The 144,179-nt window shown below is 41.2% G+C and overlaps 1 pseudogene; it reads left to right on the top strand.

Moving 5' to 3' along the window:
- LOC108637346 lies at nucleotides 41,222–105,169 on the top strand (annotated as a pseudogene).

The following is a 144,179-nucleotide window of genomic DNA, read 5'->3' as shown; positions in this document are numbered from 1 at the left end:
GCACAGTCCATTATACTCAAAAATTACTCACATAATTTTTTGTTTGTTTTTATCTTTTTTTCTTTATCATGCAGATTCTGTTAGCTTGTTGAAAATCTGGGATACGATTCTTGAGTATGAAAGATTCACTTCAGTTCAGCTCAGTCGCTCACTCGTGTCCGATTCTTTGCGACCCCATGAGTCGCAGCACACCAGGCCTCCCTGTCCATCACCAACTCCTGGAGTTCACTCAGATTCACGTTCATTGAGTCAGTGATGCCATCCAGCCATCTCATCCTCTGTCTTCCCCTTCTCCTCCTGCCCCCAATCCCTCCCAGCATCAAAGTCTTTTCCAAAGAGTCAACTCTTTGAATGAGGTGGCCAAAGTACTGGAGTTTCAGCTTTAGCATCATTCCTTCTAAAGAAATCCCAGGGCTGATCTCCTTCAGAATGGACTGGTTGGATCTCCTTGCAGTCAGAGGGACTCTCAAGAGTCTTCTCCAACACCACAGTTTAAAAGCATCAGTTCTTCAGTGCTCAGCCTTCTTCACAGTCCAACTCTCACATCCATACATGACTACTGGAAAAACCATAAGTGAAGTAAGTGAAGTCGCTCAGTCATGTCCGACTCTTTGCAACCCCATGGACTGTAGCTTACTAGGCTCCTCTGTCCATGGGATTTTCCAGGCAATAGTACTGGAGTGGATTGCCATTTCCTTCTCTAGCGGATCTTCCCCACCCAGGGATTGAACCCGGGTCTCCTGTATTGTAGACAGACACTTTACCGTCTGAGCCACCAGGGAAGTCCTGGAAAAACCATAGCCTTGACTAGATGGACCTTCGTCAGCAAAGTAATGTCTCTGCTTTTGAATATGCTATCTAGGTTGGTCATAACTTTTCTTCCAAGGAGTAAGCGTCTTTTAATTTCATGGCTGCAGTCACCATCTGCAGTGGTTTTGGAGACCCCCAAAATAAAGTCTGACACTGTTTCCACTGTTTCTCCATCTATTTCCCATGAAGTGATGGGACTGGATACCATGATCTTTGTTTTTTGAATGTTGAGCTTTAAGCCAACTTTTTCGCTCTCCTCTTTCACTTTCATCAAGAGGCTTTTTAGTTCCTCTTCACTTTCTGCCATAAGGGTGGTGTCATCTGCATATCTCAGCTTATTGATATTTCTCCAGGCAATCTTGATTCCAGCTTGTGTTTCTTCCAGTCCAGCATTTCTCATGATGTTCTCTGCATATAAGTTAAATAAGTAGGGTGACAATATACAGCCTTGGCGTACTCCTTTTCCTATTTGGAACCAGTCTGTTATTCCATGTCCAGTTCTAACTGTTGCTTCCTGACCTGCATACAGATTTCTCAAGAGACAGGTAAGGTGGTCTGGTATTCCAATCTCTTTCAGAATCTTCCACAGTTTATTGTGACCCACGCAGTCAAAAGCTTTGGCATAGTCAATAAAGCAGAAATAGATGTATTTCTGGAACTCTCTTGCTTTTTTGATGATCCAGTGGATGTTGGCAATTTGAACTCTGGTTCCTCTGCCTTTTCTAAAACCAGCTTGAACATCAGGAAGTTCACGGTTCACGTATTGCTGAAGCCTGGCTTGGAGAATTTTGAGTATTACTTTACTAGCATGTGAAATCAGTGCAATTGTGCGGTAGTTTGAGTAACCTAGATAGCATATTGAAAAGCAGAGACATTACTTTGCCAATAAAGGTCTGTCTAGTCAAGGCTTTGGTTTTTCCAGTGGTCATGTATGGATGTGAGAGTTGGACTGTGAGGAAAGCTGAGCACCGAAGAATTGATGCTTTTGAACTGTGGTTTTGGAGAAGACTCTTGAAAGTCCCTTGGACTGGAACGAGATCCAACCAGTCCATTCTGAAGGAGATCAGATCTGGATGTTCTTTGGAAGGAATGATGCTAAAGCTGAACTCCAGTTCTTTGGCCACCTCATGTGAAGAGTTGACTCACTGGAAAAGACTAATGCTGGGAGGGATTGAGGGCAGGAGGAGAAGGGGACGAGGGAGGATGAGATGGCTGGATGGCATCACCGACTCGATGGACGTGAGTCTGAGTGAACTCCCGGAGTTTGTGATGGACAGGGAACCCTGGCGTGCTGAAATTCATGGGATCGCAGAGTCAGACATGACTGAGAGACTGAGCTGATCTGAATATTGAACAGGACCTTAAACTGCCAAAAAGAATCTGACAAAGATGAACACAGCTGGAGGCATCTTCCTCTTCGACTTCAAAGTATATCAAGGAGCTGTAGTAACCATCCCAGTGAGGAACTGGCAGGAACATAGACACATGGACTCCAGTAAAGAATAGAGCCCAGGGATGAAGCCACATGTATGTGGTCAGTTCATGAAAATCAAACCAGGAGCGAGCGAAGAGGAAATGGCAGTCTTCTTAAGAAACAGTGACAGGAAAACTGGTCACCTACATGGAAGAACATCAGTGAAGATCATCCTCTAGATCATCTAACAGAAATCGAAGTGAAAACCCCTCATTTTGCACATGTATGAAAGATTAGTGGGACTTAAAAAAGAGCGACTGTGAACTGCTTAGTGGAAAGATTAAAAAAGTGGAATGTAAGGTTTGTGGGCTACAGAAAGAGCTGTCAGAAACCAAAGAAGTGAAATCACAGTTAGAACATCAGAAAGTGGAGTGGGAACAAGAGCTCGGCAGCTTGAGGTACTGTACATCTCGCTTTTAAAGAAATATTTGAACTATTGTTTCCTTTAATACTGCAGAGATGTAGACATGTTATAAGGACTAGCTTATCCTCTAGGATTTTACAGAGGAGAAAGTGGTACTAGTATTGTGGAGTGTGAAATTCTTGGAAATATAGCAGGTTCTTAACAGTGAATGCTTCTAATAACTTAATGTATATTTTTCCTAATCATCATTTTCATGACCATAAAGAAGTCCACCATAATGGAAACCTTATTAATTATTTAGCACATTGACTTTTGGTTGTTTTTCACTTTCTGTATTATATTTAATACTACAAGAAATGTTTTTTTCTATAAATTCATTTCTACCTTTCTAATTATTTTGAATACATTTTCTTTAATAATATTGTATTATTTGGTCAAAGTATGAGAACTTAAAAAAGGTCTGTGATCTATATTTCTAAACTATTCTTTAAGAAGTTTATATTACTTTACATTCCCATGCACAGATGTATACAGTAGTCATTTTTCTCATGACAGAAAAAAATAACGGATGGAGTTTTATTCTTAACCCTCTGTATGAAAACTGTGAGAATTATTAAGTGTTTTTCATTATATTTTCCCCCATTTTACTATTTTAAACATTATGTAAAGGGAATGAAAGTTATTATAGCAATGAATAATCTCATGATTTTCTAAGAAAAGCTGTATAAATTTTGCAGGTTCAGCTTAAAGCAAGAAGAGCAGAGAAGAAATGCTGATATGTTGTATGAAAAAATTAGGGAGCAGTGCTGGGATTCATGGGGTCGCCATGCCCCGTTATCCAGGAGCCCGAGCCCTGACGGCCCTGAGGAGACAAAGCTCCCGCCAGCTGGTCACCGAGCCCAGTCTGAAGGCAAAGCGTCCTGCCCCCGCGGGTCAGAGGGGGTTTGGCGTCCCCTGCGGGCCGCCAGAGAAGAGCAGGCAGCGCCGTGCTCACAGACCTCAGAGGGCTCACCCAGAAGCAGCTCTGCCGTGAGCACTCAGACTGGAGGACCAAAATGAAATGGAGCAGAATAGCTCCATGACCCTCCTCAAAACATGGCTAAGGAACAATCAGAGCCTGTATGGAATGCAGCCATAAAAAGGAACATATCTGAGTACGTTCTAATGAAGGGGATGAACCTAGAGCATATTAAACAGGGAAGTCAGTCAGAAAGAGAAAAACATGGAATCTAGAAGGATGGGTCTGACGAATCTGTTCACATAGCAACAACGGAGATGCAGACATAGAGAACAGACTTACGGACAAGGGTGGGGAACAAGAGGGAGAGGGTGAGATGAATGGAGAGAGCAGCATGGATACATGTACACTGACATTTGTAAATAGACAACCAGTGGGAATTTGCTGTATGACTCAGGGAACTCAAACTATGGAGAACAGTGTGGAGATTCCTTAAAAAACTGGAAATAGAACTGCCTTATGACCCAGCAATCCCACTGCTGGGCATACACACCGAGGAAACCAGAATTGAAAGAGACACGTGTACCTTAGTGTTCATCACAGCACTGTTTATAATAGCCAGGACCTGGAAACAACCTAGATGTCCATCAGCAGATGAATGGATAAGAAAGCTGTGGTACATATACACAACGGAGTATTACTCAGCCATTAAAAAGAATACATTTGAATCAGTTCTCATGAGGTGGCTGAAACTGGAGCCGATTATACAGAGTGAAGTAAGCCAGAAAGAAGAACACCAATACAGTATACTAACATATATATATGGAATTTAGAAAGATGGTAACAATAACCCACTATGCAAGACAGCAAAAGAAATACAGATGTATAGGACAGTCTGCTGGACTCTGTGGGAGAGGGAGAGGGTGGGATGATTCGGGAGAATGGCATTGGGGTCACAAAGAGTTGCACAGGACTGAGCAACTGAACTGAACTGAAGAGGAAGACCAATATAGTAAAGAAGTTGAAATGAAACAGTGACTTGAACTCACTCTCAGAGCACTAGAAATGGAACTGAAAACTGTGAGAAATGATCTGAATCAGGTAGAGCAATCTTTGGTGAAATTTTCAAATTTCTGACACTATGTCAATATTATGTATAGTATCCCTTTAATTTAATATGTATTTTTAGGTTTAGAACAAAATTGTTATCTGAAGAATGAACTGTGACATTCAGAGCTTAAGTTATTAATTTCTTGCCATTCTTGGCTTCTCATAGATGGTCTGTGTATGTTTTCTGAGTGGAGGAATGAACATAAATCAAGCTTAATAATTAACATAATGGTTGGCATTTTTGATAAATTAGACAAAGTAGTATTCTTAATTCTAATCCATGTATTAATTTTGGCTTTTTGATGTTAAAATACAAGCTAACTTGCATTGACACTGTGAAGAAACTAGTTAAGTGCTTTGTAAAGAAATTTTCCTTCACAATACTATGTCTGCCTATGTTTTTGCTCTGTGATAAATTTAACAGGCATTTAAATTAAGATCTGAGTTATTCATCTGGGAATCCTTGTGCTTAAAAAGGCTACTTCCTTTAAAGTTTTTTTTTTTTTTCATTTTAGATTCTTCTCCTAAGCTTTTAACTTTTTTTTATTTTAATGTATAGGCCCAAAACTTCATATAATGTCTTTCCAGGTTATAGAAGAGCGAAATGACACTCAGAAGCAGCTTTCTCGAGAATGGAATGCCAGAATGGAATACAGGATGGAATTCTGGCTAATCACCTTGCCAAAAATAAAAAAAGATATAGAAATGGCTAATAAGGAAATGAACTGAGGTATTTTCTATAGTCATTTTCAAATATGTGTATATGTCTCTGTGTATGTATATAAAGAGGATTTTGAAGGCCTATATATCTATATTTTGAGGAGGGAAACATTTTCCATCTGTTGGATTAAGTAATATTTGTAATTCAAATCCGTTTGTCTGCTGCAGATAGGTAGTGACACACAATGGCCTCATCCAAGGAGAGGCCTTTAATATTTTCCATAGGAATTGATCTCAAAGTTTTTGCAACTATCTTGGAAGAGCCGGCACCCTGATTGTGGTTTAGGCAAGGAAGACCGTGTGTGGTCCACCATTGACTGCGCTACCCAACCAAGTCCCTCTGCCTCAGAGTGAACGTGTCGGTCTCTCCATGCACGGCATCATCTTCAGTGTCTAAATCAGAGTCCGTTCTTGGCTTCACTGTCATTTCTTTAACCAGTATCCTATCAATGACCTTTTCACATCATTTACAGGTTTTCAATTCGTAAAAACTGTGCCATCAGTTGTTAAAACACTTTTGAACACCTTAAAATGTTGTTTCTATAGAACAAACTTATAAAAGTCCCCCCTCCCCCTCTAAAGAAAACACACTTTGCTACTGACAGATATTCTGGTTGTTGGTAGTGATGTCATTTCCTCGAAAGATCACTAGGTTAGTTTATCACTTCCCTGATGGTAAGGAGGAATCTATAGGCAGTTCTGAGACCACATTTTGGATGTCATTCTTCTACTTATGAGAAGATGAGCACTCTGCTCTGTGTGTCCTGTTTCACTACAGGGAATTTTGAAAACAGTGATAGATATGCCATAATATATATTAGAGATGATTATTGTGTTTTTCATTGTATTTCCCCCATGTTACTATTTTAAACATTATGAAGAGATAATGAAAATTATTGCTGTAGCAAATACTCTCATGATTTTTTAAGAAGAGCTCTCTACATTTTACTTTATTTACCATTAGTGTGTGTACCATGAGTGAAATAAGAGGCTTACTTTGTATGTTTGTACTAAAGAAGTAACTGTGGTTTGATGTAAGAGGACTACTAGAGTCAGAAGACCTGGTGAAAAGCCTGCAGCTTATTTATATTTTTAACTTCTTCCTTTCCAGAATTATAGCTAATGAGTTAATTGATGTTTGTAGAAGTACTTAGTACAGTTATCAAAAGGGATAATTCTTCTAATTGACTGTAAAAATGTTAGAAAGATGGCATCGTCTCAGAAAAGTTTTTTTATGAAATTTAGTCTATTTAAATATATAGAGAGCTAAGCTGTTACTGTGAGGTAGCTGTGTAGGTTAGGTATCAGATGCAGTGTTTTTAAAGCTGGCAAGTAGTGCTGTTCATTGAATTATAGTTGATTTACAGTATTGTGTTGTTTCAGGTATTCAGCACAGTGGTTCAGCTATATATATATGTGTGTGTGTATATATACACACACATATATATAGGGCTTCCATGCTGGCTCATACTGTAAAGAATCTGCCTTCAATACAGGAGACCTGGGTTTGATCCTTGGGTTGGGAAGGTCCTCTGGAGAAGGAAATGACTACCCACTCCAGTATTCTTGCCTGGAGAACTCCATGGGCAGAGGATTTTTCTTGTAGAATATTAAGTGTAGTTCCTTATGTTGATCCTTGTTGGTTATTTTATATATCAGTTCAGTTTCAGTTGAGTCGTGTCTGACTCTTTGCGACCCCATGGACTGCAGCACACCAGGCCTCCCTGTCCATCACCAACTCCCAGAGTTGACTCAAACCATGTCCACTGAGTTGGTGATACCATTCCAATCATCTCATCCTCTGTCATCCCCTTCTCCTCCCACCTTCAGTCTTTCCCAGCTTCAGGGTTTTTTCAAATGAGTCAGTTCTTCCCATCAGGTGGCCAAAGGATTGGAGTTTCAGCTTTACCATCAGTCCTTCCAATGAACATTCAGAACTGATTTCCTTTAAGATGGACTTGTTGGATCTCCTTGCAGTCCAAGGGGCTCTCAAGAGTCTTCTCCAACACTACAGTTCAAAAGTAACAATTCATATATTTCATATATACTGGTGTGTATATGTTAATCCCAACATCCTAATTTCTCCCTTCCCATACCTCCCTTTCACCTATGGTGACCGTAAGTTTGTTTTCGGTGTCTGTGAAGATCTTTTTGTTTTGTAAATAAGTTCATTTTTAGATTCCACATGTAAGCAGTATGATATAATACTTGTCTTTGTCTGACTTACTTCACTTAGTGTGATAATGTCGAGGTCCAACATTCCTGTTGCTACAAATAGCATTTCATTTTTATATGGCATAGTAGTATACCATTGTACAAATAAACCAAAGCAGATGCAATTTTTAAGTGTAGTCAGATCTATACATCTTTTGTTTAAGCCTTCCCAAGTTCATTGTAATTCAAAGAAAAGCCTTTCCAGTTCTGAGCTTCTTGAAAAGTCTCTTGGGGTTTCTTTTTTACTTTCACGGATTCATTGTCTTCAATTAAATTTTTGAACTTTTAGGTATTTGTGCATATATAAAGCCTGAGTTTGAACCTTATTTTTTCCAATTGGAGACACACTTCGTGTAGTCTTTTCATTGTATAAACATAGAGGTTAGTTTTTCATTTGAGAGGAAATCATGAAATGTCACTTTCAGTTCAGTTCAGTTGCTCAGTCGTGTCCGACTCTTGGCGACCCCATGAATCCCAGCATGCCAGGCCTCCCTGTCCATCACCAACTCACGGAGTTCACTCAGACTCGCATCCATTGAGTCAGTGATGCCATCCAGCCATCTCATCCTTGGTCGTCCCCTGCTCCTCCTGCCCCCAATCCCTCCCAGCATCAAAGTCTTTTCCAATGAGTCAACCCTTCGGATGAGGTGGACAAAGTTCTGGAGTTTCAGCTTTAGCATCAATTATTCGGCACTCAGTCTTCTTCACAGTCCAACTCTGACATCCATACATGATCACAGGAAAAACCATAGCCTTGACTAGACGGACCTTCATCGGCAAAGTAATGTCTCTGCTTTTGAATATGCTATCTAGGTTGGTCATAAATTTTCTTCCAAGGAGTAAGCATCTATTAATTTCATGGCTGCAGTCACCATCTGCAGTGATTTTGGAGCCCCCCAAAATAAAGTCTGATACTGTTTCCATTGTTTCCCCATCTATTTCCCATGAAGTGATGGGACCAGATGCCATGATCTTTGTTTTCTGAATGTTGAGCTTTAAGCCAACCTTTTCACTCTCCTCTTTCACTTTCATCAAGAGGCTTTTTAGTTCCTCTTCACTTTCTGCCATAAGAGTGGTGTCATCTGCATATATGAGGTTATTGATATTTCTCCCAGCAATCTTGATTCCAGCTTGTGTTTCTTCCAGTCCAGTGTTTCTCATGATGTACTCTGCATAGAAGTTAAATAAGCAGGGTGACAATATACAGCCTTGATGTACTCCTTTTCCTATTTGGAATCAGTCTATTGTTCCATGTCCAGTTCTAGCTGTTGCTTCCTGACCTGCATACAGATTTCTCAAGAGGCAGGTAAGGTGGTCTGGTATTCCCATCTCTTTCAGAATTTTCCATGGTTTATTGTGATCCACACAGTCAAAAGCTTTGGCATAGTCAATAAAGCAGAAATAGATGTTTTTCTGGAACTCTCTTGCTTTTTTGATGATCCAGTGGATGTTGGCAATTTGACCTCTGGTTCCTCTGCCTTTTCTAAAACCAGCTTGAACATCAGGAAGTTCACGGTTCATGTATTGCTGAAGCCTGGCTTGGAGAATTTTGAGTATTACTTTACTAGCATGTGAGATGAGTGCAATTGTGTGGTAGTTTGAGCATTCTTTGGCATTGCCTTTCTTTGGAATTGGAATGAAAACTGACCTTTTCCAGTCCTTTGGCCACTGCTGAGTTTTCCAGACTTGCTGACATATTGAGTGCAGCACTTTGACAGCATCATCTTTCAGGATTTGAAATAGCTCCACTGGAATTCCATCACTTTTTTATTGAGTACTAATTAAAGTCTCCTTTGTTTCACTTAGGTTTCTGATAGTTGTAAAGAAGCCAAAGACGTGTTGTGCAAGAACCACATACTGCAGGATGAAATTGCCATGCTAAGACTGGAGATAGATGCAGTGAAACATCAGCACCGGGAAAAGGAAAAGAAATATTTTGATGACATTGAAATTGTAAAAGGAAAGAATGATGATCTTCAAAAGGCAATAAAACTGAATGAGGAAATGTCAACAAAGACTATATCCCAGTATATTAAGTCAGCTTAACGCTCCAACAGCTGAGAATACAATGCTAAACTCTAAGCTGGAGAATGAAAAAGAAAGCAAATGAAGACTGGAAATGGAAGTGGAATCCTACCATTCTAGACTGGCTGCTGCCTCACACGATCATGATCAATGTCAGACATCAGAAAGAGACCTGGAACTTGCCTTCCAGAGAGCAAGAGATGAGTGGTTACACTTGCAGGACAAAATGAAGACCGAGGTGGCTAACCTGAAAGATAACAATGAGATGCTTTCCCAGCAACTTTCTAGAGCGGAAAAGTAAGTTCAATAACCTAGAAATTAAGCTGCATCACACAAGAGATTTTCTCAGAAGAAAGATTTTGATGTTAGAACGTGTCCAGAGAGACCTAAGCCAAACAGAGTGTCAAAAGCAGGAAATTGAACACATGTATCAGAACGAACAAGGCAAAGTGAATGAATACCTTGGAAAGCAGGAATCCTTAGAGGACAGATTATCTTGACTCCGGTGTGAAAACATGTTGCTCCGACAGCAACTGGATGATGAACAAAACAGAGCTGACAGTAAAGACAAAACGATCATTAGCATCCAAGACCAGTTTCAGCAGATCGTGAGAAAACTTCAGGCCAAACGTGAGAAACAAGTTCTGATGCTAGAGGAAAGAAACAAGGAGTTAATCAAGGAGTGTAATCATTTAAAAGAGAGAATGTGTCAGTACGAAAATGAGAAAGCAGAAAGAGAAGTAAGTACCCAGAAGAAGAAATTCTCATACTTCCTGAAAGAAAGTTCACAGTGATTCTTGATTGTGGCTAAATGTTGAATCTAGTTGAACATAAAAAAATACATAGACTGTGAATCTGTGGTCTCTAAACCAGCCTAAAAGTACACCTTGTATCCAGCAAATAAAAATTAGACCCAAGAGATGCTTTACTTTGAGTAGAGCATCGTATTGCTTATGAAATGTTAAGAGATTCAGTTCTAAATTATTAATATAGATAGTGTTAGTAATTTACTCTTTTACTATTAGGATAAGAATTTTAATCTTTATGTTACCACATTTCAGTATCATGATGAAGCAGAGAAGTGAAATGCTCAAACCTAAAATGAATATTTCAAAATTAATTTTCAGTTACATGGATTACCTTGACAGTCAATTCCAGGTTTCCCAGATGCTGTATTTTATTTTAGTTTTTTAACTTTTAATTTTTACTTTATTTTACTTTATAATACTGTATTGGTTTTGCCATACATTGACATGAATCCACCACGGGTGTACATGGTTCATGTATTTTATATATTGTACTTTGGCCTCAGTAGCTTGTCATACCTTTTTGTCATATTTGTTGGTATAATTTTAATTTTATTTATATCAATTTGAATTAATTTGGGAAAATTTCAGCCTTGAATCATTTTTTCTTATGACCTCTCAGTGCTTTAAAGGCATCTATTTGTCATTGAATCATAATTTGGGACTCGAGTGGTGAGCTTTAGCCAAAGTATTACTGATTTAATCTTCCCGTTGCTATTTATGTTATTTACATAGAGCATTTTTACAAACAATTTGTTCGTAATTCTCGTTTTAAGGATCAATTAGTATCATCTGAATACAAGTTTGTCCACTAAAAAGGAAGGATGACAGGATTCGTGAGCAGCAGGAATAGAGTGAGTCAGGGAGAAGGTCGTAGGGGCTGCAGTCTGGAGGCAGGTGGAGGCCAGGATATCGAGGTTCCTTGAAGGCCATGGAGCAACCACATTTTTAAAATTTCATTTTTCTTTTATATTGGAATATGGTTGATTTACAATTTTGTGTTAGTTTCAGATGTACAGGAAATTGATTCAGTTATTCCTACACATATATCCATTATTTTTCAGTTCCTTTTCCCAGGTACGTGACTACAGAATATTGAGTAGAGTTCCCTGTGCTCTCCAGTAGGTGTTTATGGTTAGCCAAGGGCAAAGGTGGGGAGGAGGGATAAATTAGGAGTTTGGGATTAATATAGACATACTACCAGATATAAAATAGATAAGCAGCAAGGGAATGGACTCATTTTTCTGCTGAGGTAGGAATCTATTGGAAAGATATGAGCACTGGTTGGAATATGTGAAGATCTCTGAGTTAATGAAAGCTTCTAATAAAAAAAGGAAAGGAAAATGTTTCCACAGTGTGGAATTTTCCATCACTTTTCCCACCTACACACTCATTTCTTTCTGGATGTGAGGTGGTGAAGCTCTGCACATTTATTGGGAGGGGCAGGGCATGGACAGTGGGGCCACATCCTTTGTCTGAGTAACTTAATATCAGGAAGGCTGGAGGGTGGCCCCTTCTGTAGTTGTAACCAAACTCAGTGAGGAGGAAAAAGACAGTGAGTTGCTGTCTGTGGTAATAATTTTCAAAGTACCTATGTTGGAGTTATCTATTATTAACATAATATAATAGTAAAGTGATTTGATAAACTCAGTGACAGAGCATCTTATTAGGCAGTTGCGAGACAACTTCAACAAGAACTGGCTGATACCCTCAAAAAGCAGTCTATGTCAGGCGTCACTGGAGGTTGTCACGTTATCGTGCCAACTTAGAAGTTGAGGCACAGGATTTAAAGAAGTTATGTCAACTCACAAGTCGGGTATGTATGAAAGTGAATATGTTGACTGTTTATATGTAGGATAAAGTGTTTTAGTACACTCGTTTTCATGGACAGCTTTCTTTTGTATTTTCATTGCAAGTAATATACTACAATTTTATTATCTTTTTAATGCACTCATTTCTAAAACTTGACTTTCATTCTGCCATCTGCATTATATATTTTTTTCTTACATTATTTACCCTTAGAAAAGTTAAGAATTGTGCAGCATTCTTCACAGAAGTTGAGAGACTATTTCTTTGAAACAATACATTTTTTGTGTGTGATACCTGTATTGCCATGATAAGGCAGTCAGTCAGTCAGTTCAGTTCAGTCGACTCATTGGAAAAGATGGTAAGGCAAGCCAGATAAAATCAGAGGATGTTTAATGGAATGTTTCAGGAAATTATTTTTTCTCATCTTCACTTATGTCGATGACTGTAGAGTCATATATATATTTATTTCATAGATTTCAGAATAATTTGTGCAGAAATGTATTATACAAACTAGTTGATGATTTTAGATATAAAAGCCTGGAGGTACTCAGATGGTTTATAGTATGTACATCCAAAATAGAGAATAAGAAGATTATTTAGACCCTGCCATTGGATTTTAAAAAAAAGCTATTGAAATATAATTCATGTATCATATAATTCACCCACTGAAAATGTGTAGTTCACTATCTCTTAGTGTAGAAAGGTGTCACCTGTGACCAATTTTAGAGCCTTTCCATCACCCCAAAAAGGAAACCCTGCATCCCTTAGCCGCCCCTCATGGGCCCCCATCTCCCTCAGCCCCAGGCAAACACCAGTGTAGTATCTGTCTTGGGCTTTCATATAAATGGAATCACGCAGTGTGTGCTCCTTTGTGATGAGCTTTTCTCATTTGATGTCATGTTTTTAATTTTCATCCATATTATAGAACGTTATCATTTCTTCTATTTCTGTCAACTGTCAAACAATAAACAGTATGTGGCTAAGCCGTTTATCCATTCACCAGTTGATGAAGCTTTGGGTTGTTTCCACTTTGAGTCTATTAATAATGCTGCTGTGAACACTGATTTACAAGTTTCTGTGTGGACACACTTTTCCTGTGGTTGGATTTTATCCTCAGAGTTAACTGGCTGACTTCACCTTTTCTTGGCCTTTGCTCAGACTGTCCTTTCAGTGTTCACAGTTTTGTTTTCTCTTGGGTAGTCCTCCATTTATTCATACCTGGTGCCCAGTCTCTTCTCATCCATGGAGCTTTCCTGACTGTCCAGTTCTCATTGAGCCTTTTCTCTTCAGCCTTTCTCATCTACTCTGTGAAGAATATTTTAGCCCTTAATTTTATATTGTTGTCCTTTTTTTTCATGAGGGAGAATCTTGTCTAAGTATACATTGGTTTAACAGGGAATATTTATTGATATGCACAATACTTGTCTGCGTAAACAGAAAATATTTTAGCTTAACAATTGTTAGGATACAACTAACTACTTTTTACCATACCAATAATTTCGTCTTGGAGATACTGGTATAGTAAAACTTTTATTAAGAAACTAAATTCTATTAGTCTAATAGAATAGAATTGTTCAATTAAATGCTCATTTTTTTCCCTGACTCTGGAATAAAAATGTAAATTTTCCTTCCTTCATTATGCAGCCAGAAGTGGGATTTATGGATTTCTAGCCTTTCACCAAATGTGAGGTTCTGGAGTTGGCTTCTCTGATATCCATAGCTTGTAACCTTAATTTTCTCATCTGAGTACTTGCTAGACATTAACCGTTCCTGGGGATGAATTGATTCAGATACTTGATTTAGCAGTAGGGTAATATTTCCATGGCAGTGACTTCACCCTTCCTCTGATGGTCATGTTAAGTTCTGTACCACTCCATCCAGGAGGTGCTCTTTGCATATTAACCCATGGTCATTGTCCACTGAGTAGTACAGAGAGGAAGTAAGTTACAAATTATTATAAGTGGAGAACACTGCTAGTTGGTTAGTGGAGTCAGTGAACATTTTTGAAGTACTGGATGTATATGTTCTGGGCCTCGTGCTCACCCTTACTGCCACTTGTAATGGTATGGAGAGGGATTTCAGTGTGACTTGTGTTGAAAATGACTTTTGTTGGCATGACATCTGCCTGATATATCAAACTGTTTTCCAGATAAAATACAGCGACCGTAATAACACCAATTACAAACAGTTCTTATTCTATGCCACTTCCTCTTTTAAATAGTTTATGTATGTGGTTAGTCACTCAGTCATGTCCAATTCTTTGTGACCTCATGAACAGTAGCACACTAGGCTCCTCTGTCCATGGGATTCTCCAGACAAGAATACTGGAGCAGGTTTCCTTCTGGCAATACTGGAGCCATTTCCTTCTCTCAAGTACATTATGTAAACTCCGCAATATAATCTTCCAAACATCCCACTGAGGTTGATGCTACCATTATCTCTATTTTATGGATGGAGAAACTGAGATACAGAAAGGTTAAGTGATTTGCTCTGGGACACACAGCTCAGAACTGATGGAACTGTGACAGAGGCCCACACATTCTGGCTCCTGTGTAGCTACTGCCTCTCACACTAGGTTGTCACTAGCAGCAGTGTTAGCTCTCATAACTACTGGAAGATCTGTGGTCATTTACATATGTGGATATTTAAAGTGATGGCCGATGTGGAGCCTGGATTAAAAAAAAATTGTTTACCATAAGGTAGTTTTCTGTCTTTCCGCATTTGAGTAGTTTATAAATTTGTGTGTTTATTTGAGAAAATCTGATTTAAAACATGGATGATGTTGTGTTTGAGTGCTGGGAAAGAGGTCAGTAACCTGCAGAGGGCAGACAGGAAATATTTTCACTTTGTGCACTGTAAGGTGTCTGTTGTAACAACTCATCTCTGCTGTATGGCAGGAAAGTAGCTGTTAACAGTAAGCAGACAAAAGAGACAAAAACCAATGATGGCAGGTTTACTAGGTTATTAGTAGTTAAAACAGTTGATTTTTCTTTTCTGTCTTTTTTTTCGTTGTTGCAAGAAGCAGAGGATTAACTTACAGAGGCTGTGAGATGTGCTGGAAAACACAGGATCACGTCAAAAAGTACGATTATGGCAATGACGACCCTGTACACAAGACAGGAAAAAAGACACAGATGTGTATAACGGACTTTTGGACTCAGAGGGAGAGGGTGGGATGATTTGGGAGAATGGCATTCTAACATGTATACTATCATGTAATAATTGAATTGCCAGTCTATGTCTGACGCAGGATCAGCATGCTTGGGGCTGGTGCATGGGGATGACCCACAGAGATGTAATGGGGAGGGAGGTGGGAGGGGGGTTCAAGTTTGGGAATGCCTGTAAGAATTAAAGATTTTAAAATTAAAAAAAAAATAAAAATAAAAAAAATATAAAGCAGATAAACAGTATAATATAAGAATAGATCAATAGTAATAATAAACACATTATCATGAAGCTGTGTAACATTTCACCTTTGAGCTGTTTTGAGATGCATAATCCCCCCCCATTATTTCCATATTTTGCACATTATCCACAGGTGAAAAGTGAAAGTTTTAATCGCTCAGTCATGTCTGACTCTTAGCAACCCGTGGACTCTAGCCATCCAGGCTCCTTTGTCCATGGAATTCTCCAGGCAAGAATCCTGGAGTGGGTTTCCATTCCCTTCTCCAGGGGATCTTCCTGACTCAGGGATCGAACCTGGGTCTCCTGTGTTGCCAGCAGATTCTTTATCATCTGAGCCACCAGGGAAGGCAATTAGTGACAAATAGAAAAACAGTACAATTGCCAAATCATCTACTTTTCAAAATTCTAAGAACCTATGTAATTGAACCTGCAGATGTTTGTTCAAAAGCAGTGTGATATGTTAAAAATCTATGTGTGAAAGAATGCTGTGACAGTCCAAGGGTTAAAACTATGCCTTCCAAGGCAGAGGGCGTGGGTTTGATCCCTGGTTATGGAGCTAGGACCCCACGTGCCTCACAGCCAAAAAAGCAAAACATAAAACAGAAGCAATTTTGCAGTCAATTCCATAAAGACTTTAAAAATGGTCTACGTAAAAAAAAAATCTTTAAAAAAAAACATGTGTGAAAATAATTATTTTAAAATCGGCATTTTAGGCTTGAAATGGAAAATGCTGAGTTACAAACTACAGTGAAAAAGCAAGCGGGCAAAAATGAACAGCTTCAGAAAAACCTGTCAAGTACAAGAACAGTAAGTCAACCTCTTAATTTCTGTCATACTGAGAAAGGATTTTAATATTTTTTTTTGCTAATAATATATAAGAATATTTTGGACAATGTAAAAAGTTTCACTGATTAGCTTATTGTATTTTTATTGGTACTTCTTGCTACTAGTACTGTGATTCCTCTATAGAAGAAGTCGACTGAATTCATAAAATTAATGATTTATATAGTAAGATATTAATTTAAAAACTTGTGGCAGTCCAAAAGCAATATTTTATATAGACCACATTTTGTTTGTTCATTCATCTGTCAATGAAATTCCACCTTCTGACTATTGCTTTGAACACTGGTACACAAACATCTATTTGAGTCCAGAAATTTGAGTAATGATTTGATTGAGAATTTTGAGTTTCTTTTGTAATCCAGATCTTTCTGTGAGATTTTTGAGAATGAATCATTTTAAATATTGTAGTTTGTTCTCTTTTTTTTTAATTTATTTTTTTATTTTTTAAATTTTAAAATCTTTAATTTTTACATGCGTTCCCAAACATGAACCCCCCTCCCACCTCCCTCCCCATAACATCTCTCTGGGTCATCCCCATGCACCAGCTCCAAGCATGCTGTATCCTGCATCAGACATAGACTGGCGATTCAATTCTTACATGATAGTATACATGTTAGAATGTCATTCTCCCAAATCATCCCACCCTCTCCCTCCCTCTGAGTCCAAAAGTCCATTATACACAGCTGTGTCTCTTTCCCTGTCTTGCATACAGGGTCGTCTTTGCCATCTTCCTAAATTCCATATATATGTGTTAGTATACTGTATTGGTGTTTTTCTTTCTGGCTTACTTCACTCTGTATAATCAGCTCCAGTTTCATCCATCTCATCAGAACTGATTCAAATGAATTCTTTTTAACGGCTGAGTAATACTCCATTGTGTATATGTACCACAGCTTTCTTATCCATTCATCTGCTGATGGACATCTAGGTTGTTTCCATGTCCTGGCTATTATAAACAGTGCTGCGATGAACATTGGGGTACATGTGTCTCTTTCAATTCTGGTTTCCTCAGTGTGTATGCCCAGAAGTGGGATTGCTGGGTCATAAGGGAGTTCTATTTGCAATTTTTTAAGGAATCTCCACACTGTTCTCCATAGTGGCTGTATTAGTTTGCATTCCCACCAACAGTGTAGGAGGGTTCCCTTTTCTCCACACCTTCTCCAGCATTTATTGCTTGCAGATTTTTGGATCACAGCCATTCTGACTGGTGTGAAGTGGTACCTCATTGTGGTTTCGATTTGCATTTCTCTAATAATGAGTGATGTTGAGCAGCTTTTCATGTGTTTGTTAGCCATCCGTATGTCTTCTTTGGAGAAATGTCTATTTAGTTCTTTGGCCCATTTTTTGATTGGGTCATTTATTTTTCTGGAATTGAGCTGCAGAAGTTGTTTGTATATTTTTGAGATTAGTTGTTTGTCAGTTGCTTCATTTGTTATTATTTTCTCCCATTCAGAAGGCTGTCTTTTCAGCTTGCTTATATTTTCCTTTGTTGTGCAGAAGCTTTTAATTTTAATTAGATCCCATTTGTTTATTTTTGCTTTTATTTCCCGAATTCTGGGAGGTGGATCATAGAGGATCCTGCTGTGATTTATGTCAGAGAGTGTTTTGCCTATGTTCTCCTCTAGGAGTTTTATAGTTTCTGGTCTTACATTTAGATCTTTAATCCATTTTGAGTTTATTTTTGTGTGTAGTGTTAGAAAGTGATCTAGTTTCATTCTTTTACAAGTGGTTGACCAGTTTTCCCAGCACCACTTGTTAAAGATATTGTCTTTACTCCATTGTATATTCTTGCCTCCTTTGTCAAAGATAAGGTGTCCATATGTGTGTGGATTTATCTCTGGGCTTTCTATTTTGTTCCATTGATCTATATGTCTGTCTTTGTGCCAGTACCATACTGTCTTGATGACTGTGGCTTTGTAGTAGAGCCTGAAGTCAGGCAGGTTGATTCCTCCAGTTCCATTCTTCTTTCTCAAGATTGCTTTGGCTATTCGAGGTTTTTTGTATTTCTATACAAATCTTGAAATTATTTGTTCTAGTTCTGTGAAAAATGTTGCTGGTAGCTTGATAGGGATTGCATTGAATTTGTAAATTGCTTTGGGTACTATACTCATTTTCACTATATTGATTCTTCCGATCCATGAACATGGTATATTTCTCCATCTATTAGTGTCCTCTTTGATTTCTTTCATCAGTGTTTTATAGTTTTCTATATATAGGTCTTTAGTTTCTTTAGGTAGATATATTCCTAAGTATTTTATTCTTTTCGTTGCAATGGTGAACGGAATTGCTTCCTTAATTTCTTTTTCTACTTTCTCATTATTTGTGTATAGGAATGCAAGGGATTTCTGCGTGTTGATTTTGTATCCTGCAACTTTACTTTATTCATTGATTAGCTCCAGTAATTTTCTGGTGGAGTCTTTAGGGTTTTCCATGTAGAGGATCATGTCATCTGCAAACAGTGAGAGTTTTACTTCTTCTTTTCCAATTTGGATTCCTTTTATTTCTTTTTCTGCTCTAATTGCTGTGGCCAAAACTTCCAAAACTATGTTGAATAGTAGCGGTGAAAGTGGACACCCTTGTCTTGTTCCTGACTTTAGTGGAAATGCTTTCAATTTTTCACCATTGACGATAATGTTTGCTGTGGGTTTGTCATAGATAGCTTTTATCATGTTGAGGTATGTTCCTTCTATTCCTGCTTTCTGGAGAGTTTTTATCATAAATGGATGTTGAATTTTGTCAAAGGCCTTCTCTGCATCTATTGAGATAATCATATGGTTTTTATTTTTCAATTTGTTAATGTGGTGAATTACATTGATTGATTTGCGGATATTGAAGAATCCTTGCATCCCTGGGATAAAGCCCACTTGGTCATGGTGTATGATCTTTTTAATGTGTTGTTGGATTCTGATTGCTAGAATTTTGTTAAGGATTTTTGCATCTATGTTCATCAGTGATATTGGCCTGTAGTTTTCTTTTTTTGTGACATCTTTGTCAGGTTTTGGTATTAGGGTGATGGTGGCCTCATAGAATGAGTTTGGAAGTTTACCTTCCTCTGCAATTTTCTGGAAGAGTTTGAGGAGGATAGGTGTTAGCTCTTCTCGAAATTTTTGGTAGAATTCAGCTGTGAAGCCGTCTGGACCTGGGCTTTTGTTTGCTGGAAGATTTCTGATTACCGTTTCAATTTCCGTGCTTGTGATGGGTCTGTTAAGATTTTCTATTTCTTCCTGGTTCAGTTCTGGAAAATTGTACTTTTCTAAGAATTTGTCCATTTCTTCCACATTGTCCATTTTATTGGCATACAATTGCTTATAGTAGTCTCTTATGATCCTTTGTATTTCTGTGTTGTCTGTTGTGATCTCTCCATTTTCATTTCTAATTTTATTGATTTGATTTTTCTCTCTTTGCTTCTTGATGAGTCTGGCTAATGGTTTGTCAATTTTATTTATCCTTTCAAAGAACCAGCTTTTGGCTTTGTTGATTTTTGCTATGGTCTCTTTTGTTTCTTTTGCATTTATTTCTGCCCTAATTTTTAAGATTTCTTTCCTTCTACTAACTCTGGGGTTCTCCAACTCTTCCTTTTCTAGTTGCTTTAGTTGTAGAGTTAGGTTATTTATTTGACTTTTTTCTTGTTTCTTGAGGTATGCCTCTATTGCTATGAACTTTCCTCTTAGCACTGCTTTTATAGTGTCCCACAGGTTTTGGGTTGTTGTGTTTTCATTTTCATTAGTTTCTATGCATATTTTGATTTCTTTTTTGATTTCTTCTGTGATTTGTTGGTTATTCAGAAGTGTGTTGTTCAACCTCCATATGTTGGATTTTTTAATAGTTTTTATCCTGTAATTGAGATCTAATCTTAATGCATTATGGTCAGAAAAGATGCTTGGAATGATTTCGATTTTTTTGAATTTATCAAGTTTAGATTTATGGCCCAGGATGTGATCTATCCTGGAGAAGGTTCCATGAGCACTTGAGAAAAAGGTGAAATTCATTGTTTTGGGGTGAAATGTCCTATAGATATCAATTAGGTCTAACTGATCTAATGTATCATTTAAAGTTTGCATTTCTTTGTTAATTTTCTGTTTAGTTGATCTGTCCATAGGTGTGAGTGGGGTATTAAAGTCTCCCACTATTATTGTGTTATTGTTGATTTCCCCTTTCATACTTGTTAGCATTTCTCTTACATATTGCGGTGCTCCTATATTGGGTGCATATATATTTATAATTGTTATATCTTCTTCTTGGATTGTTCCTTTGATCATTATGTAGTGGCCTTCTTTGTCTCTTTTCACAGCCTTTGTTTTAAAGTCTATTTTATCGGATATGAGTATTGCCACTCCTGCTTTCTTTTGGTCTCTGTTTGCGTGGTATATCTTTTCCAGCCCTTCACTTTCAGTCTGTATGTGTCCCTTGTTTTGAGGTGGGTCTCTTGTAAGCAGCATATAGAGGGGTCTTCTTTTTGTATCCATTCGGCCAGTCTTTGTCTTTTGGTTGGGGCGTTCAACCCATTTACGTTTAAGGTGATTATTGATAAGTATGATCCCGTTACCATTTACTTTATTGTTTTGGGTTCGGGTTTATATACCCTTTTCGTGTTTCCTGTCTAGAGGATATCCTTTAGAATTTGTTGGAGAGCTGGTTTGGTGGTGCTGAATTCTCTCAGCTTTTGCATGTCTGTAAAGCTTTTGATTTCTCCTTTGTATTTGAATGAGATCCTTGCTGGATACAGTAATCTGGGCTGTAGGTTATTGTCTTTCATCACTTTAAGTATGTCTTGCCATTCCCTCCTGGCCTGAAGAGTTTCTATTGAAAGATCAGCTGTTATCCTTATGGGAATCCCCTTGTGTGTTATTTGTTGTGTTTCCCTTGCTGCTTTTAATATTTGTTCTTTGTGTTTGATCTTTGTTAATTTGATTAATATGTGTCTTGGGGTGTTTCGCCTTGGGTTTATCCTATTTGGAACTCTCTGTGTTTCTTGGACTTGGGTGATTATTTCCTTCCCCATTTTAGGGAAGTTTTCAACTATTATCTCCTCAAGGATTTTCTCATGATCTTTCTTTCTGTCTTCTTCTTCTGGGACTCCTATAATTCGAATGTTGGAGCGTTTCATATTGTCCTGGAGGTCTCTGAGATTGTCCTCGTTTCTTTTAATTCGTTTTTCTTGTTTCCTCTCTGATTCATTTATTTCTACCATTCTATCTTCTATTTCACTAATCCTATCTTCTGCCTCCGTTATTCTACTATTTGTTGCCTCCAGAGTGTTTCTGATCTCATTTATTGCGTTATTCATTATATTTTCACTCTTTTTTATTTCTTCTAGGTCCTTGTTAAACCTTTCTTGCATCTTCTCAATCCTTGTCTCTAGGCTATTTATCTGTGTTTCCATTTTGATTTCAAGATTTTGGATCATTTTCACTATCAATATTTGGAATTCCTTCTCCGGTAGATTCCCTACTTCTTCCTCTTTTGTTTGGTTTGGTGGGCAACTCTCCTGTTCCTTTACCTGCTGAGTATTCCTCTGTCTCTTCATCTTGGTTATATTGCTGCGTTTGTGGTGGCCTTTTTACATTCTGGTAATTTGTGGAGTTCTCTTTATTATGGAGTTTCCTCACTTTGGGTGGGGTTCTATCAGTGGCTTGTCAAGGTTTCCTGGTTAGGGAGGCTTGTGTTGGAGTTTTGGTGGGTGGAGCTGGGTTTCTTCTCTCTGGTGTGCAGTGGAGTGACCCGTAATGGGTTATGAGACATCAAAGGTTTGGGGATAATTTTGAGCTGCCTGTATATTGAAGCTCAGGGGATTGTTCCTGTGTTGCTGGAGAATTTGCGTGGTATGTCTTGTTTTGGAACTTGTTGGCCCTTGGGTGGAGCTTGGTTTCGGTGTAGGTATGAAGGCATTTGATGAGCTCCTATTGCTTAATGTTCCCTGAATTCAAGAGTTCTCTAATGTTTTCAGGCTTTGGATTTAAGCTTCCTGCTTCTGGTTTTCAGTTTTATTTTTACAGTAGCCTCTAGACTTCTCCATCTATACAGCACCAATGATAAAACATCTAGGTTAAAGATGAAAAGTTTCTCCATATTGAGGGACACTCAGAGAGGTTCACTGAGTTACAAGGAGAAGAGAAGATGGAGGGGGTAGTTAGAAGTGACTGGAATGAGATGCGGTGAGATCAAGAGAGGAGAGAGCAAGCTAGTCAGTAGTCACTTCCTTATGTGCGCTCTATAGTCTGGACCACTCAGAGGTATTTACAGAGTTATACGGGGAAGAGGAGAGGGAGGAAGTAGACAGAGGTGACCAGGAGGATAAGAAAGAGGAATGAGTAGGAGAGAGACAAATCCTGCCAGTAACCAGTTCCTTAGGTGTTCTCTACCATCTGGAACACACAGAGATTCACAGAGTTGGATAGAGAAGAGATGGGGGAGAAAAGAGACAGAGGCCACCTGGTGGAGAAAAAGGAGAGTCCAGGGGAGGAGAGAGTGGTCAAGCCAGTAATCTCGCTCTCAGGTACACTTGGGTAGTGAAGTTTGGGTTTTTAAATGTACAAAATTGACAACAAAAACCTAAGAGCAAAGATTAAAAATCTAGAGTAGAGGTTGGATTTTCAAAGATACAATATTAAAGAAAAGCAGAAGGAAAAAGAAGAAAGAAAAAAATTATTAAAAAACAAACAAACAAAAGAAAAAAAAACACACCAACAACCATCCAAAGAGTATATATGATGTTTGCCTTAAAAAAAAAATAATAGTAATAATAGGTTATAGAAATAAAAATTAGAGGAGAAATAGAAGACTTAACAATTAAAAAAAAGCTAGAAAAAAAAGAATAAAAAAACAAAAAAGCAAAAAGCAAAAAAAAAAAAAAAGGAATGATTTTAAAAATATTAAAAATATATCTAGCCCTTCTCTGATGTTATGGGCCGTGTGGGCTCACTTCCAAGGTGGTTCCCTCTGTTTAACTTCTTCTGTTTGCTGGTTTTTTAGGCTCACTAGTTCAGTCACGCTGTGGGGAGGGGGGATGCTGCAAACAAACAGCACTGTCGTGTGCACACTGCATCTCAGCCCCACTTGACCTGTCCTTTCTCACGGCGCACAAACCGCTCCGGCTCTAGGATGCTCAGCCGGGAACCGTCTGGGGCCGGCCTTAGGCTGCGTGCACTTCCCCGGTCCAAGCCGCTCAGGTTCGGCGCTCAGGCAGCCCTCAGAGGCACAGATTCAGCTGGGACTGCGCTTTGTGCCCTTCCCAGGTCCGAGTAGCTCAGGAGTTTGGCGAGCACGATCGCCGAGGCTTGTCACCTTTTCCGCCGCTGCCGCTCAGCTCTCTGGGTGGACCGCTGGCGCACCCCGTGAGGCCGATTGTGACTGTCCAGCACCCCCAGAAGTCTTAGCAAAGGAGCCTGCTTGCAGTTAGGTACGTAAAGTCTCTCCGGGTCTGCAATTGCCCCTTTCCAGTCCTTATGGCTCTGGCTGCCTGTCCCCGGCCGGGAATGGTCTGCAGCCGGCTTTTTCCGTTCCGTCCTTTGTTCTGTGCTCGGTCCTGGTGGTGTCTTATGTTCGAGTTTTTCGCGTGGTAGCTATCCCACAGTCTGGTTTGCTAGCCCAAGTTAGATTGTTCTGGTTGCGCGTGGGGTGTTCCTGCCCGATTCTTACAAAGCTCTGCAGCCCGCGCCTCCCGCGCGTCCCTGCCCTGCCCCCTCTTCCCAATGGCGGATGCAGGCGTCTGTGCTGCTTTTCCGCTGGGGGAGTTACTGTTGGGCTTGTAATCTGTTGGTTTTAATTATTTATCTATTTTTCCTTCCTGTTATGTTGCCCTCTGTGTTTCCAAGGCTCGCCACAGACTCAGCAGGGAGAGTGTTTCCTGGTGTTTGGAAACCCCTCTTCTTAAAATTCCCTTCCCTGGAAGGGCTTCCCTTCCGGGGATGGAGCTCCCTCCCCACCTCCTTTGTCTCCTTTTTCGTGTTTTATATTTTTCCCTACCTGTTTTTGAAGACAATGGTCTGCTTTTCTGGTTGCCTGATGTCCGCTGCCAGCCTACAGAAGTTGTTTTGTGGAGTTTGCTCGGCGTTGAAATGTTCTTTTGAGGAATTTGTGAGGGAGAAAGTGATCTTCCAGTCCTATTCCTCCGCCATCTTTCCCTCTCCCTCTGTTCTCTTTATTAAGAATGAATACTATGTCTGTATAGAACCATTTTTCTGAACGAATGTATTTTTCATTTGTTGGATTTTTTTTTAAGAGATGGGGGTTGCATGGGAATTTTTCTTTTTTCTTTTCCTTTTTTTTTAGTTTTTTATTTTTAAAATTTTAAAATCTTTAATTCTTACATGCATTCCCAAACATGAACCCCCCTCCCACTTCCCTCCCCATAACATCTCTCTGGGTCATCCCCATGCACCAGCCCCAAGCATGCTGTATCCTGCATCAGACATAGACTGGCGATTCAATTCTTACATGATAGTATACATGTTAGAATGCCATTCTCCCAAATCATCCCACCCTCTCCCTCTCCCTCTGAGTCCAAAAGTCCATTATACACAGCTGTGTCTTTTTTCATGTCTTGCATACAGGGTCGTCATTGCCATCTTCCTAAATTCCATATATATGTGTTAGTGTACTGTATTGGTGTTTTTCTTTCTGGCTTACTTCACTCTGTATAATCGGCTCCAGTTTCATCCATCTCATCAGAACTGATTCAAATGAATTCTTTTTAACGGCTGAGTAATACTCCATTGTGTATATGTACCACAGCTTTCTTATCCATTCATCTGCTGATGGACATCTAGGTTGTTTCCATGTCCTGGCTATTATAAACAGTGCTGCGATGAACATTGGGGTACATGTGTCTCTTTCAATTCTGGTTTCCTTGGTGTGTATGCCCAGCAGTGGGATTGCTGGGTCATAAGGGAGTTCTATTTGCAATTTTTAAAGAAATCTCCAGAATGTTCTCCATAGTGGCTATACTAGTTTGCATTCCCACCAACAGTGTAGGAGGGTTCCCTTTTCTCCACACCCTCTCCAGCATTTATTGCTTGCAGATTTTTGGATCGCAGACATTCTCACTGGTGTGAAGTGCATGGGAATTTTTCAAAGATTATTTTAGTAAGGTGTGACTTAACAAAACCTGGAATATCTTGAACCATTGATGAAAATGATTTTAGAGCATCTCTAGAAAGTAAAATGTAAATATAGGCAATCTTTAAATAAACCTTTCATTTACATTTAGTATTTTATGTGTAAAAGTTTCTATTTTTAACAAATGAATGTTGGCAATTTAAATTCCAGAAAAATGATGAAATGAAAAATCATTTTAAGTTGTTTTAAGAAAAGTCATCATTTTGAAATCTGTTATTGGCATCAAATCAGGTTTAAAAACTGTGTTTACTATAAATTCATGTTAACTTGTGAACCCATGAGAAATAATATTCTTTAGAAAGAATAAGTCTCTCCAGGTGTTTAAAAATAATTTTCTTAAATTGTTTTTTTTTCTAAGTCTGGGGATAAAAAGGAACAATTAAATACATTGAATTAAAACAGTCTCTGGAAAATAGCTTGGACCAAGAAAAGAAGGAAAACAGTGAGTTAGAAAAAGAGATTACTGGGTAAGATTTTAATATTTCTGATAATCTCAACTATTAATAAAAGTACAATTTTATTTTATTTAAAACCTTAGACACAAATTCATTTTCATGTGTATTTTCATAATAAAACACATTATCCTATTTCAAAGTTTACTGTGGAAAGTCAGCACAATCTGAAATGGTTTTGAGTGAAGCAGTGTTGTACTTATCTGTAATGATTTCTAAAACAGTAACAACCGTTACTCTGCATATAGTAATGTCACTCTCTTTCTCATCATCTATGCTGAATTTTTACTTCTGCAAAGTATCTTCGTTCTTTTTGGTAATCCTGCCTTCTTTTAACTGTGTTTCTTCCCTTCATTATTCAAGTAATTTATTATCTAAAAACCTACCTGTGTTATTGTTGAACAACAGTAAAAAGTATCTTGATCTAGTCTATATTTTCTTTTTGCCCCCAAATTTTAGTTATAAAATGTACATACAAAAATCTATGTATAACCTAAAGAATAATAAAATTAGTGACCATGTTTTGATCAGTAAGATAAAAAACTGCTTTTTTTTATGCTGAGTACAGTTAACCTTCATCATCTACAGATTCAGCCAACCCAAGACCAAAAGTATTCAGGGAAAAAAATTTGACAAGTTCCAAAAAGCAAAACTTGGATTCGTCTCAAGCTGGCAACTATTTCCATAGTGTTTACACTGTATTTATAACTATTTACAAAGTGTTTACATTATATTAGATAATGTAAGTGATCTAGGGATGACTGAAAGTATAGGGAAGATGTGCTTAGGGAGACTTGAGCATCCATGGATTTTGTATCCACGGAGTGTTGGGGGATTTTTGAAACAATCCTCTGTGGATGCCAAGTGATGATTATACAAAGGGTTCTTCTCTGATTCTTATAAATATTTTTCTCTTTAATTTTCTCTACATTGCCTTGCATTTTGTTAACAATGTGCTGGGCAAGATTTCTACATCTCTTAAAACAGTCTTGAAGAGACTGGTACACACTCTCTCTCTCTTCTGATTTCCTTTCTTCTAAAACTCTCAGCCTGGGTTTTTTCCCGCTTAACTCAGGCACCAAAGATTTTTCTTTTTTTTCAATTTTAAGTGAGAATCTTGTTTTTTTTTTTTTTTAATCTATTTTCTTTTCTTTTTGTAGAGCCTGTGGTCAGTAGGAACAAACGTGTCTTGTGTCTTTTCAAAAAACATTCATATATCATATCTCTTCATCTTTAGCTTGAATACTGACCTCTGGTTTATAACTAATATTTAATAATAAATAAATATTTCATACTAGCATGCTAAAAATTGACTTTAACTTATATATAAGAACTCATATATTACATATATCACATGCAGTCTATTTAAATGTGATAAAATTTGTTTTCATAATATTTACCTAAGATTAGAATTTAGTTATTATGCTTTCAAGGAATGTTAAATTTGAACAATGACAAAGGATTCTAACTTATAGATTTGTTTGTTTTATCTGATAGAACACATATTTGTTTAATTATTAAATATCTGCTCTTAAAGAACTTATTCTATACATTCCATCGCCTTCTCCACTACAGATTTGAGAAACTCTTAAAAATGACAAGAAGGAAGTTAAATGAATATGAAAATGGAGAGCTTAGTTTCCACTGAGATTTAAAAACCAGTCAAACTGAAATGGATATTCAAATTAATATGTAAAACATAAGGTAATTTTAATCAGTTTTAGAACCCCCAAATCACTTAATTTGGGAAAATATAAATCATTCCATGCTTTGAGCAGTGAAACACAGATTGGTCTATTAATTTTTTAGGTTGGACACCAGTAAAAAAGACAGCTTTTCCATATACCATTTTTAGATAAAAAGGGCACACTCTTGACTCTCTCTGTCTTGAACCCTGGCTGGTGATCTGAAGCTGAGCAGCATAGCATTAATGACCCCAAAGCATCCATTGTTTTTGGTGACAGGTTTGTTAAAATCTAATGAACATACCATGCAGTTAATTCATTTAAACTGTACAGTTCAGTAACTTTATTGTGTTTAAAGAGTTATACGGGCATTACCAAGTTAGAACATTTTCATCACCCTCCAAAGAAATCACCCTGTGCCAGTTTTCCCTTCCTGGTCTTCCCAGCCTGAGGGAACCATGACTCCACTCTCTGACTGTGGAGATGTCCCTTTTCTGGACATTTCGTGTCAGTGGAATCACACAATATGGGATCCTTTGTGACTGCCCTCTTTCATTTAGCATAATATTTTCAAGGTACATCTAACATGTATCAGTATTTCCTTGCTTTTTTTGCTCAAAAATATTCTATTGTATGGACATACCACTTTAATTTATCCATTCATCATCTGATGGACCTTTGGGGTTGTTTCTACTTTTTGGCTAATGTCAGTAATGTTGCTGTGAACATTTATGTCTAAGTTTTGGTGTGAACATATTTTTTCCCTTCTTTTGGAATACTGTTATGAATAGAATTGCTGTATTACACAGCAACTCTGTTTAACCTTTTGAGGACCTGCCATACTGTTTTCCAGCGTAGCTGCATCATTTTATATTTTTATCCAAAGTATGTAAAACATTCTCATTTCTATACATTCCTGTCAACACTAGTCATTACCTGTCTGTGAGTATAGCCATCCTAGCAAGTATGAAGTGGCATCTTGTGGTGTTTTATTTCTCTCTCTGAGGAGAGGACAATGAAGATTGAGTTCTGGATTAGTAACTACTCAAAGCTACCCATCTCTTTTAGAATTTCAGTAAATTGAGATGAGGTCAAAAGTCTGATTTTGGTAGTTATTTCTAGTTATTTCTTATAGTTCAAATCATAGGTCTCATTGCTTACTAGTCTTCATTGTTTTCAAACTTGAGCAGAAATTCTAAAGAGTCACACCTGCCTATTTGTAAGAAATTGTAATTGAAGGGCACCTTGAAAAAAACTTCTTCCTGAATAGTTCTTAAGTCTTTCTTCTAGTTATTTGCTTCTTCTCATCAACATTGTCATTAAAAATTTCACCCTTTATTATATTCCACTTTATAGGAGATCAGTTTCTACCTGCATTTAAGTTATGCTTTTATTTTCTTTTTCAAAAATCAATTTTTCTGTTTTTTCCTAATCAGCTTTAAGTTTAGTGGCTTCAATAAACAACATTGGTTTCGTTCAAAATCTACACTTAGGAAAAGGTGGCCAGGATGGCTGGCTTCTCGTCCTCTCGGCTTCAGGCGGGTCAGCTCGAGGGCTGGGGGCTGGAATCGGGTGAAAGTGTGTTCATTCCCATGCTTGATAGTTGGTGTCTGTGGTTGGCTGGACTTTGGTGATGGCAGACGAGTGAAACACCTACCCTGAACACCTAGGCTCTCTTTGCAGCCTGGGCGTACTGGTAACATGGAGCCTGGTTCCCAGGTTGAGAGCCAGGCAGAAGCTCTGCCACCTTGTCTAACATCGCTTTGCAGTTCACACAGCATCGCTTTCATCATCTTCCGTTCAATAGGAGCAAGTCAGTTTTACTTGGCCTATATTCTACCTTTTTTACCGAATAAAGATTTTAAAACTAATGGGTACATTTAAAAACTGGCACAGTTACTTACTGGCCACAATTTTTTCATATTCCTTCCAATGAAAAATACCCTTTTCCCTACTCATTCCCTCACAAGTCTCAGTTGTTAAGTGTCAGGCCCAGGCTCAAGTCGAGGTCTTACCATCTTCATCAGGTACAGATGGCACATGGGGATGGGTGTGATTTCTGGGTGTGATTTCTAGAGTGTGACCCTGTGAGCACAACCCTCTCAGTACTAAGACTTGAGAGCTAAAGGGGCAAGTTATCTGCCACCCACACCCCCACCATTCTGCTGAATGACTAGACTCCCCCGTCCAGAAATGGGAAACGGGAGGCACCATAGTCCATGGCACCTCGAGGTCCAGTTTGGTGCTGCCAGCTCTTTGATGAGGACTTGGTCCTGCCCATAGGAGTGCTTCTCCTTTGCTCTACCCTCTGAGCTCTGTGTGCTGTCCTTTTCAAAAGAAATGACCTCTGTCTGTAGCTGAGTCATGTTTCTTAAGCCAGCTTCCTCTTTATTGAACTTCTAAGAAAATCCCAAAGGCTTATTCTCATTTGTATGTCTTGGTCTCTGTTAGGCCAAGCACTGTTTTTTGCTGCCAAGTTTATCTTTAAAGCTTTTAGTGTCCTGTGAATTGGATTGGGCTTCACGTCATTGGAGAGGCTACCCTCACAAATCTTTTTTGAGAGAAGCTCTGCACCTTGAGCTTCTTGTGAAGCTTTGTAGCATGATGCCTTTAAAATTCTTATGATCTTTAAAGGAATTTGAGGCACCACCTTAAGTCTTTCCAAGATCTTAATGAAGGCTTTTACAATCTACAGGCTTCACCTTTAGACCATGTTTTCCTGGCATCACCCTAGATTTGATCTTAGCCCAGAAGCTGTTTCTCTCTTTTAGCATCATGCGACCACTGGACATGTGGAGATGCTGTAAAGGAGATAACAGATATTGAACCCAAATATGATCGGGCCTTGTTCCTTTATATTTAATAGCCCCCTCCCCTTTTTTTGATAGCTTCTCCCTCTCATTGATGTTACTTTCAGCTGGTTCGTAGCAAGAGTCTCCTTTCCACTGTGTTTCAGTGTCATTTTCTTCTCTTGCCTAGAAGCTGTCACCAGCAGACTCATTAAGGGGCATTAGGATTCAGTTTACAATGTCATGAAGCCGTTTGGGTTTTCATTTCTTTCTCTGCATCCATTCAGACCTCACCGACCTCCAGGTTGAAAGGCATTCTCACATCTTTTAGTTCTTTTCTGTGAAGAAAGCTGAGCGCCGAAGAATTGATGCTTTTGAACTGTGGTGTTGGAGAAGACTCTTGAGAGTCCCTTGGACTACAAGGAAATCCAACCAGTCCATCCTAAAGGAGATCAGCCCTGGGTGTTCTTTGGAAGAAATGATGCTAAAGCTAAAACTCCAGTACTTTGGCCACCTCATACGAAGAGTTTACTCATTGGAAAAGTCTCTGATGCTGGGAGGAAAAGGGGACGACAGAGGATGAGATGGCTGGATGGCATCACCGACTCGATGGGTGTGAGTTTGAGTGAACTCCAGGAGTTGGTGATGGACAGGGAGGCCTGGGGTGCTGCAGTTCATGGGGTCGCAAAGAGTTGGACATGACTGAGCAACTGAACTGAACTGAACTGAATGGCATTTTTAATAACAGTATCTGTGCCAGGTATTTATTGCCAGCAAATTGTATAATAAACCACGTCAAAGCCTAGTGGCTCAAGGCAGCATTTACTTTGTTCACAAATTTGTGTTGGGGCAAGGCTCAGTGAGTGAGGTCAGCACGTTTCTTTTCCAGTTGGCATCAGCTGGGATGTCGTGAAGGTGGGGACCAGAGTCATCTGAAGATTAGTTCATGCACATGTCTGGCAGTTGGAGCGGGCTTTTGGATGGGACATTAGTTGGGGGGGGGTCAGTGGGGGCACTGACAAGGTGCTCAGTATGTGGTCTGGGCTTCTTTGCAGCATAGTGACTAATGCTAAGGGTGGGCTTTCCCACAGAGCAAAAGTCAGTTTCCCCAGACTCTGTCCAGTAGAAATCAGTTACTGAGGCCAGCACATATTTAAGGGGAGGGAATTTCAGAAAAAAGTGTCAAAGAATTTGTAGACAGTTTCAATACCACCACCTCCACTCACCTCGACTTACCAAGTAATCATTCTGTCTAAAGGAAAATTCTTTGCAACTCGGTGTCACTGAAATTCCCCGCAAAATTTGTTTGTTATTTTGTTTGGTATGGTCTGTTTTGTGAAAAGTAACAAATGATTACAAAAATGAGGCTTTTTTTTTGTTGTTGTTCAGAAAAATGTATAGGTCATCTCACTAAGCTATTAGGAGATGGGATTTCTTTAACCTTTTTAATCATTTTTCTTTGGAATACAGTTCAAATTAGCAAAAGCTATTCACAGTTCAGAAAAAGACTTATGGGATTAGAATTCATATTTATAAGATTTATCAATGAGAGTCTTATTTTCACAATCTTCTTTTGGGAAGCGTTTATTAACTCAGCCCTAGATAACTGAATACAGTATCCCTCAAACTTCTTTAACACATGGGGCATTAAGATGGGGGGAAGGAGTAATAGACATTCTGCTAAGAGGTTACTTGTAGTCATTTTATGGAGAAAAAATAGTAAAGAGTGTAAAATCAAGTGCAAATGTTGTGTGACAAAGATGATGATGGTGAAGAATATGTTTTGTGACTCTCGGTGGTTTGAACTTCTTTCTTGATTCTCTGAGTAATCCCTGGTCCCACATTCTACAATACAGATACCATCGTATCTATTTGATCCTCTGTTTGAGTTAGGCTGTGCTCAGTCCACTTGCCTCATTACCAAACAGTATTATTTTATTCTTGCAGATTGATGATCTTACAGCAGAGCTGGAAACCGCATCTTCAAAATGTCTGCACCTGGATGCAAAAAATCAAGTTCTTCGAGAGGAGTTATCATCTATGAAAGGAATGCAAAAGAAGTGTGAAAAACTAGAGAAGAATAAAAAGAAGTTGGAGCAAGAAGCAGTAAACCTCAGAAGTCATATAGAAATGAATGTGATAGAACGCAGTCAAGTAGAGCAGTATAAACGGGAGACTGGAGAAAGGGCGAGACAGGATCTCATAGAGAAATTAAAGGAAGTCAACCTATTTTGCAGGTTAATTTGTTCATCTGTCATGTGCTTGAGTTCACCTCATTGTAAATTACATTTTGGATCTAAACAGCTTATGTGTTTCCTCTACTTCCCTTAGAGCAGTTGGTTTGGTAGTTTTCTGGAAAGAAGAGGCCACTTGTTTCTCCCTTTAAATATTTCCATTTCCATCACAGTTATTACCAAATTGACCTTTCAGAATGATTCTCACTAGAGAATCCTTTCATTTATAAGACCATTTGGTATAAAACAAGACTACTAGGAGGAAAAGAAAATACTGTGGTTTAGAACTGGTACCATCCTCTTGAATTATTTTTAAGTTGACTTGTTCAATTTTTGAAATTTTAAGTTGATCCTCTTGTTCTTTGAATTATCAGGTTATATAAGCACCACTATAACAATAATTCCACTTTAATTTTATAATTCACATTTAATTCACTTCACATTGACAATAATTGTTTTAAACTTCTGCTCTCTCTCTTTTTTTTTTAACCTTAAAAATTGCTTTCTGAATCACTGACTCAAAACTAAGGGAGCAAATATCATTTTCCAGGTTAATGATTATCTTAAAAATGTTATCTTTTAAAATTTGCCTTAGATACAAGCAGCATCTCAGGAGAACTTAGAGCAGTTACAAGAGAAGGGTAATGCTTCCATAAGAAGTCAGATGGAACTCAGAATTAAAGACTTGGAATCTGAACTCTCCAAGGTGAATACTTTGCAAGAGGATTCTCATAAAGCAGAGTTGGAAAAATATAAGCAACTCTGCCTAGTAGAACAAAAGTGATTGGAAGGTAAACTAGACAAGTAAGTCAAAACATAAAATCACAGAAAGTAAATTTAGTTCGTCAATTTGTCTCTAAAGCCTAATTTTTATAGAGCGCTGTTCATGAGATTAGTAGGAAGTGAAAGCTAACTAGATGGTCACTGCTAGAGGGCGCCCTAAGACAAACTATTAATACTGCGTCCTTTTAAGTTTTACCACAGAATCGGAAAGACTGAAGTGACTTAGTAGCAGTAGCACACTGTATAAAGGCATGCTTGTGAAACTGAGGGCAATTACCACAGGGGTGAAAGGCAGGATAATTCACAGATGGCAAGAAATTGTATGGTGACCTGACTGAGGCAGGGTGTCGAGGATGGAAAGGGCAGATCCCACTTCCAGTGCCTAGTCCAGGTTTGCCCACTGTCTGAAAGCAGAACACTCCTACGAAGCCTTTCATAAGCCAAAGCAGCATACAGCAAAGAAGCAGGTACCCGAGGGCACGTTCTGCTAGTTGAAGCCTAAAGTGAATATGCACAAGTGAAGCACAGGTGCTCCCAGATAGGGTTCAGGGTTGTGGTGACTTGACACTGAGATGTGGGGTGTGGCTTCCAGGGAAGGAGCTCAGTGGGGCCAGTCTCCCTGCTTGGGGAGCGTGATGACTCTCACTGTAAAACAGACACTGAAGCTTTTTATATGAAATCAAAAATCTCTTAAAAAAATGTTTTTTTTTTTTTTTTTTTCTAAAACAGATGCTGACGTAGGCCTTTCCTAGAAGTGAAGTAACATAAAGTGAACTTTGGAAAAGCAGGGGATGCTTGTAATCGTTCCTGGGGCTGGTTTAGCTCTTTTCAATCACCCATTGACTTTCTTGTCCTCCTCTCTAGATTGTGACTCTAGATGACTCCTCAGAGCCAAAAGCTTAATTTCTCTGAGGTCATTAGTGAAACCTGTATACAAGGGTGGTGAAAGCAAATGCTTGAAAGTGGCTTTGTGGGATGCAGCGTTTCTTCATCCCTGAACTGTTTCCTGGAGGCAGGTGTGTCCCAGAGGACAGCAGGTTTCACTGTGAGGCCACCTCCCTTTCTCTCTGATGCCCTTTCTCTCCTCTCCCAATTGTGACTTGTTACTTGAGGAGCCCACTTCTTTAGAGCAAGGTTACAACTATCATTGTTTACAGGAGGTCTGCTCTGTGTTTTCAGTGTTCAAACAGTTTAATGGGAATTCCATTTACTATATGGCAGCTTTAAAAATGCAAATCATTAAGCTGGTGTTTTCCATCTTCCCCAGGACTCATGAGAGGCTGGCAGTGATCAGCACCAAACTTGAGGTGGAGAAAGAGCAGAACAAATCTTTACTCCACACTCTTAGCACAAGGCCAGTCCTAGAGTCCTCTTGTGTCAGAAATTTCAATAATCCTTTAGTGCCCAACGGAAATCTTACTCCAAGAGCAAACATAGTGTTTCCTACCTCAATTCCATACCCTTTGAATAACAGCATGGAGACTTACTTGACCAAGGTTAGTTCTATTATCTTTTTTCCACTGGGTTTCAGATTTCTGATATGAATGATCCTTGTTTTTAATTTGGTGAACTTCTGAGTTGTTTATTTGACTTAATGCACACTAAGTAAAAGTCATAATTAGCTGTGCTAATAAAGGAGAAAGAAATTTTATGATTCTTTTGTCCCAAAGTTCTTGATTTTTAGAGATACTTACTAAATTATTAAATTTCTTGAAAAGCTGTGTTTAAATTCTACTTTAGAAATGAATTCTTATGGCCTAGTATCCAAAAGTATTCTTTCAGATGTTTCACTTCCTTTCTAATTGATTTCAGTTGGCAATGGTTCATAACCATTTCCAAGCTCTGCTGTACCCAACGAGGTTTTTGTACCTCTAAGCATAAGTGAATCACTGGCATCTAAACACTAACAACATATGGATGCTTTTCGTTTAAAGGAAGCCTAAATAAATCTTTTTTATGAATTAAATAAACTTATAATACTGAATTAAAACATTAATTTCTAGTTTTAGCTTAACATTTTTGTCATTTTCTTACATGAATTTTGTCATTTCTTACAAAAATGACATTTTTTTCATTTTCTTTAATTGCTATTTTACCTATAGCATTTTAATTTAAAATTTAAAAAGACAATCTTGCTGAGCATTTGTAGAATATTTCTAGATATGTAGTTAATTCAAACATTTAAATATTATAAATGAAGCCCACTTTATCTGTATCTTGACATCACCTGGATAAATGGTATCTAAGATAGCCATGATGGGGAGTCTTGAAATTGCAACCAGTTTTCACTGTTCAATCATTGTGAATAAAATATCCATTTCAGTCAGTGCACACAGGTTTATGGTTTTAATGGTGTTTTCCTGATGTTTGTGATGCATGGAAAAGTAGCCCTTGTTAAATGCAGTCTCAACCTGTTTTCTCATTTGATTTCTTGCCACCGTAGGAGAGCAATTAAGGTTTCTTTCACAGCACTGCATCTACATTGGGTCTTAGTACTTGAGAGCTGTGAACCTGGAGGACATGCTTTAGCTGTGCAGTCACAGCAGGCCTCCGAACACTTCATCCCAAGTCAGACACTTGCCTACACAGGCCTAAAAGGAGGAAGCAAATGCTTGACCCCCCGTCCCAGACACAGGCTGCCTATTGCACACCCAAGTTCATGGTGCTGTAGGCGCATACATCTTTTCAAAGTAGAGATTTGGAACCAAGCAAGCACTCTCCCAAAACTCAGCCATTAGGTAAATCTCCTCACCTCTCATAAGGAGGGTAGGAGTACAAGTCCTCACTTTGAAACTTTTCTCCTTCAAGTTCCCTGTCGTTTTTTTTTTTTAATTTATGCTTTATAAATTAACTGTATCACCTGATTGTGACTTATAGGAGTTTGACAATAATTTATTCTTTTTCTTGCCTTTAAAACATGATTTAGTTAGAAAGCTACTATGTCATTTCATGCCACAAATATTATTGAACTATGTGAGAAGGTTTTACGTATTCATTTTCTCTGCATCATAGTTAAAAATCTATGTGTTTTTTCTTAATCTGAGGAAGTAGCTGGCATAGGACTCTGGACTCAGGAAGAAAGTCATTGGCTCTCTTACTTCCTTTGTAGAATTATGAACTTTGCCTAAATCATGACTCTCATATCTTAAAAAAAGTTTTTTTTTTCCAAAGTAAAAACCTTTCTTAAAAAAAAAAAAAAACCAAACTTTTGTGTGGAATCATATTATATAAAATGGAGACAAGTATAAACCCTTTTAGCCAAAGGAGTGGCCAGAGGTCCTGTGTTTTTTTAAATGGAAAAGTTTAAAGAAAACTGCAGATGTGTTCTCCTTAATAACATTCAGCTCAAACTACTGCCTCCATTTGAACAGGATCCTCACCTAGAAATCAAAATAAAGGTGTATTTAGGGAAGGAGCTGTTAGGGGGAAAAGATAGTAATCTTGTGGGTCATTCCTGGGGTCATGGGTCATTCTCTAATTCTTTGAAATTATGTGTACTCAATAGACTGATATTTATTGTACTTTTTACCAGATTAACGTTCCATATAGAGGTTCTCTGTTATTTATAAGCAGAATAAGTAGGAATGCATTTTGTTTTATTTATGTGATTATTTTTCTACTTAAGTAATCTTCAAATTAGGTCTAGTCTCTAAAAGTATTATTTGAATGTCACATTTAGTAAGCTATATAACATTCCTATGACAATATCTCTTGCTTAACTTAAAGATAAATAATATTTGACTTATTTCAGATGTGGCAGGAGTTGGACAGGAGTATAACTAGAGAACTAAGAGAAGATATGTTGCCAAGATGTATGAATTAAATTTAGATATTGATTTCTGAAATACATTGTAAATAATAAATGGCATCTCTTTCCACTGTTTGGATAACAGATGCTATGTTAAATGTTTTCTTCTTATACATAGCTAATGAAAAATGTGAAAGCATGAGCAGTCATAGTGAAAAATATTCTTCTTCCTCATTTATTCATCATGTTCCATAATTTTAAAAAAATCTCAAAAAGTCTATGTATTTCTATTTATTTCTGGATGTATCCTTTTTCTACTACTGCCATCGCTGTGGAACTGCCCATCTGCACCCTGACACCATTCTCAGAAAGCATGGAGTTCATCAACGTCTCAAGTGTCTGGTAGTGGTTAAGGATAGAACACTCAGTCAAGCAGTCATGTTTATGTAGCTGTCACTTGGTGTGTGACTTTATAATTACTGTGTCATTGACTTTGTCACTAGTTTATCTCTTGCCATCAGGAAAAGCTCCAAACACCTGCATCAATTTGGGTCCTTCTAAAGTAGTTGGCCTTATCTCTTTACCACCTTACTCTGCCCCTTAGCTGTGCATCTAACCAGCCAGACTGTATAGTATCCCACAGATTCCTTTCCTCACCTCTGGTCTTTGTACGTGCTTCTCTCCTCTGACTCTTGTACTTTTTCCTGTCCTTCAGGCGGCTACTTCCATAGCACCTCCACCAAAAAGCTGGCAGTATTGACACAAAGCCAGCTGTCCCTTCTGAGTGTTCCTTGTGCCATCTTGTATACCTGTCTTAGTATTTATGACTCCATACAGAAATTGTCTGTTCATCTATTTTTACAGTTTATTGCATTATCATTTCTCAGGGTGACTGGGTCATCTTCATCTTGTAATTCCAGTGTTTATCACAGCACCTTAGCAGATAGTTATTGAGTAAATGAATGAAGAATGAGAAAGCCAGAATACTCAGCCACATGTGGGACCATAGGCTGATTATATAATTGTAATCTTGTATTTTGTTTTCTGTCATTTATAGATATGTTTCATTTTTCAGAGCACTTAGAAATATCTCATTTTTTTAACTGAGTTAACTCAAGTATTTTAGATAAAGAATGTAATCCTTTTTCTTTCCAGCTGCTGCTGAATTTAAATCTGAGTCCTATCAATTGTCTCCCCTAGGAGCTACAAATGGGTCAAATCTGTTTCAGAACCTGCTTTTGAAAACATCACAAGAAAATGTACAGATTTTGAAGAAAAATGATCTGAAAGATAAATAGTAAAAATTTCCCTTCTGGACTATTTTCGTGACATTTTAGTTGTTTCTCATTAAACATGATGTGAAAATCTTTATTAAAGGAAAATATTTTTGTGTGTATGATGAAAATTTTTATGGTATTTTAAAAATACTACTTTTAATTAGTATTAATACTACTTTTAAACAGTAGTAACTAGGTACTTTTGATGCAAACAATAGTATCTAAGTACCCCATGTATTTTCTCTGCAGCTAACTTAAGCGATTTAAAAACCAGCACTGTTAAGTTTTCCATATTCAAAGTGAAAGTGTTAGTCACTCAGTTGTGTCCGACTCTGCGACCAATGGACTGCAGCCCGCCAGACTCCTCTGTCCTCCACTATCTTGTGGGGTTAGCTCAAATTCATGTCCATTGAGTTGGTGATGCTATCCAACCCTCTTGTCCTCTGTTGTCCCCTTTCTCCTCCTGCCTTCCATCTTTCCCAGCATGAGGGTCTTTTCTGATGAGTCAGCTCTTCACATCAAGTGGCTGAAGTATTGGAGCTTCAGCCTCAACATCAGTCCTTCCAATGAGTATTCAGGATTGATTTCCTATAGGATTGACTGGTTTAATCTCCTTGCAGTCCAAGGACTCTCGAGAATCTACTCCCAACACCACAGTTCAAAGGCATTCATTCTTTTTCAGTCAGCCTTCTTTATTGTACAACTCTCATATCTATACATGACTACTAGAAAATAGTGTATATATGTTGATATCAATCTCCTAATTTGTCCTTCCCCTCATGTTTCCCCTTTCATAACCATAATTTGATTTTGAGATCTTGTGAGTTGGTTTCTGTTGTGTAAATAAGCTTATTTTTATTAAATTCCACATGTAAGTGATGTGATACTTGTTTTTCTCTGTCTGAGTTACTTCACTTAGGATTGCAATTTCGAGATCCATCTGTATTGCTGCTAATGGCATTATTATTTCTTTTTATGGCCTAGTAATATTCCATGTTCGTTGCGTATGTGTGTGTGTGTATCCCGCATCTTCTTTATCCATTTTTCTGTTGATGGACACTTAGGTTGCTTCAATGTCTTGGCTATTGTAAATAGTTCTGCAGTGAACATTGGGGTGCATGTACCTTTTTGAATTATTGTTTTCTCCAGATATATGCCCAGGACTGAGATTGCTGAATCATATGGCAACTCTATATTTAGTTTTTATAGAAAACTTTATAGAGTTTTCTACAGTGGGTGTACCTAGTTGCATTCCATAAGCAGTGTAGAAGGGTTCCCTTTTCTCCACACTCTCTCTAGCATTTATTGTTTGTATATTTTTTGATGGTGGCTATTCTGATCGGTGTGAAATGATACCTTATTATAGTATTTCTGCATTTCTATAATAATTAGTGATGGGGAGCTTCCTTTCTGAGCATCCCTCATGTGCTTTTTGGTCATTGTAGGTGTTCCTTACAGAAATGTGTATTTAGATCTTATACTCATTTTTTGATCAGGTTGTTTGGTTTTTGATATTGAGCTCTTTGAGCTGTTTGAATATGTTGGAGATTAATCCCTTGTCAATTGCATCATTTGCAATTAGTCTGTGGGTTGTCGTCTGTCTTGTTTACGATTTCCTGCACTGTGGAAAAGCTTTTAAGTTTAATTAGATCCCAGTTGCTTATTTCTGTTTTTATTTTCATTACTCTAAGAGGTGGTTGAAAAAAGATCCTGCTGTAATTTATGTCAGAGTGCGTTCTGCCTATATCCTCCTCTGAGTTTTACAGGACCTGTCTTATATTTAGGTGTTCAGTCCATTTTAAGTTTATTTTTGTGTATGATGTTAGGGAGTGTTCTAATTTCCTTCTTATACATGTAGCTGTTGAGTTTTCTCAGCACCACTTATTGAAGGGCCTGTCTTTTCTCCTTTGTATATAGTCTTGCCTCCTTTGTCCTAGATTAATTGACCACAGGTACGTAGGCTTCTCTCTGGACTTTCTGTCTTGTTCCATTGATCATTCAGTATATTTCTGTTTTTGTGCTAGTACTGTGTTCTGATTACTGAAGCTTGCAGAGTAGTCTGCAGTCAGGGTACCTGATTCTTTTGGTTCTTGCTTTTCTTTCTCAAGACTGCTTTTCTATTTGGGGTCTTTTGTTTCCACACACACTGTAAATTTTTTTGTTCTAGTTGTGTGAAAAATGCCATTGGTAATTTGATAGAAATTGCACTGAATCTGTAGATTGCTTTGTACACTATAGTTATTTTGACAGTTATACAGTTATAATGTCACTTTCATTTCTGTATTTCAGTTTCCTCTCTTTCCTTCTTAGTTTAGGTAAGGGTTTATTGATATTGTTTGTTTCTTTCAGGAAATGAACTTACAGTTCTTGCATATGAGCACTGGGCTGGCACACCAGGCCTCTGCACATGGGCAATGTGTTTAGAGGTGTTGCTTAGCAACGATCATTCTGGGATGAAAGATTCCAAACCATTGAGCTTCCCAGCTGGGAGGTTGTGGCGGGACGGATATGGCTTACCTGTAGTGTTTGTGTTGGGTTTAGGGGACTGTGAAGAGCCGAGGGAGAGGTGAGGTGTGTTTAGAGTCCATAGGGTCTGCGATGAAGAAGATTTTTGGCTTTGGGAGTAAGAAGGGTGTGTTGCCCTTTGGCTCCTCCATCAACCTGGTGAGAGACAGTGGTCATGGAATCAACTTCCAGCCCAGGTACCACATCCAAGACAACGATCTCAGAAAGATTCACAAAGCTGCCATTGTGGGCAACGTAGCCAAAGTGCAGCATGTTCTGTTGTTTGGAAAAAATGGCCTGAATGACAGGGACAAGATGAAGAGGTAAGCGGGGTGGAAGGGCCTGGCAGAGATCCCTCCTGTGAGTTTCCCCTCCAAGGCTCCTAGATACCTTCCTGGGATCCAGCACCCCGTAAACTTTATAGGCAGCAAAAAGCCTTAGCTGATTTTGGACCCACTTATAATTCCTCTTATAGAGCTTAACTGATAGTTTTGAAGTCATTTAACTGCATGTTGGTAATCACAGAAATGAAATGAAACATGAATAGCATCTGTTTTTCCTTTCTTCCTCCTGCTTTTTGTTTGCATGGGTTAGCATGATGTACTTATGAGTAAAAGCTCTGAAGTTATATAGCCTTCAAGAAATCTTCTGAACTTTCTGGCTCTCACATTTTTTCTCATGTGATTTATGAAAGCACTTCTTCATGGATCGCCTATTGTGGATCATGGCAGTGGAGAGATTTCTGATGTTGTCAATATCTTATTTTTAATGTATATATTTTTTACACTGCAAGGTTATATATTACAGAAAACTGCATAGTGAGCAAAATAATTCCCATGCCAAATCAACTTCTGTATTAAAAATTCTTCAGATACATTTCAATATCCATTTTATATCAGTGTACACTTAGGTATATGTGTTCTTTGATGAAGGACCTTAGAAGACAGCTTTGAAGTTGGAAGCTGGCTGTGTCCTTGCATAGGAAGGCATTTTCTTAGGATGTATGGTCTTTCTATATTTAAAGCAAATCAACATTTCATGGTTTTAAAGATTTTGGGTTACATATGCTGTCTTTAATTGTTGTGATGAAATTAAAAGTTTTGTATAGTAGAGGAAGATTTGCCCTTCTAGATATCAAAATGTGCTATAAGTGCCCACAAAGTGTTCATTTACTAACGACTGAAAAGATACATAAATGAATGGAACAGAATGCCCAAACACCCAAATGTATGTAAAACTTTAGAACTTGAAAATGATGAACTTTTCTGTGAGAAATGATAAACTGTGTATAGATGGTGGAGAAATAACCTGGTAAAAGAGAAAAGTAACTCAATTTTTATCTCACGAAAAAGTTTCAGGTAGAGTATGTATCAAATATTTCAAATATGCACAGTGATAAAATTACCAGAATAAAACTCAGATTCCTATTTATACATTTTTTATCTGCTGACAGAGACCTTCTGTTTTTTTCTATTTCTACTGTTTCTTAACCTTAATTTTTTAAAATTGGAGAATAATTGCTTTACAATGTTGTGTTGTGTTCTGCTGTATAACATCATAAATCAGTTGTAAGTATACATATATCCCCTTCCTTGTGAGCCTCCCTCCCACCCCAAAGACCTTTCTAAGAATGATTTCAGAAGTAAGAATTCTTGAGTTTCCTGGATTTTGGCACACACACACAAAGAAACAAAAGAAAAGAAATCTGGATGTTGATTTAACATTTTAACAACACAAACAATTTAAAACTGTCTGTAGATCAAGCTGTCTATAGGCAAGTCAGATTAGTAGACAGGGCTTGTCTTTTTGGCACTAACAGGAATGTGGCACAGATAAAAATGATTTCTCACTTTCACATTTTTTAAAGAATTTGAGGATTGATATTTTCTGACAACTATCAGATTGATATTTTCTGACAACTTTTCAGAAGTCAAGGGAATCTAGGGAGTTCCTTGGTCGTCCAGTGGTTAAGACCCACTGCTGTGGGCCCAGGGTTCGATACCTGGTGGGGGAACCTAAATCCTGCCAGCTACTGGGATATATTGTACAACATGGGGAATATAGCAAATGTCATATAATAACTTTAAATGGAGTATGACCTATAAAAATTGTGAATCACTATGTTGTGTACCTATAATATATAGTAATATGTAATATGCATCATCTATATTTTAATTAAAAAGAAGAAACCTTAGACAAAAAGACCTTATGGTAATTAGACCAACAGGAAAAATGAGAAATGAGCAAACAAAAATGCTACCAATTATAGTTGTGCAGACATTGTGAATTATACATTTCGTTCCAATGTCAGAGACATTAAAATGTCAGAAAATGAACATATTAGAATCATTGAAGTACAGTATTGTCTCTAATCCTCAAAATGTATCTGCAAAGGAGGTATGATATCCTTTGACTTCATTGAGATGTTGTCCTTGTAAAATAGTAGTAATAATAATAAGTATGATTATATTATCTAACAGTTACTGAGTTGTTACCTGTGCCAGGAATGGTTCTAAACTCTGCATGGATCTCATTTAAGCATTGCAGTGCTGTCCTGTGAGAGAACTATTTCTCTCTCTCCATTTTGTTGTTGAGGAACTTGAGGCACAGAGAGGCTGAGCGACAGCTAAGTGACAGAGTGAAAGTCAAATTCAAACCCAAGTTGAGCTGAATCTCAAGGTAATGGTCGTTCAATTCAAGTAAATTTTTCTTTCATTACTGTGTTAAGAGGAGCTAAAGCTAATATATAATGTTCTTTCTCCAGAAGGAAATGAAATATTTGTTTTAGAGCGATAAGAATAGCATGCTATTGAATGTTTTCAATTACAAGAACAATTGTTTGTTTTGAAACAGGAACACTACAGTTTCCTGAAAATTCCTCTTGCTTTCATAGGACTGCCCTCCACTTGGCCTGTGCCAATGGCCATTCAGCGGTGGTAACTCTGCTCCTGGAAAAACAATGCCTGCTTAACCTCTGTGACAATGAAAACAGGACAGTGCTGATGAAGGTATGGGGCAGCGAACCGTGTCCACACGAGGTGGATGTGATTTAACTACTGAGACTAAAGTGAATGCATCTCATTTAAATATAGCAAACTGGTGAAGCTTGTGGACCGTTTACTTTGAATTCCTAGAATTTACACTCTGTTTCTTGGTGCAACGCTGACAGGCCATAGAATGCCAAGAAGAGGAGTGTGTGACTCTTCTGCTGGAGGATGGTGCTGACCCAAATGTCATGGACGTCAGTGGGAACACCACTCTCCACTATGCTGTCTTTTGCCAGAATATATCACTCGCAGCAAAGCTGCTTCCCTGCAATGCCCATATAGAAGCCAGGAACAAGGTATATCTCAACTAACTTTATTTACAAAATATTTGCAAAGCATTTTTTTAAACTAAAAGTGTTTTATTCCTAACTATGTAAATAGGTAAACTGAATAGTGTCCATCAAGCCCTGTTAGCATGGAAATAATTCCAAAGCCACTGCAGGGGTGGGGAAAAATGTTGGGAGCCCACAGAGAGGGCAAAGCTCTGTCTCCTAGCCAGCCGTCTATCCCAGAAGGAAGATTTCCCATCAGAACGTGCCAGAGAGTGGGTGGTAGGCTCAGAGCCCACAAATGATGAAGGCCTGTGGGAAATGAAATGATGTGAGGAGTGGCTGCTTCCAGGGGCTCAGGGAATGGGTGTCCCTGAGGGTGGGTGGGAGGAGGATGGAGACCCAGTGCCCGTGAGGGGGAGCCAGGTGAGTGTAAGTGGGCCTGGGAGGCAGCAGGCCTAGAGCCTTGAGCCCTCCAGGACCCTGGTTCTGAGATCCAGTCAAGAGGGTCAGGTCATGTTTGACACCCAGCAAGGGTGTTCATTTGTGCTGGTGACCGCTTGGTTCGCGATGTACACCTACGGGTCTCCCATGCTCAGCCCCGGGGAGCTGCTCAGTGGGGTTGCAGCTGTACATGTGGAACTGGTGGTGGCGAAGCCGCCTCTCTTGCTTTCTCCAGGACACAAGTGACGTCCTGCAGCTGCAGCCCCACCAAGAACTCCCTCCACTCTCACAGGTGGGCTCAGTTTTTCATCTTTGGAAGCTCCAGCCTTCCCTGTGTCAAAGTATTTTGAAGGAACCAAATTGTCTATGATTTCACTTTAAATCATGATATTTCTCAAGCATTAGAGAATAAACCATTCCTTTATGTGTTTATGACTGGTATTTGTGATAACACTGCACTTGTTAAAGGTAAAACATTTTCCAAATATTTTCCTCCACTTAAGTGTGTGTGTGTTTGTTTTTTTGTTTTTTTTTTTTTTTTTGTTTTTTTTTTTTTTTGTAATCAGTCTAAAATAAAACAGTAAAGAAAAATTTGCCTCAGTAGACTTTGTCTTGAAATTCAAACATAATGAAAGCATTTTACAACATATTAGAAATCTTGCTGCTGTTCACAAATTCCCATTTTATGAAAAATGGTTTATATAAACACAGTTTCTCTCTCATTGCCCAAGTCTTAAGAGGGTAAAAGGAAAGGAAAAGGAACAAGCAAGTGAAAAGTGCAAGCCAAGCTGGAATTTTGGCAGTTGGGAAATGCCAAGAAGATGATTTATTTATTTAATATTTATTTATTTGGCTGAGCTGGGCTTAGTTTCAGCATGTAGGATCTAGTTTCCTGACCACGGGTCAAACCCAGGCCCTCTTTCCTGGGAGCATTGAGACCCAGCCATGGAAGTCCCGAGATTTTGTTTTGTGCTTTTTATTCCCTTCAGTTTATATATTTCTTATACACTTTTCTGTTTTCAGGGAAAATAGTTGTTATTTTGAAAAAGAGTGTGAGTGAATTGTAAACTTGCCTAGGTGCCATTTTTAAGAAGACTCTGATACAAACAGACTGACAGTGAACAGGTGGTGATTAAGTTGGAATTAAGAGAGAAGAGCTGGAGAAGGCAATGGCAACCCACTCCAGTGGAAAATCCCATGGACAAAGGAGCCTAGTAGGCTGCAGTCCATGGGGTTGCTAAGAGTAGGGCACGACTGAGCTACTTTACTGAAGAGCAAATAACTACCTGATATTACCCTATTCTGGCAGAACCATCCACTTAGATAAGAGTCTAGACTCTGCTCTCCCATCTAGAATGTCTTGATGGTAAGGAAGTAAGGGGTTTATAAATAATGAGATCAGGTTGCCTTTTGGTTTTACTAGTCCCTGTTCTACCACTGTTTACCCAGGAAAATTAAAAAAAAAACTGCAGTTTTGATGACTCTTGCCTCTTACAATTTTCTTTTTTATTCAAACCTTCATGTAAGAGAAGGAATTGGCCGTGTGAGTAAGAGATGATACTGGAGTGGTTGCTGCACTAATTCTCAGCTATATTCTGCTGGTGAACCACAGTTATTTGGGAAAACTTATTTTTAAAATGTATTAGCCTAGGCTGTTTGCTGTAGATTTTGACTGAGTAAATTGAGGAATGCTTGGGCGTGTGTATTTAGAACCATTCCCTTGAGATTCTGATCCAATCCTTGATGAATAACTATGGAGTGAATACATGTAATTTCTAAATGCACCCTTCACAAAAGAAAGTAGTCTCCTGAAGTGTTGGAGTTTGATCAATGCTAGCTACTTCCATCAGCTCCCTCCTTTCCAACAATATTAGCCTGACTTTTTCTCTGCCCCTGTGTTTGAGACATTAAAAGGAGTATCTTTGGCAATATCTATGGGCTTGAACAATAACTCCTTTTCCTTCCAATCACTCATCATTCAGTGACAGTCCGAGAGTCTTTAGCGATTTGCTCATGGTGAAGTCACTTCGTCTATAGAGTCTGACCCTTTAAGGATTTTGCACCTTCACTTATTGTTCAAGTCATTAGGTCAACAGATGTTTGTTACTAACAGGCTTTTCCTGATTGAAGTAATATTAACTCATGAGCTTTTTTTAGTGTCAGCTGCAGGACAGACTCTTGCAGTTTGTCTGTTAGAATTGCTGATCCCTGGCATAAGCAGATGAGAGCTTTAAAACCCGTGAAGTTAGTAACAGTACAGAGGAGAATTGTTTTAAGCATTTATTTTCAGCAGGCTTGGTAACTCATGATCCCTTTTATTAACAATCTAGAAGAATTCTAGAGATAGACTGTAGTTTCAACAGGCATTGGAAACATTCTTGACTGTGAATTATGAGTCTTTTTAAAAGAATTTATGTTTACTTGAATTATGAGTCTTAATAGCCATATTTATTACATATTGGGACCCACACTTTTTGTGAAACATATGATACTAAAGAAAGGAAAAGCTTCACATACCAATATTTGCTTTATACCCACCTGTTTGGAAACAGCAAACATAAAACCAGAAGTGGGCCGTAAATCAAACATGGCCCTTGGATATGTTTAGTTTACCTCCACAAACTGAGTCAACATTTCAAATTTAGGAGGCTCATGCAGAATTTCAGGCTTCTCCAAGGACCAAATCTAGACCCCCTTGAGCCCTTCCTACTGTTTGGTCTACGTGCAGAAGCCACCCCTTCTGTGTGGGACATGTGTTTTTGGGGTTACCGGTCTCACCTGGCTTTTTCACTTACTCAGGTCATCAGCTTTCCATCCATAAGCATTTGAGTTTCCAATTTTTGATTGATAGTTTATTTTGATAAATATTTGAAGGTTTTTAAAGACAGTCTAATTAATCTATAATTGATTTCATATCTAAAAAAAATTCTTAAGAATGGGATTGAATTTTTCAAATTAGAATTGTTAAGTTGGTTGTGGCAGTTTCGCACTGAATAACTCTCACAAAAACACAAGATTATAAGAGATAGCACAGGGAGAGCTGGTGGAAGAGCAACTCCCCGAGAAAATGTTAAGCATGTATTTATTGGTAATTTTATGCTGCAGTCTTTAACTAAGAGCAGTAAAGCAAGACAGACACCAGAACTTTAGGATTTTGGAAGGTTCCTCCTGGCCATCTGGAGGTGATCACATGAGAGTCATCAAGAAGGGTCTTTGAAGATAAGGTGGGGAGGGCACTCATTCTGCATGCAGTTAGCATCTAGCTAATGCTGACCTCTCAGCCAGAACGTCTAACTTAAGGAAGGGCAGTGGAAAGAGAAGCAAGGAAGAGAGAATGAGTAAGATTAAATTCCAGGAGACATTTCTGAGAAAGCAGTAAAACAGGGTTCCTACAGTTGATTTTTTGAAAAAAAAAAAAAAAAAAAGAAAGAAAAAATTTCTCTCTTTGCATGTTCATGTAGAGAGTAATAGTCCCACTGGAATGTCTGTAAACCTTTTGAGTTTACTCATGGTCATCCTTGGAGAGGTTATGCATGCTACAGATAGTATTATATATTTCTGCCTCAGCATTGTCCCTAAAACATGCAGTTGATACAGTAGCTAAATGATACCCGCACCCCCTGCATTGGGAGCTTGACACTGAGCCACTGGACCACCAGGGAAGGCCCAGAGGAGGAGCATATTAAAGAGAGAGAAGGTGCACAGGGCAGTGAGGAGGGGGCTCTCTTTCATTTACTTTCTGACTTTTATTCTTAAGTTCAGAGAATCTATTGCATGATTTTAATTTCAGTTTAGAAATAGGTTAACTGGTACATTAGAAATGGTTTTCCCTGTTTTACAGGATGACCTGACACCGCTGTTACTTGTGATACGTGAAAGGAGAGGGCAAATGGTGGAGTTTTTAGTAAAGAAAGAAACAAATATACATGCTGTTGATAAGATGAAAAGGTACTGTTGTTCTTTTTCTTTTTTAAAACCCTTCGTGCTGTTCTAGGATTATAATATCAAGGTTAAATGAATAAGAGGGTTCATTTGTGATCAGCACATCATCACTTAGGTAGAAAATCAATTATTCTGACTAGGAATTATGAGCAGTATATAGCAGGAATGTATAGCAGGATTCATATTCCTTCATAATATTGACTGATGTCATATGCAACCTCTTTTTGTTTGGTTGGTTCATCTTGTAATAGCTGAGGGATTTCAAATTAGTTTTATTAGCTTTGTGAAATATGGATTTTGCTTTTTAGTTTACTTCATGACAATATTGAGTTTCTTAATTCTTTTAAAAGAATTCTTTAACCTTTACTTTATATGTATATATTTTTATAAGATGCATAGTAAACCTAAAAGACTTGATTTTGCCTTTTGGATAATTCTTTGTTTTAAATTACTTTGTTTGAAGAATGCTGATGTTACTAGGTTGCAAAAGAGTCAGATACAACATAGCGACTAAATAACAACAGCCACAAAAAGGTAATTATTACTCACTGTCACCAGATCCTGTGGGCTCATCAGTTTTTATCCTTTCTCATTTTAGTACATTTTGATATTTTCATTTTTAATGCAGGTAGAAGGAAGAAAGGTAGCTTTGATTGGATAAACAGTTCCTTTAACAAAGACAAGTCAGAGGTGGACGATACAGACGAAAATGATGGGCTTTAGATTCAGGCTAGGTTCAATTCCTAGGTTTCCTACCAATTAGGGTTATCATCAGCAAATAAGTTTCCTGATAAAAAAGGCAAATAGTAATGCATCTTTCAAAGGTGCCTGTGTTTAAGAAAGATTTCATATATAGTATTTCATTTTTAATGCCTATCACATGCTTGTCCACATCATTAACTGCCACCATGACTATGTTTATTCCCATTATTATCAATATTTTTGATTTAAACCTGCAAGTAGCCTTTCCTTAACCCAACCTCTAGCCGACTTTGAAGCTGAATATATCAGACTAAGGAGGAAATGGGGGAATTTATCCCTTAGATAGTCATCTGCCTCAGATAAGTGACCTCAGTATCATTTCTTGTCCATCAAGGACTTTATTATTATTTTTAAAAAACATTTATTTATTTGGCTGCGTGGGGTCCTAGTTGTGGGAACTCTTAGTTGCAGCATATGGGGTCAAGTTCCCTGACCAGGGATGGAATCTAGGCCACCTGCAATGGGAGCCCGGAGTCTTATCCACTGGCCCACCAGGGAAGTCCCCATCAGGGACTTTTGAAATAGTAAGTGCTCCTACCTGGCATCCTAGTGGGACAGGAAGCTTCTTTTCCATCCCTTCATTTTAGCCTTGGAGGTAATTTGCAAAGATGAACACTTGAGCCTGTAAATGGTCAGTTCTTCATGAAAGGGCAAGGTGTTCACTTGGTAAAGCATATCAAATTAACTGTTTAAGGAAGTCAACTCAACTTCCTGAGGCTGAAGTCATCTCTCTGTTGTTTTAGAGCAGCCCTCATGCTTGCTGTCAAGTATGAATCAGCAAATGTCATCAGACTTCTCCTTCAGCAAGGTGCTGACATCTTTTCTCAAGATGTTTTTGGATGGACTGTAGAAGAATATGCTGTTATTGGTGGCTTTAATATGTAAGTGTTCACATTAAAATGCTAGTTCTCACTAAACTGCAGCTAAAAATAATTTTAACTGTTACTTGCTACATGACCAGTGAGAGTTCCAGTTTGGTGCAGGCAGTTTGGAGAGTGGTGGTGAGATGTTCCCCCTCCAGAGCTGAAAGCCAAGCAAAGGCCAATTAGTTACTCTTGGCTGTGGGCTTCGGGTGCTTTATCTCAGGACATGTAGACCTTAATCCTTAGAAAGCTTGACATTAGCCATTTCATTCTGAGTGTGACCTCTTGGTATGGCGTATGAACAGTGTCACAGTTGTGATATTTCTAACTAGTTCTTTGGGTCTTGAAATACTTAGTTTAGCAGCAAATCCTGTTTTCCCTTAAGGACTTGCCTTTCTATATGCTTCTGCTTGAATTTTCCAAGAACCCGGAGGATTCCCTAAGGTCAACGAGACAGTCCTCTTCCACTAGTCATTTGGAGGGGATAAAATAGTTCCTTCTCATCACTCTGTTGCTTGCATTGACTCTACTGCTGCAGCACTGCTGCTACAGCTGGTCTTGACAGGGTCTGCTTGGCAGCCGGATCTGGAGTCTGGATGTGGCTCTATAAAGACCTTTAATAAAATCATTTTAAAAGGAAAAAAAGAAACTCATCCTGCAGGGCTCACGATTGACCTTTGCTCCCAGGCTGCCCCTCTGGGTCCAGGTTCCCCAGCCTTTAAGGTGATGCACACGTCAACTTCAGAGTGAGAGCTCCTGTGTTCTCATATATACGCTTGTCACTCAGTCACTATTGCAGACAAAGCACCAGCACCCAGTTCGGGCAGCTGGGCCGCCTAGCTTCCCCCTTCACTCAGAGACCTTGTGTGGAGCCCACGTGGAAGCCTAGATCTTCCCGATGAGGTGCCCTTGAGGCTCTTATTTATCTTTTCTGCTAGCAGATGTCAGTGGGGACCATTTTAGGCTCTCAGAGAGGGTCAAGTGCTCCTGTAGAGATTGAGCAGACTTCCCCTTCCCCTTTGTATCTAGACTTGAACTTCAAGGCGGCTTTTTGTCCTGCGGGGGCACCTTTTCTTAGGTCACAGGTTCCCTGTCATCCTTCCCAGAGTAGTGGGTGCCAGCTTGCCTGAGATTCCCTAATTATGCTTGGCCCCTCAAGGGATCTGTTTCCTGTAATAATGAAAATCTTCCAACGGATTTCTGTCTGCCTCCACCTTAAATGTTTTCAGAATCTGCCCCATAAGGAACCCATTCAGCAGAAATCCCTAAATCTCAAGTAAGATAGTTGGAATTTAGAGAGGTAAGCCCTATCTAGAGCTTGCCAGTAACTGTAAGAGTAGGGATATGTCTTCCAAGTGAATTGGAGAGGAACATAGAGATTAAAAATCATTGTCAGAAAGATCTGCTGGTTCGGAGTTTGAGTAGGTAGAGAAGGAAGAGTAGTGGTCCAGGGCAGGTCTTGATTGTGATTAGTTTTCTGCTCTTGGTGTAATTATCTGCAATAATGGGGAATCATTATGTTCTCTAATGTAGTGAATGCCTATGTTATAAATAAATTTAGGTACACATTATCTAAAAGCTGAGATTCCCTACATTACAAACCACAAAGAACAGCTAATCACCAACAGTTTCATGCAACACTTGAATGTTAAACATATGAAAAGGCACACATTGGGATTTACTTGGAATTCCAAAGTAGTTACAGCAATAAAGTTGAAAATGAAATTATTCCACTTTTTGACTGTTTCTGCAAGCATTTTGGGGGCATATTATCTCATTACATCCTGTTGACCCTCTTGTGAAATAAGGTAGTAATATCCCAGTTGTGTAGAGGAAGACTTTGAACTGAAGAGAAACAACTCCTCCAGGAACCAAGAGCAGTTGGTTATAGAACTAGGATTTGCAAGCTCGAGAGATTTTTCATATGCCAAGCTAAATCTAGTTAATTACTGGAGCTGTACGGCCCTGAGTTCATGATTACTTCATCTTCCTTTTCTTTCTCCTTTCCTTTCAGCTCAGTCGCTCAGTCATATTCGACTCTTTGGGACCCCATGAACCGCAGCATGCCAGGCCTCCCAGTCCATCACCAACTCCCAGAGTTTACCCAAAATCATGTCCACTGTGTCGGTGATGCCATCCAACCATCTCATCTCCTGTTGTCCCCTTCTCCTCCTGCCTTCAATCTTTCCCAGCATCAGGGTCTTTTCAAATGAGTCTGCTCTTCGCATCAGTTGGCCAAAATATTGGAGTTTCAGCTTTAACATCAGTCCTTCCAATGAACACCCAGGACTGATTTCCTTTAGGATGGACTGGTTGGATCTCCTTGCAGTCCAAGGGACTCTCAAGAGTCTTTTCCAAGACCACAGTCCAGAAGCATCAATTCTTCTGTGCTCAGCTTTCTTTATAGTCCAACTCTCACATCCATACATGACTACTGGAAAAGCCATAACCTTGACTAGACGGACCTTTGTGGAGAAAGTAATGTCTCTGCTTTTGAATATGCTAAGTTGGTCTAACTTTCTTTCCAAGGAGTAAGCATCTTTTAATTTCTTGGCTGCAGTAACCATCTGCAGTGATTTTGGAGCCCCCCCAAAAAAGTCAGTCACTGTTTCCCCATCTATTTCCCATGAAATGATGGGACTGGATGCCATGATCTTCGTTTTCTGAATGTTGAGCTTTAAGCCAACTTTTTCACTCTCTTCTTTCACTTTCACCAAGAGGCTTTTTAGTTCTTCTTCACTTTCTGCCGTAACGGTGGTGTTATCTGCATATCTGAGGTTATTGATATTTCTCCCGGCAATCTTGATTCCAGATTGTGCTTCATCCAGCCCAGTGTTTCTCATGATGTACTCTGCATATAAGTTAAATAAGCAGGGTAAAAATATACCTTTACTTTTTCCTTTACTACATGCTAAATAAAAGTTTATAGAACTTAGAAACTTGAAAAGTATGCGACAATTGAAGTTTTGATATTATCTCTGGTATTGCCTGAAATGATCTAAGAATTTGGTAGTTGTTTTTCATATCGGTGTTAAAATATTATTTATCATATTTTTAATATATAGCTTTCGCCAACTGGTTTCTGAATATAAAGAAAAGAGATCTAAAACTTCTGAAAATAGCAACCCAGATACGTCATCTGACACGAAATTACTCTCAGTGATTCTGCCATAGATAAAGTAAAAATGAGGAAGTTTCAATAATGAAAGAACTGTGAAAAAGTTAGTGTAAATTGCATGTGAATTTTATTTTTTAAATTAATTTCTTTATACTCTAGTATTCAGAATTCTTTAAGAAGTTAATTGTAGGTGATTTAACATCAAAGACAGTATTGCCTGAAAAGAAATCCATCTCTTTAGTATGGCCCCTAAAGTCCTTAGATCTTTGTGTAAATCAGAAAAAAATTTTTAAGTGAGTATGATGTATATTTCATCTATAGTCATAGCATAGCAGATTGGACATCTTATGAAAGTGAGCTTTCATTTTTAGAAATGGTTTGCATTTAGTGAATGAATAGTTAGTAGTTACTGTGTAGTGATTAGTCTCACTAAAATAGTTACCATCAGTAAAACTGGGAACTTGAATAATCCCTTCCTGGTAAGATAAGAAATGATAAACAATAACTGCAAAGCTGAGCCAGTGTGCAGCATAGTAGTGAGAGATTATTCCCGAAAGATAACTACCAATTGTACAGAAGGCAGAAAAGCAATGCCTGGTTGAGAACCAGTTATTTTGCCTCTTGTACCAAGCAGGTCTAGATTACCAACTTCATTCCTTATAGATCCAGAGAGAATGAGATAGGTTGACTTCATTAGGATCAGATATTTTCTTTTCTGTGTTGGACAATTGTCATGAGAGTGTAGTTTTGTAAGAACAAGATGTTCTCTTGCCATCAGTTAAAAGATTATCATAATAGATATTCAAATAGAACAACTTGGGACTCTGCAGGTTCTAATAAAAGCCCCAAAATACTTTGCATTCACAAAAACAGCATTAGGTCCACTGGATCTAGCATCTAGGACATTGTACAGGGTATCCAATGATTCCTTTAATTGAGTGAAGTGAAAGTGAAGTCACTCAGTTGTGTCTGACTCTTTGCGATCTAATCAAAGGGGGCTTCCCAGGTGGCTCATTAGTAAAGAATCCACCCGCCAACGCAGGAGATACAGTTTGATCCCTGTGTTGGGAAGATCCCCTGGAGAAGAAAATGGCAACCCACTCCAGTACTCTTGCCTGGGTAATCCCATGGACAGAAGGACCTGGTGAGCTGTAGTCCATGCAGTCACAAGAGTCAGGCATGATTTGGTGACTGAACAACAAAAACTGTAGGTTGGTTTATTACACTAGTCAGAGGAGATACAGAGATGACAGTGTCTTGGTCTTCAATACACTCAGAATAGAGTTATCTCTGGTTAATTTCTGTATTTTTCTAAAGAAAAATTTCAAAAAAACATGCTTATTTGTTTGTTCATTTGTTCACTAAACAGATAACTTTCAAGTGTCTTTTATGTACTAAGCATTGTTCTGATGTCACAGGGTACAAACATTGAAAAATAACTGCCCCTGCTCTCCTTGCTCAAGCTTGCAGTGCTCCTCTCCCCGTGAAGTCACTGCATGTGTCATCCCTCCAGCATCAGATCATGACGACCCCTGGGAAATATTGTCCAACAGCACCAGAGTCTGTGGCTCCCTCCATCCTTCCCTCCCTCCCCTTGTTCATCAGCTTAGGATATGATGATGTATGGCTTCCAAGCTGAAAAAGCATGATTTCTATAAACATTAGCCATATAATGGGAAGGATTGATATAGTGATATCCCTCACTAGTACACACCACTCTTTGGACCATCCTGCTCTGTATGGTTCAGATACTCTTGAGCAATGGAAGGAGATAGTCTCAAGAGATTCTTTTTAAACATGTTAGTATATATATATGCACAGAAGCTGAACTTTTTAAAAGAAGTTTCATATCTATATATGTGTAGTTCGAGAGAGAACTTTTTAAAAAGTTCAGCTTCTGTGTACCCTACTTCATGCTCACCACTACAAGTCTATTCCCCATTCTCACCACTGAGTTGAGCCCCTTTACCCATTTGCCCTCCCCTACCTGCCTTTCTAGAGATTATCCTTTCTAAACCTGGAATCACTACGTCTTTCATGCTTCTCTTGCCTTTGGAAAGAGGGCCAGGAAGAGAAGACTTTTGTTTCCAATGTTTTACCTTGCTCTGAGGTTCAGTGCCTTTGACCAAGCTTCCCTGTGATAGGGCGTTTTCATTGTGAACTGAAGAGCCAGAGAAGTTGTCATGTCCCAGCAAGACACCTATAGTGTCTGTTCAGTGCTCCAGGCAATAGAAATCCAGAAATACTGTGCTGTTTAAGTGTGCTATTGTCAGCTTATAGTGCTGATTGTATTAATGGTGTAGTATCATTTTCTCTCAGTCTCCTGGAGTTTGGTTAGGATTATGGTCATTGTAAAGAGCAGTTCTTTTCTTTGTTATTTTGTTTTGCGTTTGATGACTATAAAGGGGAGGAGTGGTTCTTAGGCATTAGTGGCCTACGAGTATTGTACAACCACTGTTCCCTTCCTCTAGTGTGGCCTCTGGGTGTGGTTTGAAAGGAATACTTTTAAACAAAGCCTCAGTCTTGAGGTTTTAATATTCTGTATTTTTCTTCCGTTGATTTAAAATGTATATTGCTTTTTTCTTTAATAGTGGATGAGAGTTCTGAAGAGGACTCTTCAAGGAGGTAGGATTTTATGGATGTTTTAAATTATATGTTTAACTGAGGGAACATGGAGAAGAGAAACTAATGTTTTTTGAGTGTTCTACTCTGGGTTAGACACTGCATTATGTGCTTAACATTTGTGACCTCATAGAGTCATCATAGCAGCTTTGTAAAGTAGCTGTGTCCTACTTTTACTTAATTATGCAACTGTGGTTTTAGGAGGTTTGACAGTTGGCCTTCCTGGCTCTCAGGTCCACTCCCATTGCCCTCAGCAGAGACTGAGAAGTACCCATGTAGCATATAAGTTAAAGATATAAATTATTTCTTTCACTTGAGTACATTTTAAGTTTTGACATTGTGGGGAAACTCCCTGTACTCCCTTAGAGTAAAGGAGAGAAGTGGTGCCATCTCAGTAAGTGGTATTCCTACTGACAGACCAAGACTCCCATTTTTGACGGACTCAGATTCGTCTCTGAACCTTGAACAGACAATGGAGAAGGAAAAGCCTATTCTTCTGCTTTGTTTTCAGTCATCAGGTTTATTCCAGTTTGGGCAAACGAGAATTATTGCAATCCATCTATTGGATTTTCAGTTCAGCTATTAGAACTTTTAGTGAAAACAAATTATTTCTAGGCTCTGCTGATACATTGGCTGTCACTCTCTGTTATGGAAACTAAGAATGAGTGTTAACTAGATATTTCATAGGTTGGGAGAGATGGATGCAGAAATAGGTAACAAAAAACTTTTTTGGAGACTTCCCTGGGGGTGCAATGGCTAAGATGGTTAGTAAGACATCTTCCAATGTAGGCAGTGTGGGTTTGCTACTCGGTCGGAGAAGCTAAGATCTCACATGACCCGGGGTCAGACAGCGAAAAAATAAAATAGAAGCATCATTGGAACTAATTCAGTAAAGACTTTAAAAGTGGTCCACATAAAGAAATCTTTAAAAAATTAAAAAAATAAAGCTGTTTTAAAACAGGCCAAATTTTATTAATGTCAAGAAAGTTCATTTAATATATAGACAAACTTTCGCTTTTTTTTTCCTTTTGTTCAAGGACATGAGCTCACTTATTTTTATTGTATGTTTTTGCTTTAAAGGTTTCCCAATAAACATGGCGTTGATTTAGGGCCTACATGAAACGATGATATCTTAGATTTTAAAACTAAGGTAAAGTGTTCTGTTGTGAAATTAGTTTTCCTGCTCTGAAATTAGTTTCATGTAGTATTTACTCTTATGATTAGACAGTGGAAGTGACAAATAGATTCAAGGGATTAGATCTGATAAACAGAGTGCCTGAAGAACTATGGATGGAGATTCATGACATTGTACAAGAGGCAGTTCTCAAGACCATCCCCAAGAAAAAGAAAAGCAAGAGGCAAAATGGTTGTCTGAGGAGGCCTTCCAAATAGCTAAGGAAAGAAGAGAAGCAAAAGGCAAAGGAGAAATGGAAAGATATATCCATTTGAATGCAGAGTTCGAAAGAATAGCAAAGAGAGATAAGAAAGCCTTTCTCAGTGGTGAATGCAGAGAAATAGAGGAAACAATAGAATGAGATCTCTTGAAGAAAATTAGAGATACCATGGGAACATTTCATGCAAAGATGGACACCATAAAGGATGAAATGGTATGGACATAACAGAAGCAGAAGATATTAAGATGAGGTGGCAAGAATACACAGAACTCTACAAAAAAGATCTTTATGACCCAGATAACCAGGATGGTGTGATCACTCACCTAGAGCCAAACATCCTGGAATGCGAAGTCAAGTAGGCCTTAAGAAGCATCACTATGAGCAAAGCTAGTGGAGGTGATGAAATTGCAGTTGAGCTATTTCAAATCCTCAAAGATGATGCTGTGAAAGTGCTGCACTCAATGTGCCAGCAAGTCTGGAAAACTCATCAGTGGCCACAGGACTGGAAAAGGTCAGTTTTCCTTCCAATCCCAAAGAAAGGCAATGCCAAGGAATGTTCAAACTACCACATAATGGCACACATCTCACATGCTAGCAAAGAAATGCTCAAAATTTTCCAAGCCAGGCTTCAAGAGTACGTGAACCATGAACTTCAGATGTTCAAGCTGGATTTAGAAAAGGCAGAGGAACCAGAGATCAAATTCTCAACATCCTCTGAATCATAGAAAAAGCAAGTGAGTTCCAGAAATGCATCTACTTCTGTTTTATTGACTGTGCTAAACCATTTGACTCCGTGGATCCCAACAAATTGTAGAAAATTCTTCAAGGGATGGGAATACCAGACCATCTGACCTGCCTCTGGAGAAATCTGTATACAGGACAAGAAGCAACAGTTAGGACTGGATATGGAACAATAGACTGGTTTCAAATCAAGAAAGGAGTACATCAAGGATGTAAATTGTCACCCTGCTTATTTAACTTATATGCAGAGTACATCATGTGAAATGCCTGCCTGGATGAAGCACAAGCTGGAATCAAGATAGCAAGAAGAAATATCAATAATCTCAGATACAAAGATGACACCACCATGGTGGCAGAAATTGAAGAAGAACTAAAGAGCCTCTTGATGAAAATAAAAGAAGAGAGTGAAAAAATTGGCTTAAACTCAACATTCAGAAAACTAAGATCATGGTATCTGGCCCCATCACTTCATGGCAGATAGATGAGGAAACAATGGAAACAGTGACAGACTTCTTTTGGGGGGCTTCAAAATCACTGCAGATGGTGACTGCAGCCATGAAATTAAAAGATGCTTGCTCCTTGGATGAAAAGCTATGCCCAACCTAGACAGCAGATTGAAAAGCAGGGACATTACTTTGCCAGCAAAGTTCTGGCAAAGCTATGGTTTCATATGGTGTTTCTAGTAGTCTAAGCTATGGTTTTTCTAGTAGTCATGTATGGATGTGAGAGTTTGACTATAAAACAGGCTCAGTGCCAAATAATTGCTGCTTTTGAACTGTGGTGTTGGAGAAGACTCTTCAGAGTCCCTTGGACTGCAAGGAGATCCAATGAGTCCATTCTAAAGGAAATCAGTCCTGAATATTCATTGAAAGGACTGATGCTGAAGCTGAAACTCCAATAGTTTGGTCATCTGATGCGAAGAACTGACTCATTGGAAAATACCAGTTCTGGGAAAGTTTGAAGGCGGGAGGAGAAGGGGACGACAGAGGATGAGATGGTTGGATGGCATCACCGACTTAATGGACAAGAGTCTGTAAAACCTCTGGGAGTTGGTGATGAACAGGGAAGCCTGGTGTGCTGCAGTCCATGGGATCGCAAAGAGTCGCACACAACTGAGCAACTGAACTGAGCTGAACTGAGGTTGATATTTTCATAAAATTTGAAGAACAGTGTAGATGCATAAAATGTATTAATAAAATCATATGAAACAGAGGCTTTGCTCATAGTATAAGCATGAGAATACTGAATAGTATAAGGCTTAAGAATACTGATATGTTACCAATCTAGTGTATATAAATTCTAGATCTATGTTTTTCCACATACATTATTATACTTCTTTTTTCCATAAAGTTTGTTCTTGACTAGAAATGTCTCACTTTTTCCTTTATTCTTCCTCCTCTACCTTTTTTAAATTTTTTTAAAAAATATTTACTGTTAACCTAAATTTTTCCTTGCAGAACACATTTCTTCAGTGTCTGTTCTTTCAGTCCACCTCTCTCTGTCTATATTGTGAACATGTTTGCTTATAGCTTTCTATTTAGAGTGTGGCTTTCATTCATGATCATTGCCCTATGGCTTTAACCTTGTTTTTTCCCTGTTTCATGGAAGCAGCTGAATTTTTTCCCCTGTTTCATTGGTCTCTAGTTGTTTGACAAACAGAATAGAAGTAGCTTATCCTGTTTGCAGTTCTAGCCCATCTAAATAAGGTTCTGTTAAAACCTAAACTTTCATATTTCCCTTCACAAGTGATAATCTATGTATATATTAATCATGGAAGTAAATTTCAAGATATAGCAATTAATTTAAATGTCTTAGTTTTTCAATAGTGCTCTAAACTACTGGGGATAAATTATTACCCTAGAACATTTTGGAAGAGAAAGTAATCTAGTAGGTGTCCTATTATTTGTATAGCAGTCAATTAGGGATAAGGAGAGGAACATCTGGGGCTTCTGGTGTCATCTGTCATAATCCTTTCCCCATGAGCAGGTCAGTCAGTGACAGAACTGGGATTTGAATCTACATCTGAATGACTCCAGAGCCTGTGCTCTTTGTGTTAGATCATAGAGGAATGGGGGATATTATAATTCTTTTATTCAGGTTGATACTTGTTACATTCTTCAAGCTCTTATTTTCTTCTCCAGCATGTCCTGAAATCAAAGTTAACGAAACTATGAAGGCTTCTCAGCAATCCAAGAGAAACAGTAAGTTATTTGAGGACTGTCTTCCTGGTGTTATTCCTTGATTTGAAATGACACATGTTCTCATGTGCTCTCTCCTGTAGTAGAAGCAACATGTGGCATTTTGAGACCAGAGAGTACAACTTTGTCTGAGGACAGTAATTCTGACAGTAACGTTGAAGATGTGGTTGAAACATTTCCCAAACCATCACCCTGGTTGGAGGGCATCTGTCACCCTGCCTTCCCATCGCCTAAGCCTGTTTCAAAAATTCTCAAGTCTGTAGCAGGCCTTGGTCATACCAAGGTAAGTTGTTTTGTTTGTAACTCTTCTTTCCCTGTATTTGTTCACAAACCAGTCCCCTGATCCTTATGGTGACAAAAAGGATCCCACCACAGAAATAGAAGCCCTCAAAGTCACGATATAAAAAAGGTGTGATAATAAGAGCCATACATGTGCCTGATTCAGATTTATAAATATCGGCATACTAACTGGGCCGTTAATGAAAGAAGAGAATCACAAAGCACTGAGGAAGAACAACTAGATGAATATGAAGATGGGGAGGAGGAGGATGAAGGGGACGAATTCCTTTTAGAAGGGCAAGATAAATATCAGATGGAATGATGGTGAAGATGAGACAGATATTATACAAACACAACAGAAATAGTGGGGGTCAGTCAGACCAGGAACTCTATATTATAAATATGCAAGAAATTATTTCAAATTCAACTTAAGAAGAGAATGCGAGGTCGTAAAAAAACAATGCTCAAACTCTTTTGAATGACATATAGCTGATTTTTATGCAGAACTAAAAAAAAAAGTGACCTAATTTTTTTTGGTGGTTGTTTTTGAGGTTGGTGGTGGTTCTTGTTGTTTCATTGAATTGAAGTGTAGTCAATTTAAAATACTGTGTAAGTTTCAGGTGTACAGGAATGTGATTTGTTTATACTTGTGTATGTGTATATATATATATATATATATATATACATTTTGAATATACTTCCCTCTGGAAGTTCATTTAAATGTGAAGTGATTTCTCTTTTTAAAAAAATTCTCACTTTGAAATTAATGAAGCAATGTCTTCTATTTAACCTAGCAAAACTTTTGTTTAGAGATAATTCAAGATGAGTCCTGTTTTAGGCTTTTGGAGATGTGTTATGAAATAAGAATTTCTGGCCCTTCTGTTTCTTGTGGTTTCTAACTTCAGTTCAGTTCAGTCACTCAGTTGTGTCCGACGCTAAATACTTAATGTACTTATCTAATTTATCTTACTGTTTGCTATAACATTGGTGGGTTTTTTAGATCTTTCTGAAAATAAAGAGGAAGTACACAAGCATTTTATCTATTGTCTTTACTAAAATTATAATTTATAATTTTATAAATGAGATTCTTAATCTCTCTGCATTAAATGAGAAAATTTTCGGCTGCCACAGTCTGAAAGAAGAAATGTAGAAGTATATTTTTTCCTCTGGAGAGATTCTGCTGTCTTTTTTCTGAATGTCAGCAAATAATGGGTAATTACATACATTAAATGAATGAAATCACAATTTATGCTTTTTTCTTATATAGACTACTTGTTATTATAAAATCATAAGGAAAGAAAAATTACTACCAGAGTTTATAAAATTTTCTGTGGAAGATATTTTTTCTTTTAAAAATATCTCTAGCAACATGTACATTCCACATCATTTTTATTTATTTATCTTTTATTTTAAATGGAGGCTAGTTATTTTACAATATTATAGTGGTTTTGCCGTACACTGACATGAATCAGCCATGGATGTACATGTATTCCCCATCCTGAACTCCCCTCCCACCTCCATCCCCATCCCATCCTTCTGGGTCATCCCAGTGCACCAGCCCTGAGCACCCTGTCTCATGCATTGAACTTGGACTGGCGATCTGTTTCACATATGATAATATACATGTTTCAATGCTATTCTCTCAATTCATCGCGTCCTTGCCTTCTCCCATAGAGTCCAAAAGACTGTTCTTTACAGACTATGTCTCTTTTGCTGTCTCGCAGATAGGGTTATCGTTACCATCTCTCTAAATTCCATATATATATGTGTTAGTATACTGTATTGGTGTTTTTCTTTCTGGCTGACTTCATTCTGTATAATAGGCTCCAGTTTCATCCACCTCATTAGAACTGATTTAAACGTATTCTTTTTAATGGCTGTGTAATATTCCATTGTGTATATATACCACAGCTTTCTTATCCATTCATTTGCTGATGGACATCTAGGTTGCTTCCATGTCCTGGCTATTATAAACAGGGGTACACGTGTCTCTTTCACTTCTGGTTTCCTCAGTGTGTATGCCCAGCAGTGGGATTGCTGGGTTGTATGGCAGTTCTATTTCCAGTGTTTGAAGGAATCTCCACACTGTTCTTCATAGTTGCTGTACTAGTTTGCATTCCCACCAACAATGTAAGAGGGTTCCCTTTTCTCCACACTCTCTCCAGCATTTACTGTTTGTAGACTTTTGGATAGCAGCCATTCTGACCAACGTGAGATGGTACCTCATGGTGGTTTTGATTTGCATTTTTCTGATAATGAGTGATGTTCAGCATGTTTTCATGTGTTTGTTAGCCATCTGTATGTCTTCTTTGGAGAAATGTCTGTTTAGTTCTTTGGCCCATTTTTTGATTGGGTCGTTTATTTTTCTGGAATGAGGTGCAGGAGCTGCTCGTATATTTTTGAGATTAATTCTTTGTCAGTTGCTTCATTTGCTATTATTTCCTCCCATCCTGAAGGCTCTCTCTTCACCATCCTTATAGATTTCATTGTTGTGCAAAAGCCTTTAAGTTTAATTAGGTCCCTTTTGTTTACTTTTGCTTCTATTCCCATTACTCTGGGAGGTAGGTCATAGAGGACCCTGCTGTGATTTATGTCGGAGAGCATTTTACCTATGTTTTCCTCTAGGAGTTTTATAGTTTCTGGTCTTATGTTTAGATCTTTAATCGATTTTGAGTTTATTTTTGCGAATGATGTTAGAAAATGTTCTAGTTTCACTCTTTTACAAGTGGTTGACCAGTTTTTCCAGAACCACTTGTTAAAGAGACTGTCTTTTCTTCATTGTATATTCTTGCCTCCTTTGTCATTGATAGGTGCATGGATTTATCTCTGGGCCTTCTATTTTGTTCCATTGATCTTTATTTCTGTCTTTGTGCCAGTACCATACTGTCCTGATGACTGTAGCTTTGTAGTATAGCCTGAACTTGATTCCTCCAGTTCTATTCTTCTTTCACAAGATTGCTTTGGCTATTCGAAGTTTTTTTTTTGTATTTCCATACAAATTGTGATAGTATTTGTTCTAGTTCTGTGAAAAATACCGTCGGTAGCTTGATAGGGATTGCATTGAATCTATAGATTGCTTTGGGTCGTATACTCATATTCACTATATTGATTCTTCCAATCCATGAACATGGTATATTTCTCCATCTATTTGTGTTCTCTTTGATTTCTTTCAACAGTGTTTTATAGTATTCTGTATATATGTCTTTTGTTTCTTTAGGTAGGTATAGTCCAAGTATTTTATTCTTTTCGTTGCAATGGTGAATGGAATTGTTTCCTTCATTTCTCTTTCTGTTTTCTCATTGTTCATGTATAGGAATGCCAAGGGATTTCTGTGTGTTAATTTTATATCCTGAAACTTTACTATGTTCATTTATTAGCTCTAGTAGTTTTCTGGTGGAGTCTTTAGGATTTTCTAGGTAGAAGATCACGTCATCTGCAAGCAGTCAAAGTTTTACTTCTTCTTTTGGATCATTTTTACTATCATTATTCTGAATTCTTTTTCAGGTAGACTCCCTATCTCCTCTTCTTGGTTTGGTTTGGTGGGCATTTATCATATTCCTTTACCTGCTGAGTATTTCTCTGCTTTTTCAACTTGTTTAGATTGCTGTGTTTGGGGTGGCCTTTCGGTATTCTGGCAGTTTGTGGTTCCTCTTTATTGTGGAGGTTCCTCGCTGTGGGTGGATGGAGTTGGACGATTGGCTTGTCAAGGTTTCCTGGTTATGGAAGCTTGTGTCGGTGTTCTGGTGGATGGATCTGGATTTCTTCTGTCTGGAGTGCGATGAAGTGTCCAGTAGTGAGTTTGGGATGTCTATGGGTTTGGTGTGACTTTGGGCAGCCTGCATATTGAAGCTCAGGGCTATGTTCCTGTGTTGCTGGAGAATTTGCCTGGCTTGTCTTGCTCTGGAACTTGTTGGATCTTGGGTGGTGCTTGCTTTCAGTGTAGGCATGGAGACTTTTCAATGAGCCCTCATCGAGTAATGTTCCCAGGAGTCAGGAGTTCTCTGGTATTCTCAGGTTTTGGACTTAAGCCTCCTGCCTCTGGTTTTCAGTCTGATCCTTACAGTAGCTTCAGGACTTCTCCATCTATCAAGCACCACTGATAAAACATCTAGGTTAATGATGAAAAGCTCCTCCACAGCGAGGAACACCTTGAGAGGTTTATAGATTTACATGGAGAAGAGAAGAGGGAGAAGGGAGATAGAGGTGACCAGGAGAAGACGGGGAATCAAAAGAGGAAAGAGCCAGCTAGCCAGTAATCAATTCCCTATGTGCTCTCCACACTCTGGATCCCTTGGAGAGGTTCATGGAGTTAAAAGAGAAGAGAAGAGGGAGGAAGGAGACAGAGGTAACCAGGAGGAGAAAACCGTGAATGAAATGGAGAGAGACAGATCCAGGCACTAATCAGGTCCCTAAGTATTCTCCACAGTCTGGGACACACAAAGAGATTCACAGAGTTGGGTAGAGAGAAGAAGGGGGAGGGAGGAGATAGAGGCGACCTGGTGGAGACAAAGCAGAGTCAAAAAGGGGAGAGAGCAATCAAGCCAGTAATCACACTCCCAAGTAAAAAAGCGTACCGAAGATTGTGTTCTTAAAGGTACAAAATTGATAAAAAAATACCAAAAAGCAAAGATTAATAATCTAGAGTAGAGGTTAGACTCTGAAAAATACAATATTAGGAAAACAAAACAAAGTCATAAAAATTATGAAATATAGATATAAAGTTGGGTTTAAAAATAGGGTCTTTTTTTTTCAAGGTAACAGTAGGTTATAAAAATGAAATTTAACGGCTGAGTAATACTCCATTGTGTATATGTACCACAGCTTTCTTATCCATTCATCTGCTGATGGACATCTAGGTTGTTTCCATGTCCTGGCTATTATAAACAGTGCTGCGATGAACATTGGGGTACACGTGTCTCTTTCAATTCTGGTTTCCTCGGTGTGTATGCCCAGAAGTGGGATTGCTGGGTCATAAGGTAGTTCTATTTGCAATTTTTTAAGGAATCTCCACACTGTTCTCCATAGTGGCTGTACTAGTTTGCATTCCCACCAACAGTGTAGGAGGGTTCCCTTTTCTCCACACCCTCTCCAGCATTTATTGCTTGCAGATTTTTGGATCACAGCCATTCTGACTGGTGTGAAGTGGTACCTCATCGTGGTTTTGATTTGCATTTCTCTGATAATGAGTGATGTTGAGCATCTTTTCATGTGTTTGTTAGCCATCCGTATGTCTTCTTTGGAGAAATGTCTACTTAGTTCTTTGGCCCATTTTTTGATTGGGTCGTTTATTTTTCTGGAATTGAGCTGCAGAAGTTGCTTGTATATTTTTGAGATTAGTTGTTTGTCAGTTGTTTCAGTTGCTATTATTTTCTCCCATTCAGAAGGCTGTCTTTTCACCTTGCTTATATTTTCCTTTGTTGTACAGAAGCTTTTAATTTTAATTAGATCCCATTTGTTTATTTTTGCTTTTATTTCCAGAATTCTGGGAGGTGGATCATAGAGGATCCTGCTGTGATTTATGTCTGAGAGTGTTTTGCCTATGTTCTCCTCTAGGAGTTTTATAGTTTCTGATCTTACACAATGGAGTATTACTCAGCCGTTAAAAAGAATTCATTTGAATCAGTTCTGATGAGATGGGTGAAACTGGAGCCAATTATACAGAGCGAAGTAAGCCAGAAAGAAAAACACCAATACAGTATACTAACACATATATATGGAATTTAGGAAGTTGGCAATGATGACCCTGTATGCAAGACAGGAAAAAAGACACAGATGTGTATACCAGACTTTTGGACTCAGAGGGAGAGGGAGAGGGTGGGATGATTTGGGAGAATGGGAATTATAACATGTATACTGTCATGTAAGAATTGAATCGCCAGTCCATGTCTGACGTAGGGTGCAGCTTGCTTGGGGCTGGTGCATGGGGATGACCCAGAGAGATGTTGCGGGGAGGGAGGTGGGAGGGGGGTTCATGTTTGGGAACGCATGTAAGAATTAAAGATTTTAAAATTTAAAAAATAAATAAATAAATAAATAAATAAATAAATAAAATAAAAATGAAAATTAAAGGAGTAATGTCAGGGGACATTAAGCTTTAAGGAATCCAATATTTTATTCTTTTCTTTTGTGTGCCATTTCTCAAGGATTCTCTATTCCTCATCAGTTGCTGTAGGAATGAGCAGAGCTGCACACAGTTCCCAGGACTGAGATCCTGAGAAAGGGCACCTGCTTGGTCCCTTCAGTGACTCCCTCCAGTGACCTCACTCAAACGTGATCTGCTCAGTTATGCCCCTCTAACTCAGGACATACAATGTTTTCTGGCCCTTTGAAGATTGTTATTTGCTTGGCTTTGTTTTTGTTCAGTTTTTTTTTTAACTGCCTAAAGCTGCCTTGTATGAAGATATATAAACATGCTTTTCTGCAAACAAAGCACCCTTGTTTCACTCGAGACTTGGATTCCCTGCATCCCTCTTCTCATCAACTCGTCTCCAGGTCCCAGTCTACAAAGACCATGACAGAGTAATAGAGAACTTAAAAAAAAAATTAAAAATTTAAATAATGATAGTAGTAAAAATGTATCTGGAATTTCTCTGGAGCTGTTGTGGGCAGTATGGGGTCAGTTCAGTTTTAGATAGTTCCTTGATCCAGCTTATACTTCTCAAGATCTATAGGCCCCTTCCAATGTAGTCGCTGCTAACTACAGGCTTTTAATCTGTTGCACCTGTCACTTCGAAAGCAGCTCCCTCTGTGTATTTTAGCTTCTTCCATTTGCTGTTCTCTTCAGTCTCTAATTTCTGTCCTGACACAAGGGGGCGAAGGTGGTCACTTACTTAAGCTCACTTGTTCAGTAATGCTATGGCGACAGAGGAACACTGCAAACAAATATCACTGGCATGTGTGGGGAGTGCTTGCAGTGTCTTGGCCACACTGGGTTTGCCCCTGCTCATGGTGCATGCACTTTCCCCGTCTATACTTCTCAGGCTCTAGGTTGCTCTGCCGGGGAACTATCTGAGGCGGGCCCTGGGTTGCGTCCACTACCGAGGTCTAAGCTGCTCAGGTTCAGGTTCTCAGGTACTCCACAAAGGGGCAGAACTCAGTTGGACCTGCGTTTTGTGCCCTTCCCAGGTCCGAGCAGCTCAGGCAACCAGGTGCTTGGTGAGTGCTGTCTCCCCAGGTGGGGAGTGTGTCTTATCACCTCCTCGGTCCCAGCCGCTCGGTTTCCTGGGTGGCAGCGGGCAAGCCCATCTCCAGTGTGCCGTATGTCTCTTCTGGGGAGCTGATCTCTGGCTGTGACCCTCCCGGCAGGAGTCAACCATCAGAATCCTAAGGGGTTTTGGTTAGCGATTGGGTACCTGCTTGCTGCTTGGTAGAAGGTGCCTCTCTGGGGCTGAGTTTGCCTCTTTCCAGCTCTGGCTGCCCCCTCCTGCCTCCCTGTCTCCAGTGGGGGATGGGCCGATCTGCAGCCATCTAGTTCTCCTCTGGTTTTCGCTCAGTCGTTTGGTTTTTGAGTGGGCCTGGCAGTGCCTTAGGTTAGGGCTTTTCGCAGGATAGTTCTCTCTCTCTCTTTCTTTTGTTTTTACTCTCTCTCTCTCTCTGGCTATCCCACAGTTTGGATAGCTATCTCATGTTAGTTCCCTCAGATTGTCCCCTCAGGGCACTCAGGCCCAGTCCTTACCCTAAGCAGTACAGCCCACCCCTCCCTGTTCAGCCCCCACTTGCTGGTGGTGGATGGAAGCATAGGGAGTTCTGGTTAGGCACGTGACCTGTGGGTTTTATTTATTCATGTATTTATTTTTCCTCCCAGTTATGTTGCCTTCTGAGATTCCAAAACTCCCCACAGACCCGCTGGTGAGAGTGTTTTCTGGTGTCTGGAAACTTCTCCCCTTTTAAGACTTCCTCCCTGTGATGGATCTCCATTCTTACCTCTTTTGTCTCTCTTTTTATCTTTTATATTTCGTCCTACCTCCTTTCAGAGACAATGGGCTGCCTTTCTGGGTACCTGATGTCCTCTGAGAGCATTCAGAAGTTGTTTCGTGGAATTTGCTCAGCATTCAAATTTTCTTTCACTGAACTTGTGATGGAGAAAGTGGTCTGCCTGTCCTATTCCTCTGCCATCTTAGGACTGTGCCCCCCCATATTATTTTTAAGTAACTTTATTAATTTCAGTGTTTATAGATGTTAAATTACCATGTCAATTCTTTGTTTTACATGTGAAACTAGCGTGTAAATTTTTCCATATAGAGAAGTTAGTCATTGTGGTTACTTGAGTTTTTTAGTTGTTTTTTTCTTTCCCGTTGTGAATATTGAGTCCTTGTTGATCATCATAAATGTATTTGAAAACTTTTAAACCTTCAACTTGGATAATCATAGTTTTACTCCTTTTTTTTATATCTAGGTCATTCCTTTAATCTTTACCTGCCATTCCAAAAGACATAGATAAGAAGTTAGAGTCATTAGTGTGCTGTTTATAGGGAAAGAAGCAGTAAACCATGTGAATGTTTAAATAAGGTTGTAAAAAATTTATTCTTAAATGAAGAATAATTGCTTTCCAGAATGTTGTTGTTTTCTGTCAGACATCAGCAAGAATCAGTCTTAGGGACACCCATGTCCCCTCCCTCCCAAACCCCTCTCCAATCTCCCTCTCCATGCCACCCTTCTCAATTGTTGAAGAGCCCCTCTTTGAGTTCTCTGAGTGATAGGGCAAATTCCCATTGGCTATCTATTTTACATATGGAATTGTAAGTTTCCATGTTACTCTTTCCATCCATCTCACCCTCTCCCCTCTTCCCCTTCACCCGTGTCCCTAAGTCTGTTATCTCTGTTTCTCCATTGCTGCCCTGCAAATAAATTCATCAGTACCATCTTTCTAGACTCCATACATATGTGTTAGTATCAGATATTTATATTTCTCTTCCTGACTTACTTCACTACGTATAATAGGCTCCAGGTTCATCCACCTCAATAGAACTGACTCAAATGTGTTCCTTTTTACAGCGGAGTAACGTTCCTTTGTATATATGTACCACCACATCTTCATCGGAGAAGGCAATGGCACCCCACTCCAGTACTCTTGCCTGGAAAATCCCATGGATGGAAGAGCCTGGTGGGCTGCAGTCCATGGGATCGTGAAGATTTGGAAACGACTGAGTGACTTCACTTTCACTTTTCAGTTTCATGCATTGGAGAAGGAAATGGCAACCCACTCCAGTATTCTTGCCTGGAGAATCCCAGGGATGGTGGAGCCTGGTGGGCTGCCATCTCTGGGGTCTCACAGAGTTGGACACGACTGAAGCAACTTAGCAGCAGCAGCAGCACATCTTCATCCATTCATGTGTCGATGGCCATCTAAGTTACTTCCATGTTCTAGCTATCATAAACAGTGCTGCAGTGAACATCGGGGTGCATGTGTCTTTTTCCATTTTGGTTTCTTTAGGGTATTCTCCTAGGAGTGGGATTGCTAGGGCATATGGTGGTTTTATTACTAGTTTCTTAGGGAACCTGCATACTGTCTTCCATAGTGGTTGTATCAATTTATCTTGCCACCACTAGTACAAGAGGGTTCCCTTTCCCCCCACACCCTCTCCGACATTCATTATTTGTAGACTTTTTGATGATGGCCATTCTGACTGGTGTGAGGTGGTAAAGAATTGTGGCTGAGCGGTAAAGAATCTGCTTTCAGTGGGAGACCTGGGTTTAATCCCTGAGTCAGGAAGGTGGACATGACAACTCACTCCAGTATTCTTGCCTGGAGAATCCAATGGACAGGGGAGCCTGGAAGGCTTCAGTCCTAGGGTGGCACAGAGTCTGACATGACTGAAGCAACTGAGCAGCAGCAGAGGTAACAGACTTTTGGATGATGGCCATTCTGCCTGGTGTGAGGTGGTATCTCATTGTAGTTTTGATTTTTATATCTACTGTGTTTTTTTTACCAAGTCAACATTGACAAGATAGTGCTTGAAGCTTGAAAGTATTACTACATTTGGATTGTCAAGTTGATCTGCAAGGAACATTTCAAGAGAAGCAAAAGCATGTGAAATAGTAATAAATATGTGGGGCTATAATAGCAGCAGTTAGCTTTAATGATGTTTTAGTAAGTGCAAACCATTTTGCATAGCTTAAGTAGCACGTGCAGAATACATTTATGGCAGCTGTACTTGAAGTAACATAATGTAACAGTGCCCTGTATGAAGGTGGCAGCTATGGAAGGAGATAAGAAGGGCCTGATCTCTTAGATGTGGCAGCCACTGCTTGGTGATGCAGCACCATGTTTGAATTCAGTATCCTGGTTCTGTCATATAGCAACTGTGGGATCTTGGCAAAACCTGTCTTAACCAGGTTAAAAGTAGGATATTTCTTCAAAAGTGATTAGGAAAACTGCATGCAACTCATTATCATCCATTCTAGCAGAGTATCTCTGAGAACCTTCCACAGAAGTATGTGGATCATTTACTTGGAACTGCTGGTCAAAGAGGAAAAGAGACATTAAATGGACAAGTAGAAGGTAAGAACTATATTTTACAGAAAAATAATTTGGCAGAATGTTGATTGAAAATGAGAATGCTGATACATTCTAATAGGCAAAGAAAATCACCTGTTGGATGGGTAGTGAGAAAAAGGATGAGAAAAGGAGGGCAATTATGTATCTTATCAGGTGTCTATGACAGATTACATTGAGAATCCAGTTTAAGGAGCTAAATTATTAGTTCTTAGACTTACTTTGCAGTCCAATGTTTAAAACTTTGTCCTGTTAAGACTCTCCAATGCAGATGGTGCAGTTTCGATCCCTGCTCAAGGAATTAAGATTCCATGTGACACATGACCAAAAACAAATTATTAGTTCTGTTTCAAGATACTCTATGACCTAAGGAAGGTCAAGAAATAAGAGGCAAGAGGGAATGAAGGATGAGAGAGGCAGAGGGTACCGGGAGGAAATGAAGAAAAGGAAGCACAGGTCTGTGGGGGAAGGGGGCAATAAGTAATGAAGGTCTTTAGATAAAGGGAGTGTATTTGACATGGACAGTGAATTTGAAGTGAGCTTCTGGCACCAAAACTTGTCAGAGAAGAACAGCAAAGTTCTCGTCTCTTCTTGTTTACTTGTAATTAGGAAGACATTCAGAACTGCGGTCCCTGAGCATGCAGAGCAGTGTGTCATCCTCTGGGGGAGCATGGCCATAGGTGCTCAGCTGTAATGTGTGCAAATCGGTGTCATACGAAATGTTGCTGCTTTCCAGCATGGTGTCACATGGGACAAAACAAGAGAGCTGGAAAGAAGGAGAGAGCAGGGGGCATGATGGGGAGACCAAGGATCCCACAGCCTCATAGAGAGTCCATTGGAAGGTTTCCAATTTCTAATGCCATTTCAGTTTGGGGGGGTGTGTTTGCAGGAGGAAATGGAGGCTGAGATTTCCGGAGAATGAATTAAGTTGAAGTCATGTAGAAGCAGACTCCGTGTAGACCAGAGTTTCTCAAATTTTAATTAGTTGCTTGGGGACCATGTGTGAAGTGCACATGCTGAGGAGGAGGTCTGAGATTCTGTGTTTTTGACAAGCTCTCTGAGTAGCAAGGGTGTAGCCTTGCATATAGCGAAATCTGGAAGAAGAGCATTGGATAGTGCAGGACATAACAGGATCAAAGAAAAGCATTATTTTGTGTTTCTTTCTTAGCGTGTTTATAGCCAGAAGGAAGCAAAGAGTTGAAGTAGCAGTTATAGGTGTAAGGTACCATTGCTAAGCAAAGAGGGAGAAAGAAGTGGGAGGTGTCAGGGAATGGTTACCTTTAGGACTCCTGTATGTTGTTTTCTGTTTCTCATGAACCCTCTATTCCTTATCAGTTCCTGGTATACCAGGAACAAGTGGAGCAGCACGCTGTTCCCAGGACTGAGGTCATGGGATGGAACGCATACATGGATTTCCTTCAGTAACTTTTACCCTACAGTAAAACTGTTTAGTCATGACCCTCTTACTCAAGATATGGATTGTCTTCTGGCCTTGTGACTATTGTTACTCCTTATTATTCCATTGGTAACGGTTGTCGTATGTCTGGCTTTTGATGTTTTCTTAACTTTATTTTTTTGCCTAAAGCTTCCTTGTATAACAATATATAAACTCACACAAACACGAATGATGCACCCTTGTTCCACTACAGACTTGGGTTTCCCGTGACCTTCCTTCTCTCCCTGGCTAGTTCTTTGGAGCATGGAGGCCTGCCGAGCTCACTTTGCCACCCGGGCTTTCAAGACCTCCTTGAGAGGACGCCCTGTGCCTTAGTGAGCAGTACAAGCCCCGTTCTATGGCTTTATTGGTTTTCCATGTAACCCAGGGAATATTAGTCTCTCTCTTTTGCTTTCTTTTTGTCGACTCTGGTCCACCAGGCCCCAGTCTGTAAAGAAGACCACAGGTAGGTATGATCCATAGAAAGGATGTCAATGGGGAAGATTTAAGTCCGCAGATGCAGAGATTACTACCCTTTGGATAGGAGAGAATCTAGTGAAAGGACAAAAGGAGGAAAGGAAGGCCTTAGGGAGGTGAGTTTGGAGTTGATGAGGACACTTGAGAAAACTCCTTCTAGATGACTGCAGTGTATTTGCCCTGGAAAGAGATAAGATCATTATTGCTCCAGAGAATCCTGGAGATGGGGGTGGGTGGGTGGGGGTGCTAGAAGTGGGGGAAATCACAGCCTCTCCGAGTAACTCTTAGGCATCAAAGATATATGTTGTGCTGGTATTTGTTATTCAAATTAGATTAATTTGAAAAAAGAGGGTTTGACTTTTTTTTTTAAAAAGATAGCTAATTCTTTGAAAGTTGTTTCATCAAAATCCTTTGAAGCATTAGCATGATGTACCAAACCAAACGAAAATTTGAAGCCAAACAGATTAATAGGATTCATTCCCTAAATGCTAGAAAGACTTCTAATAAATACTATACTGATTTTGAAATATGCAAGATTTTTAATTTCTAATAATTCTGTGGCAATTAAATATAGTATTTCCCTTTCACTATCTTTAGTGGATTCCTATGTCTGTCTTACCAGTGTCCTAAAATCCCCCTAAAAACAAGACACTAAAACTGAATATATTCAGTGCCAAGGCTGAGCACGAGGATTCTGCTCAGTACTAACTCTGCATGAATGTACAGCTAGCTTTCATATTTACGTGTAATTAACTTTGTGTCCCTTTTTCCTTTTAGATTCTGCTGGAAAATACCCTAACGTGAAGGTAAAAATGTTTATGATTTTATCTTGAATTCTGAACTGTGGATCGTCTCCTATGTACATTATTTAGTAATCAACTTGTTTCCAAACTCCATTCAGCCAGCAGTCAGAATGAAAGAGTCTGTTCCTAATAAAACAGTCAGAATGAAGGATTTATAAACATCCAGTTCAGATAAATTTTGCAGTACACAGTTAACTCTGGAAAGAGGGACACTGAACTATTTGAAATGCTCAGTCTTCATACTTCTAATATTTTCTTTGCAAATTTAATTGAAGAATTGGACATACGTAAAGCAAATGTTATTGTTGATACCTGTGTTTTGAAACAAAAGATATTTACAAGGATAAGAACAAGAAATTTTTAAATTGTAAGCTTCAACTCAACAAGTTTCTGTATATGCTTTGATACTCTGAAGTTCTCAGTTTGGAATCTCTATGCTTCTCAGGAACTCTCCGAGATTAAACTTTAGACTCTAAGTTTTTTCTAATGTCCAAAAGTGCTTGTTTTAACTCTAACCTTTCCCTAGAGTAAAACTTCACTTGCTAATATGTCAGTTGTATTTCAGCTTATAATTGTTTCATTATAATATCATTACACAGATGAATGTAGGCCAATCAGATGTTTTGATGAGCGGACTATGTGTGTGTGTGTTGTATGTGCGTGTGTGTGTGTGTGTGAGTTTGTGGTTTTGATTATTAGAAGAAGGGAAAGTAATCATACTTTAATGGCTATTGGATAGATATGATCTTTTGAAACAGTGATTCTGAAAGTTGTTGGCTTTAGGATCCTATTATAATTCTAAAAACTATTGAGAATTCCAAGGAACTTTTGTTTATGTCTATTGATGTTTACTATATGGGAGTTCAGCTGAGTTCAGTCGCTCAGTCATGTCCGACTCTTTGTGATCCCATGGACTGCAGCACACCAGGCTTCACTGTCCATCAGAACTCCCGGAGTTTACTCAGACTCAAGTCCATCGAGTTGGTGATGCCATCCAACCATCTCATCCTCTATCTTCCCCTTCTCCTCCTGCCTCCAGTCTTTGCCAGCATCAGGGTCTTTTCCAGTGAGTCAGTTCTTCACATCAGGTGCCCAAAGTATTGGAGTTTCAGCTTCACCATCAGTCCTTTCAATGAATATTCAGGACTGAATTCCCTTCGGATGGAGTGATTGGATATCCTTGCAGTCCAAGGGACTCTCAAGAGTCTTCTCCAACACTACAATTCAAAAGCCATCAATTCTTCAGTGTGAAGCTTTCTGTACAGTCCAACTCTCACAACCATATATGACTAATGGAAAAACCATAGCTTGGACTAGACAGATTGATGTTGGAAAAGTAATGTCTCTGCTTTTTAATATGCTGTCAAGGTCGGTCATAGCTTTTCTTCCAAGGAGCAAATGTCTTTTAATTTCACGGGTGCAGTCACCATCTGCAGTGATTTTTGAGCCCCCCAAATTAAAGTCTGTCACTGTTTCCATTCTTTCCCCATCTATTTGCATGAAGGGATGGGACAAGGTGCCATGATCTGAGTTTTTTGAGTGTTCAGTTTTAAACCAACCTTTTCACTCTCCTCTTTCACTTTCATCCAAAGGCTCTTTAGTTCTTCGATTTCTGCTATAAGGGTGGTGTCATCTGCATATCTGTGGTTATTGATATTTCTTCCAGCTATCTTGATTTCCACTTGTGCTTCGTCCAGCCCGGAATTTTGCATGATGTATTCTGCGTATAAGTTAAATAAACAGGGTGACAATATACAGCCTTGATGTACCCCTTTCCCTATTTGGAATCAGTCTGTTGTTCCATGTCCAGTTCTAAGTGTTGCTTCTTGACCTGCATACAGATTTCTCAGGAGGTAGGTCAGATGGTCTGGTATTCCCATATCTTGAAGAATTTTCCAGTTTGTTGTGATCCACACTGTTAAAAGCTTTGGGGGTGGTCAATACACAGAAGTACATGTTTTTCTGGAACTCTCGCTTTTTCGGTGATCCAGTGGATGTTGTCAGTTTGATCTCTGGTTCCTCTGCCTTTTCTAAAACCAGCTTGAATGTCTGGAAGTTCACGTTTCATGTGCTGTTGAGGCCTGGCCTGGAGAATTTTGAGTATTACTTTGCTAGCGTGTGAGATGAGGGCAATTGTGCAGTAGTTTGAGCATTCTTTGGCATTGCCTTTCGTTGGGACTGGAATGAAAACTGACCATTTCCAGTCCTGTAGCCACTGCTGAGATTTCCAGATTTGCTGGCATATTGAGTGCAGCCCTTTCATAGCATCATCTGTTAGGATTTGAAATAGCTCAACTGCAATTCCATCACCTCCACTAGCTTTGTTCATAGTGAAGCTTCCTAAGGCTCACTTGACTTCACATTCCAGGATGTCTGGCTCTAAGTAAAGAGCCATCTGCTTATCACACCATCATGCTTATCTGGATCATGAAGATCTTTTCTATATAGTTTTTTTGCGTGTGTTCTTACCAACTCTTCTTAATATCTTCTGCATCTGTTAGGTCCATACTATTTCTCTCCTTTATTGTGTCCATTTTTGCATAAAATGGTCCCTTGGTATCTCTTACTCTCTTGAGGAGATCTCTAGTCTTTCCCATTCTATTATTTTCCTCTATTTCTTTGCATTGACCACTGAGAAAGGCTTTCTTATCTCTCCTTGCTATTCTTTGGAACTCTCCATTCAAATGGGTATATCTTTCCTGTTTTCCCTTGCCTTTAGCTTCTCTTCTTTTCTCAGCTATTTGTAAGGCCTTGTCAGACAACCATTTTGCCTTTTTGCATTTCTTTTTCTCTGGGATGTTCTTGATCAATGCCTCCTGTACAATGTCACGAATCTCCGTCCATAGTTCTTCAGGCACTCTGTCTATCAAAACTAATCCCTTGAATCTGTTTGTCACATCCACTGTATAATCCTAAGGGATTTGATTTAGGTCATACCTGGATGGTCTAGTGGTTTTCCCTACTTTCTTCAATTTAAGTCTGAATTTGGCAATAAGGAGTTCATGATTTGAGCCACAGTCAGCTCCCGGTCTTGTTTTTGCTGACTGTATAGCGTGTCTCCATTTTTGGCTGCAAAGAATAGAATCAGTCTGATTTGGACATTGACCATCTGGTGATGTCCGTGTGTAGAGTCTTCTCTTGTGTTGTTGGAAGAGAGTGTTTGCTATGATCAGTACGTTCTCTTGGCAAAGCTCTGGTCACCTTTGTCCTGCTTCATTTTGTACTCGAAGGCCAAATTTACCTGTTACTCCAGGTATCTTGTGAATTCCTACTTGTACATTCCAGTCCCCTATATTGAAAAGAACATCTTTTTTCAGTGTTAGTTCTAGAAGGTCTTGTAGATCATCATAGAACCATTCAACTTCAGCTTGTTCAGCATTACTGGTCAGAGCACAGACTTGCATTACTGTGATATTGAATGGTTTGCCTTGGAAATGAACAGAAATCATTCTGTCATTTTTGAGATTGCATCCAAGTACTGCATTTGGGACTGTTGTTGACTGTGATGGCTACACCATTTGTTCTAAGGGATTCTTGCCCGCAGTAATAGACATAATGGTCATCTGAGTTAAATTCACACATTCCAGTCCATTTGGGGTCTTCCCTGGTAGCTCAGTTGATAAAGAATCTACCTGCAGGAGACCTGAGTTCGATGCCAAGGTCAGGAAGATCTCCTGAGGAAGGAAATGGCAACTGTCATGGGAGTGTATGTTCCTCTGTTCTTTGTCTCATCACAACAAAGATTTGGAGCGATGGACATTAAAGCCCTTGGAACATCACAGCTCTTGGGTCTTGCAGAAACCTTGTTATAGCGTTTAGGCAAATCAGTATTACAGCTCTATTTTATTAGAAGATAGCAGGAGATTCCATCCTTGAAGCGGGAGGGCATGCCAACCCAAAGACTTGAAGGGAAGAGAGTGGAGGAGTGCGTGGGGGAGGGAGAGAGATAGAATGAGCACACGCACGTGGGAGAGAAAGAGAGAGAGAGAGAGCGCTTTGGCTCCTCCTTTTATATGTTTTTCTTCCACCTGGGCCTGCCCTATGAAAATTTGGCTTAGCCAGGAGTGTTGTTTGTTCTACCTGAAGTCTTCACTCTGGTCCTGGGACCGTTTTTTGGTTCTATTTTCGCGGGCTTGTCTTTTAGCCACTGCCATTTTGGACTCCTTTTCCCTATTCTATCTACCTAACAGCAACCCACTCCAGCATTCTTGCTTGGAAAATCCTATCACCAGAGGAGTCTGGTGAGCTACAAATAGCCCATGGGGTCAGAAGCGTCGGACACTTCATACGTCCTAAACTACAAACCAGTCCATTTTAGTTCACTGATTCCTAAAATGTCGATGTTCACTCTTGCCATCTTCTGCTTGACTGCTTCAAATTTGCCTTGATTCATGGACCTAATATTCCAGGTTCCTATGCAGTATTGCTCTTTACAGCCTTGGTCTTGACTCCCATCACCAGTCACATCCATAGTTAGGTGTTTTTGCTTTGGCTCTGTCTCTTCATTCTTTCTGGATTTATTTCTCCACTGATCTCTAGTAGCATATTGGACACCTACTCACCTGGGGAGTTCATCTTTCAGTGTCCTATCTTTCTGCCTTTTCATACTGTTCATGGGGTTCTTAAGGCAAGAATACTGAAGTGGTTTTCCCTTCTCTTCTCCAGTGGACCATGTTTTGTCAGAACGTTCCAGCATGACCTGTCTGTCTTGGATGGCCCTTCACAACATGGCTCGCTCATAATTTCATTGAGTTAAACAAGTCTGTGGTCCATGTGATCAGTTTGGTTTGTTTTCTGTGATTGAAGTTTTCAGTCTGCCTGCCCTTTGACGGATAAGGATAAGAGTCTTACGGAAACTTCATGATGGGAAAGACAGAAGGGGAAACTGGATCCTGTTCAGATGGGCAGGGCCATGATCAGTAAATCTTTAATCCAATTTTCTGTTGATGGGTGGGGCTCTGTTCCCTCCCTGTTGTTTGACCTGAGGCCAAACTATGGTGGAGGTAATGAAGATAATGGCACCTTCTTCAACAGGTCCCATACATGCACTGCTGCACTCAGTGACCCTGACTGTGCAGCAAGCCACCTCCAACCCTCGCCTCAGCCAGAGACGCCTGGGAAAGAAAACTAAAAATGGTAAAAATACAGGCACACACAGTCACAATGGCTAATTCCACTAGTCGTTAGAGTTCTGATGTCACATATCCTGTCTCTGGAGAACTCCTGTGTGCACTCAGAACATAACTGAGCATGGAAGTAAGATTTAGAGTTGTTGTGAAAAGAGTTTTGACCTCTTGGATCCTCTGGCCCAGTGGGTCTCTGGACTTCAGGAATTCTCAGGGCACACTACAGAACCACCATTTTAAACCATTGGCATGGTTGGATGTGAAATGATAAAGGGACCCTTGTGTTGACACGGGGTTTAAAGTTTCACTTTTACATTTCTTGCTTGTTTCTTTGATTTCTCTTAAGAAATTTAGACCTGAGAGTTCCCTTTTTTTGTTAAGCAAATATGTCTGTGTTGCATTCATTCTTCCCTCATAGTGCTCTGTGCTCTTTGGATCCAGTGTGGTCCTAGACTTATCCTATTTTCACGTGGAAACAATTGGTCACCCACAAGAGTATCATGTCTCATATAAGTTTATGATGTCTATCCAGGGCTTGAAAATCAGTTCTGAAGATATTGATAATCTGAGGAAAGATCGTCTCATTGTAATTAAAGAAGTTGTCCTTGGTGGTGGTGATCAGTCGCTAAGTCAGGTCCAACTGTTTGTGAGCCCATGGACTGCAGCATGCTAGGCCTCCCTGTGCCTCACCATCTCCCGGAGTTTGCCCAAGTTCATATCCGTTGCATCAGTGATGCTATCCCACCATCTCATCCTCTGCCATCCCCTTCTCCTCCTGCCCTCAATCTTTCCCAGCATCAGGGTTTTTTCCAGTGATTCAGCTCTTCACATCAGGTGTCCAAAGTATTGTACCTTTAGTTTTAGCATCGGTCCTTCCAGTGATTTCTGCATCGATTTCAGCATTGATTTCTCTTAGGATTGACTGGTTTGATCTTTGCTGTCCAATGGACTCTCAGATGTCTTCTCTAGCACCACTCTTTGAAAGCATCAATTCTTTGGCACTCAGCCTTCTTTATGGTCCAACACTCACATCTGTATGTGACTACTGAAGAAACCATGGCTTTGGCTGTATGGACTTTTGTCAGCAAAGTGATGTCTTTGCTTTTTAATGTTTTCTAGGTTTGTAACATTAATTAAAGTAGTAGCATTCATTAAAAGTGTTTTTAAAACCATGGTCTCTAGAGCACACAGTATTATAAGGCATAATTAAGTGTAAAAGAAGGTAGATATACATTTTCTTAATAATATATTTGTATGTTGAAAAATAGTCATGTATGGATGTGAGAGTTAGACTATAAAGAAAGCTGAACCCAGAAGAATTGATGCTTTTGAACTGTAGTGTTGGAGAAGACTCTTGAGAGTCCCTTGGACTGCAAGGAGATCCAACCAGTCCATCCTAAAGGAAATCAGTCCTGGGTGTTCATTGGAAGGACTGATGTTGAAGCTGAAACTCCAATAGTTTGGCCACCTGATGTGAAGAGCTGACTCATTGGAAAAGACCCTGATGTTGGGAAAGATTGAGGGCAGGAGGAGAAGGGGCCGACAGAGGATGAGATAGTTGGATGGCATCACTGACACAATGGACATGAGTTTGGGTAGACTCCAGGAGTTGGTGATGTACAGGAAGGCCTGGCGTGCTGCAGTTCATGAGGCTGCAAAGAGTTGGAGACGACTGAGTGACTGAACTGAAGTGAACTGATGTTGAAAAAATAATTATTGGTAAAGTTCTTATGGAATATAGAACATGTAATAGAAGTTGAGTGAATCAAAATCAGTAATACTAGGCAATGAAAAAGTAGAAGAAATTAGACACACTAGTTTACATCTCTTCATGAATGACAGTGACATGTGAGATACTGTAAGCTGTGAAGGACTAGTGAATTTCAGGGGAGAGGAGGACATGGAACTGATTCTCTCAAGAAAGACTTTGTACAAGTTAGTCAGAGTTGTATTCTCACATTCTAATAAATTGAGACTTTGTTTTCACATTTTTCAAATTGGGCTTCTGCCGCTCTGAGCCTCAATAATGAGACTTGTCAAAGAGCCAGGCATTTGAAAGTTGATGGTCAGTGAGCGTTTGTGTCCCATTCAATGACCAAAAATCAGTCAGCATCCACAGAATTTGGACAGAAGACTGTAATAGATAAAACGAAGATGAAGACTGCAGCGGTTTTCCCGGTAGGGAATTACTCACTCCGTCAGCTATGTAAGTCAGAGCTGCCAGGAAACAGAAGAAGCAAAGAAGGTAATACAGAAGCCCAGAGCACTCAGCTGTGGGCCACCTGGGCACAGCCTTACCGTCCTTCTGATGGTTCCAAATTAGATTTTGTGGCAAAGTCTACCTTGTCCTGACTCCTTTTATGCAACCTGCTGCTGCTGCCACTGCTAAGTCGCTTCAGTCGTGTCTGACTCTGTGCGACCCCATAGACGGCAACCCACCAGGCTCCCCCGTGCCTGGGATTCTCCAGGCAAGAACACTGGAGTGGGTTGCCATTTCCTTCTCCAATGCATGAAAGTGAAAAGTGAAAGTGAAGTCACTCAGTCATGTCTGACTCTTCATGACCCCTTGGACTGCAGCTTACCAGGCTCCTCCATCCATGGGATTTTCCAGGCAAGAGCACTGGAGTGAGGTGCCATTGCCTTCTCCATTTATGCAACCTAAAGCCAATCAATACCTCTTAGCAAGGTGTTTGCATTCTTCCTCTGACCATAGTAATATAATAAGTAATAAAGAGAGTTAGGAAAAAGTAAGTTCAGGCTGGTATTTAGCGTACACCTGAGAGTGGGTAGCAGGATTATGTCTGAGACTAGTTGGGAGACTAGGTAGCCATCTAGAGACTGCCTTCTCAAAATGGGACTTCGTAGTGATGTTTTTATATGGCTGTCAATTCATAAGTATTAGTTATGATTATATTCAGTGTAACTGCAAAATCAACTCTGATACCAAATAGTAAAATATTTCTTGTGTTTTCTGTGACTTCGTATTTTTTAGAATTGACTTTCCCAGTGGGAATAGGAGTCATGGGAAATTTGCTATATAGTACCTCCTTCTCAGCTGTGTCCACATAGTATATCAACTTGTTTTAATATTTGTAATGAATTAAGAGTTCACAAGGGAGCTTGGTATATAGGAGTGGTGTATCACTTAAAAGCAGTATATAGAATGTCAATTCTAATTCTACTAGGATGCCCAGTCTATTGAGTAACCATGTCTTAGAATGTATTGTCCATAAATACTGATTAATTTAGCACCCTTAATCAGTCATACGGTCAGGACTATGGTAAGAAATCATCCACTGTTTCTTTTTTCACTCCTGTACTTTTTTCTTTTCTATCCTCACCTTGCATTTACAGAATATTCTCAGTTAACTCCTAGAATAGTGACTACAGGCTCTAAACTCAACATGTTTGTCTTTTTTTCTTTTAATCTATACAACTGAGTTGTTTGCTCTTGTTTCTCTGTGAGCTTGGTAGGTCCAAGAAAAACAAATTCAAATAAAATGCCTACATGAGTCCCTTCAACACTGGACGATGTGAGACAGGAAAACTACAGAATAGATAGAAGCCACTTCAGTCAGTTCATGTGGATCATTTTCTTCTCAGTCAATACATTTTATAAAATAATGAGCAATTATTTTATCCTTCAGGGTCCCTGGATTTGTACATTTATTTGTTTCTTAAAGATTTAGTCTATACTGTACCCTAAAAGTTTTATACCCTAAATATTTCTGTAAACACTCCCTCAGTTCAGGCCTGCATCACCTTGTTATTCCCAGTATTAATGCCTTCAGATTCACCTTCCTCCGGTTATTTTTATGCCCTTCAGATTCCTCCCTCCCGTGGTGTTTAGAGTCACCAGTCTCAAAAGCACACGTGACCATGAGGCACTCTGAGTCACATTAATGTCTAGACCTCTTAAGGCGCCATTGATGCTCTCATAATCTGCCTTCTGCCTGACCCTTCATCTCTAGCCCTTTCAGTCCTTTGCTCTAGAATTCTGAACTGCTGCTGGCACCCTCGTCACTTGTCCCTGTTGTTGTTCAGTTGCTCAGTGGTGTCTGATTCTACGTGGCCCCAGGGACCACAGCACACCAGGCTTCCCTGTCCTTCACCATCTCCTGGCACTTACTCAACTCACATTCATGGAGTTGGTGATGCCATCCAAGCATCTCATCCTCTGTCATTCCCTTCTGCTCCCAACTTCAACCTTTCCCAGAATCAGAGTCTTTTCTAATGAGTAAGCTCTTCGAATCCAGTGGCCAAAGTACTGGAACTTCAGCGCCAGCGTCAGTCTTTCCAATGAATGTTCAGAACTGATTTTGTTTAGGATGGACTGTTTTGATCTCCTCGCAGTCCAAGGGACTGTCATGAGTCTTTTCGAACACCACAGTTGAAAAGCATCAGTTCTTGGGTGCTCAATCTTCTTTTGGGTCCAACTCTCATATCCATACATGACTACTGGAAAAGCCTTTGTTTTGACTAGACGGACCTTTGTCAGCAGAGTAACGTCTCTGCTTTTTAATACGCTAAGTTTGTCATATCTTTTCTTCTAAGGAGCAGGTGTCCTTTAATTTCATGACTGCATTCACCATCTGCATTGATTTTGGAGCCCAAGAAAATAAAGCCTGTTTCTGTTCTCATTGTTTTGCCATCTCTTTGCCACGAAGTGATGGGACTGGATGCCATGACCTTCGTCAGTCCCATCCCTTCACTTTGGACAAATATCTACCCTGTGGTGTGTGTGATTCTCTCCCCATCTTGCTACAGCCTGAAATGCTCTCCCTCTCCTGCCCTCTGTTCCCTTGAACTGTGTAAGTCTGTCCTCAGGCATTATCTCTAGAAAAGCCATCCCTGACACCTTTTTCTACATTTTTCGTTAAACTCCAGTGTCTAGTACTGAGTGGAAACCCGAGAAGTAATTATTGAGTAAGAGACACTGGGGCTCGGTATCAACCTAGAGGGGTGGGATGGGGAGGGAGATGAGAAGGAGGTTCAAAAGGGGCGATATATGTGTACCTATGGCTGATTCATGTTGAGGTTTGACAGAAAACAACAAAATTCTGTAAAGCAGTTATCCTTCAAAAAAAATAATAAAAATTCTATATATACCGAGATGACTTTTAAGAGCTTGTCCTCTGCAGTCTAGGAGCCAAGAAGATAGGCATGTAAAGGAATAATTTACTGTTCAGGTCTATATCTATCAGTAGGAAAATCTAGAAAGATACACTAGAAAAATCTTTAAAGTACTAAGGTAGCCACAAGGAAAGGCATACCTGTTTATCAGGGGAAAGATGGCAGTAATCAAAGACAACTTCACAAAGCAGGTTGAGCCTTAAAAGATGAAAAGTAATTTGTCAGAAAAGTAGAGGGAAGCATTTCAGATGAAGGAGCTGATTAAAGCTAAAAAGCAAGAGGAATTTTGTAAACCCTGAATAACGTTGCAGTTGATGCTTGGCATGTTGTTAAAAAGGTCCTGTTATGAAGTAGAGAAGAGAATGTATGGTGACTTTATATGTCTGTCCTGTATTTTGTTTGGTTTCTGATTGTTTTGTTCACTGCTGTTTGGTTTGAGAAGGCAATGGCACCCCACTCCAGTACTCTTGCCTGGAAAATCCCATGGATGGAGGAGCCTGGTAGGCTGCAGTCCATGGGATCGCTAGGAGTCGGACACGACTGAGTGACTTCACTTTCACTTTTCACTTTCATGCATTGGAGAAGGAAATGGCAACCCACTCCAGTATTCTTGCCTGGAGAATCCCAGGCACGGGGGAGCCTGATGGGCTGCCATCTATGGGGTCGCACAGAGTCGGACACGACTGAAGCGACTTAGCAGCAGCAGCAGTGACTGAATCTTTGAGCTGTTTGTGTGCCTGTAACCTGGCAACATCTGGTATTTCAAATGGTTTGTTGAAGTTTTTAGTTCATTGGAAGTAGTTCTTAAAGAAGTAAATATTCAGCTGAAGATTAAGATTGATTTAATGTCATTTCACACAATGTTTTAGATCTATGATTTAAGTGAGGATTATGTCTTTTATCTAAACATTTGAAGTAATATTAACTAAACATGCAGATCTGTCAAGAGAACTAGACTTGGAAATGATAACAGAGGAAGAACAAGAAAAACTTAATGAAGATGAGAAAACCATGCACAGGTATGTAAAACTGTAAATTTCAATATCTGGTGTAGTACTGTGTGAGAAAATGTGTATCAAACAAGGCAAATTAGAATGGAAAGATAAGTTAAAACCCATCACGAATGAGTTAAAGTGGAAGTTCAGTGAAATTTTGTGAGGAATACCAAATTACCGTTTCTCCTGAGGAAGATCCACTACGTGATAACCCTAAAGAAGGAGCAAACCAAAAGGAAATGTCTCCTAATCTTACAAATAATATACCTGATTGTGAGGAAAAAGATGCATTTGGAGTATCTGTCTCTCTAGTATTCCAAGCATTTCCTCAACAAAAATAACCCAGTCTCAAAAAATGTTTTTCTGTGGTCTGTAAAGTCTGGGTCCCTTGGATAGACTTGCGGGTCATCGTCAAAGCTTTGTTTCCCTGAAAATAAAGTAGACTTTGAAAATTATCAGCTAGACATTGAACATGTGTTTATGAAAATTGAGGAGAGTTTTTGTAATGATACAGAAAATTAAAAAAGTAGGGGAGCCGGTAGTTATATTCGAAGTGAAAGACCAAGAGATTAATATGCAGATGTCACAAAAATGAAGCAAGATCCCACTAATCAGAAATTAGACATGGGACAGGCATGTCATTCTAGTCTGTGGCTTGTCTACTCTGGTAAGATGAAACATCGAATTCAAATAAAAATTCACGTTCCCCTTGCTGTTGTTAAAATACTGATCTGAAAAATAAAGCAATACAGGACTGGTTCCAGAAGCCACTGCATGCAGATAATTGCAGTGCTAGTGACAATAAAAGCATGGAACCCGAATTAGAAAATGGGAATTCTTCTCCACCTAATAGTCACAGCGCATCTGAAGTGCATGTAAATTAAGAATTAGAGAAGGATATGCAGAGGTTTAAGAATGAAGTAGGCATGTTTCGAGTAGAGTTGCGGGCTCTGGAAAAAGAGAAATTTTACCTACCAAAAGAGTTTCTCATTTTCTCTTGCTTTGATTTTTCTCTTTCTTGATGATGTGGTCCATTTTGATTTTCCATTTATGAATAAAGCGGGGCCATCCAAAGAAGTAATTGTGTAGAAATCGATTATTATCTCAATAACAGGAATTCAGGAAACTATTTTCATGGCTTTTGTCCTTCAATCAAGTCTAATATCTAATTCTTCTCCATCAGTCTTCATATGGACTGGGAAACTCATTTAGCTATGAGCTATGTGGTCTTCTGAGCCAGAATAAGCACCAAGGAAATTGCTTAAGAAGAATAATCAGCTAGGGTTTTGTGTCTTTTTCCCCCCCTTTAACTCTGTTGGATTAAATATGTTATATTTCCATAGAATAGGAAGAATGACTGAGAGATGAGACATGAACATATGTTCCCTCTAATCTCTTCATTGTGGTTGAATATGTGTGATCTTCTATGCTTTCCGCAATCGCTGGGTGCTTAGATTTCCAGTATGGCCGCTTCAGGATCTTTTAAATAACAAATACATGTGCTCCCACATGTGCTTTAATCAGCACTCTCAGATGTTTCTTTTGAGAAAGACCTTTCCATTATGTTGTTTACTAAAATGTAGAAAGTTTTGACATGTGTGATTTTGTTACATAGATAGTGTGTATGTGTGTGTGTGAAAGTTGTTCAGTCATGTCCAACTGTTTGCAAACCCTTGGACTGTAGCCTGCTAGGCTCCTCTGTCCATGGAATTCCCCAGGCCAGAAAGAATACCAGAGTGGCTAGCTGTTTCCTTCTGCAGAGGATCTTCCTAATCCAGGGATTGAACCCAGGTCTCCTGCATTGAAGGTGGATTCTTTAATATTTGAGCCACCTAGGAAGATCATAGGTAGTATAAACCTTGAGCAAAAAAGAAAAAAAAAATTAAGTGTTTCTCTACAAAGGAGAGGACTGAGTTCTGAGATGCTATGATATTTTTCTTTTTTCGGTAATAAGGTTTTTTAAATTGTTTGTTTACTCTTTTGTGTAAGAGGTGCTCTGACTGAGTTTGAACAGACAAAAAGACAAAAAAAAAAAAAAAAGAAAGAAACAAAAAAACTCTATGTATTCTCCTGTTTAAAAAAAAAAAAAAGAGAGAAGATGAACCCTACCCCCAGCTAAGGCATTGAGTTACTGTGCCAAAGTCACACTTTTAACTTATCTGATTAATCTGATGAATTCATTCGGTAATATATAACATTTGACATTCCAGAATTGTATCATCTCTTTTGGTGGCATAAAATGCTAGGGAGTGCCTGTTTAGGGGCCTTAAAGAAAACCTTGAACATTTTTTGATTTTATTGCTGTTTTTGGTAAATAGTGAGGCAATACTAGGTAATTATTTGTATACCCTCTAGCTGTAAGGTTTGATGGTTATTGAATGTGGAATTGGGAAGCATTACTTATATTCCAGAATTCCACACTAACTAACAACTCCTCAGTTTCATTCTGCTCCTTGTGTTTTGGTAAACTCTGGTTCACCGTGACTTTTTTTGCTATCTCCCAGATGGAAGTGAAAAATGAATTGTAAAAGGCAGAGGGGAAAGTATAGCTTTAGTGCAGAGAGAAGAATGTTTCCTTTCTGAGGCATGAAGGTGTCACATCCTCTACATCTGGCTGTTTAATGGAGACTCCAGGTGGTAAAGACCAAAGAGGACAGATTTTGTGTCTTTGTCTTTGTATTTCTCTGTCTCTGCCAGTCAGATGGGGAAGACTAAATATGAATAATTGCATCTTATTAAGAAAGCCATTTTTGAAATTTTGGGAATTTTGTTCTTTTCCTCAAACAGAAAGGAGCAGATTTTACAAACATTTCAGTGACTTGTAAGTGATAAAATTAAAATAAACATAGAAATATTTTTATCACTAAATTCAGGGTGAGCACTGAGTCAAATAATAAAACTGAAAACAAAGATCTTTATAATTAGTACATAGCAATTATTCTTAGTGTCAAACTTCCATTAAAGGTTGAAGAAGAAAAGAAGCACAAAAGTAGTGAAGTGGAAATATCAGAGAATGTATGCAGTGCTGCTGATGAGAGTGTATTGTTTCAGCAGAGAAAGCGTGGAGGAAATAGCAACCAGGAGTTTCCTGCTATGCAGAATGAGGGTTCTGATAGGTAATCCTATATCAATATTTAACAGCACGTCCCTTGTTATTTTCCTATAAAATAATTTCTAACTTGAGCTAATGTTTGTGATGTACAGATTTTATATTTTACTAGAGATATAGTTATTTTTTAATACTCTTGGCCTTATTTACTAGAGTTCCTTTGTTAACATACCACCATGTTACATATTGGAATATTCTGGATTTGACTGCATACTTGTCTTAATCAGTGTGTTGTATATTTAAATTTGTTTCATCGCTAATGAACATCTTTTCACTTCAGTTTGAGGACTTCTTTCACCATTTCTCATGAGGCGGGACTAGTGGTGATGACCTCCATCAGGTTTGCTTTGTCTGGGACAGTTTTTATTCCTCTTTCATTTCTGAAAGACAGCTTTTCTGGAAAGAATACTCTTGGCTGGCTTGTTTTTCTCTCCTAGCACTTTGAGTGTGTCCATGGATGGAGGCGAGATTGTATTGGTGGTGGGAGAACTGATGAGTCATCGGTCTTTCAGCCATGATGCCGCTGTCGCCGCATCATGCGGGTGGTTTAAAAGTGAACTCTCCTCCTCTGGCCAAATATTTCCTTGGTTTCTTCTTTCATGGTATATGTACCTCATGTCATTTAAAATACCACCTAAATTAAGTGTGGCTTTTTTCTGTGAATTCTCTTTTTGACTTATTTTTGGCTGTGCTGGGTCTTTGCTGCCACAGTGCTTGGGCTTCTCAGTGTGGTGGCTTCTCTGGATGCTGAGCGTGGGCTCTAGGGTGCTGGCTTCAGTAGCTGCGGCGCACGGTTTAGTTGCACCATGGCATGCAGGATCTTCCCTGACCAGAAATGGAACACCTGCCCCTTTTATTGGTAGGTGGACTCCTAAGCACTGGACCACCAGGGAAGTCCCTAAATTCACCATTATTATATTTAGTAGCAAAATAAAAAATATAATGTAAATCTGCTTGTGACTCCCATGTCTAAGAGTCAAGGCGCTTAGCCAGTGGACTCCAGGTTTTCAGCGTAGCCCTTGAGGTTCTTCTCAGTGTCTTCCCAGATGCATCTCTCTACTTTCTTCCATGTATTTTGTGCTCTTCCTTCCAGGTTTCTCGAAAACAACCCAGATGCCCTGTGCCTGATGTTTGTGCTCACATTCGAGTCTCCAAGTAGAATGATTTTCTCCCTTTTCTGTTTCTCATGACCTCCTCTCTTCACTTCTTCTGAAAATCCTTCCTTATTTCACTTATTACTTTCATATGTCGTTTTATACATCATATTGTATCGTAATCATATCTGTGTTTGAAAGAAGAATTTGTTTTCTTGCATATGGTTGTTACTCTATAACTGTCTTGTGAATTAATCAATGACTTAAGATGGGTAAGAGTTGGAATTTTATAAGAACTGATTGTTTTTTATTCTTTACCAGTTGAATTATTAGAAAACATTGGCTTTTTTGTGGACTTTTTAAAGTAGCTATCCTGGTGTGCACAGGAAGGAAGTAAAGAAAAAGAATGATGACAAATGGACACCAGAAGAACGTGTGATTGCACCAATATTTGAAAAGACTGATTCACTGACTGGTGGTCTGCTGCATGTGAATGATGACAGCATTTTAAGGGAAGTGGATCAGGGTGATGACAGGTACATTCTCCAGATTCCCTGTTTGTAGGGGAAGAAATATTAACACTGAATACTTCTTCTGGAAATAGAGCAGCAATATACAGTGCTCAGGTTAAGATTGCTCAACTCTAGTGGACGAATATTGCTGAAAGGTTAAGATGAGGACCAGTGCCTTTGGCCAGAAGTCATTTCAGTAAACAGTCCCCTTGGAAGCTGGACTGTAATGAATACACGTAAACATTCAGTAGGGAATGTTATTGGGACAGGAAATGAAGAACTGGATGGTAACTGAAGAGGAATGTGGAGTTCACAGGTGTTACTTGTTTTTTGTTAAGAAGGGAGCTTTTAGAGTATGTATGCTATTGGAAGGAAAAGGCAATGGCAACCCTCTCCAGTACTCTTGCCTGGCAAACCTCATGGACGGAGGAGCCTGGTAGGCTGCAGTCCATGGGGTCGCTAGGAGTCGGACACTACTGAGCGACTTCACTTTCACTTTTCACTTTCATGCATTGGAGAAGGAAATGGCAACCCACTCCAGTGTTCTTGCCTGGAGAATCCCAGGGATGGGGGAGCCTGGTGGGCTGCCGTCTATGGAGTCGCACAGAGTCGGACACGACTGAAGTGACTTAGCAGTAGCAGCAGCATGCTATTGGAAATGAGCCAGCAGAGGGTGTGTTTATTTCGTTTAGTCTTGTTTGCATTTCCAATACTAGGAAGCTTATTGATTGTATGACATTATCTTTAAACTATTACAGTAAACTAATTGTACATAATACTTCTGTTCATGTATAGCTTTATGATAAGGGCTTGTTCATTGGTTCTGAAGTGTAATATTTCTATGTAATGGAATATGCAGAGGATTGCTTAAGTTAATTCTATCATATATAGATTTTCAAAAATTATATAATTGTGAATTTACAAACACTTAGGCTATACTGAATAGGATATGGTCATTCCTTGATGATTCTAGTTGATAGTAACATGGTAAGTAACTATGATTCTGTAAGGTGCTCTGAAACATCACATCATATTAACTTCATAGTTGTTTATAGATTCCAAGGAAAAGGGGAAGATTTTGTTTATATTCAATAGAAAAACATTATTAGCAGTCTTTCACAAATTATTCCTTTTGCATGATAAAGATCTAAATGACAAAACCCGTGCTTCCTTTACTAAGCGTGTCATTAACACATATTGTGTGCTCAGTACATGTATGTCAGATGCATGAAGAAACAGCACAATGGCTGAATGAATGCCTATTGATGAATTTCTTCACAGAAAACAAAACTTTATTGAAAGTTATTTGCAGGCTTGCCTACCTCTGAAGTCTTTTTAATTTTTGAGAAATATGTTTTAAGATTCAGAAATCATTACTTATAGCTATAGCTAGACCTGAAATAATACCATAGATTCATTTGCTATCATATTACTTTAAAAGGCTTTTCAATATTACTTTCTCAACATATTTTGGAAGAGCAGTGTTGAAGCCAGACTTCCTGGGTTTGAATTCTGGGTCTGTTGGTGACATGCTGAGTGGGCTTGGGATACTTCCTCAGCCTTTGTGTGCTCCATTTCCTCCTATACTTATCTCCAAGAATGACTGTGAGGAATAAAATGGCTTTAGGACATGTCAGATGTTTCTAATAATGCATGGCCAATGCATAGGACATCCTCAAAAAGCTAATATCTTGGTTATTCAAATGGATTTCTTTCTTAGAAGGACTGAAGGAATACCCCCCAGATAGGTAGTATTGCCATAAAAGTTAGTTCTTATGGAAAAGGACAGGTGCAAAAAACACTTGTATACTGTTTCCTATCACACAACGCAAGTAACTTTATGTTTTTCCTTTCCTTGGATCTAACTTTAATACTTTATTAATATTACTGATATATTTTCTGTGTCCTTTAATGCTGCTTTTATTTATTTCTGCATCCTTTATAGACAATTACTTGCCAATGCAAAGAGTTTATATAAAAAAGAAAAGTTTAGGTATTGTTTGTATTTTTGAATATTTAATATTAGCCTGAAAAGAATCATTTGTTCTTTTAGGCCTGCAAGGAAAACACCATATGAAAAGAAGAAGGTATAGTAAAAAAAAAATGAACTTTCAAAAATATTATCCTTATCGAAAATACTTTGTCAAAGGAATAGTGGTAAAAAAGAAAATCATCCTTTGTTGTAGAGAAGTTTACTTTGAACACATCATTTAGAAACACTGTTGATAAAGTTATCCTTTTGATAAAAATCTCTTCTTTTGGAGAGAGGGAAAGATGGCGGAGGAATAGGACGGGAAGATCACTTTCTCCCTCACAAATTCCTCAAAAGAACATTTCAACGCCGAGCAAACTCCACAAAACAACTTCTGTAGGCTGGCAGAGGACATCAGGCAACCAGAAAAGCAGACCATTGTCTTCAAAAACAGAGAGAAGAAACCCAGCTCCACCCACCAAAACTCCAACACAAGCCTCCCTAACCAGGAAACCTTGACAAGCCACTGATAGAACCCCACCCAAGGTGAGGAAGCTCCATAATAAAGAGAACTCCACAAATTACCAGAATATAAAAAGGCCACCCCAAACGCAGCAATATAACCAAGATGAAGAGACAGAGGAATACTCAGCAGGTAAAGGAACAGGAGAGTTGCCCACCAAACCAAACAAAAGAGGAAGAAGTAGGGAATCTACCGGAGAAGGAATTCCGAATATTGATAGTGAAAATGATCCAAAATCTTGAAATCAAAATGGAAACACAGATAAATAGCCTAGAGACAAGGATTGAGAAGATGCAAGAAAGGTTTAACAAGGACCTAGAAGAAATAAAAAAAGAGTCAAAATATAATGAATAACGCAATAAATGAGATCAGAAACACTCTGGAGGCAACAAATAGTAGAATAATGGAGGCAGAAGATAGGATTAGTGAAATAGAAGATAGAATGGTAGAAATCAATGTATCAGAGAGGAAACAAGAAAAACGAATTAAAAGAAACAAGGACAATCTCAGAGACCTCCAGGACAATATGAAACGCTCCAACATTCGAATTATAGGAGTCCCAGAAGAAGAAGACAGAAAGAAAGATCATGAGAAAATCCTTGAGGAGATAATAGTTGAAAACTTCCCTAAAATGGGGAAGGAAATAATCACCCAAGTCCAAGAAACGCAGAGAGTTCCAAATAGGATAAACCCAAGGCGAAACACCCCAAGACACATATTAATCAAATTAACAAAGATCAAACACAAAGAACAAATATTAAAAGCAGCAAGGGAAAAACAACAAATAGCACACAAGGGGATTCCCATAAGGATAACAGCTGATCTTTCAATAGAAACTCTTCAGGCCAGGAGGGAATGGCAAGACATACTTAAAGTGATGAAAGACAATAACCTACAGCCCAGATTACTGTATCCAGCAAGGATCTCATTCAAATACGAAGGAGAAATCAAAAGCTTTACAGACAAGCAAAAGCTGAGAGAATTCAGCACCACCAAACCAGCTCTCCAACAAATTCTAAAGGATATCCTCTAGACAGGAAACATGAAAAGGGTGTATAAACCCGAACCCAAAACAATAAAGTAAATGGTAACGGGATCATACTTATCAATAATCACCTTAAACGTAAATGGGTTGAACGCCCCAACCAAAAGACAAAGACTGGCCGAATGGATACAAAAACAAGACCCCTCTATATGCTGCTTACAAGAGACCCACCTCAAAACAAGGGACACATACAGACTGAAAGTGAAGGGCTGGAAAAAGATATACCACGCAAACAGAGACCAAAAGAAAGCAGGAGTGGCAATACTCATATCCGATAAAATAGACTTTAAAACAAAGGCTGTGAAAAGAGATAAAGAAGGCCACTACATAATGATTAAAGGATCAATCCAAGAAGAAGATATAACAATTATAAATATGTATGCACCCAATATAGGAGCACCGCAATATGCAAGACAAATGCTAACAAGTATGAAAGGGGAAATCAACAATAACACAATAATAGTGGGAGACTTTAATACCCCACTCACACCTATGGACAGATCAACTAAACAGAAAATTAACAAAGAAATGCAAACTTTAAATGATACATTAGATCAGTTAGACCTAATTGATATCTATAGGACATTTCACCCCAAAACAATGAATTTCACCTTTTTTTCAAGTGCTCATGGAACCTTCTCCAGGATAGATCACATCCTGGGCCATAAATCTAAACTTGATAAATTCAAAAAAATCGAAATCATTCCAAGCATCTTTTCTGACCATAATGCATTAAGATTAGATCTCAATTACAGGAGAAAAACTATTAAAAATTCCAACATATGGAGGTTGAACAACACACTTCTGAATAACCAACAAATCACAGAAGAAATCAAAAAAGAAATCAAAATATGCATAGAAACTAATGAAAATGAAAACACAGCAACCCAAAACTTGTGGGACACTATAAAAGCAGTGCTAAGAGGAAAGTTCATAGCAATACAGGCATACCTCAAGAAACAAGAAAAAAGTCAAATAAATAACCTAACTCTACAACTAAAGCAACTAGAAAAGGAAGAGTTGGAGAACCCCAGAGTTAGTAGAAGGAAAGAAATCTTAAAAATTAGGGCAGAAATAAATGCAAAAGAAACAAAAGAGACCATAGCAAAAATCAACAAAGCCAAAAGCTGGTTCTTTGAAAGGATAAATAAAATTGACAAACCATTAGCCAGACTCATCAAGAAGCAAAGAGAGAAAAATCAAATCAATAAAATTAGAAATGAAAATGGAGAGATCACAACAGACAACACAGAAATACAAAGGATCATAAGAGACTACTATCAGCAATTGTATGCCAATAAAATGGACAACGTGGAAGAAATGGACAAATTCTTAGAAAAGTACAATTTTCCAAAACTGAACCAGGAAGAAATAGAAAATCTTAACAGACCCATCACATGCACGGAAATTGAAACTGTAATCAGAAATCTTCCAGCAAACAAAAGCCCAGGTCCAGACGGCTTCACAGCTGAATTCTACCAAAAATTTCGAGAGGAGCTAACACCTATCCTCCTCAAACTCTTCCAGAAAATTGCAGAGGAAGGTAAACTTCTAAACTCATTCTATGAGGCCACCATCACCCTAATACCAAAACCTGACAAAGATGTCACAAAAAAAGAAAACTACAGGCCAATATCACTGATGAACATAGATGCAAAAATCCTCAACAAAATTCTAGCAATCAGAATCCAACAACACATTAAAAAGATCATACACCATGACCAAGTGGGCTTTATCCCAGGGATGCAAGGATTCTTCAATATCCGCAAATCAATCAGTGTAATTCACCACATTAACAAACTGAAAAATAAAAACCATATGATTATCTCAATAGATGCAGAGAAGGCCTTTGACAAAATTCAACATCCATTTATGATAAAAACTCTCCAGAAAGCAGGAATAGAAGGAACATACCTCAACATAATAAAAGCTATCTATGACAAACCCACAGCAAACATTATCCTCAATGGTGAAAAATTGAAAGCATTTCCGCTAAAGTCAGGAACAAGACAAGGGTGTCCACTTTCACCGCTACTATTCAACATAGTTCTTGAAGTTTTGGCCACAGCAATGAGAGCAGAAAAAGAAATAAAAGGAATCCAAATTGGAAAAGAAGAAGTAAAACTCTCACTGTTTGCAGATGACATGATCCTCTACATGGAAAACCCTAAAGACTGCACCAGAAAATTACTAGAGCTAATCAATGAATATAGTAAAGTTGCAGGATATAAAATCAACACACAGAAATCCCTTGCATTCCTATACACGAATAGAGAAAGTAGAAAAAGAAATTAAGGAAACAATTCCATTCACCATTGCAATGAAAAGAATAAAATACTTAGGAATATATCTACCTAAAGAAACTAAAGACTTATATGTAGAAAACTATAAAACACTGATGAAAGAAATCAAAGAGGACACTAATAGATGGAGAAATATACCATGTTCATGGATCAGAAGAATCAATATAGTGAAAATGAGTATACTACCCAAAGCAATTTACAAATTCAATGCAATCCCTATCAAGCTACCAGCCACATTTTTCACAGAACTAGAACAAATAATTTCAAGATTTGTATGGAAATACAAAAAACCTCGAATAGCCAAAGCAGTCTTGAGAAAGAAGAATGGAACTGGAGGAATCAACTTGCCTGACTTCAGGCTCTACTACAAAGCCACCGTCATCAAAACAGTATGGTACTGGCACAAAGACAGACATATAGATCAATGGAACAAAATAGAAAGCCCAGAGATAAATCCACACACATATGGACACCTTATCTTTGACAAAGGAGGCAAGAATATACAATGGAGTAAAGACAATCTCTTTAATAAGTGGTGCTGGGAAAACTGGTCAACCACTTGTAAAAGAATGAAACTAGATCACTTTCTAACACCCCACACAAAAATAAACTCAAAATGGATTAAAGATCTAAATGTAAGACCAGAAACTATAAAACTCCTAGAGGAGACCATAGGCAAAACACTCTCAGACATAAATCACAGCAGGATCCTCTATGATCCACCTCCCAGAATTCTGGAAATAAAAGCAAAAATAAACAAATGGGATCTAATTAAAATTAAAAGCTTCTGCACAACAAAGGAAAATATAAGCAAGGTGAAAAGACAGCCTTCCGAATGGGAGAAAATAATAGCAAATGAAGCAACTGACAAACAACTAATCTCAAAAATATACAAACAACTTCTGCAGCTCAATTCCAGAAAAATAAACGACCGAATCAAAAAATGGGCCAAAGAACTAAATAGACATTTCTCCAAAGAAGACATACGGATGGCTAACAAACACATGAAAAGATGCTCAACATCACTCATTATTAGAGAAATGCAAATCAAAACCACAATGAGGTACCATTTCACACCAGTCAGAATGGCTGCGATCCAAAAATCTGCAAGCAATAAATGCTGGAGAGGGTGTGGAGAAAAGGGAACCCTCCTACACTGTTGGTGGGAATGCAAACTAGTACAGCCACTATGGAGAACAGTGTGGAGATTCCTTAAAAAATTGCAAATAGAACTACCCTATGACCCAGCAATCCCACTGCTGGGCATACACACCGAGGAAACCAGAATTGAAAGAGACGCATGTACCCCAATGTTCATCGCAGCACTGTTTATAATAGCTAGGACATGGAAACAACCTAGATGTCCATCAGCAGATGAATGGATAAGAAAGCTGTGGTACATATACACAATGGAGTATTACTCAGCCGTTAAAAAGAATTCATTTGAATCAGTTCTGCTGAGATGGATGAAACTGGAGCCGATTATACAGAGTGAAGTAAGCCAGAAAGAAAAACACCAATACAGTATACTAACACATATATATGGAATTTAGGAAGATGGCAATGACGACCCTGTATGCAAGACAGGGAAAGAGACACAGATGTGTATAATGGACTTTTGGACTCAGAGGGAGAGGGAGAGGGTGGGATGATTTGGGAGAATGACATTCTAACATGTATACTATCATCTAAGAATTGAATCACCAGTCTATGTCTGATGCAGGATACAGCATGCTTGGAGCTGGTGCATGGGGATGACCCAGAGAGATGTTATGGGGAGGGAGGTGGGAGGGGGGTTCATGTTTGGGAACGCATGTAAGAATTAAAGATTTTAAAATTTAAAAAAAAATAAAAAATAAAAATAAATTTAAAAAAATTAAAAAAAAACTCTTTTAAGAAATGTCTGGGTTTTTTTTTTTTTTGATACGGAGATTTATCACCTCTGTACACTTGGTGTATTTATACATATTTTAAACAGTATTGTTTACATGTAGGTCAAAGAACAAATCAATTATGTGAACAACTTGGATGACTTAACTCAGTCGTCCGAGACTGATTCTGAGTATGGTGATGTGCTTTACAAATTCCACATTGCAAGAACCTCTCGACGTGGGGTGTAAGGGTAGGACCGCAGTGTAAATGTTAACAGAAAGCCTGTCTGTATATAGAGTAGTGATACATGCACACCTTCTCAGTACTGCTCTAGATCCAGGGATATGTTACAGTGCTGTGCATCTCAGAAGTTTCTTTTGCATTAAAAGGACATGAAAGTGAGTGTATACTCTGAGCCACAGGCCTATGATCCTCTCACTCACTGTACCTTCTGTTGACTCTTCTTTCCTATGCCTCCACCCATGGTCAGGTCAGCTTCATTTTCTTCCTAGAGTAACTGAAATAATGTCAGGACTTCTTTCCCTGCCATTCCACCTGGCAGAACCTTGGTCTGCACAGCAACTGTAATTATTGCCTATTTTTAAACATTCAGGTCTCATCATGCTACCCCCTTGCTTCAAGCCCAACTGTTGCCTCTTTTTGCTGCCTGGTTAAAGGTCAAAATTGTGTAGTTCCATCTGGTTTTAGTTTTCACCCTTCTTTCTACATGAATTCTAGAATCAGCTTGTCAGTTTCCTAAAATGTCTGCTGGTCTTAATGTTTTCATTTTCCTTCAGTTTAAAATACTTTGTACTTTCTCTTTTCATTACCTCTTTGATCCAAGGGTTATTTAGATCCGTGTGATTTAGTTTCCAAATATTGAGAGTTTTTCAGAGATCCTTCTGTGCTCTTGCTTCTCATGATTTGTTAGGTGCATCCAGAGGGGCCTTGGGGCTAGGGCTGATTATTTCCTGCCTTGGAGGCAAGACCTTGCTGACTACCCTGTTCATTCTGCTGGTACCTAGGAGTTTTTCCAGCCTGGCTCATGAGAATAGATAGAATTCCTGGGACTGAGTGAGCACCAGTCATATGTTCCTATAGTCTTTTCAGATGGTTTCTCCCTGGTCTCAGGTGGTTTCTCCCAGATGGGCGCTATTCGTTCCTCTGTTGAATGCCCGAGGGACTCCTCCTCAGATCTCCAGGGTCCTTTTCCTCTCTGTTCCACTCTCTCCTCTCCACAGTTCTGATCTGTGATCTCTGCCCACTTTGGTTTCACCAGACTATCAGCTTCATTACCTCCTGTCAGGGAGTCTGGCTGACTCAGCTTCTATTCCTTCTCCCCGTGTTGGGGCCTGGAAATTCTCTCCAGGCAGTGAGCTGGGGCATTCCTTAGGCTAACCTTGAGTGTTTCCATGATCATTGTATTTCGTTCCCTGAAGTCCTTTGTCATGAAAATCATTGTTTAATGTATTTTTTCGGCATTGTTTTTGCTCGCTCCACTCAGGAAGGTAAATCAGTAGCTGTTCACTCTCTTGGTTAAAACATATGGCAGCTGGAGACTGTTCACAGGGTTGTTCCTCCTACTCTACTTACTACTTCCTGCTCATCCTTCATTTCTCAGTGTGACATCTCTTCCCCAGGGAAATCTTTCCTGGACCCAGTCTATGTCAAGTTCTGTTATGTGATCATAGAACTCTCTTTTCTTAGAGTATCTATCCGAGTTCATATTTATTTTATTTGTCTTTGTCTGCTGCTAGGTTTCAAGCTAAACAAGAGCCAGGGACATCTGTTTTATTTGCAGAGCTTAGAATAATAATGTCTTCCACATTATAGACCCTTAATACTTGTTCAGTGCGTGGATGAGCGAATGTGAAAGGCACAGTCCTTTATACTCAAAAATTACTCACATAATTTTTCATTTGTTTCTGTCTTTGTTTTCTTCATCATGCAGATTCTGTTAGCTTGTTGAAAATTCAAGATACAATTCTGTCACATGAAAGATTAGTAGATTTTCAAAGAAGCCAAAGAAGCCACTGTGAACTACTTAGAGGAGAATTTTACAGAATGAAAAGTAAGGTTCGTGGGCTACAAAAAGAGCTGTCAGAAGCCAAAGAAGTGAAATCACAGTTAGAGCATCAGAAAGTGGAGTGGGAACATGAGTGCAGCAGCTTGAGGTACTGTTCACCTCACTTTTAAAGAAATATTTGAACTATTGTTTGCTTTAATACTGCAGAGACATAGACATGTTATAAGGACTAACTTATCCTCTAGGATTTTACAGAGGAGAAAGTGTTACTAGTATTGTGGAATGTGAAATTCTTGGAAATAATATATCAGGTTTTTAACACTAAATGCTTCTAATACCTTAATGTATATTTTTCCAAATCATCATTTTCATGACCATACAAAAGTCTGCCATAATGGAAACCCCATCAAATATTTACCAAATTGACTTTCAGTTGTTTTTCACTTTTCTGTGTTCTATTTAATACTGCAAGGAACACCTTTTTATAAATGCATTTCTACCTTTCTAATTATTTTAACTACATTTTCTTTAATAATATTGTATAATTTGGTCAAAGTATGAGAACTTAAAAAAGATCTGTGATCTATATTTCTAAACTATTCTTAGGAAAGTTTTTATTACTATACATTCCCACCCATAGATTTATGAAGTAGCCATTTTTCTCAAGAGAAAATGAAAACAAAATTTTATGCAGTTTTTCTCTTAACCCTCTGTCTGAAAACAGTGACCATTATTAAATGTTTTTCATTGTATTTCCCCCCTCCCCAAGTTTAACTATTTTAAACATTGTGAAGAGGGAACGTAAGTTATTGCAGCAGTGAATAATCTCATGATTTTCTAAGAAGAGGTTTAAATTTTGCAGATTCACCTTAAAGCAAGAAGAGAATAGAAGAAATGTCGAGATGTTATATGAAAAAATGAGGGAACATTTAAGAAGAAAAGAAGACCAATATAGTAAAGAAGCTGAAGTGAAACAGCACCTAGAACTCACTCTCCAAGCAGTAGAAATTAAACTGAAGCCTGAGATAAATAATCTGAATCAGGTAGAGTAATCTCTGGTGAAAATTTCAAATTTCTAACATGATTTTATCAATATTATTTATAATATCCCCTTTTTAAAAAAATGCCATTTATTTAGTGTCATTTTGTTCAGTGTTATAGGAAATTTTAGGTTAATTGTTAAAAACAAAACAAAAGAAATTCAAAGTTCCCAAAGAAACAAGGCTAGAAATAAGAATTGTATGATCCTGACATGCTGGGTGCACTTTTTCAAGCAGAGGGAGGAAGAGGTCACGTCAGTAGCTCACGCAATAGATCCTGAGAAACCACAGGGTTGAGAATGGTGTAGAAACTGGAGGTTAAGCTCTCAGCCCACCTCAGGCAACCGATCCTTCAGCCTCGACAGACCATTCGTGAGTGAATAGGTCTAGAAGAGAAGGGGTGCTGGGAGGGACCATCATGCCTAATTTTACATCAGGTTGCCTCTGGCCTTCAATCTGGCAGGCGGCTGAGGGTCGTGTACCCCTCTCCCTCTGTGCCCATCACCCTCCAGTCCACCTGCCCCATGAACAGCTCAGAGCTGGCTCCAGCTACCCCAGCTGAGTCCTCAAGGACAGGTGTTAGCTGGCGTCCTCGAGAGGTGTAGGAATTTTTTTTCCAGCAGTTGGTAGAAACCAGACACTCTTGAAGTTGGTTATCCTTCCTTCTGCAGAGTTCTCAAGTGGCATCTCAGAGCAGAGGTATATGCTCCCACACCCGATGTCCCTCTCAAACATGGACTGGGTCCCATCCCCGAGGTCCTAGCAGCAGATCTCCCACAACGAAAAGCTCTCGGGAAGAGCTTGGGAAAGTAGTATTTGTAATTCAAATCCATTTGTCTAGAGCAGTCAGGTAGTGACATACAATGGCCTCATCCAAGGAGAGACCTTTAATATTTTCCATAGGAATCGATCTCAAATCTTTTGTGACTATCTTGGAGGAGCCGGGACCCTGATTGTGGTTTAGGCAAGGAAGAGCGTGTGTGGTCCACCATTGACTGCGCTACCCGACCAAGTCCCTCTGCCTTGGAGTGAACGTGTCTGTCACTCCATGCACATCATCACCTTCAGTGTCTAAATCAGAGTCCGTTTTTGGTTACACTGTCATTTCTTTAACCAATACCCTGTCAGCGACCTTTTCACATCATTTACTGTTTTTCATTTTGTAAAAACTGCAACATCAGTTGTAAAAACACTTTTGAACACTTTAAAAAGTTGTTTCTTTAGAACAACATATAAAAGTGCCTCCCCCACACCAACGGGAGAAAAAAAAAAAAAGAGAGAGAACTCCTGCTACCAATTAAAGATATTCTGGGTTTTGGTAATGATTTCACTTCCTCGATTGATCATTAGGTTAGTTTATCACTTCCCCTGATGGTAAGGAGGAAGCTATCAGCAGTTCAGAGACCACATTTTGAATGTCATTCTTCTGCTTGTGAGAAAATGAGCACTCTGCTCTGTGAGGGTCTTATTTCAGTACAAGGAGCTTTTGAAAACAGTGATAGATATGCCATAATATATATTTAGTGAGAGTTATTAAGTGTTTTTCATTGTATTTTCCCCATCTTACTATTTTAAATATTATGGACAGATAATGAAGGTTATTGCAGCAGAAAATAATCTCATAGTTTTCTAAGAGCTTTCTAAATTTTACCTTATTTACCATGAGTGTATGTACCATGAATGAAATAGGAAGCTTATTTTGTATTGATGTGTTTGTACTAGAGACATGTGTTTTGATGTAAGAAGATTAGTAGAGTCCAAAGACATGGCGAAAAGGCTGCAGCTTACTCATATTTTTAACTTTTTCCTTTCCAGAATCATTATAGCGAATGAGTTAGTTAATATTTGTACAACTGCCTAGTACAGTTGTTAATAGGTGTAATTCTTGTAATTGCCTATTAAAATGTTAGAAGGTAGCATATTCTCAAGGAAAAACTTTTTGTACAAAATTTAGTCTATTTATACAGAGGTAAGGCTCTTGCTGTGAAGTAGATGTATAGGAGGTATCAAATACAGTGTTTATAAACCTAGCAAGTGGTGTTGTTTATTGAATTATAGTTGATTCACAATATTCTGTTAGTTTCAGGCATACAGCACAGTGATTCAGATATATATGTATATGTGTGTGTATATTATATAAATGGGGCTTCCCTGCTGGTTCAGACTGTAAAGAATCTGCCTGCAGTGCAGGAGACCTGGGTTCAATCCTTGGGTTGGGAAGATCCCCTGGAGAAGGTGGAGAAGGCGATGGCACCCCACTCCAGTACTCTTGCCTGGAAAATCCCATGGACGGAGGAGCCTGGTAGGCTGCAGTCCATGGGGTTGCTAAGAGTCAGACACGACTGAGCGACTTCCCTTTCACTTTTCACTTTCATGCATTGGAGAAGGAAAAGACAACCCACTACATTGTTCTTGCCTGGAGAATCCCAGGGACGCTGGAGCCTGGTGGGCTGCAGTCTATGGGTTCTCACAGAGTCGGATATGACTGAGGCAATTTAGCAGCAGCAGCCTGGAGAAGGAACTGGCTACCCGCTTCAGTATTCTTGCCTGGGAAATCCCATGGACAGAGGAGCCTGGCAGGCTACAGTCCATGGGGTTGCAAAGAGTTGGACACGACTGAGTGACTAATACACATACACACTCACACACACACTCACATGTACACACATATTCTGTTTCATATTCTTCTTGCAGAATATTAAGTGTAGTTCTTTATGTTGTACAGTACACGTCTCTTGGTTATTTTATATCTACTAGTGTGTATATGTTAATCCCAACATCCTAATATATCCCTTCCCCTACCCCGCTTTCCTCTGTGGTCACCATAAGTTTGTTTTCTGTGTCCATGAGTCTCTTTCTGTTGTGTGAATAAGTTCACTTTAGATTCTACATATAAGCAGTATGATATAATACTTGTCTTTGTCTGACTTACATCACTTAGGGTGATAATGTCTAGGTCCATCCCTGTTGCTGCAAATAGCATTATTTCCTTCTTTTTTATGGCTTACTAGTTTTCCATTATATAAATATTCCACATCAGATGCAATTTTTAAGTGTAGTCAGATCTATGAATCTTTTATTTTAAGCCTTCTGGGTTTGTTGTAGTTCAGAAAGAAGCCTTTCCAGTTCTGGGCTTCTTGAAAAGTCTCTTGGGATTTATTTTTTACTTTCGTGGATTCATTGTCTTCCATTAAATGTTTGAATCTTTGGGAATTTCTGCTTGTATAAAGTCTGAGGATTGAATTGAACCTTATTTTTCCCTGTTGGAGACACACTTGGTGCAGTTTTTTCATTGTATAAACATACAAGTTAGTCTTTCATTTCAGAGGAAATCATGGAATGTCACTTTATTGAGTACTAGCTAAAAATCTCCTTTGTTTCCACTTAGGTTTCTGATAGTTGTGAAGAAGCAAAAGACCTGTTGCACAAAAACCACACGCTGCAGGATGAACTTGCCACGCTGAGACTGGAGATAGATGCACTGAAACATCAGCACCAGGAAAAGGAAGAGAACTATTTTGAGGACATGGAAATTCTCAAAGTAAAGGATGATGATCTACAAAAGGCAGTAAAACTGAGTGAGGAAACGTTAACAAAGACTATATCCCACTATACAGGCCAGCTTAATGCTCTGACAGCTGAGAATACAATGCTAACCTCTAAGCTGGAGAACGAAAAAGAAAGTAAACAAAGACTGGAAACGGACGTGAAATCCTACCGTTCTAGACTGGCTGCTGCCTTACACGATCATGATCAAGGTCAGACATCAAGAAGAGACCCGGAACTTGCCTTCCAGAGAGCGAGAGACGAGTGGTTATGCTTGCAGGACAAAATGAAGTTTGATGTGGCTAATCTAAGCGATAACAATGAGAAGCTTTCCCAGAACTATCTGCAGTGGAAAGTATCTTCAATTAGCTGAAAATCAAGCTGCATCACACGAGAGATGACCTTAGAGAAAAGACTTTGATGTTAGAACGTGTCCAGAGAGATCTAAGCCAATCAAAGTGTCAAAAGCAGGAAATTGAACACATATATCAGAACGAACACAGCAAAGTGAATACATACCTTGGAAAGCAGAAATCCTTAGAGGAGAGATTATCTCAACTCCAGAGTGAAAAACTTGTTGCTCTGACAGTAACCGGGTAATGCACAAAACAGAGCCGACAGTAAAGAGAAGACGGTCATTAGCATCCAAGACCAGTTTCAGCAGATCGTGAGAAAACTTCAGGCCAAACGTAAGAAACAAGGTCTGATGCTAGAGGAAAGAAACAAGTGGTTGATCAAGGAGTGTAAGCATTTAAAAGAGAGAATGTATTGGTATGAAAATGAGGAAGCAGAAGGAGAAGTGAGTATGCAGAAGGAGAAATAATTCTCAGACTTCCTGAAAGAAAGTTCAAAGTGATTCTTGATTCTGGCTAAATGTTGAATCTAGTTGAGTATAAAAAATATTCAAGCTGTGAATCTATGGTCTAAACCAGCCTAAAAGCATAACTTGTATCCAGAAAAAAAAAATACATAAAGCCATAAAGAAAAACAAAAGAAAGCTACACACACACCAGATGCAAATAAGCTCAGGGGAAGGGCACTCAATCTGCCCCAGGTGGGGAGCGAGTTGATGACATCCACGGGAAGCAGGCAGGGATGGAGGCTGCAGATCCAACCACTCCCCTGGATGAGGTGTTTCCAGAAAGGGCTCCGGGTCTCTGTCCAGAGCGGGGGCCCGTTCTCCCTGCAGGGATGGGTCAGTCATCGTGGGCATCTGGGTCTTGGGCAGGAGGCAGGGCAGGCTCTCCCTGCAGAGGTGGTGACTCATCCCCGGACTCGGGATCTCCTGCCAAAGCCCGAGCAGGTACAGGTGCAGGTGGAGGTGGATGTTCTCATTAAGGGCATGGGACATCAGTGCCTGTGGCTGGGGGTCCTGCAGGCACAGAGGTCCGATATGCCCAGTGTGCTGGCCAGTACCCAGCTGGCCTGGTGTCTTTGGGAAGGGAAGTATCAGGTCTCAATCTCCCCTCAGTGGATCCCTGGGTCCTGGACCTGTAGCACCCACTGATGTAGGGACAGGACTTGGAAGTGGAGTCTGGTTGTAATGAGAGGCCAGTGCTAGAGCTGTGAGAGAAGAGAAGGTTACCCATCACCAGCATTTTGATGTGTGTATATGGGGACAGAAAGCTTCCCAGAGAATCACAAAGAATACCCAGGATAGGATGCACTCTGACTGCAGTGTGAAAGGTGGGTGGTGTGAGGCTAGGCTTTGTTCCAGGCCCAAACCCAGCTCTAGGGGACTCCTCCCTTTGTAGCTCAGCACCCCCTCCCCACACACTCACATGCACAGCCCATGTGTGCTGGGGCTGCCTCTTCACCTCTGTACTCTGTGATGCTGTGCTCCAGGTCCACCTGATGCCTCAGAGGCAGGGGTTCTCGGGGCTCAGGGTCAGAGCCAGGTGTGCTGAGCTCCATAGCAGCCTGAGACTGGGCCCCGGGGTGTGTCCTGGGTGGTGTGTGGAGCAGGCCTTCCCCGCTTCCTCTTCATGCCCAGTTGGGCTGATCCCTCCATGGGCACGCTCACCTGGACCCTGCACTGGGCTTCACGGGCAGGGGGATGGTGATCCAATACTTCCCTCTGGGAGGTTACTGGAGTGCCCCCCTCATCGGCCACATCAACTGGGAAGCTCTGAAATGACACTGACTGACAGCCAGCCCTGCCTGGAGTTTACTGACTTGGGTCTGACCAGTATGGTGGCTGCTTCTGCCTGCTCGAAATTCTGCTGCCAGCAGAAACATGTGTCTGCTCAGGTACCCACCCTGGACGAAGGAGACGCCCCTGAGGGTGTGGGGTCTTCCTGGGCAGCTGGTGCTTCCTGGACTCTCCCCATTCTGCCCAGCCTGCTCTCCCCTGGTGTGTGGACACATCCAGCCCACAGACTTCTGAGCCACATCTGAGGGGCTTGCTTGAGGCAGAGGTACCCCAGGAAACCCCCATCCACACACACAGGGAAAGGACTCAGGTTTACCTGGATGGGATGGGAGAGGGGACCTGGCCCAGGCTGGAGCTCCCATGTTACCTTTCTGTTCCTTTGGGCAAAAGGCCAGAGGCCTCTCGGGTGGGGTGTCCTAGGCAGCACTGACTGCATTCCAACACACTCTGCTGGTGAGCTCTCCCGAGGCCCCAGCCTCTGGCAAGGGGCAAACAGCTAAACATCCTGGCTGCCTGTGAACTGGCTGGGGGCTCCTGTCTGCTGTGAGGCCTGGAGATCCGGTTTCTGTGTTCTGTTGGGTTCTGTTGCCAGGAAGTGACGTCATTTCCTGGGTTCCTTGCCGAGGTCCCTTACACAAAGCTCCCCAAGCGAACCTATGGGTTTCTGTCTGTTCACCCACCCCCTTAGGCCATATGCAGGCACAGTGACACCCACACTGCTCACCCCTCAGCTTTGGCAGGCCTGGGTGCAGCCAGGGCCTGAGCTCTGAGGGCGCAGCTCTCTCAGACAGGCTCCTTCTTCTCATCTGTGATGTGGCCCTTGACAAGGCATATGCCCCTCAGGGTTTCCCTAGTCTCTCCATCTGCAGAGTGGGGTCAATCTCTCATCTACTGCCTTGGTCTGTCAGCCTACAACACCTACATGCCTTTCATGGGGCTGGTATCACATGGAGCTTGTGCCCTGGGACTTTCCAAAGGCAATATTCAATACATGGCTGACCTAGCACAGAATGGGGCAGAAACAGGCCTGGATGGGCTCTGGGACCTCGGAAAAGGCAATCCCCCTTCCTGCTATTTTGGGACCCAGCCCTCCCCCTCCACCAATGGAAGACTGAAAGGAAGACTGGAAGGTCACCTTCTCTTATTCAAAAGAGGACCCAACTTTCTGGTCCTCTTTTTTCCATTGAGATTCTGGTTCAAGTGCCCCATCTCTGCTTCTGTGGGTGGCTGAGCCTATAATGGCTCCCTGCATTCTTCTCCTTTACTCTCATAAGCTTGGGTCATTTTCTCACTTCTGCAGTGGATGGGCACTGTAATTACTTCTAACTTGAGATAGATTTATGAAAAAGTCTGTAAAATCTACTCATTTCCTTTCTTTTGTTCAGTGTCTCTCTCTAGACATGTCATTCTTTTCCTTTCAAAATTCAGTCTCTGTCTTCCTTTTTCTCTTTCTCTCTGTCTCTCCTGTGGATGGATGGATGCCTTTGAATGCACATGGATATTGTTAGATTACGGATAGGATTTAGGGATAGGTTAGAGTGAGCTAAAGTGTTTAGTTTGGAGTTGGTGTTGGGGGATGAGACAGGAGTGGTGCTTTTTTTTCTTGGAAACTTGAGTGCTGTTTGTTCTTAGTCTATTTTACATAGGAACCGCTTATCAGATACATCACTTGCAAGTCGTCTCTTATGTTCAGTTTACTATCTTTTTGATTTGTGAAAGCTTGATTCCCTGGTGGCTCAGATGGTAAAGCGTCTGCCCGCAATGTGGGACCATGATTTGATCCCTGGGATGGGAAGATCCCCTGGAGAAGGAAATAGCAACCCACTGCAGTACTCTTGCCTAGAAAATTCCATGGATGGAGGAGGCTGGTGGGCGATAGTCCATGGAGTCACAAAGAGTCAGACACGTCTGAGCGACTACACTTTACCTGTGGTTGACACACAGATTTGTAGTTTCAACACCACTAAAGGTTGTGTGCGGGTGCAGGAGGGCCGAGAGGAGCTACTCCACGTTCAAGGTCAGGAGGGGCAGCCCTGATGACATACCCCTCGTCCAAGGTAAGGAGCAGTGGCTGCACTTTGCTGGAGCAGCCATGAATACATACTCCATGACCAAGGTAAGAGAAACCCAAGTAAGATGGTAGGCATTGTGCGACGGCATCAGAAGGCAGATACACTGAGATCATAATCACAGACAACTAGCCAATCTGATCACATGGACCACAACCTTGTCTAACTCAATGAAACTAGGACATGTCATGAGGGGCCACCCAAGGTGGACCGGACATGTTGGAAAGGGCTGACGGAATGTGGTCCACTGGAGAATGGAATGGCAAACCACTTCAGTATTCTTACCTTGAGAACCCCATGAACAGTATGAAAAGGCAAAATGAGAGGATACTGAAAGAGGAACTCCCAGGTCGGTTAGTGCCCAATATGATACTGGAGATCAGTGGAGAAATAACTCCAGAAAGACTGAAGGGATGAAGCCAAAGCAAACACAATACCCAGTTGTGGATGTGACTGGTGAAACAAGCAAGGTCCGATGCTGTAAAAAGCAATATTGCATAGGAACCCGGAATGTTAGGTTCAGGAATCAAGGCAAATTGGAAGAGGTCAAACAGGAGATGGCAAGAGTGAACATTGACATTTTAGGAATCAGCGAACTAAAATGGACTGGGATGGGAGAACGTAAGTCAGATGACCATTATATCTACTACTGTGGGCAGGAGTCCCTTAGAGGAAATGGAGTAGCCATCGTGGTCAACAAAAGAATCTGAAATGCAGTACTTGGATGCCCTCTCAAAAACGACAGAATAATCTCTGTTCCTCTCCAAGGCAAACCACTCAATATCAGGTAATCCAAGCCTATGCCCCAACCAGTAATGCTGAAGACGTTGACACTGAAAGGTTCTATGAAGACTTTCAAGATCTTTTAGAACTAACACCCCATAAAGTTGTCCTTTTCATTCTAGGGGACTGGAATGCAAAAGTAGGAAGTCAAGAAACACCTGGAATAATAGGCAAATTTGGCCTTGGAGTACAGAATGAAGCAGAGCAAATGATAGAATTTTGCCAGGAGAACGCACTGGTCATAGCAAACTCCTGCTTCCAACAACACAAGAGAAGACTCTACACATGGACATCATCAGATGGTCAACACAGAAATCAGACTGGTTATATTCTTTGCAGCCAAAGGCGGAGACGCTGCATACAGTGTGCAAAAACAAGACGAGCAGCTGACTGGCTCAGACCACGAACTTTTTATCGTTAAATTTAGACTTAAATTGAAGAAAGTAGGAAAAACCACTAGACAATTCAGGTATGACATAAATCAAATCCCTGATGATTATATAGTGGAAGTGAGAAATATATTTAATGGATTAGACCTGATAGACTGCCTGATGAACTATGGATGGAGGTTCGTGACATTACAGGAACAGGGATCAAGACCATCCCCAAGAAAAAGAAAGGCAAAAAAGCAAAATGGCTGTCTGAGGAGGCCTTACAAATGGCTGTGAACAGAAGAGAAAAGAAAAGCAAGGGAAAAAAGGAAAGATATAAGCAATGAACACATCGTTCCAAAGAATATCAAGGAGAGATAAGACAGCCTTCAGGAGCGAACAATGCAAAGAAATAGAGGAAAACAGCAGAGTGGAAAAGACTAGAGATCTCTTCCAGAAAATTAGAGATACCAAGGGATCATTTCATGCAAAGATGAGCTCGATTAAGACAGAAATGGTATGGACCTAACAGAAGTAGAAGATATAAAGAAGAAGTGACAAGAATTCACAGAACTGTACCAGAAAGATCTTCATGATCCAGATAATCACGATGGTGTGATCACTCACATATTATCAGACATCCTGGAATGTGAAGTCAAGTGGGCCTTAGCATCACTACAAAGAAACTAGTGGAGGTGATGGATTGCCAGTGGAGCTCTGTCAAATCCTGAAAGATGATGCTATGAAAGGGCTGCACTCGATATGCCAGCAAATTTGGAAAACTCAGCAGTGGCCATAGGGCTGGAAAAGGTCAGTTTTCATTCCAAGGCCAAAGAATGCTCAAACTACCGCACAGTTGCACTCATCTCACACACTGGTAAAGTAATGCTCAAAATTCTCCAAGCGAGGCTTCAGCAATACATGAACTGTGAACTTCCAGATATTTAAGCTGGTTTTAGAAAAGGCAGAGGAACCAGAGATCAAATTGCCAACATCTGCTGAATCATCGAAAAAGCAAGAGTTCTAGAAAAACATTTGTTTCTGCTTTATTGACTATGCCAAAGCCTTTGACTGTGGATCACAATAAAGTGTTGGAAAATTTTCAAGAGATGGGAATACCAGACCACCTGACCTGCCTCTTGAGAAACCTATATTCAGGCACGAAGCAAAAGTTAGAACTTGACATGGAACAACAGACTGGTTCCAAATAGGGAAAGGAGTACGTCAAGGCTCCCCTGCTTCTATATCGTTTATGCAGACAACATCATGAGAAAGGCTGAGCTGGAAGAAGCACAAGCTGGAATCAAGATTGCCAGGAGAAATATCAATAACCTCAGATATGCAGATGACAAACCTTTATGGCAGAAAGTGAAGAGGAACTAAAGAGCCTTTTGATGAAAGTGAAAGAGGATTGTGAAAACATTGTCTTCAAGCTCAACATTCAGAAAACGAAGATCATGGCACCTTTGCCATCACGTCATGGCAAATAAATGGGGAATTGTGGATACAGTGTCAGACATTATTTTGAGGAGGCTCCAAAATCACTGCAGATGGTGTGTGCAGCTGTGAAATTAAAAGACACTTACTCCTTGAAAGGAAAGTTATGACCAACCTAGACAACATATTCAAAAGCAGAGACATTAATTACTTTGCCAACAAAGTTTCGTCTAGTCAAGGCTATGGTTTTCCCAGTTGTCATGTATGGATGTGAGAGTTGGACTGTGAAGAATGCTGAGTGCTGAAAAATTGACGCTTTGGAACTGTGGTGTTGGAGAAGACTCTTGAGAGTCCCTTGGACTCCAAGGAGATCCAACCAGTGCATTCTGAAGGAGGGCAGCCCTGGGATTTCTTTGGAAGGAATGATGCTAAAGCTGAAACTCCAGTACTTTGGCCACCTCAGGCGAAGTGTTGGCTCATTGGAAAAGACTCTGATGCTGGGAGGGATTGGGGGCAGGAGGAGAAGGGGATGACAAAGGATGAGATGGCTGGATGGCATCATTGACTCGATGGACGTGAATCTGAGTGAACTCCGGGAGTTGGTGATGGACAGGGAGGCCTAGCATGCTGTGTTTCTTGGAGTCGCAGAGTCGGACACGACAGAGCCACTGAACTGAACTGAACTGAATATGTAAAGGAAGAGAGCAGGCCCATTTGGGCTATTTTGCACCCATTGGGAAAGTAAGTTGGATCCCTGCCTCACAAAACACCACCATAGCAATTAAGACACATACGAAGAACCAACAATTGAAAGGAAAACTTGAGAAATTTTATAACAATTTATGATGAGTGAATACCTTACTTTATAATCAAGATATAATGCATTTTTAAAGATTTGTTAGTTTAAGGCATAGAGCAAGGTGATTGAGGAATTCAGTGTCTCAGGGGCTTCCTTGGACAAAATTCACTCCATTTGAGGGGCCCCTGGAACATGTCCTCTACTCAGAACAGGCAAGAATTCTGAAAGCCCAGAGCAGCGTGTGGTGGTGCTAGTGGGCATTTTTTCACTGAATCAATTATTCTACCATGACACACAGAAGAAGCCTAGATGCTAGGAGGGCGATCTCCAAGCCTATCTTCAAACAGGAGGCCTTGCTCCCTTGAATAGTGTTGCGTGAAACTATGCCTGGGAAGGGAAGAGGTGTGTCATGAATATTTTGTCTGCAGAGAACATAGTGCTGTGTAGAGACGTTGTGCAAGCTCGTCCCAGGACATGAAGCACAAGGACACAGTGACCTGATTCTCAGCCCTGCTCTTGGGGCATTGCACTGTCTCTACCCTGACATATGGTGAGGCCCTCACAGGTGTCCTGAAGAATATGGACACATGACCTGAATCTGTCCAATCTGTGTGTTCCATCCTCCCTTGCTACCGTGATGGGCTCAGGACTTGGGCAGTGACAAGTCGGGACCCAGGCCCGGGACTCAGGCTGCAATCAAGGCGAAGCAAAGCTCTAGTTCTGCTGAAAGGGGCGGGGCTGGGGAGGTCAGTCTACAGCAGTGGGAGGAGCGTGAGGTCAGCCTGGGGCAATTGGTGACCTTTCTGCTCCCATCAGGGCAGAGGCACTGGATTGAGAAAGAGGGCGCTGCTGAGCCCAGGTTTTGGGAGCGCTGGCTCCTGCTGTGGTCTTGAAGCTCCACCTGAGACTGGAGGGAAGCCATTTGCCGGTGAGCCCTCCTGCTTATCTGTGAGCTCGTGGAACCACGCTGGTTTTCTGTCCAGTGGGCCAAGTGGAGACCTTGCAAATACAAGTGTGTTGGTTTTGGCTGGCTTCAGGGAAGAAACGCCAGATGGCACTGGGGACTTCAGTCTAATCTGGATTCCAGCGATATCTCTTGAAAGTGAAGGGACAAGTCCTTCTATCGTGTCTGACTCTTTTCGACCCATAGACTTTGTATTCATGGAATTCTGCATGCAGGAATACTGGAGTGGGCAGCCTTTCCCTTCTCCAGGGGATCTTCCAATCCCAGGGTTCGAACCCAGGTCTCTGCATGCAGGCAGATTCTTTATCTCCTGAGCCACAAAGAGGCCCAAGATTATTGGACTGGGTAGCCTGACCCTTCTGCAGCAGATCAGGATTTCCTGACCCAGGAACCAAACTGGGCTCTCCTGCAATGCAGGAGTTTACATCACCAGCTGAGGTATCAGGGAAGCCCATTATCTCTTAACACCAGCTACTAATTGTAGGATTACCTAAAGAGTCATCACAGGTTTAAGGTACCAACCTATTAAGGTAGCAATCAATGGCCTTATTCTAGAGGACAAAACTTGAGCTCTAAGAAGGGGGTAACTCAGGTATAGCAAGGAAGTGTGTACGCAGACAAACCCCGCAGTTCCTGCTGTTAGAACTCAGGGAGGCCACATGGTGAAGCTTGTCTGTGTGACAGGGGCTAAGGCACCCAGCCCACACTGGGTGCTCTGGGGACCTGACTTGGTAACTGCCATCTGGCAGCTCGGAGACTCACAAAGTCAATTTGCACTGAAGAAAGGAATGGCACCTCCCTTCATCCACCCCGCCACACCCTCTGGGTCCTCCCACACCCTGCTCCCTTTCTCTTGCTTTCTGAGGAAATTAGAGTCATGCTCATGTGACCACATTGCCTGTTCAATGTTCACAGGCTACCATTGGAGCTGCTAAAGCAGAGGCAAAGAGCCTTTTGCCCTGAGTATCTCTCTTTCCTTTGCACCATCGAGGCCCTCCTCCACCCTTAAACACCAGCAGCCTTTTCTGAGATGCGCAGGCACCCTCCCTCATTTTTCAACAAGTTGTATCCAGTGCTGTCCTTTCAATGCCTCCCTTGAAACTCAGCTCATGTGCTCCTTTGCTTGCATGGTGGCCCACCTGGCTGCCATGGGAGGGACAGAGCTGACTGTGAATCCAAAGCTCAGATCTGACAGCTGAGAATCTGTGTATAAAGGACCTGATTATTCACACTGTAAAGGTTGAAGTAGGCTCCAGGGGTCCAGAACTAGGGCTTGGGCCAAAGTGACTCCACAGGCTTTAGGATGCCAGGGGAGACTTCTGGCTCTAGTGAGGGTGGGGCGAGTTTCTTGAGGTTCTGAAGGCCCACTGTGTGCAGGTTCATGGTGCATAGAGAAGAGAAGTGGTCGCAGCTCATGGCTGAGCTAGACAGGCAGGCAGGTCCTGAAAGCACCTGAGCTGCCTTCCTGAAGGAGGGAGTGGGGCAGAGGAAGAGACCCACATCTGCTCCCTCGTGTGGTACCCGGGGCATGTTGACACCAGAGTAAACACTTACACGGTGATGACCATCACTGCTCTCTGCAAAGGGTTTACACTGGCATGTGTCTTCATCTGAGAAGTCAGGCCGTCTCAAAACTACACTGGCCGTGGGCATGGCCTGTCCACCCTCACATGTTTCTTCTCTTCCTTATTGAACATTCATTTCCAAGAGGGTTTTTGGGCCATAGGATGTTGTGTTTTCTCTAGCTTTGTCCAATGAGGAACGCTTTTTGGTTGTTGGTGTTGTTCATTTTTCAGCTCTCTCTTTTGGCTTCTTCTGTGAATTTGTTTGTGGATCAGGAAGAGCTCTGCATCTCCCTTCTGACTGAGATGTCACATTTACAACAGGAATGCCTATACGGAGGTTCGGATTACGTTTGCCGAAAGGGCTTGGTTTTGCAGATGACATCCTGAAAGTACCTACACTGTCCTTTCAGTTACCCAAACGGTACTTCAAATGAAATAAAAAGAATTCTCAAGCTTAGTCTTACAATATGTGGAGAGTCAGAAAAATCACCTGGAGAATGAAAAAGTTACCCACTCCAATATTCTGGCCTAGATAACTCCATGGAATGTAAAAACCATGGGACTGCAAACAGTCTAACAAGACTAAGCACCCATAATGTTCCCTTTCTGTCAGAAAAATAATCAATTTTTCTATCATTTCAGTGATTGGCCTTGATTGTGGATACCCAAAAAAATGGGAAGAAATGGAGAAAGAAGAAGACTGAATGTTGTCAGGTGGGGGAGGGAGGAATGGAGAGTGCTTGACATGAATCTAGGCTTTGCTGGGAAGTGGGGGGATAGAATGAGAAGATGCGAATGTAGACATTGGTGATGGTTACACAGCATTGTGAAGGCCTTAATATTCCCAAATTACATCAATTAAAGTAAAATTTATTAACAAAACTTAACAGAAAAAATACATGAAGCCATAAAAAAATAAAACATCACAAGAAAGCTACACACACACCAGATGCAAATAAGCTCAGAGGAAGGGCACTCAATCTGCCCTGGGTGAGGAGCGAGTTGATGGCATCCACGTGAAGCAGGCAGGGACAGAGGCTGCAGAGCCAACTGCTCCGCTGGACGACATGTTTCCTGAAAGGGCTCTGGGTCTTTGTCCAGAACGGGGGCCCATTCTCCCTGCAAGGGTGGGTCAGTCATAGTGGGCATTTGGGTCTTGGGCAGAGGGCAGGGCAGGCTCTCCCTGCAGAGGTGGTGACTCATCCCCAGACTTGGGATCTCCTACCAAAACCCGAGCAGGTACAGGTGCAAGTGGAAGTGGATATTCTTGCTGAGGGGGTGGGACATTGGTGCCTGTGGCTGGGGGTCCTGCAGGCACAGACGTCCGATATGCCCAGTGTGCTGACCAGTACCCAGCTGGCCTGGTGTCTTTGGGATTTGAAGTCTCAGGTCTCGATCTCCCCTCAGTAGATCCCTGGGTCCTGGACCTGTAGCACCACTGCTGTAGGGACAGGACTTGGAAGTGGAGTCTGGTTGTAATGAGAGGCCAGTGCTAGAGCTGTGAGAGAAGGGAAGGTTACCCATCATCAGCATTTTGATGTGTGTATATGGGGACAGAAAGCTTCCCAGAGAATCACAAAGAATACCCAGCATAGGATGCACTCTGACTACAGTGTGAAAGATGAGTGTTGTGAGGCCAGGCTTTGTTCCAGGCCCAGACCCAGCTATGAGGGACTCTTCCCACCTTCCCTCTTGAGCCTCGAAAGGGTCCTTGACACCCTCGAGGCAACTCAAGAAGTTCCCCGACATACCCATCTCCACTCGAGAGGAATACCGAGGGTCCCGCCACAACTCAAGAGAAGCCCCATTTTCCTTCCTCATATCGAGATGAGGGTCCGTTTCCCTGCTTCGTCAGGAAAGGAATCCCAGTGGTCCCGTCCCACCTCAGTAGGAGGCCGTCTCAACTTGAAACTCGAGAGGAACTCCAGGGGTCATGCCACAATTCCAAGAGACCCTGATGTCCTAATCCACTCCAGATAAACCTGATTCCCCTGCACTGCCTCGACTGTCACCCCGAGTATTGGCTCCAAGCACGATGGCAGTTGTGACAGCCCTGTGGCACCACGAGAGAAAGCCACTGATCCCTATGTCAACTCGACAGAAGGCTGACACTGCTTTGACAGCTCGAGAGGAAAGTGGACTTGTGTGTCTCCACATGAGACGAGGACTGACTCCCCTGTTGAAACTCCATAGGAACCCCGAGATCCATGTCAGCACTGGAGAGGAAACCTGAGGTTCCAGCCTCAAATCCAGATGTGGACCTCAGCCCCAGCACTGACTGGAGAGGAATCCCGAGAGGCCCCTCGCAACTTGCATGGAGACTAGACTTTCCTGAGGCAACATGAATGGTTCCCTGAGGTCCCTGTCCTAACTCGAGAGGAACCCCAAGTTTCATGCCCGAAATCGAGAAAAACCAGGAGATTTTCTCCTCAACGCAAGATGTGGCTCTTTTCGGCTGTGGAGTCTCGACAGAAATCCCACCTACCCTCTTGAGCCTCGAAAGGGTCCTTGACACCCTTGATGCAACTCAAGAAGTTCTCTGATGTACCCGTCTCCACTCGAGAGGAACACCGAAGGTCCTGCCACAACTCAAGAAGAGCCCCGTTTTCCTTCCTCCTCTCGAGATGAGGGTCTATTTCCCTGCTTCGTCGGAAAAGGAATCCCAATGTTCCCGTCACACCTCAAGAAGAGGTGATCTCAACTTAAAACTCGAGAGGAACTCCAGGGGTCGTGACACAATTCCAAAATATCCCGATGTCCCAATCCACTCCAGATAAAGATGATTCCCCTGCACTGACTCAACTGTCATCCCACGTATCAACTCGAAACACGATGGCAGGTGTGACAGCCCTATGGCACCTCGAGAGAAAGCCACCGATCCGTTTGTCAAGTCGAAAGGATGCCTGACACTACATTTACAGCTCAAGAGGAAAGCAGACTCACATGTCTCCACATGAGACGAGGCGTGACTCCCCTGTAAGAAACTCTGTAGGAACCCCGATGCCTGGAGCCAGCATGGGGAATCCTGCCCATTGCAAAGGTCATTTTGAAGATGGTCTGGCAGAAGTCAAAGGCTGAGATCAGGCCTCCGGGATACCCCTGGTTTTTCCTGAGCATCTACCCCTAAATCCAGAGTCTGCCTGCTTCATTGTACTGTGCTTTCCACTCTTCTGGCATAACAGGGGGCCATCCCTGACCACCTTTCTCTGGAAAGAGTTAACTTAGAGCTCCAGTTAACAGTCTCCTGCATATAAAAGGAGTGTCTCAGCTCATACCCCTCTGATGGCTCTCTAACTTGCCTGACAGTTTGAGACTTTTACAACTTGTGATTGTTTACAGCCCCTCAACCAAGAGAGGCATGAAGCTTAAAGCATCTTAAAGATATAGAGCCTTTTCTAAGGAGCTAAGAATTATATTGGTGATAGTTTTCACTGTTGAGTCAATGACTGCTGCCAGGCCTCCATATTCTTTATCTCTTAGGCACCTGGAGGATATTAATCAATGTAATATGGATGCAGAAATAGGAATATAGTAGTTTTGATGTTAGCAACACTAGACTTTTGAGTTAATGAATTTTCTCTTTGTTATAAATCACTGTACTCCTCTTTCTTTGTTATAAATAGTTGTGTCCTTGTTATGTAAGAATGTAACTTTATTTAGTGCTTTCTGAGAGTGGCACCAGACTTTAGTAAGAACAACACTTTTAAAGCAAATAAGTTTTCTGGTTGACAGACCCTTATCCGAAAAGGGCCATAAAATGCTAATAGGCGTAGCCAGAAGATGATGTAAATCACCTAAGACTTGTGTATGCAGGTAGGTATGCAGAGAGAAAGCCTGGTCTCAATAAGAGTCAGGGCTGCTGACATTGCATAACTTTGTATTATCCATTGATCTCTATGTACAACCAAAAGTATAAAAGCTTTCCTGAACAATAAAGAATGGGCCAGTTCCTGGAAAGACTGGTTCCCCTGTGTCTTTTCTTTCTTACTCTATTTTCTGGCTGATCCCCATCTGGGGCATAGATTCTAGCCATATCTATTATTTGCCCGGGCTTCGAAGACCCATGTGAGAGGGAGCCCAAGGCGGGGCACACTCCGCTATTCAAGGGGGCGCTTGTGGCCCTAAGTAGACGGTTCAAGTCCCTTGTTTCGGGGCGTTATAGGCTTTCTATGTAAACCAAGGAATACAGCCTCTTTCCTCCTCTAAATTTCCTACTACACTATTCTTTCCTAATCTCTCTTTATATTTCCAAATAAATAAGTTTTTCCTCACCGACTCTGTCCCCACTTCTAATTATGTGGATCCACCGGGGCTGGACCTCGGCACACCAAGATCCATGTCAGCACTGGAGTGGAACCCTGACGTTCTGGCCTCAACTTCAGATGAGGACCTCGGCCCGGGCAACGACTGGAGAGGAATCCTGAGAGGCCCCTCGCAACTCATATGGAGACTGGACTTTTCTGAGGCAACATGAGAGGGTATCTGAGGTCCCCGTCATAACTCGAGAGGAAAATCAAGTTTCCTGCCGCACCTTGAGAAAAACCAGGAGATTCTCCCCTCAATGCGAGACGGGTCCCTTTTCTGCTGAGGTGTCTCGAGAGAAATCCCACCTTCCTTTGAGCTTTGAAAGGGTCCTTGACACCCTTGATGCAACTCAAGAAGTTCCCCAACATACAGGTCTCCACTTGAGAGGAACACCGAGTGTCTTGCCACAACTCAAGAAGAGCCCCAGTTTTCCCTCCTCATCTCAAGTTGAGGGTGAATTTCCCTGCTTCGTCAGGAAAAGGAATCCCGGCATACCCGTCGCACCTCAGAGGAGGCACTCTCAACTTGACACTCGAGAGGAACTCGAGGGGTAGTGCCACAATTCCAACAGACTCCGATGTCCCAATGCACTCCAGATACACCTGATTCCCCTGCACTGACTCAACTGTCACCCCGAATATCAACTGAAAACACGATGGAGTTGTGACAGCCATGTGGTAGCTCGAGAGAAAGCCACAGATCCTATGTCAACTCGACAGGAAGCCTGACACTACTTTGACAGCTTGAGAGGAAAATGGACTTGCATGTCTCCAAGAGAGGCGAGGCCTGACTCCCCTGTTTTAACTCCATAGGAACCCCAAGATCCATGTCAGCCCTGGAGAGGAAACCTGAGGTTCCAGCTTCAATTCCAGATGAGAACATATGCCCTGGAACTGACTGGAGAGGAATCCAAGAGGCCCCTCACGACTCGCATGGACACCTGACTTTCCTGGGGCAACACTAGCGGGTCCCTGAGGTCCCAGTTGGAACTAGAGAGGAACCCCAAGTTTCCTTCCGCAACTCGAGAAAAACCAGGAGATTATCCCCTCAACATGAGATGAGGCCCTTTTACGCTGCGGCATCCCAAGAGAAAATCCACCTTCCCTCTTGAGCCTCAGAAGGGTCCTTGACACCCTGGATGCAACTCAAGATGTTCCCCGACATAACCATCTCCACTTGAGAGGAACACCGAGGGTCCTGCCACAACTCAAAAAGAGGCCCGTTTTTCCCTCCTCATCTCGAGATGAGGGTCCATTTCCCTGCTTCTTCAAGAAAGGAATCCCAACGTTCCCGGTGCACGTCAAGTGGAGGCTCTCTCATCTTGAAACTTGAGAGGAACTCCATGGGTCGTGCCACAATCCAACAGACCCTAACATACTCATTCACTCCAGATAGACCTGATTCCCCTGCACTGACTCGACTGTCACCTCGAGTATCGACCCACAACACGATGGCAGGTGTGACAGCCATGTGGCACATTTGGTGAAAGCCACATCCTTATGTCCACTCGACAGGAAGCCTGACACTGCTGTTACAGCTCGAGAGGAAAGCGGACTTGCTTGTCTCCACACGAGATGAGACCTGACTCCCCTGTTGAAACTCCATAGGTACCCCAAGATCCATGTCAGCACTGGAGAAGAACCCTGATGTTCCAGCCTCAGCTCCAGATGAGGACCTAGCACTCAGCACTGACTGGAGAGGAATCCCGAGAGGCCGTTCGCAACTCGCATGGAGACTGGACTTTCCTGAGGCAACACAAGTGGGTCCTTGAGGTCCCCATCTTAACTCGAGAGGAACTCCAAGTTTCCTGCCGCAACTCATGAAAAATCAGGAGATTCTCCCCTCAATGCAAGCTGAGGCCTTTCTCACTGTGGCATCTCGAGAGAAATCCCACCTTCCCTCTTGAGCCTCAAAAGGGTCCTTGACACCCTTGATGCAACTGAAGAAGTTCCCCGACATACCCATCTCCAGTTGAGAGGAACACAGAGGGACCCGCCACAACTCAAGAGGAGCCCTGGTTTTCCCTCATCATTCCGAGAGGAGGGTCCGTTTCCCTGCTTCATCGGGAAAGGAATCCCGGCCTTCCCGTCGCACCTCAAGAAGAGGCGGTCACAACATGACACTCGAGGGGAACTCCAGGGGTAGTGCCCACATTTCGAAAGACCCCGATGTCCCGATGCACTCCAGATACACTTGACTCCCCTGCACTGACTTGATGGTTACCCCGAGGATCAACTCAAAACACGATGGCAGGTGTGACAGCCCTGTGGCACCTCGAGAGAAAGCCTCAGATTCCTATGTCAACCCTACAGGAAGCCTGACATTGCTTTTCAGGTCGAGAGGACAGCGGACTTGCATGTCTCCACACGAGACGAGGCCTGACTCCCCTGTGGAAACTCCAGAGGAACCCTGAGATCCATGTGGGCACTGGAGAGGAAACCTGAGGTCCAGCCTCAATGCCAGTAGAGAACCTTGGCCCAGGCAGCGACTGCAGAGGAATCCTGAGAGGCCCCTCACAACTCGCATGGATAGTGGACTTTCCTGAGGCCACAAGAGCGGGTTGCTGAAGTCCTGATCATAACTCGAGAGGATCCTCAAGTTTGCTGCCACAACTCGAGAAAAACGAGGAGATTCTCCCCTCAAAGTGCGATGAGGCCCTTTTCCTTTGAGGCGTCTCGAGAGAAATCCCACCTTTTCTCTTAAGCCTCAGAAAGGTCCCTGACACCCTTGAGGCACCTCAAGAATTTCCCTAACATATCCATCTCCACTCGAAGGAACAACGAGAGTCCCGCCACAACTCAAGAAGAGCCCCGGTTTTCCCTCCTTATCCCAAGAGGAGGGTTCATTTCTCTGCTTTGTTGGAAAAGGAATCCCAGCGTTTCCGTCATACTTCAAGAGGAGGCGGCCTCAACTTGACACTCGAGAGGAACTCCAGGGGTCTGGCCACCCTTTCAAAAGACCCTGATGTCCCGATGCATTCCAGATACAGCTGACTCCCCTGCACTGACTCGACGGTCACCCCGAGGATCGTCTCAAAACACCCTGGCAGGTGTGACAACCCTGTCCACCTCAAGAGAAAGCCACAGATCCCTATGTCAACCTGACAGGAAGCCTGACACTGATTTTCCAGCTCGAGACGACAGTGGACTTGCATGCCTCCACATGAGACGAAACCTGACTCCCCTGTGGAAACTCCGGAGGCACCCCGAGATCCATGACGGCACAGGAGAGGAAGCCTGAGTTTCCAGCCTCAACTCCAAATGTGGACCTCGGCCCTGGCAGTGACTGCAGAGGAATCCAGAGAGGCCCCTCGCAACTCACATGGAGACTGGACTTTCCTGAGGCAACATGAGCGGGTCCCTGACGTCTTGGTCATAATTCTAGAGGAACCCTAAGTTTCCTGCCGCACCTCGAGAAAATCCAGGAGATTCTCCCCTCAACGTGAGATGAGCCCCCTTTCTGCTGCAGCATCTCTAGAGAAATCCCTCACCTTTTCTCTTGAGCCTCGAAAGCGTCCTGGACACCCTTGAGGCAAATCAAGAAGTTCCCCAATATACCCGTCTCCACTCGAGAGGAAAACCGAGTGTCCCACCACAACTCAAGTAGAGCCCTGGTTTTCCCTCCTCATCTCGGGATGAGGGTCCATTTGCCTGCTTTGACGGGATAGGAATCCCGGCGTTCCCACCACACCTCAAGTGGTGCGGTCTCAACTTGACACTCGAGAGGAACTGCAGGGGTTGCCCCCATTCCAAAAGTCCCTGATGTCCCAATCCACTCCAGATACACCTGACTCCCGTGCACTGACTAGACAGTCACCCCAAGGATCGACTCAAAACAAGATGGCAGGTATGACAGCCCTTTGGCACCTCTAGATATAGCCACTGATCCCTATATAAACTCGACAGGAAGCCTGACAGTGCTTTTGCAGCTCGGGTGGAAAGGGGACTTGCATGTCTCCACATGAGATGAGGCCTGATTCCCCTGTGGAAACTCCCAAGATACCCCGAGATCCATGTAACACTGGAGAGGAACCCTGAGGTTCCGGCCTCAACTCCAGATGACTTCCTCGGCCCCGTCAGCGACTGGAGAGGAATCCCGAAAGGCCCTTCACAACTCTCATGGACACTGGACTTTCCTGAGGCCACACAAGCGGGTCCCTGAGGTCCCCATCGTAACTCGAGAGGAACTCCAAGTCTCCTGCCGTAACTCGAAAAAAAAAACAGGAGATTCCCCCCTCAACACAAGATGAGTCCCTTTATGGCTGTGGTGTTTCAAGAGAAATCACACCTTCCCTACTCAGGCTCAAAAGGTTCCTTGACACCCTTGAGGCAACTCAAGAAGTTTCCCGACATATCCGTCTCCACATGAGAGGAACACCATGCATCCCGCCACGACTCAAGAAGAGCCCCGGGTTTCCCTATCATCTCCAGATGTGGGTCCATTTCCCTGCTTCATCAGGAAAGGAATCTGGGCGTTCCCCTCGCACCTCAAGAGAAGGCGGTCTCAACTTGACACTGGACAGGAATGCCAGGGGTCATGCCACCATTCCAAAAGACCTCGATTGCCGGGAGCCAGCATGGGAGGTCCCACCCTGGACAGGGTCATGTGGAGAGACCTGAAGGGGCAAGGCGAGTCAGGTCTCAAAGGGTCCTCTTCCTGAGCATCTACCCTGAAACCAAAATCTGTCTGTTTACTGTCTGCTATACTATACTGTTCTGACATTACAGGGGGCTATCCACAACCACCTTTCTCTGGAAAATATTAACTTAGAGCTCCAGCTGGTCTCCTGCTTATGAAAGGAGTGTCTCAGCTCAAATCCCTCAAATGGCTCTCTAACTTGCTTGACAGAATCCCCCTTACTTTTACAATTTGTGATACTGCCCCACAACCATGAGAGGCATGCAGCTTAAAGCCTCTTCAAGATATAGTGCTTTTTCTAAAAGGCTAAAAATTATATTGGTGATGGGTTCCACTATTGAGTCAATGACTGCTATCAGGCCTTCATATTGTTTATCTTTTAGGCACCTGAAGGATATTAATCAATGTAATTGGGATATGGAAAAAGGAATACTGTAGTTTTAATGTTAGCAACATTAGACTTTTGAGTTAATGAATTTTCTCTTTGTTATAAATCACTGTACTCCTCTTTCCTTGTTATAAATTGCTGTGTCCTTGCTATGTAAGAATGTAACTTTATTTGATACTTTCTGAGAATGGCACCAGAATTTGGGAAGAACAACACTATTAAGGCAAATATGTTTTCTGGTTGACAGACCCTTATCAGAAAATGGCCGTAAATTTTTAATTGGCCTTCTGGCTAGAAGTTGATGTAAATCACCTAAGACTTATGTATACAGCTGGGTATGCAGAGAGAAAGCCTGGTCTCGATAAGAGTCAGTGCTGCTGACACTGCATAATTTTGTATTATCCATTGATCTCTATGTACAACCAAAAGTATAAAAAGCCTTTCTGGACAATAAAATATGGGCCAGTCACTGGAAAGACTGGTTTATCACGTGTCGACTCTCTCTCTTTCTCCCTTTCCCTCCCTCTCCTTTTCAGGCTGAATTCATATCTCGGGAGTGGCGGCTCACTATGTCTTCTTACATGTCCTGGCTTCTAAGACTGATGTGAGAGGGAGCCTGCCGGGGGCCAGCGTGAGGAACTCCGCCCATGGCAAAAGTCATGAGGAAGGAGGCTTGGCATATGCAAAGGTGTGATCAAGCCTCAGGAAACCTCCTGTTCCCGAGCATCTAACCCCAAAACCAGAGTCTGTTTTATGCTCTCACCTACACCTCTGGCTTTACTGGGGGCTTTCCCCCATAACCGTTTCTCTCAGAGAAGGAGTAAACGTGCAGCTCCAAGGCAATAAAAATTCTTGGGTGTGACAAGAGTGTTTCAGCTTACGGACTCCTCTGAAGGTTATCTAGCCCACCTGTATAGATTCGTCCAGCCACATGTGATTGTTTACAGCCTCCCAACCTGAGAGGCATGAGATGTTTTAGACTTATTAAAGGCGAATTCTTTTGGGGAGTTAGAAATTATTAGTATAATGGGTTGGTTAGGAATTATATTGGTGAAGGGTTTTTCATTTGTTGTGTCAATAATAGCTGCTAATTACCTGCTCTGGGTGGGACAAGGATGTCTCAGGTCAAACCTCTCTGCTGACAGACTAGCTTGTGTGACAGGATTATCCATACTCCTGCCACTACCCACATGATTGTTTACTACCTCTCAACCATAAACAGCACAGAGAGTTTTGGAGTATTTTGAGAGTATTAATTAGCATAGGGCTTTTCTCATTGTTGAGCCAATGATTGCCACCAGGCCTCCATATCCTTAGGCACCTGGGAATATATTAATCAATGTATTTGGAATATAGCAAAGGAAATATAGTAGTTTTCTATGTTAACGATACTAGACTTTTTGAGTTAATGGATTTTCTCTTTTGTAATAGATCACTGTACTTTGTTATATATCACTGTGTCCTTGCTATGTAAAAGTGTAACTTTATCATATCTTAAGACTAAATAGATCTTAAGGGGGAACATTGGTGAAAGGATTTTCATTTGTTGGGCTGATGTTTGCTGCTAAATCTCCATGTTCCCTACCCTTATAATGAATATAACTAACATATAGAAGAAATAAGTATTAACCTTTAAGCATATAGGAGAGATAAGTATTAACCTTTAAGACTAATCATGTTAACCTTGGGTTAAATAAATTCCTTTCTTCATTGTAACTCACTACACCCTCACCCTATAGGAATGCAACTTTATTTGGAGTGTGGTTCCTGGTTTAAGAAAAAACACCCTTGGAAGAAATAAGTTTTTTGGTTCTCAGAAAGAAAGGATCATAAAATGTCAGCAGGTCTCACTCATGGCCAGAAGATGATGTACCTTTTTTATACATTTATGTGAAGCACCTGATTTTGATAAAGGTCAGGACTGCTGACTCCCTCGTGACTCTATATTCATTCCTATGTGTAACAAAAGGTATATAAGCAAACCCAAAAATAAAGAAATCGAATCAGTTTCCAGAAAGACTGATTCCCCCATGTCGCTTCTTTCTTGCTTTCCTGGCTGAATTCCCATCTGGAGCATGGGTGCTGTTCCATGTAATCCAAGTTATTCAGACTCTTTTTTTCCACTAATCTTCCTACTACACTATCCATTTCTAATCTCTCTATATCTGTGATTAAATATGTATTTTTCCAAAGATGCCGACTCCGTCCCCACCTTCGAATCACCCTGGATCCACCGGGGCTGGACCCCGGCAGGAGCCCAAGGTGGGGCACCCTTCGCTATTCAAGAGGGCGCCGGTGGCCTCCAGAGATGGTGCAAACCTCGTGTCTCGGGGTTTATTAGCTCTCGGTGTAACTCAAGTTATTCAGCCCGTTTTCTCCATGAATTTTCCTACTATACTCTTCTATCCTAATCTTTATATTTCCAATTAAATAATTTTTCCTAAGACGCCAAATCCGTCTCCCCTTCGAATTCCCTGGATCCACCGGGGCTGGACCCCAGCACGCGATGTCACAATCCACTCCAGATATAACTAATTTTCCTGTACTGACTTGAATGTCACCCCCAGTATCGACTCAAAACCTGATGGCACGTGTGACAGCTATGTGGCACCTCGAGAGAAAGCCACAGATCCCTATGTCAACTCGACAGGTAGCCTGACACTACTGTTACAGCTCAAGACAAAAGCAGACTTGCATCCCTCCACAAGAGACGAGGCCTGACTCCCCGGTTGAAACGCCATAGGAACCCCGAGATCCATGTGAGCACTGGAGAGGAAAACTGAGGTTTCAGCCTCAGCTCCAGAGGAGGAACTAGGACCCGGCAGCTACTGGAGAAGAATCCTGAGAGGCCCCTCCCAACTCGCATGGAAACTGGCCTTTCCTGAGGCAACACCAGCGGATCCCAGAGGTCCCCAATGTAATTCAAGAGGAACCCCAAGTTTCCTCCCTTAGCTCGACAAAAACCAGGAGATTCTCCGCTCAACGTGAGATGAGGCCCTCTTCTGCTGTGCTGTCTCAAGAGAAATCCCACCTTCTCTCTTGAGCGTGAAGGGTCCTTGACACCATGGATGCAACTCAAGAGTTCCCCGAAATAACCGTCTCCACTCAGAGGAACACCGAGGGTCCCCACACAACTCAAGAAGACCCTCGTTTTCCCTTCCTCATCTCGAGATGAGGGTCCATTTCACTGCTTCGTCGAGAAAGGTATCCTGGCCTTTTCATCCCACTGCAAGAGGAAGCAGTCACAACTTGACACTCGAGAGGAAATCCAGGGGTCGTGTCACAATTACAAAAGACCCCAATGTCCCAATCCACTCCATATTCACCTGACTCCCCTGTGCTGACTCGACGGTCAGCCCAAGGGTTGACTCACAACACGATGGCAGGGGTGACAACCCTGTGGCACCTAGAGAAAGTCACCAATCCCTATGTCAACTCGACAGGAAGCCTGACATTGCATTTCCAGCTCGAGAGGAAAGCAGACTTGCATGTCTGCACACGAGACGAGGTCTGACTCCCCTGTGGAAACTCCAGAGGAACCCCGAGATCCATGTCAGCACTGGAGAGGAACCCTGAGGTTCCGGCCTCAAATCCAGATGAGGACCTCGGCCCCAGCAGGGACTGCAGAGGAATCCTGAGAGGCCCCTCACAACTCCCCTGGTGACTGGACTTTCCTGTGGCCACACTAGCGGGTCCCTGAGGTCCCCGTCGTAACTCAAGAGCAACCCCAAGAGTCCTGACACAAATCTACAAAAACCAGGTGATTCGTCCCTCAATGCGAGATGAGGTCCTTTTATGCTGCGACATCTCAAGAGAAATCCCACCTTCTCTCTTGAGCCTCAAAGGGTCCTTGACACTCTGGATGCTACTCAAGAATTTCCCGGACATAGCCATCTCCACTCGAGATGAACACAGAGAGTCCCCACACGACTTAAGAAGATCCCCATTTTTCCTTCCTGTCGAGATGAGGGTCCATTTCCGTGCTTCGTTGGGAAAGGAATCCAGGCCTTCCTGTCACACCGCAAGAGGAGACTGTCTCAATTTGAATGTCGAGAGGAATGCCAGGCGTCATGCCACCATTCAAAAAGACCCCAATTGCTGGGAGCCAGCACAGGAGATCCCACCCTGGACAAGGGCATGTGGAGAGACTGGACAGAGCAAGGCAAGTCAGGTCTCAAGGGGTCCTCTGGCTGAGAATTACCTTGAAATCAAAATCTGTCTGTTTACTGTCTGCTATACTATAACGTTCTGACATTACAGGGGGCTATCCTCAAACACCTTTTTCTGGAAAAAGTTAACTTAGTGCGCCAACTGGTCTCCTGCATATGAAAGGAGTGTCTCAGCTCAAATCCCTCTGATGGCTCCCTAACTTGCGTGATAGGATCCCCCGTACTTTTACAACTTTTGATACAGTGCCCCAACCTTGAGCGGCATGCAGCTTAAAGCCTCTTCAAGATATACAGCCTTTTTTAAAAGCTAGAAATTATATTGGTGATGGGGTCCACTGTTGAGTCAATGACTGCTGCCAAGCCTCCATAGTCTTTATCTTTTAGGCACCTGAAGGATATTAATCAATGTAATTGGGATATAGAAAAAGGAATACTGTAGTTTTAATGTTTGCAATATTAGACTTTTGAGTTAATGAATTTTCTCTTTGTTATAAATCATTGTACTCCTCTTTCCTTGTTATAAATTGTTATGTCCTTGCTATGTAAGAATGTAACTTTATTTAGTAATTTCTGAGAATGTCACCAGACTTTGGGAAGAACAACATTATTAAGGTAAATAAATTTTCTGGTTGACAGACCCTTATCAGAAAAGGGCCATAAACTGTTAATTGGCCTTCTGGCCAGAAGATGATGTAAATCACCTAAGACTTGTGTATACAGCTGGGTATGCAGAGAGAAAGCCTGGTCTCAATAAGAGTCAGGGCTGCTGATGCTGCATAATTTTGTATTATCCATTGATCTCTATGCGCAACCAAAAGTATAAAAAGCCTTTCCGGACAATAAAATATGGGCCAGTCACAGGAAAGACTGGTTTATCCCATGTTGACTCTCTCTCTCTCTCTTTCTCCCTCTCACTCCCTCTCATTTTCAGGCTGAATTTGCATCTGGGGCGTGGAGGCTCACCATTTCTACTTATTTGCTCTGGCTTCTAAGACCCACGTGAGAGGGAGCCCAAGGCAGGGCATCCTCCGCTATGCAAGCGGGCACAGGTGGCCTATGTAGATGGTGCAAACCTCTTGCCTAGGGGTTTATTAGCTCTCCGTGCAACCCAAGATTTCAGCCTCTTTATTCCACGAATTTACCTACTATAATCTTCTATCCTAATCTTTATATCTAATTAAATAACTTTTTCTAAGATGCCAACTTCGACTCCCCTTCGAATACCCTGGATCCACCAGAGCTGAACCCCAGCAACCAATGTCCCAATCCACTACAGATACACCTGATTCCCCTGTACTGACTCGACTGTCACCCTGCGTATCGACTCGTGACACGATGGCACGTGTGACAGCCCTGGGCCACCTCGAGGGAAAGACACAGAACCCTATGTCCACTCGACAGCAAGCCTGACACCAGTTACAGCTCGAGAGGAAAGAAGATTTGCATGTCTCCAGAAGAGACCAGGCCTGACTCCCCAGTTGAAACTCCAGAGGAACCCTGAGATCCAGTTCAGCACTCGAGAGGAAACCTGAGGTTCCGGCCTCAGCTCAAGAGGAGGACTGAGGACCCGGCACCAACTGGAGAGGAATCCCAAGAGGCCCCTCGCAACTCGCATGGAGACTGGCCTTTCTTGAGGCAACACGAGCGGGTCCCTGAGGTCCCCGTGATAACTTGAGAGGAATCCCACGTTTCCTGCCACAACTCGAGAAAAACCAGGAGATTCTCCCCTCAACGCGAGATATGGCCGTTTTCTGTGTCAGCATCTCAAGAGAAATTCCACCTTCTCTCTTGAGCCTTGAAAGGGGCATTGACAGCCGTGATGTAAGTCAAGAACTTCGCCGACCTACACGTCTCCATTTGAGAGGAATACTGAGTGTCCCTCCACAACTGAAGAAGAGCCGCGTTTTCCCCTCCTCATCTCGAGATGAGGGTCCATTACCCTGCTTCATCTGGAAAGGAATCACGGCGTTCCGTTGCATCTCAAGAGGAGGTGGTCTCAACTTAATATTCAAGAGGAACTCCAGGGATTGTGCCACCATTCCAAAAGACCCTGATGTCCCAATACACTCCAGATACACCTGATTCTCCTGCAATGACTCGAAAGACACCCCGAGAATCGACCTTCAACACGATGGCACGTGTGACAGCCCTGTGTCACCTGGAGAGAAAGCCACCGATCCCTATGTCAACTCGAAAGGAAACATGTCACTACCGTTACAGTTCGAGAGGAAAGCGGACTTGCATGTCTCCACACGAAACAAGGCCTGACTCCCCTGTGAAAACTCCAGAGGAACCCCGAAATCCATGTCAGCACTGGAGAGGTCCCTGAGGTTCTGGCCTTAACTCCAGATGAGTACCTTGCCCCCAGAAGCGACTGGAGAGGAATCCTGAGAGGCCCCTCGCAACTCGTAGGGAGACAGGACTTTCCTGAGGCCCCACGAGCGGGTCCCTGAGGTCCCCGTTGTAACTCGAGAGGAACCCTAAGTTTCCTGCCACAACTCGTGAAAATCCAGGAGATTCTCTCCTCAACGCAAAATGAGGCCCATTTCCGCTGCAGCGTCTCTAGAGAAATCCCACCTTCTCTCTTAATCTTCGAAGGGTCCTTGACATCCTGGATGCAACTCAAGAATTTCCCCCAAATAAACTTCTCCTCTCAAGAGGAATACCGAGGTTCCCCACACAACTCAAGAAGACCCCCAGTTTTCCATCCTCATCTCGAGCTGAGGGTCCATTTTCCTGCTTCATTGAGAAAGGAATCCTGGCCTTCCTGTCACACCACAAGTGGAGGTGTTCTCAACTTGAAAATCGAGTGGAATGCCAGGGGTCGTGGCACCATTCCAAAAGACCCCAATTGCTGGGAGCCAGCATGGGAGATCCCACCCTCGACAAGGTCATGTGGAGAGACCTGATGGGGAAGGCAAGTCAGATCTCATGGGTCCTCTGCCTGAGCATTTACTCCAAAGCCAAAATCTGTCTGTATACTGTCTGATCTACTATACTCTTCTGACATTACAGGGGGCTATCCCCACCCACCTTTCTCTGGAAAAAGTTAACTTAGAGCTCCAACTGGTCTCCTGCATATGAAAGGTGTGTCTCAGCTCAAATCCCTCTGATGGCTCTCTAACTTGCCAGACAGGATCCCCTGGACTTTTGCAACTTGTGATACAGCCCCCCAGCCCTCTGAGGCATGTAGCTTAAAGCTTCATAAAGATATAGAGCCTTTTCTAAAAAGCTGGAAATTATATTGGTGATGGGTTCCACTGTTGAGTCATTGACTGCTGCCAGGCCTCCATAGTCTTTATCTTTTAGGCACTTGAAGGATATTAATCAATGTAATTGGGATATGGAAAAAGGAATACTGTAGTTTTAATGTTAGCAACACTAGACCTTTGAGTTAATGAATTTTCTCTTTGTTATAAATCACTGTATTCCTCATTCCTTGTTATAAATTGCTGTGTCCTTGCTTTGTAAGAATGTAAGTTTATTTAGTGGTTTCTGAGAATGGCACCAGAATTTGGGAAGAAGAACACTATTAAGGCAACTAGGTTTTCTCGTTGACAGACCTTTATCAGAAAAGGGCCATAAAATGTTAATTGGCCTTCTGGCCAGAAGATGATGTAAATCACCTAAGACTTGTGTATACAGCTGGGTATGCAGAGAGAAAGCCTGGTCTCAATAAGAGTCAGAGCATAATTTTGTATTATCCATTGATCTCTATGTACAACCAACAGTGTAAAAAGCCTTCCAGACAATAAAATATGGGCCAGTCACTGGAAAGACTGGTTTATCACGTGTCGACTCTCTCTCTTTCTCCCTCTCCCTCCCTCTCCTTTTCAGGCTGAATTCACATCTGGAGAGTGGAGGCTCGCCATGTCTACTTATTTGCCCTGGCTTCTAAGACCCACGTGAGAGGGAGCCCAAGGTGGGGCACTCTCCACTATGCAAGCGGGCGCCGGTGGCCTACGTAGATGGTGCCAACATCTTGTCTCGGGTTTTATTAGTTCTCCGCATTATCCAAGTTATTCAGTCGCTTTTCTCCACGAATTTACCTACTATAATCTTCTATCCTAATCTTTATATTTCTAATGAAACAATTTATTCTAAGATGCCAACTCTGACTCCCCTTCGAATACCCTGGATCCACTCAGCTGGACTCCAGCAACCGATGTCCCAATCCACTCCAGATACACCTGATTCCCCTGCACTGACTCGACTGTCACCCTGTGTATCGACTCATGACACAATGGCACGTGTGACAGCCCTGGGCCACCTCAAGAGAAAGACACAGAACCCTATGTCCACTCGACAGCAAGCCTGACACCACTGTTACAGCTCAAAGGAAAGCAGACTTGCATGTCTCCAAAAGAGATCAGGCCTGACTCCCCGGTTGAAACTCCAGAGGAAACCCGAGATCCAGTTCAGCACTCAAGAGGAAACCTGAGGTTCTGGCCTCAGCTCAAGATGAGGACCTAGGACCCAGCACTGACTGGAGAGGAATCCCAAGAGGCCCCTCGCGACTCGCATGGAGACCGGCCTTTCGTGAGGCAACATGAGCAGGTCCCTGAGGTCCCCATCATAACTTGAGAGGAACAAGAAGTTTCTTGCCACAACTCGAGAAAAACCAGGAGATTCTCCCCTCAATGCGAGATATGGCCCATTTCCACTGTGGCATCTCAAGAGAAACCCCACCTTCTCTTTTGAACTTTGAAAGGGGCCTTGACATCCTTGATGTAAGTCAAGAACTTTGCCAACATACACGTCTCCACTCCAGAGGAATACCAAGTGTACTGACACAATTGAAGAAGAGCCACGTTTTTCCCTCTTCATCTCGAGATGAGGGTCCATTTCCCTGCTTCATTGGGAAAGCAATCCCACTTTCCAATCGCACCTCAAGAGGAGGTGGTCTCAACTTGACACTCGAGAGGAACCCCAGGGATTGTGGCACCATTCCAAAAGCCCGCAATGTCCTGAATCACTCCAGATACACCCGACTCCCCTGCACAGACTCGACGGTCAACCCAAGGATCGATTCAAAACACAATGGCAGGTGTGACAGCCCTGTGGCTCCTACAGAGTAAGGCGCAGATCCATATGTCAACTCGACAGGAAGCCAGACACTGCTTTTTCAGCTCGAGAGGAAAGCAGACCTGCATGTCTCCACACGAGACGAGACCTGACTCCCGTGTGGAAACTCCAGAGGAATCCCAAGATGCATGTTGGCACTGGAGAGGAAACCTGTTTCCAGCCTCAACTCAAGATGAGGAACTCGGTCCTGGCAGCGATTGCCAAAGAATCCCAAGGGGCCACTCACAACTCGCATGGAGACTGGACTTTTTTAAGGCCACATGAGCGAGTCCCTGAGGTCCCATCGTAACTAGAGAGGAATCCTAAGTTTCCTGCCACAACTCAAGAAAAAACCAGAGATTCTCCCCTCAACGTGAGATGAGGCCATTTTCCGCTGTGGTGTCTGGAGAGAAATCCCACCTTCCCTCTTGAGCCTGGAATGGGTCCTTGACACCCTTGAGGCAACTCAAGAAGTTCCCTGACATACACGTCTCCACTCAAGAGGAACACCGAAGGTCCCGCCAAAACTCAAGAAGAGCCCCGGTTTTCCCTCCTCATCTCGAGATGAAGGTCCATATCCCTGCTTCGTCAGGAAAGGAATTCCAGCGTTCCCGTTGCACCTCAAGAGGAGGTGGTCTCAACTTGACACTTGAGAGGAACTCCAGGGATCATGCCACCATTCCAAAAGACCCCGATGTCTCAATCCACTCCGATACACCTGACTCCCCTGCACTGACTCGACTGTCACCCTGAGGATCGACTCAAAACACGATGGAATGTGTGACAGCCCTGTGGCACCTCGAGAAAAAGCCACCGATCACTATGTCAACTCGACAGGAAGCCTGACACCATCTCTCCAGCTCGAGAGGTAAGCGGACTTGCATTTCTCCACACGTGACAAGGACTGACTCCTCTGTGGAAACTCCAGAGGATCCCCGAAATCCATGTCAGCACTGAAGAGGAATCTGGAGGTTCCGTCTCCACTACACGTGAGGACCTCAGCTCCGGAAGCGACTGGAAACAAATCCCGAGAGCCCTTCGCAACTCGCATGTAGAATGGACTTTCCTAAGGCAATACGAACGGGTCTCTAATGTTCCCATCGTAACTCGAGAGGAACCCCAAGTTTCCTGCCATAACTCAATAAAAACCAGGAGATTCTCTGTCAACATGAGATGAGGCATTTTTCCTCTGCAGCATGTTGAGAAAAATCCCACCTTAACTCGTGGGTCTTGAAAGGGTTCTTGACAACCTTGAGGTAACTCAAGAATTTACCTTACATAACCGTCTCCACTCGAGAGGAACACCGAGAGTCCCACCACAACTCAAGAAGAGCCGCAGTTTTCCCTCCTCATATTGAGATGAGGGTCTATTTCCCTGATTAGTCGGGAAAGGAATCCCGGCCTTCCTGTCACACCTCAAGAGGAGGCGGTCTCAACTTGACACTCAAGAGGAACTCCAGGGGTCGTGCAACCATTCTAAAAGACCCCGATGTTCCAATCAAGTCCAGATACACCTGACCCCCCCGCACTGACTCGATGGTCACCCCGAGGATCAAATCAAAATACGATGGCAGGTGTATCAGCCCTGTGACTCCTCGAGAAAAAGCCATTGATCCATATGTCAACTCGACAGGAAGCCTGACACTGCTTTTCCATCTCGAGAGGAGAGCAGATGTGCATTTCTCCACACGTGACAAGGCCTGACTCCCCTGTGGAAACTCCAGGGGAACCTAGAAATGCATTTCAGCAGTGGAGAGGAACCCGGAGGTTCTGGCTTAAACTCCAGATGAGGACCTCGGCCCCAGCGGCAATTAGAGATGAATCCAAGAGGCACCTCACAACTGGCATGAAGACTGGACTTTCCTGAAGCAACATGAGTGGGTCCCTAAAGATGAGAGGAACCCCATGTTTCCTGCCGCAACTCGAGGAAAACCAGGAGATTCTCCCCTCAAAGTGAGATGAGGCCCTTTTCCACTGTGGTATCTTGAAAGAAATCCCACCTTCCCTCTTGAGCCTCGAAAGGGTCCTTGACACCCCTGAAGCAACTCAAGAAGTTCCCCGACATGCCTGTCTCTACTAGTGAGGAACACCGAAGGTCCCTCCACAACTCAAGTAGAGCCCCGGTTTTCCCTCCTCATATCGAGATGAGGGTCCAATTCCCTGCTTCGTTGGGAGAGGAATTCTGGTGTTTCCGTCGCACCTCAAGATTAGGTGGTCTCAACTTGACACTAGAGAGGAACTGCAAGGGTCATGGCACCATTGCAAAAGACCGTGATAACCCAATCCACTCCAGATACACCTGACTCCCCTGCACTAACTCGACGGTCACCCACAGGATCAACTCTAAACACGATGGCAGGTGTGACAGCCCTGTGGCTCCTCCAGAGAAAGCCACAGATCCCTATGTCATTCGACAGGAAGCCTGACACTGCTTTTTAAGCTCTAGAGGAAATCAGCCTTGCATATCTCCACCCTAGACGAGGCATGACTCCCCTGTGAAAACTTCAGAGGAACCCCAAGATCCATGTTAGCACTGGAGAGGAACACTGTGGTTCCGGCCACAACTCCAGATGATGACCTTAGCCCCGGCAGTGATTGCCAAAAAATCCCGAGAGGCCCCTCGCAACTCACATGGAGACTGGACTTTCCTGAGGCCATATGAGCGAGTCCCTGTGGTCCCCGTCGTGACTGGAGAGGAACCCCAGTTTCCTGCCGCAACTCGAGAAAAACCGGGAGATTCTCCCCTCAACGCGAGATGAGGCCCTTTTCCACTACAGCGTCTCGAGAGAAATCCCGCCTTTCCTCTAGAGCCTCGTAAGGGTCCTTGGCGCCCTTGAGGCAACTCAAGAAGTTCCCTGACATACCCATCTCAACTCGAGAGGAACACTGAGGGTCCCACCACAACTCAAGAAGAGCCACGGTTTTCCCTCCTCATCTTGAGGTGAGGGTCCATTTCCCTGTTTAGTTGGGAAAGGATTCCCGGCGTTCTCGTCGCACATCAAGAGGAGGTGGTCTCACCTTGATACTCGAAGGCACTCCAGGGGTCGTGCCACCATTCCAAAAGACCCTGATGTCCTTATCCACTCCAGATACACCTGAATGCCCTTCACTGACTCTACGGCGTCCCTAAGATTGACTCAAAACATGATGGCAGGTGTGACAGCCCTGTGGCACCTAGAGAGAAAGCCACTGGTCCTATGTCAACATGACAGGAAGCCTGACACTGCATATCCAGCTCGAGAGGAGAGTGGACTAGTATGTCTCCACAGGAGACGAGGTCTGACTCCCCTTTGGAAACTCCAGAAGAACCCCGAGATCCATGTCAGCACTGGAGAGGAAACCTGAGGTTCCAGCCTCAACTCCAAATTAGGACCTCAGCCCCGACAATGACTGGAATGGAATCCCAAGTGGCCCTTCGCAACTCGCATGGAGACTGGACTTTCCTGAGCCCACACGAGTGGGTCCCTGAAGTCCCCGTCGTAATTCGATAGGAACCCCAAGTTTCCTGCCGCAACTTGAGAAAAACCAGGAGATTCTCCCCTCAATGCGAGATGAGGCCCTTTACCTCTGTGGTATCTCGAGAGAAATTCCACCTCCCCTCTTGAGCCTTTAAAGGTTCCTTGACACCCTTGAGGCAACTCAAAAAGTTCCCCAACATACCAGTTCCCACTCCAGAGGACCACCGAGTGTCCCGCCACAACTCAAGAAAAGCCCCGGTTTTCCCTCCTCATCCTGAGAGGAGGGTCCATTTCTCTATTTCGTCAGGAAAGGAATCCCAGCGTTCCTGTTGCACCTCAGGAAGAGGTGGTCTCAACTTGAACCTCCAGAGGAACTCCAGGAGTCGTGTCACCATTCCAAAAGACCCGGATGTCCCAATCCACTCCCAATAAACCTGACTCCCCTTCACTGACTCGACAGTCACCCCAAGGATCGACTCAAAACACGATGGCAGGTGTGTCAGCCCTGTGGCACCTCAAGTGGAGGCCACCGATCCCTATGTCAACTTGACAGGAAGCCTGACACTGCTTTTCCATCTCAAGAGGATAGCGAACTTACCAGGAGCCAGCATGGGAATTTCCACCCATGACAAGGTAATGCGGAGCGGCCTGATTGGCATGGCGAGTCAGGCCTCAGGTTTTCCCCTGGATTTTCCTGAACATCTACCCCCAAAAGACCAGAGTCTGCCTGCCTTATTGTACTATACTTTTCCACTCTTCTGACACTCTCAAGAAAAAGTTAACTTAGGGCTTCAATCTTCAGCATTTGAAAGGAATGTTCCTGCTCAAACCCCCGAAATGGCTCTCTAACTTGCCTAACAGGTTCCCCCCGGACTTTATACAACTTGTGAATTGTTTAAAGCCTCCCAGCTGCGAGAGGCACAAAGCTTAGAAACATCTTAAAGATACAGAGCCTTTTCTAAAGGGCTAAAAATCATATTGGTGATAGGTTTTCACTGTTGACTCAATGACTGCTGCCAGGCCTCCATATTCTTTACCTTTTAGGCACTCGGGAGGATATCAATCAATGTAATTGGGATGCAGAAATAGGAATATAATAGTTTTGATGTTAGCAACACTAGACTTTTGAGTTAATTACTTTTCTCTTTATAAATCACTCTACTCCTTTTAATTGTTATAAATTGTTTTATCTTTGCTATGTAAGAATGTAACTTTATTTAGTGCTTTCTGAGAGTGTCACCAGACTTTGGGAAGAACAACACAGATAAGTTTTCTGGTGGACAAACCCTTATCAGAAAAGGGCAGTAAAATGTTAATAGGCCTTCAGGCCAGAAGATGACGTAAATCACCGAAGACATATGTAAGCAACTAAGTGTGCAGAGAAAAAGCCTGGTCTCGAGGAGTCAGGGCTGCTGATGCTATATAATTTTATATTATCCATTAATCTCTATGTACAAAAAAAAAAAGAGTATAGAAGGCCTTTACAACAATAGAAGATGGGCCAGTCACTGGTTTGGTTTCCCTCGTGTGGTCTATTCTCCTTCTTTCCTTTTCTGGCTGAATTCCCATCTGGGGCGTGGAGGCTCGCCATGTATACTTACTTGCCCTGGCTTCTAAGATCCAAGTGAGAGGGAGCCCAAGGTGGGGCACCCCTCCTATTCAAGAGGATGCCAGTGGCCTAACGTAGATAGTGCAAGCTCCTTGTCTGGAACTTTATTGGCTTTCCACAAAACACAAGTTTCTCAGCCTCTTTTCTCCAATAAATTTTCCTACTATACTATTTCTTCCTAATCTAATCTAATATTTCTTTTTCTTATTTATTTATTTGTTTATTTTTACTTTATTTTACTTTACAATACTGTATTGGTTTCGACATACATTGACCTGAATCCACCATGGGTGTACATGCGATCCCAACATGGACCCCCCTCTCACCTCCCTCCCCACAACATCCCTCTGGGTCATCCCCATGCACCAGCCCCAAGCATGCTGTATCCTGCATCAGACATAGACTGGATGATTCGATTCTTAGCATGATAGTATACATGTTTCAATGCCATTCTCCCAAATCATCCCCACCCTCTCCCTCTCCCTCTGAGTCCCAAAGTTCGCTATACACATCTGTGTCTTTTTTGCTGTCTTTCATACAGGGTCATCATTGCCATCTTTCTAAATTCCATATATATGTGTTAGTATACTGTATTGATGTTTTTCTTGCTGGCTTACTTCACTCTGTATAATCGGCTCCAGTTTCATCCATCTCAACAGAACTGATTCAAATGTATTCTTTTTAACAGGCTGAGTAATACTCCATCGTGTATATGTACCACAGCTTTCTTATCCATTCATCTGCTGATGGACATCTAGGTTGTTTTCATGTCCTGGCTATTATAAACAGTGCTGCGAATGAGCATTGGGGTACATGTGTCTCTTTCAATTCTGGTTTCCTTAGGTGTGTATGCCCAGCAGTGGGGATTGCTGGGTCATATGGCAGTTCTATTTGCAATTTTTAAAGGAATCTCCACACTGTTTTCCATAGTGGTTGTACTAGTTTGCATTCCCACCAACAGTGTAGGAGGGTTCCCTTTTCTCCACACCCTCTCCAGCATTCATTGCTTGCAGATTTTTGGATCGCAGACATTCTGACTGGTGTGAAGTGGTACCTCATTGTGGTTTTGATTTGCATTTCTCTAATAATGAGTGATGTTGAGCATCTTTTCATGTGTTTGTTAACCATCCGTATGTCTTCTTGGAGAAATGTCTATTTAGTTCTTTGGCCCATTTTTTGATTGGGTCGTTTATTTTTCTGGAATTGAGTTGCATAAGTTGCTTGTATATTTTTGAGATTAGTTGTTTGTCAGTTGCTTCATTTGCTATTATTTTCTCCCATTCAGAAGGCTGTCTTTTCACCTTGCTTCTAGTTTCCTTTGTTGTGCAGAAGCTTTTAATTTTAATTAGATCCCATTTGTTTATTTTTGCTTTTATTTCCAGAATTCTGGGAGGTGGATCATAGAGGATCCTTCTGTGATTTATGTCTGAGAGTGTTTTGCCTATGTTCTCCTCTAGGAGTTTTATAGTTTCTGGTCTTACATTTAGATCTTTAATCCATTTTGAGTTTATTTTCATGTGCGGAGTTAGAAAGTGATCTAATTTCATTCTTTTACAAGTGGTTGACCAGTTTTCCCAGCACCACTTGTTAAAGAGATTGTCTTTACTCCATTGTATATTCTTGCCTCCTTTGTCAAATATAAGCTGTCCATAGGTGAGTGGATTTATCTCTGGGCTTTCTATTTTGTTCCATTGATCTATATTTCTGTCTTTGTGCCAGTACCATACCGTCTTGATGACTGTGGCTTTGTAGTAGAGCCTGAAGTCAGGCAAGTTGATTCCTCCAGTTCCATTCTTCTTTCTCAAGATTGCTTTGGCTATTCGAGGTTTCTTTTTGTATTTCCATACAAATCTTGAAATTATTTGTTCTAGTTCTGTGAAAAATGTGGCTGGTAGCTTGATAGGGATTGCATTGAATTTGTAAATTGCTTTGGGTAGTATACTCATTTTCACTATATTGATTTTTCCAATCCACGAACATGGTATATTTCTCCATCTATTAGTGTCCTCTTTGATTTCTTTCATCAGTGTTTTATAGTTTTCTATATGTAGGTCTTTAGTTTCTTTAGGTAGATATATTCCTAAGTATTTTATTCTTTTCGTTGCAATGGTGAATGGAATTGTTTCCTTAATTTCTTTTTCTACTTTCTCATTATTCGTGTATAGGAATGCAAGGGATTTCTCTGTGTTGATTTTATATCCTGCAACTTTACTATATTCATTAATTAGCTCTAGTAATTTTCTGGTGGAGTCTTTAGGGTTTTCTATGTAGAGGATCATGTCATCTGCAAATAATGAGTTTTACTTCTTCTTTTCCAATTTGGATTCCTTTTATTTCTTTTTCTGTTCTGATTGCTATGGCCAAAACTTCCAGAACTATGTTGAATAGTAGCAGTGAAAGTGGGCACCCTTGTCTTGTTCCTGACTTTAGGGGAAATGCTTTCAATTTTTCACCATTGAGGATAATGTTTGCTGTGGGTTTGCCATATATAGCTTTTATTATGTTGAGGTATGTTCCTTCTATTCCTGCTTTCTGGAGAGTTTTTATCATAAATGGATGTTGAATTTTGTCAAAGGCCTTCTCTGCATCTATTGAGACAATCATATGGCTTTTATTTTTTAATTTGTTAATGTGGTGAATTACATTGATTGATTTGCGGATATTGGTGAATCCCTGGGATAAAGCCCACTTGGTCACGGTGTATGATCTTTTTAATGTGTTCTTGGATTCTAATTGCTAGAATTTTATTGAGGATTTTTGCATCTATGTTCATCAGTGATATTGGTCTGTAGTTTTCTTTTTTTGTAGTATCTTTGTCAGGTTTTGGTATTAGGGTGAAGGTGACCTCATAGAATGAGTTTGGAAGTTTACTTTCCTCTGCAACTTTATGGAAGAGTTTGAGGAGGATAGGTGTTAGCTCTTCTCGAAACTTTTGGTAGAATTCAGCTGTGAAGCCGTCTGGACCTGGGCTTTTGTTTGCTGGAAGATTTCTGATTACAGTTTCAATTTCCTTGCTTGTGATGGGTCTGTTAAGATTTTCTATTTCTTCCTGGTTCAGTTTTGGAAAATTGTACTTTTCTAAGAATTTGTCCATTTCTTCCACGTTGTCCATTTTATTGGCATATAATTGCTGATAGTAGTCTCTTATGATCCTTTGTATTTCTGTGTTGTCTGTTGTGATTTCTCCATTTTCATTTCTAATTTTATTGATTTGATTTTTCTCTCTCTGCTTCTTGATGAGTCTGGCTAATGGTTTGTCAATTTTATTTATCCTTTCAAAGAACCAGTTTTTGGCTTTGTTGATTTTTGCTATGGTCTCTTTTGTTTCTTGTGCATTTATTTCTGCCCTAATTTTTAAGATTTCTTTCCTTCTACTAACTCTGGGGTTCTCCAATTCTTCCTTTTCTAGTTGCTTTAGGTGTAGGTGTAGAGTTAGTTTATTTATTTGACTTTTTTCTTGTTTCTTGAGGTATGCCTGTAGTGCTATGAACTTTCCTCTTAGCACTGCTTTTATAGTGTCCCACAGGTTTTGGGTTGTTGTGTTTTCATTTTCATTAGTTTCTATGCATATTTTGATTTCTTTTTTTATTTCTTCTGTGATTTGTTGTTTATTCAGAAGTGTGTTGTTCAATCTCCATATGTTGGAATTTTTAATAGTTTTTCTTCTGTAATTGAGATCTAATCTTAAAGCATTATGGTCAGAAAAGATGATTGGAATGATTTCGATTTTTAAAAATTTATCAAGGTTAGATTTATGGCCCAGGATGTGATCTATCCTGGAGAAGGTTCCATGAGCACTTGAGAAAAAGGTGAAATTCATTGTTTTGGGGTGAAATGTCGTATAGATATCAATTAGGTCTAACTGGTCTAATGTATCATTTAAAGTTTGCATTTCTTTAATTTTCTGTTTAGTTTATCTGTCCATAGGTGTGAGTGGGGTATTAAAGTCTCCTGCTATTATTGTGTTATTGTTAATTTCCCCTTTCAAACTTGTTAGCATTTGTCTTGCATATTGCGGTGCTCCTATATTGGGTGCATACATATTTATAATTGTTATATCTTCTTCTTGGATTGATCCTTTAATCATTATGTAGTGGCCTTCTTTATCTCTTTTCACAGCCTTTGTTTTAAAGTCTATTTTATCGGATATGCGTATTGCCACTCCTGCTTTCTTTTGGTCTCTATTTGCGTGGAATATCTTTTTCCAGCCCTTCACTTTCAGTCTGTATGCGTCCCTTGTTTTGAGGTGGGTCTCTTGTAAGCAGCATATAGAGGGGTTTTGTTTTTGTATCCATTCGGCCAGTCTTTGCCTTTTGGTTGGGACATTCAACCCATTTACGTTTAAGGTAATTATTGATAAGTATGATCCCATTACCATTTACTTTATTGTTTTGGGTTCGGGTTTATACACCCTTTTCGTGTTTCCTGTCTAGAGAATATCTTTTAGAATTTGTTGGAGAGCTGGTTTGGTGGTGCTGAATTCTCTCAGCTTTTGCTTGCCTGTAAAGCTTTTGATTTCTCCTTCGTATTTGAATGAAATCCTTGCTGGGTACAGTAATCTGGGCTGTATGTTATTTTCCTTCATCACTTTAAGTATGTCTTGCCATTCCCTCCTGGCCTGAAGAGTTGCTATTGAAAGATCAGCTGTTATCCTTATGGGAATCCCCTTGTGTGTTATTTGTTGTTTTTCCCTTGCTGCTTTTAATATTTGTTCTTTGTGTTTGATCTTTGTTAATTTGATTAATATGTGTCTTGGGGTGTTTCGCCTTGGGTTTATCCTATTTGGAACTCTCTGTGTTTCTTGGACTTGGGTGATTATTTCCTTCCCCATTTTAGGGAAGTTTTCAACTATTATCTCCTCAAGAATTTTCTCATCGTCTTTCTTTTTGTGTTCTTCTTCTGGGACTCCTATAATTCGAATGTTGGAGCATTTCATGTTGTCCTGGAGGTCTCTGAGATTGTCCTCATTTCTTTTAATTCATTTTTCTTTTGTCATCTCTGATTCATTTATTTCTACCATTCTATCTTCTATTTCACTAATCCTATCTTCTGCCTCCGTTATTCTACTATCTGTTGCCTCCAGAGTGTTTCTGATCTCATTTATTGCATTATTCATTATATATTGACTCTTTTTTATTTCTTCTAGGTCCTTGTTAAACCTTTCTTGCATCTTCTCAATCCTTGTCTCTAGGCTATTTATCTGTGATTCCATTTTGATTTCAAGATTTTGGATCATTTTCACTATCAATATTTGGAATTCTTTCTCAGGTAGATTCCCTATCTCTTCCTCTTTTGTTTGGTTTGGTGGGCATTTCTCCTGTTCCTTAACCTGCTGGGTATTCCTCTGCCTCTTCATCTTGATTATATTGCTGTGTCTGGGGTGGCCTTTTAATATTCTGGGAATTTGTGGGGTTCTCTTTATTATGGAGCTTCCTCACTGTGGGTGGAATTGTATCAGTGGCTTGTCAAGGTTTCCTGGTTAGGGAGGCTTGTGTTGGAGTTTTGGTGGGTGGAGCTGGGTTTCTTCTCTCTGGAGTGCAGTGAAGGGACCAGTAATGGGTTATGAGACATCAAAGGTTTTGGAGTAGCTTTGAGCTGCCTGTATGTTGAAGCTCAGGGGTGTGTTCCTGTGTTGCTGGAGAATTTGTGTGGTATGTCTTGCTCTGGAACTTGTTGGCCCTTGGGTGGAGCTTGGTTTCAGTGTAGGTATGGAGGCGTTTGATGAGCTCCTATTGCTTAATGTTCCCTGAATTCAGGAGTTCTCTGATGTTCTCAGGCTTTGGACTTAAGCCTCCTGCTTCTGGTTTTCAGTTTTATTTTTACAGTAGCCTCTGGATTTCTCCATCTATACAGCACCGATGGTAAAACATCTAGGTTAAAGATGAAAAGTTTCTCCACATTGAGGAACACCCAGAGAGGTTCACTGAGTTACATGGAGAAGAGAAGAGGGAGGGGGTAGTTAGAGGTGACTGGAATGAGATGCAGTGAGATCAAAAGAGGAAACAGCAAGCTAGCCAGTAGTCACTTCCTTATGCGGGCTCCATAGTCTGGACCGCTCAGAGGTATTTATGGAGTTATGCAGGGAAGATGAGAGG

Source organism: Capra hircus, chromosome 13 (genome assembly GCF_001704415.2).
Source record: "Capra hircus breed San Clemente chromosome 13, ASM170441v1, whole genome shotgun sequence".
Lineage (NCBI taxonomy): Eukaryota > Metazoa > Chordata > Mammalia > Artiodactyla > Bovidae > Capra > Capra hircus.
The sequence above is the reverse complement of the archived record's forward strand: the minus strand, read 5'-3'. Positions and strand labels throughout refer to the sequence as shown.